Genomic DNA, 144,179 nt, shown 5'->3' with positions numbered 1-144,179 from the left:
AGAGGTGCATTGCTTGGTGCCCCATCTTTTCTTTTTTCTGTTTTATCACGTTGGAGAACGTCGCAGCCTGGCCTGACACTCAACCTGTGCACATGGTCAGACACGCAGCGATTCTTTGCTGGATGCATGTGAGGAACCCCAAGCTAATGGCCGTTCATCATCCAGTTCAGTCTGGTTTATGGCTAATGGTGATTGTCTTGGCATCCATACACAGTGCCATTCGTAGTTCCTGTTTTGCATAAGACTTGCCTGTCTGGGCCTCATTTTTCATTATGAGTGGTTTATGCTGTACAGAGGAATCCATCAGCTCAGTTGATGATGTTGTTGAGCAATCAGCAGAGAGCTGGATGGCAGGTTGCTTTAGTGATAGCGATACAAGTGATACTCCAGATCTGGCAGTATGCCATCGAGATCAAGCGTAAGGATGCACAATCCATTTTGTAGTTAGCCTGTTTTGCAATGCCTATTATAATCCCATTGATAATCTCTTATTCGTGGGTTTTTCCAGGAACGGGTTTACAAAGACTGGACTGGTGAATGCTACAGGTATTGTTGATTGTAACCATCATATTTCAAGATTGCTAGTGTTTTCTTGATTCTGACTAGGATAACTAATGCAGCCATCATCTTTCAAGTTTGCTCAGTGGTTTCCTGGTTCTAATTAGGATTCTTTCTTGAGTGCCCCCAACATGATATAATTGTTCGGATTGAGCTTTGCATTGGAACAATTGCGTGTTTGGCTTATGCTTATGAAGTAGCAATAAATGTGCAGCATATTTGTTTGGAACCATGAAGGGCCAAATCTCAGTTCTTTTACTATCAAGTCTTCTCTTGTGTCTGCCTGCTTGTCATATGTTCATTGACCTGTGCAATTGAGTTTGCAGTCTATGAGCATTGCACTCTACATAGACATTAGAAAGATTGTTGCATGTGGGAAACTTGCCACTTATCAATATTATGACAACTGATTGAGCCTTTTTCTTTAGTCATTGTTGCATTGATTGCCAACAAGCTGGAAGAGTGACTGAATGTTGTTAATGTTGTGTGTATGAGTGTGAGACTGTTAGATGATCTTTAGGTGCTGGATAGACTCATCTAAGAACTTACCTTTTGGACTGCACAGATCTAGGTGTAAAAATCCCGAAAGCTTGCAGATCGGTATCTGCACCAGAAATTTGCCATCCTCAGTTGGCAAAACCAAAGCATATGCTGGAGACAAGGGGTACTACCAGTGGGAAGCAAGTAGTGAGGAGGTCTTCAGGACAAGGCACATGCACACCACGGTCCCAGTTTCAGGCTGTTAGAGAGAAATTGAATCCAGTTGCATATCCTTTTGCTTTACTGAAGCCCAGTGGAATTCAAGGGGATGTGACTCTGAAAGATATCAATCAGAGGATCAACATGGCTCCCCCGACTGCGACTAAGACATCATCAGATCAATCAAGGGGAGTGGCATCGCCTTCTCCCTCCTCATCTCCATTTTCAGGAAAGTCTGTGGTTGCCCTCACCAAGATTCACACAGAAGGCAATGGAACCATCACAATTATGCGAACCAGGAGTTGAGAGTGTGCTGTTGATTCCTTTCCTCCAAAAGAACTGTACTAAAATGCCAATCCTATTGAATTACAATCTCGACCCAACCGTCAAAACCTCTTCCACACCACACAATTCAACTTGATTCCCACTTTATATGCTTCCATCCAGTCTAGCATCTGCACTTTATCTTTGAAACATCTCCATCAGTAATCCCCCTGAAGCCCTTCCTCACTCCACAATTCAACTTGATTTGCAGTTTATATGCTTCCGTCAAGTCTAACGTCTGGCATTGTATCTTATACATCTCTTTGAAACTTTCTGACTGTAGCCAGTCAAAACATTCTGATAACAGGACCTACTTGGAAACTCTGGGCTATCACCAATTCTATGTGCTGGCCTTAACATTGACTCCAGCCTTTCACAAGTCTTTTAGCTAGTCTTATCGTTGGTACTTGGGCCATGATTACCACAGCTGAATAAGGGCCCAAGGATTAGGATTTTGAGGCCAATTATCCTTTAGCTAAATCCCTGAATCCCACTTTTCAGCTGAATAATATGCTCCAAGAATTTTCCAGCTACTATAAACCAATTGTATTACAGACAAATCATGTTTGACAAGCACAGAAATTCTGCTCTCGTGTGTACAAATCCACATGTTACATGTACATGAAGCTGTGCATCGAGCTCCAGCTGTGGGCAGTATTAGCCGTATCTCTTTTTCTTTTCTTAAAGAAGAAAAGAAATTGGAAAAGAGGTAAATTGTATCGAATGTGTTGAAGTGAAAAAAGGGCAGCTGGGCAATGGGCATTCTGATCATTTCTGTTTATTATGAGGCGTATCGTAGGCTGTAGCTCGCTCGGTTCATCAAGTGACAAGGATTCTGCCTGCTGCCTGCCGGGGGCCCACCCCACAACAAGATGGGCCCTTGTTTTTTAATTTTCCCCCTCTTCATAAATTCTGGGATTTCGTATGCTTTTTGTTTTTTGTTTTTTTAATAAAAAATTTGTGCTTGTCTGCTTTTCGTTGTAATTTGTGTTGCATTTAATGGGAGGGTCAGGAAAAATGCGTTTCTCTCTCTCTCTCTCTCTCTCTCTCTATGAATACTGCTATTCATAGAGATGGAGGGTCTTAATAATCTGGCCGGTACTTGGCACCCAAATCCTCTTTTGCGCACAGCACAGGCCACAGGCAAGGCACAGGCGAGGCTTGTCATTTTTGAAAAAAAGGCTGAGCGGCTCTTTTCGTCTTTTGGACTGTGGAGCGCTCCTCCCAAGAGCGCACTGCGCTTGGAAGGTACACCTGCGCAGAGATTGATTTTGCAGTGAATTGCCCCAAAAGTTAGTGGCAAAATCTTGGACAATGGAAGGGCTTTCTTTCACTGAACTTGAAAAGGAAGTGGCTTGGGCTTCTACGAGACGTTCTCACAGGGACACGCCAACTCCCTCGCGAGTCGCGACGGCCTCTACCCTCTACCCCTCCCCTCTCATCGCCATTTGCCCGACGATACGGTCTTCCACGTGGCAGCCTCGCAATGTGCTTGCTCTTAGAGAGGCCATGTTGTTCATTGTTGCCCTTCGACCCTTTGCCTTATAATATCCACCTATATGGTGCAAGCTTGTTTGCCTAAGTAAGTTGGTGATATAATCTATCCTTCTTCTAAGCACCCATATCGTGCCACGCTTGTGGCCTCACTTGCAAACACGATCACTTACATTTACTTGACCCCAACATCATCTCACCTCCAATCCCTCGTAACAACTTAAGTCTCGCGTAGAGCTTACTTCCACATCTAGTCTTTTCATCTAGTACATAACAATATCAACTATTTAAAATCTAAAAAGTACATAGAAATTTGTGGAAAATTAGCATGCATTGAGGAGTGCTTGGACTATATATGGCATTAAAATGGTGCAATCTTAGCATTGAATTTGATGGTGGTCGGCTATTGCAATGACACTCTGGTTGTAGTTGTATTGATTTTGATTCTAGAGTGACTATGGCTTCATCCTCTGCTTTGGAAAATGTAAATTTTAATGTGAGAAGTTGCATGATACTAACTTTTTATATCGACTAAACAAATATAAAATGTGTTAGTGCAAAAGAAACAATTTAATTTCATAAATTGGAAGCATGAATGAAAATGCTTGGCATAAAATGGATGAGCTTGCATAATCTACTAATACATTGATGCTCTCTAAGTCAATTTATTTTAATATAAAGGGCACAGATGATGGTGCATAAGGAGTTTTGAGAAACTTATGCAATCTCTATGAAAAGGAAAGTGTCATGTCTCACGCTTATTGGTTAACGAAGTGCATTGATGTTTTTATGGAAGTGGGGACATATATGTCCAACTAATTGCATGTATTTTACACTATCTTAAGCTAGTTGTTTGCTCAAATGATTGTTTTTTAGGACTCCTTGAAATCCACGTTTTTGCTTGTGACATTGCTCGAATATTGGGGTACTTTTAGGATTACTATTAGCAAATCAATACCTATTGTGGGACTTGACTAGATTGAATATTGAGAGTAGTTGTGGAAAGAGAACGGGATCTATTGAGAATGGCAACCAATTACCAATTTAAAGTTTAGTCAATATAAAAAAGATAATCAAGTCTAAGATAAAGAGAAAACAAAAGCTTGATTGATGTAAGACTAAACCATCAAAGTACAACGATAGTGATTCTAATCCAACTAATAACTAGTATGAGGAAGAATCATTCAATCCACTCACACTAAGCTAACTTGAAGCTCTGAGCTAAGCTACTTTACTTCTATACTTAGTTCTCTCTATTCTCTATTCTTTATATTATATATTGGTTATTCCTTGGCATGACCATTATATAGGTACTTACATACATAGCACATTGCAATAAATTATGCTCTAAAGATTTTGGCAAATGGAGTAACTTAGTATCTAAGTTTGACTTCATCACCTCTTACTACCTTGGTGAGCAATAAGGAAAATTGGATTCTTTCTCATATCAATCTCGTAACTTGCACCTAAGAAAAGAGATATAGCCTATGATCAACAAAAAACTATACTCGTGAAAATCGATTCATTCAAGTTGAATGCAATAACTAGTAAGACCATTGATGATGCTGCATTTCTTCTCTAAGTAAAGAAAGAATTTGCTCATGACCCTTTTTCTCAAGATATCAAACATTGATAATAATAAGAAAGAGGAAATAACTTAGGAGTTTTCAAGGAAGCTGAGAGGTTGGTGTAATACAAGGGTCTTCTTTATATACCATCGGAAGCAACCAAATTCAAATAATCCAAGATATGGTCTCCCAATATAGTAAGGCATTTTGGAGTACATTACCCAATTGAAATTATCACATGGAATTTCTAGTGGCCCCAAATATGGGAACTAGTCAAAGGATTCATGCATATTTATGACACTTAAAATAGAAAAAAAGTTTTTTGACATCGGCCACATGGTTTTCTTCAATCCTTGCCTATCCCTAGCAATGAACTTCATAATAGATCTATCTTCTTCCAAGAGTTTCAACTCCATTCTTATGGTGCTTGACTGATTCACAAAAATAATGCATTCCTTTTGATTACCAAAGCAATCAATGTGTAATGCTTTTCCTTTGAAAACATTTATCGCTACCATGGGTATTAAAGCGGGCATTCGAGAAGCTTCTTCATCACTTACTAAGAAAAAGACTTCACTTTCATGGGTAGTTGGTGCGCAAATCGGATGCTGGATGCGTACATAGCAAGTATCGAAAGGTCCCCAAGAATAAAAGAACTCTACTTAAGCTCAAAAAGCAAGAAGATAGACTTGCACAACATGAAAAAAAGAGACAAATTAGTACAATCTCTCCCCATGCTTTTTGTGAGTGCTTCACAAGGCATGCATTTATAAATTTATTCTCCTCAAAACTCAAAAATAGCCAAATTTTACAATAAGCGTACTTTAGCTTCTGTGTTTGCTTTAGTCCAAATAAAGAATAAAGCGGTTGGGCGGCCCAAAAGTCGAGCTGTGTCCAAATACAGTGTTTCATAATGAAATATTTAAACTGTGTGTCCATCACATACAAAATAATAAATATTTATCAAGTGCTTCAATAAATAAGCGTGCCCAAATAAATATTAGCGCCACGCCTTTAATGATAAGACGTGTACCCATAAAAAATGATAATTTATTCTAGGTAATTTGAATACACGCTATCGCCCAGTGCTTCCTAATGCCACCACCGCTTGCTCTACACATCAACTGAAGCATTCACAATTGTTAGAAAATAATAAAATTAAACGGATAAAAGTGAATACCTAGCAGTCTTCAGCTACATAATGAATAAATAGGTTGGAACTCTGTTCTAACCTTAATTTAATACGAGTGTACTCTAAACTTATAAACGTCCTTGTAGAATCACCCGTTGTGGAGTCACCCCCATGCACATTAAATTAACATGATGCCTGAAAAGAATAGGTGTCCACGTCAACTTCTCGCACAAGGAATCCACCTTGTGTATGAGCTTCGACAAATAAATATAGTTTTACGGAATCCACCGCAAAACCTCACGGAATCCATCGTGAAATAAAAACTCACGAAATCCACCGTGGAATATGTCTCTTGGCATCAGTAGCTCACCAATCATCTATGCAAGGTATGCATTGAGTCTACGCTTACTCCTAGCCGATTATTGGAGCTTGTTCCAAGGGCTCTTGGTGATCCTTTGATCATTGTTTGAGGCTCCATTGTAGCCTACACAAGCAACAACCCTCAAAGACAACCATAGAAAATTTGCACTATTTTTTACAGCCTTGTTCTTACTAATTTGTAACTCACGCATAAGTCATTGTTGGCTTTTGGATGCTTCTTCTATCATTGGCAATCATTCCAGTATTGTTTGGCTTACTCCCACAAGCATTGTTTGAAGAGTTCTTGATAAGTCATCTACTCATAGTTTGGTACAGATCTACTGTATACCCTCTGGATAGCAAATAGTGACTTCCATAATACATATTTAATGCTTTCGTGATGCTATTTTGGTACCCATATATTATGATAATGCTTTAAGATGCTAATTAGATTGAATAGATCTCATTTAGCTTAATTTTGATGGCTTTACTACTATAATAATAATTTGAACATCAAGCATACAACAATGTGCTTTATGTTTTGAATGTCTACAAGTGATTCGGGTATTCTATATACTTATATGGATGCTTGGCATTAATGTATTTGCATATATATACTTATGATGCACTTTGAGCTTCACATTTGAGCTTTTGGACATTTGCTTTAGTGATTATTCACTTGTGGCTTTCATACATTTACTTTGGTGATTATTTACTTGCGGCTCTGAACATTTGCTTCAGTGATTATTCACTTGCGGGTTGATGACATAGTGTATGTATATACTCTTGAATGTATTTATGATGTACTTGGGCTTCCTGGATACTATAACACTTATGTCTTCAACTTTGCTTGCTCACTCTACATTCCAGATCCGCTTCTAGTGGGGGCGACACTTGTATTTACTTTGCAAAGCTTATTTCTTTAGAGACAGTGGGAGTCTTTTGCTCATGTATATGCTCAGTTGATATACACATAGACTATTCTTGCAGATACTGACTATTGTGGGCTAATTTGCTTTTATGTATTTGGATATCCTATCCCTATCATTCTCAATGGTCCTGCTGGTGGATGCTTAACATGTATTGGTTATATGCATCTATGTATCTAACACTCTGTATGCTTTGATAGTTGTTAGTACTTCGTTGCTACACTCCTAGTTGCATTCTATATATCCTAAATTGCTACATGAATAATCATAGTAGTGGGAGCTTACTTCGTTGGTCATTTGCCTACTAATATATGGCCATTAAGTACAATTTTATGGATAAAAATACTAAATATTGTTTTTGAGCAATTTCTTTGAGCACAGACACCTTGTTTGAGTGCTCTATTTCCTATTGTTTATGGACATATATCCTTTTTTGTTCCCACTCTCTTGCTTGCCCTTTTGGTTTAGTTTTGGGGCTATTTTTTGTCATTATAGCAGTCCATACTCTTGTACTTTGTAGTCATTTACAGTCATTATGTTAGCTATGCTCAATAAGGCACCACCAACGATCCATAGTGCTCTGAGTTGTAAGGCTTCCATTATAAGGAGAAGCTATGTGTGAGCCTGAATATTGGTTGGGTCTTGACTTGTATGTCAGATGAGGTTTATGTAACTAGATGGCAAAAAGGTGACCATTGTGGATCTAGCATTTTTTAGGTTAGATAGAATAGTTGTGTTGGTAGCAACTTGAGCCTAATGGTGAAAAGAATATTCTAAGGAATAATCCTTGGTCAACTAGGAAATATTCATAATATGGTTGGGTAGGATGACCAAACTACTTTTCCAAGCTATAAAAAGAAGACCCCTCTAAAGCCATTGTCAATCTCTTGTACCTAGTTAGAGTTCTTCCAGCTAGCGTTAACCTCTTCTCTTATCAATTGTCTGGATCACCATCTAAGCTTCATAGTGGATGTGCATAGGTGGGTAGAGCCATCGGCTCATTTGAGATTAAGGTAGTTTTTGTTCTTCTTATATTTGCTATGTATTCTTTACTCCTTACTCAAATTTTGTCCACAGTGTCATATAATTTTTAGATGATGTCAGACCCAAGGATTTCTAAAGAGAGTGAAGAGTATGCAAGAGGCAAGGGATTCAATAGCGAGAAGAAGAAATGTATTCTTTTGCATCAGGTAGCGGTGTTAGTGTATTAAGTGGTGGTACAACTGTACCAACAACTCAAACATTGATGAGGATTCATTCACTAACCTTTAGCAAATGCAAATTTGATGGTACAAGCTACACTTTGTGGAAGTTTAAAATTACAAATATCCTTCATTCTTATGAGCTTTTAGAGATGATACTAGGGACTAACCCAAAACCATGTTCCACCTTCGACCCATCAAATTCGACTATTATGATTCCTCGAAATGCAGATTTTCTATGCGCTTGGAAAAAAAAGAATGTAGATGCATTGTGTGCCTTAGTTACAAGTTGTTTAAACAGTGTTTTAATCTTGATTTAGCATACAACCAAGGCATTAGAGGCTTGGAATGTACTGAGGAGTCAGAATGAAATATGAAATTAAATAAGGATTTAGAAATTGGAGGATCAATTGGTAGCAGAGAAGTTTGTCGAAGGACAATTGAAGCACTCATCACTTGGATCAAGAATTTGCAGGATCAGATGGCTAGCGTTGGGATACAAAAGACTAGTGAGGAGTTAGCTCAGAGGTGCCTTTGAATTTGTCCACCTAAGTTTGATGGATTGGTAACTGCCCTAAACACTCAGGTGAGACCCCAAGCTTTGAGGTTTGCGGAATTTTTTGTACTACTAATGAACTAGGAGTCGTACTTAAAGCTCGAGAAGGTAGCAATAACAAGGGGGATGCGACATTCTCCATGCCAAAGAAAAGGTAGTTCCTCTACTAATAGTGACAAAAAGAAGGGTGGTAAGAAAAAGTTTCTAGGAGAGTGCTTCTACTATTGAAAAAAGAAAGGATATGTAATTGCAGATTGTTTTGTCAAGAAGGCAAATGAAAAGAATAGCATCGTGAAGACTAAAGGGAAGGATACAACCAATATGGCTAAAGCAGAGTTGAAGTTATTCATCGGTTGGCAACCATTGAGAAATTGTGTTCCTTGATGCAACAAATATCTACCCTCTGACTCATGGGTATTGGATAGTGGTGCCTTCGCCAATGCGAAAGGCAAAGGTAGTTCCTCTACCAATGGTGACAAAAGGAAGGGTGGTAAGAAAAAGTTTCTAGGAGAGTGCTTCTACTACAAAAAGAAAGGATATGTAATTGCAAATTGTTTTGTCAAAAAGGCAAATGAAAAGAATGGCATTGGGAAGGCTAAAGGAAAGGATACAACCAATATGGCTAAAGCAGAGTTGAAATTATTAATGGGATGGCGACCATTGAGAAAGTGTGTTCCTCAACGCAAGAAATATCTACCACTGACTCATGGGTATTGGATAGTAGTGTCTTCTATCACATGACCAATAAGAAATGTCTATATAGTTCTATGAAGCCTCTATAAGAATCTATCATTATGACAGTTACAAATGATGCAAAATACTCTGCTAAGGGCATAGGTACTATTTTCTTTGTTGCTGCAAATGGTGGACTCAAAAATCTTTCAAATGTGTTGTATGTTCTAGAGATAAAAAGAAATCTATTAAAATTTGCTTCTATAACCGATCTTGGCCATGAGTCGAGGTTCACCACGATAGGTGTAGAAATTATCAATAGTGCTGGAAAAGTTATCGGCAAAGGAGAAATAAGGAAAACTTGTATAAGCTAAGTTCTCTTATAGCCATCACTGGTTTGGGTACAAGTAAAATTTGGCACGAAAGATTTGGTCACATAAGTTTTGTGGTATTAAAGAAGATGCATAAGTAAGGTATGATTACTCACCTACTTACAATAATAACTTAAATAAAGAAACCATGTGAAGCTTATATGATGGGAAAGCAACAGAGAAAGGTATTTCGATAGGAAAGAAAAAATAGATCAAAGGCTTCTCTAGAGTTGACTTGTGTTGTAAAATGCCTACAAGAGCCTTGGGAAAATCTTCTTATTTTATGTTGATCATTGATGACTATAGTAGGAAGATGTGGATATACTTCCTTCGTGTAAGACTCGAGTTTTTGGTAAGTTTGAATAATGGCTAAATCTTGTTGAGAATGAAATAATGCAAAGTATAAAGAAATTTAGAACAGATGGTAGTGGTGAGTTCAACTCAAAGTATAAAGAAATTTAGAACAGATGGTAGTGGTGAGTTCAACTCAAAGGAGTTTGAAGACTTTTGCAAGAGCAAAAGGATTAAGCATCATTGTTTAATGATGCCTTATACACCTCAGTAGAATGGCATTGTTGAATGCCAAAATCACACCATTGTGGAAATAACAAGGTACATACTTAAGGACAAGGGATTGCCTAACCAGTTTTGGGTAGAAGCTCTTAATATTGCAGTCTACATTCTCAATTAGAGTTACACAAAGGAAAGACTCTTAAGGGAAAAACTCCACATGAGGCCTATATTGGTAAGAAACCATTTGTCTCACACTTTAGAACTTTTGGATGTGAATGTCATGCACATGTTCGAAAGGATTAAAAAAACAAGTTAAAGTCAAAAAGCATAGAATGTATCTTCTTGAGTTATAGTGATGAGTGAAAGGCTTACAAATGCATGACCAAGAGGCAAAGAAGATCATAGTAAGCCGTGATGTGGTGTTCAACGAGTAGCCATATACAATGGAGAAGGAGAATACAAATTCTTCCAATTTATCATCCATCAAAGAAGTAGTCCATTATGAACTTATTCCAAGAGGTGCTCTTACCCTCAAGGAGGAGAAAGAATTATCTTTAGATGATGAGGAGAAAGCTCACCAACCTGCAAATCACACCACCAAAAAAACATTACCATGATGGGTGAAGCAGCTCTATGATCACAATAATCCTATGCCTACCATTGCTAAGAAAAAGGTAGATGAACCAAGAAGATATTGGAGAATAGAGGAGCAAAGAAAGGCTTCTACTCACATAATCAATATGGCCTTGATGATTGAGATTTTGAGAGAAATAAAGGAGCCACCTGACTTGGAAGATAATCCAACATGAAGAGCAACTATCCAAGTTGATTATGATAGCATAATGAAAAATGATACTTGGGAGCTAGTGGATCGTCCATAAAAAAAGAAGATTATTGGCACCAAATAGCTGGGTCTAGAAGATAAAGTACAATTTAATGGAAGTTTAGAAAAGTACAACGCCAAATAACGATTTTCACAAGTTGAAGGATTTGATTTCAAAAATCATTTGCTCCAATCGCTACAATAACCGCTATTCACATAGTACTTACAATAGTTGCTTATAAGAAGTATCTAGTTTATCAAATGGATGTTAAATCGATGTTCTTGAATGGTGACATCAAGGAAGAGGTGTATGTGGCTCAGCCACTAGGATTTGAGGCTCATCATTTTGAGAACAAAGTTTATAAGCTAAAGAAGCCATTGTATTGAGCTAAAGCAAGTCCCCTAGAGCATGGTACCATAGCAAATATATGAAATTTTTAAAGGCTTAAGTTTCAAAAGATGTGCCTCAAATGCTAACTTGTATGTTTACAGGGATGGTAAAAAGTTTGTAGTAGTGATTGTCCTATACATTAATGACCTTATTATAGGTGACTATGAAGATATGACCCATTAGACTCGAAAGGCTTTGAGCTCTAAGTTTGAAATCATAGACTTGGGCTGGTTGCACTATTGTTTGGGAACTGAAGTTTGTTGGTAAAAATATTCATCTCTAAAAAAGAAGTATGCATGGGAGATCTTGAATGCATTTGGCATGATCAAGTGTAAGGAGATACCTACACCTATGGAGGTCAATGTGAAGTTATCCATTGAGGATACATCAACACTAGCAAACATTGGGAGATATAGAAATTTAGTTGGTACTCTCATCTATTTATGCAACACGAGCCCAGATATCAATTTTGATGTTGATGTTATGATTAGGTTCTCAAACAAACCATAAGAAAGTCATTGGAAAGTTGGGATGTGGGTACTGATATACTTGAAGAGAACTCTTGACTACGGTGTCGCATATAGTTCTGGAAGTGCTCTTGTGGGAAACTATAACTTAGATTGGACAAGTGACAATGATTCTAGGAAATCAATTTTTGTATACTGTTTCTCTTTGGATCCAAGAATCATATTTTAGATCAATAAGAAGCAACCAACTATGGCATTGTCTTCTACCAAAGCAGAGTACAAGGCAGCTTGTTTTGCTACATGTGAAGCAATATGGTCAACGAGGATCCTATGGCATATGGGAGTACATGATAAAGATTCAACAATGCTAAGATGTGACAATTTGAGTTGTATAGCCATTGCCAAAAATCCAAATTTTCATATATGCACCAAATACATTGAGATCTAATATTATTATGTACGTGACTTGATCAAAAATGGGATAATAGAGCTTGTCTACTATCCAGTGGAGGATAACGGAGTAGATATCTTCACCAAATCTCTTACAAAGGATTTGCTTTGAATTCATATTCAGAGACTTAGCATTGGGCCAATGATGTAGTTTATCTATGAGTAAACATTGAGGGGGTGGGGGGGGGGGGGGGGGTATTAGATATACTCAATTCCTCATCCGATAAGGGAAGGTTCATAATATGGTTGGATGAGGTGACTAGGCTACCTTTTGGATCTATAAGGAAGATCCCTCCAGATCGATTATCAATCTATCTTTTTCCCAATTAGTAGAGCTCTTCTAGGTAGCCTTAAGCTATTCTTCATTCATCTTTTGGATTGCCATCTAAGCTTCAAAGTGGAAGTAGATGAGTGGACATAGCCATCTTGTATTAGCTCATTTGAAACAAAAAAAATTTGTGTTCTTCTCATATTTATTGTGTATTCTTTACTCCTTGCTCAAATTATATCTACTATGCCATGTAATTTTTACAAATGGTAGGTACTTTGAATACATTAGTTAATAGTGCTATTTTCAACATTGAAAAGCTTGATGGTAATAACATCCAATATTGGAAGATGCAAATATGGTAGGTATTGGTGCAGAAGAAGCAGATTAGGCCATTGAAGACCAAGGGCAAAAAAGCCAAAAGGGTGGGATAGAGAAGATTAGGATGAAATAGATGAGTTATACAAGTCTATGATCATACTCTCTTTGTCTAAGCAAGTGTATCTAAATGTTATCTCTACTACTAGTAATGCATATGATTTATGAAAGAATAGATGAGATCTTTATGATAAGTAGAGTCCTGCATCTTACTTGTATTGGTTAAATAAGTTTATGGACTTGCTCTTTGAGATGATCATGATGTTAGACAAAGAGGACAGGTTGTACAAGCCTCACATCCCATTTTGAGATACTCTACTAGAGCTTCACATACTCTTGATCATTATGACCCCTTACTAGACTATGTCATGGTGACAAACTCTACTAAGCCACTTACGTATGAGGAGGCCATGTTCAAAGGTGATTTTGATTCTTAGGAAAGGGCTAAGGGTCTTAATCACAAAAAAAGAGAGTCAATCTTGATGAGATCTTCTCTCTTGTGGTCAATATGACTATTCTATGTTTTTGGCCTTGGTTGCACAATTGGATTTAGGTCTTTATCATATGGATATCAAGACGAATTTCTTGCATAACACCATATTGGAGAATATGGGAATTTTCCATAAGTTTGGGACACGTGATCAAATCTTTGGATTTGTCATAACTTGAACACTATAACTCCAAATCAAGCGCTCTATAGCTCAATAGATTCCATTTTTCAAGCACTTTCCAATGATAGGTCACATCATATGTTTTTTGTAAGAAACTTATGGGCATGTTATCTGGGTGCCACCTTTTTAGTATTCAAAAAATGGGAATTGGGAGATTCCCAAACTCACTAATATTGTGTTGCATGGGGACTTGCATGATGACATTTATCATATGGATATCAAGACGAATTTCTTGCATAACACCATATTGGGGAATATGGGAATTTTCCATAAGTTTGGGACACGTGGTCAAATCTTTGGATTTGTCATAACTTGAACACTATAACTCCAAATCAAGCGCTCTATAGCTCAATAGATTCCATTTTTCAAGCACTTTCCAATTATAGGTCACATCATATGTTTTTTTGTAAGAAACTTATGGGCATGTTATCTGGGTGCCACCTTTTTAGTATTCAAAAAATGGGAATTGGGAGATTCCCAAACTCACTAATATTGTGTTGCATGGGGACTTGCATGATGACATTTATATACAACACCTTAAGGGCTTCGTGAAAAGAGGCAAGAAACACCTAGTGTGAAAATTGAAGAAGTGGCTTTATGAGCTTAAGTAAGCCCCTAGGGAGTAGTACTATAAGTTTGATGCTTTCATGCATTCACAGGGGTATTTTAACAATGATCAGGATTCATATCTATATAGGAAGAAGGCTCGTGGTAGTACCTTTATTATGTTAGTGCTTTATGTTGATGATATGCTTATTCTTAGGAGTGTTTATACTGAGTTGGATGGTTTAAAGACTCAGTTCAAGAAGAGGTTTGAGACAAAGGGCATGGGACAATCCTCACACATACTTAGTATGCATATTCCATGCAATATTGCACCTCGAAAGCTTCTAGATAGCTGAATTAGCAAGATACCCTCCATACAGAACTCCTCTTCTTGGCCACAACTCATGAGACCCCCTCCCTTCAATTAAATTATAAATATGGGGCATGAGAAGCCATAGGTGACGTAATCCTGAATCAAGGGGAAAGAGACTCTTCTTGAATCAAGAGAGAAGAGCAAGAGAGAGAGAGAGGGGAGTGAGAGAGATAATTCTTGTTGCGAAGATAGGGGGGATACTCTACGACCTTTTTAAGTCAAATATTGTCTCTTCTACCATCTACTTCTTCTCAATTTCTATTGTCAAAATCTCTATCGATCGAATTGAGATAGCCCATAGCTCTATTATCAAAGTCTTCTTTGCAACTTCTTGATCAAAGACCATGGCCCCGAGTGAAGAGAAAAATTACAAAGGCCATAGAAGCAAGAGCTATTAATCATGTTGCAAGTACAACCACTACAAATGGAATGGCAAGTACTAGAATTACAAACAAAGCTACAAATACCAACAACAACCAAACACTCATAATAAATCCCCAGGTTTCATATTTGACTATTATTTAAATATTAAATATGACAAATAGATCATCATCTCACAGATTGGTAAAGAAAAAGTACATCCATAAGAGTAGGATTTTTTAACATAATCTCATGTACATAAAATTTTTTAAAAATTTTTAAATCACAAATTCAAAGGATTAATTTGGATTACATGAGATATACTAGGAATAGGACACATGGAAGTTACTACATACCCAAAAGAATTTATGATTTTGTTGCATCAAATAGAATTTACCAAGAACTTGATTCAAGGACTATGATTTTTGCAATAAGAAATATTTATGTTGTTAAAATCTTGAACCCAATTTGTACTAAACTCATGGAACCTTAGATAAATAAATAGAACACTAATCCCTTGAAAAATCTTGAGATGGAATTATTAGAATACTTTTGAGACATTTGATAAAATTAAAACAATACAGAGAAGATTAGCATGGCCCTTGCGCAAGGATAGCATGCACAAATTGAAAAATGGTCCAAATTTTTATCAGATGTCTCTTTGAAGACATATGATAACACCAACTATGACGTGCCCACCCTAGTTGCTTCCTCGTAGACACATTCTTAGTAGTCCATCAAGAGATATCCTAGACAACACGGTCAAAGACTCTATGGAATATTTCAAAGTTTGCCATCTAGGTCCTCTTGAGTCTACCCCATAGTGAAAGTTTCTAGCTGTTCCCATGAGGATTGACCTAAGTTTTGGGTTTCTAATAGTGGTCGAGTCACCTATTGGTCAACTAGCATTAACTTCTCGGCATGTTTGGTCCTTTTGCAAAAGTCACAGAATAGCTGGTCCTTCTTGTCTTTGTACTTATTGCCAACATATAATGCTTGCTCATCTCTAGAGGTGCTTGGTTCTTCCTTGGTTTTTAGCTTCTTTTCCTCCTCTAACAGTGATGCATGGATATCAACAAGCTCAGGGTTTGGCATATTGATTAGATTTGTTGACACATTATTATATTCAAGAGTCAAACTTTTGAGTAGAACACCAATGCAAACATCTTCTTCCATTTTAATGTTGATTTCTACAAGATGGGTTAGAAGTCCTTCCATGTAATTTAGATGTGTGGCAAGTGATGTGCTGGACTTCATTTCAAGCCTAAAAAATTCAATCAAGAGACCATACTTTGATGACTTAGACAATGCACCAAATCAAGTCTCTTCCATGTATCTTGTGAAGTATCATAGTTATCCACATGGTGGATATAGCTATCATCTAGTCCCAGTTTGATAATGGCATGAGCCTTATCATCATTCTTTTGCCAAGTGACTAGTAGGTCCACATCATGAGGCTTCTTCTCTTTGCCACTGGTGATGGCCACAAGACCCTTCTTCATTAGGATGAGCTTGATGCAGGTCTGCCGGGTGTGAAACTCGATCCCTTTGAAGCGAACTGTCGGAGAGTCCTTGCCCATGTTGGAGTTGGAGGATCAGTAGCAAATCAGCTTCAAAATTCTCAAATTTCAGTAGTAGAATACTTGATCTTGAGTGTACTTGATAAGCATAAGTGTCAAAAGATACTAGATGAATAGTATCAAGAGATACTGATGCCTGTGGCTCGAAGCTTAAGACCTTCAAAATGACCTTCAAAATCTCCCCTCCTTGATTTGATGCTGAACAAAGTGCTAGACAACTGTAGATTCAGTGGGGATCAGAGTGGCAAAGGCTAGAAGGGGGGCATATTGATCTGAATTGATGTATGCCATGCTCACCATGGCTATGATACCATGAAAAAACATGGATCTAGAACATGGCTTGAGACGGAAGCTATGGAGGTTGGAAGAGAAAGAGTGAGTTCATGAAGACACTGACATGACTGATTGTTACACAAGTGAATTAGGTTCCAAGATGGAAGCTTGGACTCATAAACACAATCTTGTGTATAGACTGATAATGACACAGAGACTTTACTGAAGGACAAAAGTACTATGACATTGCATTAGAAAAGAAAGAAAGTCTAATACTTTATAAGAAATTGGATGGTAGCACTTGTTCTACTGTGCTTATGGGATTCTAATCATGAGCCCACACTGCTCCATACAAAGAGGCCAAGTAGGTGTGATTGCAAAAATCTCAACATGTACAAGTTGAAAAGTACCCCTGGGCATCCCAAGCTGGCTTATAAGGCAAGACTTGTTGATAAGGGTTTTAGACATGAGAATGGAGTTGACTTTGATGAAGTCTTTTCCCCTGTGGTTAGGATGACCATGCTTGGTTTTGGCCTTAGTCACGTAGCTTGACTTGGACAAGTATTAGATGGATGTCAAGTCTGCATTCTTGCATGGGGATTTGCATGATGAGATTTACATGGAGCAGCCCAAGGGCTTTGCAGAACCTAGCTGGGAGCATCTAGTGTGCAAGTTGAAGAAAAGTCTTTATGGCTTGAAGCACGCACCTAGGGAGTGGTATCATAAGTTGGATGCCTTTATGCAGTCACAGGGCTACAATAGGAGTGCTATGGATCCGTGTCTTGACACAAAGAAAGCCCGTGATGGCTCATTGCTTATTTTGGTACTTTATGTGGATGATATGCTGATAGCAGAAAAAACTCATGATGAGCTGGATGCTCTTAAATCTCAGCTGAAGAAGAGCTTTGAGATGAAGGATTTGGGACATGCCTCTCACATTCTTGGTATGCGCATTATGTATGACACACATCATGGACTACTCTACCTCTCACAGAGAGAGTACATTCATAAAGTCCTTGACTATTTTCACATGCATAACATGAAGCCTATTAATTGTCCCATTACCTTATTATGTGAAGGTCTCACAGGCCAATTTTCCGCAGACAGATGAGCAGAGGGCCAAGATGGCCAAGATCCCTTATGCATTAGTCGTGCAATTTGATATATGCCATGATAGCCACTTGACCAGATATTGCCTTTGCAGTTGGTGTTGTGGCACACTATATGGCTACACCTAGCAAGAAACATTGGGATGCTGTGAAGGGTATCATGAGATACCTAAAAGGCACAACAAATATGTGTATTTTCTATGGCAGCCAGGATACAGGATTTGTGGGGTACACAGGCTTCGATTATGCATGACATGTAGATGGTAGGAAGTCCACTTCTTGCTATGTATTCACCTATGCTGGAGGTGCTGTCTCTTGGATGTCTAGGGTTCAAAAGTGTACGGCTCTCTCTACCACTGAGACTTGTAAGGAGGCCATATGGTTGGGTCGTTTGGTTCATGACCTTGGGATTGATTCTATACCTACGTTGCATTTGGATTCTATGAGTGCTATTCAGCTAGCCAAGAATCCTATTTTCCATGCAAAGACGAAACGCATTGAGGTGAGGTATCACTTCATACGTGGGGTCATGTAGGACAAGTTTGTTGACCTTGTCAAGATCTCCACTGACAAAAATCCTACCGATCTGCTCACAAAAAGCCTCACTACTGAGCACTTTGCCTTCCTCACGAGATTGATGAGCATTGGATGAGATGACATTTTTTCTCATCCTATTGTACATGTGTACATTGTACTGTCTTTTCTTTTTTCTTTTTCACTCCTCATTGGGGAAGATTTGCCTTTAAGTGGGAGGTTGTTGGGGGTAAAGGTGCCACTGCCTAGCCACCCGTGTATTACTACACTAATAATACCCACCACTGCACACTGCAGGTGGCGGGCACTCGTCACCATTACTTTATTCTTTATTCTTTTAGTGACAAATTGAATAAAGGAAGGCCCGGTCACACATTGTGATTGTTGGAGTTCCCACTTGGTCTCTCTCTCTTTCTTGCTCTTACTCTCCCGCCATGGCTCTTCCAAGCAAGCTTTGATCCTTCTCACCTTTCATGAGCTTCTTTTTCAGATACTCTTCTAAGCAAAGATGTGATTATCATGATTATAGTCAATGTGAGGAGTCCCCTATTCGCACTCTATTTATATTTCACAAAAGGCTCCATCCTTAGTGAAGATGTTGTCCTTGATACCCTTGGTGTAGGTGCTTGTCTTACCTTCATTATTCAAAGAAGACAAACTCGATGGTTCTCAAACTATTTGTTGTGGTTTTGTAAGATAAAGTGCATACTCGACACCTTTGATCTTTGGACTCTTATTCCAAATTCCATCCCCCGTCCTATAGAGGATCCAAAAGATGTGACTTTTATGGATTGTGTAGCCTTGTGGATTTATTTCTCTTTATGAGTTTACAAGATTCTGTCCTTGTGCATATTTATAGGTTCAAAATTAGGTGGAAGTGTGGAAGAAGCTTGTGTCTTTGTATCTACACAAGATGTTTGCCCACAAGATTTCCCTTGAAGTACTCATGGATGCTCAATCTTGATTATTCCTTCTCTATAAAGGAGCACATCATGAAGATAGAGTACATGAGAGGTGAGCTTGCCTCTCATGGTTGGATGATATCCTCTGAAGTCATGGTTATGATCCTTTTGACTCAACTGCCATCTCCTTGATTCAATATCTTCTACACTAGCCTTATCACATTGAGGACCTACAAGTCACTCTTATAGGAGGAGCTTTCACCACTTGTCTTGGAGCATGATGAGCAACTTGGAGAGGTTGGGGCTAGTGGTTCTAGCTCCATCAAGCCATTTACTACATGTACAAGTGGAGGGAAGCATAAGAAGGCATAGGCCAAAGACAAGAAGCAAGAGGATAAGGATGAGAAGAAGGAGAAAAAGCCCAAGTTTCCACACTATGTGGGAAGGCACTCATCTCGAGGAGAAGTATTGCCAAAAGTACCCCTCATTTAAAGCCAAACGAGAAGGATTCAAAGGATATGAAGGTTTCCCTAGTGACGGTAGAATCTATCTTTATGTATCTATTTACCGAGGAGGATACTATTCTTGCTTCTTCCACTTAAGAGAATCCTTGGCTCATTAAGAGTGGAGCCTCTTCTCACATAACCTACAAATAGGATCGACTTCAAAATTTGAGTACCAAAGAAGGGGCACAATCACCGTTGGTAACAACTCTACCGTTGCCATTCAAGGACTGGGGGACTATTTCATTATTGCCAAATAGGCAATCTTCTTTAGCCAAAGTCCTCTATGTACTAGATTTAGGTTTTAACCTATTGTCTATTCATGGTCTTACATGGACTTATACCTATGTGGTATTTACCCTGGTATTTACCCAACATGATGTAATGATAGTAGAGGATGCTTCTATTGGTGTTGTTCTTTGGACGGGATCCTAGGAGGGTGGGCTTTCTATGCTCATAGCCTTAATTATGAGGTCTTCTCACAAGCTTGGGCTATTTTGGCATGCTCATTATGGTCATCTCAATTTTGATGCTTTATGATTGGATTCTCGAAAGAAGATGGTGGAGGGACGTTTTGACTTCCCTTCTATTCACACTTTGTGCCCTAGTTGTTTGAGAGGCAAGTAGCATAGGCAACCACATCTCTAAGTTGCCCCACTAGGAGGGCTTCTATCCTTCTTGAGTTGGTTTACACAAACCTTTATGGCCCTATGGGCATAGCCTCCCTTAGCAAGGCCAAGTATCTGATAATAATTATAGATTACTTCAATCATTAAATGTGGCCCTATTTTCTGGAGTACAAGAGCAATGCGTACTCCCATTTCTACGAGTGGAACATGTTTGTGGAGACGCAAACTACTTCCAAATTTCATGGCATATGAGCGAATCATGGTGGAGAGTTTACTTCTAGCTTATTTTCTCAGTTTTGCAAGGATCATGGCATTTGGGTGGAGTACACCCATCCAAACACACCTTTGGAGAATGGTATGATTGAGCGTGCAAATTAGACTGTGCTAGAGATGGCTCAATTGATGTTGAAGCATTGAGATATTTCTCATTTCTTTTGGGGTGAGATAGTGGCTATTGCAGTTCACATCTGCAACCATTTTTCAACTTCAGTGTTATAAGATATGACTCCCTACGAGGCTTTCTTTGGTCGAAATCCCTCCATGTCTCACTTCCACATCTTTGGATGTGATGCATTTCTCCATGTGGAAAAGAAGAAGACGAAGACAAAGCTTTGACTAGAAGTCAAGGAAGCTTATCATCATGGCCTATAGCACTATTATGAAGGGCTATTGACTCTATGACCCAAAGACATGGAAGCTTGAGGTGAGCAAGGATGTGATCTTTGACAAGGCTTTGGCCTTTGAGGATCCTATCGATGATTCTATTCTAGGTGATTCTTTGTATCAACTAACCCTCCCCCTCTCATTCCTTCTAGGTTGCCTCTTAGCACCCCTTCCTTGTCTTTGGTTCCTTCCCCTCCTTCTCCACCCTCTACTTTGGCTTTCCTACCACCTTTGACAAATGTGACTACTACTTCTTCTTTGTCGCATACTTTCACCCCTTTAGCCTCCCATTCAGAGTCCTCTAGGGTTGAATCAACTGTCAGATTGTGAATCTTCTTTTGCTTAAGAGTATTTTCCTTCCCTTGGTGAGGGGGGTCTGTATACCAAACAAGTGCATTACAAGTACCAAAGGCTACTCAACCTCCCTCACAACAAGATGAGCCTATTTGAGTTCCTTGTTAGTACACCGACAGCTCATGCAGGATTCAGATGTTTCTCACATTTGTGCTTCTCCCACATGTCCATGTAGATTAGCTCGATGTTTACAAGCCCAATGAAATAGTTTACTTCATGTGAATTATGCTCTTATGCCATAGATTCTTCATCTAGTGAACCTACTATAGTTGAGGAGGCTCTTGCTGGCATAAGATATTTGGCATTAGGCATGTAGGAGAAGCTTGATTCTATCAAGCATAATCGGACTTGGAAATTGGTTTTGTGTCCCCTAAAGGAAAAGGTGACGTGTGTGAAGTGGGTCTATAAGACTAAGTACCTTGTAGATGGATCCTTGGACAAGCACAAACCTAGGCTTGTTGCCAAGGGTTTTGCTCAAAGGGGCAGGTGTGGACTATTTTGAGACTTTTGCATCTACAACTAGAATGTCTACTATTTTGCTTATTTTGGCTCTTGCAACCCACCACACCGTCGCTGGCTTGTTTATCAAATGGACACAAAGTATACCTTCTTGAATGGTGTCCTTCCAAAGGAGATTTATATTTCACAAACTTTAGGTTTTCTTGTGTAGGGGAAGGAGGTCCATATCTATAAATTGCAGAAGGCTCTCTATGGCCTAAAGTAGGCTCCTCATGCTTAGTACCAGAGGATTGATCGATTCTTTCTACAAAGTGGCTTCCATCGATTAGCTCATGATCTAACCTATACTTCAACGTTGCAAGTGACATGTGTCTTTTGCTCATCTTGTATGTGGATGATCTTATTATTATATGGAGTTCTACTCAACAACTTGATCATGCTTAAGAGATTTTGTGATAGGAGTTTGACATGATGGATCTTGGGATCCTACATTTATTCCTTGGCTTGGAGATCTATCAAGTGACATAGGGTACTTTTATTTTGTAGCACATGTACAGCTTGAAGCTTCTCTCTTGGAGTTTGGTATGGCCAATTGTTGGCCTATTTCTCGCCCCATGGACCCAAAGTCCAAGCTTTTATGTGGTAGCCAAAGCTCCCCTTATAGATGGCACCCGTTACATGTGTCTTGTTGGCTCCCTCATCTAGCTTATTCACACTCGATCAAATATTTCTTTTATTGTGGCATTGTTTTCTTCTTTCATGAAGACTCTTACTCTCAGGAGCATTGGAGAGTGGCCTTGTGCGTTCTTCATTATTTACAGGGTACTCGATCCTACAAGATCATGTATGGAGAGGGGGTTACTCTTTCTGATTGGAGTGATTCTAACTAGGCACGTGATGTAGATGGTCCACTATAGGTTATGCCTTCTCCTTGGGCTTGGGAGTCACCTCTGGAGCAGCAAGAAGCAACCTATTGTGGCTCCTTCTTCTGTAGAGGCAGAGTATCATGCTTTATGTTCTATAGTTATGGAGATAGTTTGGCTTCACCGCATGTTGGTAGAGATTGGCTTTCCTCAACTTGGACCTACAGAGCTGCATGAGATAACCATAGTACTTTGTAGAAATTACATGGCACACCAAACAAAATGTAAGAAAGGAGTAGAGAATATACAACAAATATGAGAAAAATAGAGATTGCTTTAATTTCAAACAAACTAATACAAAGATGGCTCTGTCCACTCGTGTGCTTCACTGTGAAGCTTAGATGGCAATCCAGATAGATGATAGGTGAAGAGCTTAAGGGTAGCTAGAAGAACTCTGATTGGATGAAAGATAGATTCACAATGGCTTTAGAGGGGTCTTCCTTTTATAACACGGGAAGATAGTTTGGTCGACATGTTTGACCATATTATGAATCTTCCCTACTCAGTCACGGAATGTTCCCTTTACTGTTAGTCCAGGGGCACTGCCCCCAGATCCTCATTAGGAGGGTCACTAGCTCCCTTTAGACCCCCCAGTCAAGGGCCACCGCTTTTGTGGTGGTCCCTAAACTCCAAATATGGGTCCCTAATAACTCCCATACCCTATAACTTAATGCATTGTTGAGAGTAGAATTTAAACATGGGGAAATGCTAGATAAGTGCCAAATGACTTAGAATTTAAGGTGGAATTCAAAGCTCAATGGAAGCGAAAGATGCAAATCCAACAATTTTAAGTGGCCATGAAAGATCGAAATCCAAATTACTCCAAAAGACGAGCTTTGCAGTGGTTGTGAATTTTTCATAAAATTTTCAAGTACTAGCTTGAAGTAGAATGAGTTCTAGGCAGTTCAAGTCTTCAAGACGGACACATAGAAATTTTCAGAGTTGAAATTGGTCACCAAACATGGAAGATGCGTGATCGGGACTTGGGGGGTCAAATTAGTACAAGACTGGAAGAGGCATGGCTTTGGCCTTTGGGGGGCCTTGGGTCCCCCCAAAAAATTGAAGACGGGGGGGGGGGGGGGGGCATTTTTCAAACGGCACGATGCAGAATGGGGGTGCCATTACGATTCTTGATTTTGAGGGTGTGTTGTGGGGCTAAAAGCAACCACATGATTTGATCACACAAGCCTGCTCCACCAGCTTTTCACTCTACATCGCCTATTTTCACCCAAAAAATGGTGGCATGAAGAGAAAGAACATAAATCAATCTTTTTCTCTCCTCTTGAAGGAGGTCCATACGCAAGTAAATGGAAATAGATTGGAATAAAAACCGGTTGTCTAGCATCGTGATGGTATCATGTGGATGTTGAGGAACGACGGCCAACATGGTTTGAGGATAAATGATGGGGTCAATGGCTGCCCAAAAGTGCAATTATTAATTCTCGAAACTTGAGAAAAGGCTATAAGTCCTTTTTCAATGGAAATTCAAATATTTTTTGACAATTTATGATGCAATTCTCGTTCATATGCAAGAAGAATTTGTTTGATGCTTGCTTGCAATATGTTTGAAGGCTCAGTGTTGTAAATGTGCTCGTAATCATGAGTTATTAATTTTTAAAAACCCTAAAGGGGTATTTTTAAAGGAAATTTTGTGGTTTTGTATCATTTTGGGCAACCAAATTATGTTCATGTGGGGTAAAACTAAATGTCAAGATGGATTAGAGTGTGGCTTAACTCGTTGATGTAGAAAAATAAAATAAATATAGTACTTTATTTAAAATAAATCAAGAAAAATAAAAAATAGATTTTATGTGCCAAAAAATTACATAAAATTATGAATGTTTTTGTGGATGTATGATGGGCTTAAGGCATAAGGTTTAGCCATAGCTTAGCCCCATTTTCATGTTATAGTATGTGATTTATTATTTTTTAAACAAGAAAATGACATGAAAACACTCTCTACACCTACCATCGCAAGCGCATAACATTAAACGGTAAGGAGGGGAGAGATCATGAGTGCTAAATATAGGCTGAAATCTTATTTTTAAAATACACTTTATATATAGGACACATTTATTTTAAAAGGTAAAGGGTTCAATAGCATGAGTATGCTCGGTGATATTCCCTATGCAACAAAAACAAATACGCTAGTAGCAGAAAATCATGAAAAGAATTGGTTGTCCACATCCACGTTAGTGATTTAATTAAATAAATTGTTTGTGCACTCGTGGGCATTCACCTTTGCATTGCATTCCATATACTGGTATCAAACAAGTATTAGCTCCTAGATTATATAGCACTTGATTTCATAAATATTGACCTATGCATTGAGAGTGTGAGAAGTCCGAAGTTATGGGTTTAGTACGTTTCTCTCTTTGGGAATTGATTCAATGATGATTATACTTCATCTCCTAGAATAATTTTTATAAAGAGAGAACTATGTGCCGTATGTGTTACATGTTTGGGCGATGCATCCTTGGCCCAATCCCTGAGGTGGAGGATAGCTATAGTGGGGCCGCGATAGTCAACCGAGGGGTGCTCCCTATGTATGTAATACGAAGTGCTAAGCACCATTATGTTTGGATACTCCCTTGTGAGGAGTTGGGAAGAGATCTGTTGGACTATAAATAGTACAAATGCATATTTAAGGTAGATCAATGTGTGTAGTCTCCATATGCTCCTGGCCATGAGGCCGTGGAGTGTTTTGGTTGAGTATAGAAGCCCAACTAGAGCCTTAGAGCCAATGTTGGGCCAATTTTTTGTCAGGACAGTAGGTGGTGCATTTGCTAAGAGCCACTAATAAGTGACGGCTTTTGAATCTTGGTTATTAGGAACCCTTTTGATCAGTATATCCCAAAAGACAATGAAATAGATCCAAAAGACTATCAAACCAAGATCCAAAAGCAAGAAAGGGCTAGACCATGAGCTAAAATCATTAGGAGGTATTCTCCTCAACACAGAGAAGCCCGATATTCCTATGAGGGAGGGGTCTTAGCAACCCTAGTTCTACGAGTAGCCCTCTAGGAGGAGGAGGAAGCTCTAGTACTTTCCCTCTCCTTGTAAGTCATCCCACATTGAGTGGGGCAGTAGTTCCACTAGTTTTAGAGACCCTTAGCAAATTTGACTGTCACCATGGCACAACATATTGCAATTCTTGTGCAGGGACATTCGATCTACCAGCCTTAGAACTCCCTCTACCCATTTTTAATGGGTTAGTAGAGGAAGATGTGGAGCTCCACATTAGTGAGTTCCAAAAGTTAATGCTCAACTGTCGAATTCAAGATGAGGGGCATCTAATGATGTTCTTTAATATGACTCTGAAAGGAAGAGCTATAGAATGGTATCATAGCCTAAAAGTAGGGACCATAACTATGATTGGTCTATTTTTTGTGACCTTTCGAAGAGTGTTTGCCCTTGAGAGAGGCGGTCAGTGTTGGCTACCTGTTCTCAATGTAAAACTTCAAGAACTTCATGTGAGAATGTTTGAGTGTATGCTAAGAAACTGAAAGAAATATTTCGTAAATTACAAACCTATATTCCCATTCCAACTACTACTCAACTGCAGTACTTTTCACATGGATTGGGCTTTAATATCAAGGTGCAATTGAGTAGTGTTACTCTTGTTAACATTGATACTATTATTATACAAGCAGAGGAGGTAGAGTCATGATTACAAGTGGCCTACGTATCTAGGGAAAACTTGAATTTGAGTCTAGGGCTTGGAAATAATTTGGCATTAACTAGTGAAAGTTAAGAGGCACCCATGACCAATTTGAATGGGAGAGGAAGCATAATGCAGAGTGTGTCCATGTTGCCAACTCCTTCTAATGTGATCATGCCAATAGCTAGCCAAATGGCTCCTCTAAATAATGGAAGCCAAATGATAAATCCTAATGTCATTCCAATTAATCAGCATAGCCAATCCCTAATCAGTTGGTTAGACCAACTAAACTGCAAGTAGATTACCATGGATATAAGTCTAGTGTATCAAGGATATGATGAATCATTATACTGCTATGATAACGAAACAATATAGACAAATAATAGTAGATGTTAATTTCCTAAAGAAGTAGTAAAACTTGAATAGGAAGTCGACACCCTGAAGAGGGTGGTTTATCAAGATTTAGTTATAAGTGGTGTGGCAGTCAACACTTTTCGAGAAACTATCCTAATGTTAAATGTGACATAGGTGAAAAGTTCAGCCATTTAGCTAGTATTTGCTAGAGTAAGATTAGCTCTCTTCAGCAAGGGAGTAAGCAGCTAAGTCCAATAAATCATCATGTACAGGGAACAACCTTCAAGGAGATGAAAAACCAAAACAAATACTACAAAGAGAAAAAGCTATTGTGTGGTAGTGGTGTTAGCCAGTGTGGTAATGGTGTTAGTCTTATAAAAGTTGTGCAAGTTAATACCATTGAGGGTTCCAATATGTGAGCCATTACAAGATGAAAAAATATTAAAGAAGGTGACATGGATAATGTAAAACATGTTGAAGCAAACCCTAAACAGGATGATAAGGGGATGGAAGTTCTTAACCCTGATGTGAAAGCCAGTCCTCTAAAAGCTGCTATGACAACAAAGCTAACCCCAATAAGATGCTGCTACTAAGGAAGAAGGTAAAAGCTAAGAAGGAGGCACCAAAGCCTATTCAAGAAGACCAAGAGAAAGAATGGTCTAGTGAGAAAATAGAACCATTGTTAATTATCATGAATTTGATTTAGCGAGTTCTCTTTGCGAGGTAAAGCCTAATGTGAATCTCCTACAATTGATCAAGTTATCTCCAGGAGTGCGTAAAGAGTTCAAGAAGATTCTTTGCATTAGGTATATTGTTGAGCCCTTGGAAATAGCTCGGGTGGGAGATGATTGGTTTGAACATGCTAAAAAGCATTGCCCAAGGGTAGCAACATAGATTGATGGCATATTAGTGGGAATAGCTTGGGTGGGAGATTATTGGTTTGAACATGCTAAAAAGCATTTCCCAAGGGTAGCAACATACATTGATGGCATATTAGTGGAACATGCCATTTTGGACACTAGATCCTTCGTCAATATTATGGGTTCAGAATTGATGGAAAAGTTAGGATTGGAAATCCAAAAGGATGCCTCCACAATTCTCTAAATGGCTGATGACTGTTTAAGGCAATCTCAAGGTTGCATTACCAAAGTCTACGTGATTGTGGCTAATGTGGAATGTATCGTGGAATTTAGGGTTACCAGGTTTGTAGGCTGGCCAAGCTATCAAGTATTGTTAGGAAGGCCATGGATCTTGCAATCTAACTATCAAGTTGATATACCTGCTAGTCGTCTGATTTTTGGTGGCAGAGGTGCCCAACATGTGATAATGGATGCATATCCTAAATCTCCTCAAAGTAAGAGGGTTTCTTTATCTTCATCCTAATTAGAAGCATTAGAGGATCCATCTGGTAGTGGAACTTTGTCAATGATGAATCAAAAGCGAGGTCCACTATAGAGGATGTCTACCAAGTGACTCTAAATGAGCCGATAGAAGCTCAAGATAGAATAAGAGACGTGGATGTGATTGAGCTGGACCTCGATAAGGTGGGTGATCCACGACCAATTAAATTAGGGTCTATGCTCAGTCTCAAAGAAAGGAAGGACTATATGTCCTTGATCCAAGAATTTCATGATATTTTCGCTTGGAGTCATGATGATCTGAAGGGTATTCCTCCCAAGTTAGTTGTGCATACCATTTCCTTGAAGGAAGGTAGTTGCCTTGTGTAGCAAAAAAGTAAGGCATATACCTTTTGAGCTAAGGGACAAACTATTTGAGGAGTTGCAAAATGTGCATAAGATTGGCCTAATATTTCCTATACAACACACAAAGTGGTGTTCGCCGATAGTTATCAAGAAAAAGAAGGATAATCAAACCCAGCTTTACATAGATTTTAGGGAACTCAATAAACAAATGGTCAAAGATTACTATCCATTGTTGCCATTTATTGACCAAATTCTGGATCAATTAGTAGGTAGAGATATATATTTATTTCTAGATTACTTTGCTAGATATAACCAAATATCTATTGCACATGAAGATAAGTTGAAAACAATATTTATCACTGTATTTGGTACCTTTGTGTATCATGTTATGGCATTTGGGTTATGCAATGCGCTAGGTCCTTGGCAATGTACAAATGATAAGACTTTTGGTAATATTTTTCCAAAGGAGTTGAAAATCTTTATTGATGTTCTGGGAGCAACCACCACAAGGAAGAGATAGCTGATTATTTTAAGAAAATGCTTTGAGCGTTGTAGGTAGTTCTACATTGCTTTTAATCCAAGAAAGTGCATATTTGGAGTGCCCTATGGATTACTATTGGGCCATATGGTTAGTCAGCTGGTATTGCGATTGATCCTAAAAATATAAAGGTTATTATTGTCATGAGTCCACTATTTACTCTTGCAGAAGTACATAGCTTTCTATCATTAATGGAATACTATTGAAGATTTATCAATGCACTGGCAGAGAGGACATTGCCATTGATAAAATTACTATCCTTTAACTGCTAATTTTTTGGAGTGACCCATATCAAGTATCCTTTGCGGATGTAAAGCAAGAATTAGCACCCAAAAGGGGTGAGGTCTTCTATATATTTTCAACAGCCACAATGCATAGCATCAACTCTGCTATTTAGCTTAGATTTGGGAGGAGAAGTGGTATAATCCAATTGCATTTACTAGTTGTAAAATGGGGATATTTGAGATTAATTATGTCTACATGGAGAAGTTGTGCCTTGGGATTGTATTTATGACAAAGAAATGCAGGCTTTTCCATCTCTATGAGAAGGTGGTATTTTATATGAAGGTAGAGGGGTTGGTGCTATTGATGAATAAGCTGCAACCACTTGATCATCTAGCAAAATGGCTGATCATCTTGTAGGAATTCGATTATGAAATTAGGAGTAAGCCGTCGAAGTTTTAGGGAATCTTTGAATTCCTTGTGGATTTTGGGGAGCCAAAGGAAGCCTTGGTTGAAGGTAGTGACCTCGAGGGTCCATTCAAAATTGATACATCCTCCATCCCATCATCCTGATATGCTAACATAACTCATTATCTATCTACAGGAGAGGCTGGAGCTAATTTATCAAAGTATAAAAAGAGAAACATTAGGCAACAAGTCTTAAAATTTTCCTTGATTGTAGGAACACTATATTGGCAAGGGGTTGATGAGGTTCATCGCCGATGTGTCCTGCCTGATGAGCTCTTGTTTATCTTGGAGGAGTGCCAACTCTGCTTGTGGAGGGCACTTTGCTAGATAGTTGATTGCACAGAAAGATTTGAGAGCTAGATATTGGTGGCCATCCATTTTCCAAGATGCTTTTGCATATGTGAAGAGATGTGATACATGTCAGAGACATGGCAATATGGAAAGTAGGAAGCTCCCACTAACTCTTATCATGGCTATACTACCATTTGAGAAGTGGGGCATCAATTTCGTTGGACCTATACATCCTTTGTCAACTACACGGAAGCATTATATCATTGTGGCAACATACTATTTTACAAAGTGGTCTAAAGTGCTAGCTATGATGAAGAATAATGCCAAGGAGATAGCTAGTTTTACCATGGAACAATTTGTCTGTCGTTTTGGTCCATAGAAAGAATTAGTGTCTGATTGTGGGACACTTTCTAAACGAGGACATAGAAGCCTTCATGGAAGTGCTAAAAATTAAACACAATAAAACTATCACGTATAATCCCCAAGCGAATGGACAAGTGGAGAGTACCAACAAACAACTTGTGGGGATTTTATCCAAGATAGTATCCGAGGGGGTAAGGGCGATTGGAATAAGAAACTTCATGTGGCTACCTTGGCTTATAACATGACATTAAGAGAGCAATAGGCCACACCCCATTCAAGCCGGGTTATGGGGAGGAGTGTGTCTTACCCTTGGAAATCGAGTTACCCACTATGAAGTTCGCTCTAAATTATTCATTGGGTGAGGCAAAAGTATTGCAAGAAAGGTTCATTTCTCTTGCGTATCTTGATGGAATATGATTGCAAACTTTGTTACATCAAGAAGTAGGGAATAAAAGGATGAAAGAACTCCATGATCTTCGAGCTAAAATATATAAATTCTTGAAGGGTCAATTTGATGCTATATTATGATGCTCATCGTGAGTTATTCCCTGGCAAGTTAGAACCCAAATGGGATGGCCCATATAAGATTTTTTGTATAGGAAAGAATGGCTCTACAACCCTTTTAATAGGTTTGCAAGGGATAGAGTTTAAAACTAAAGTAAACTTTAATAAGTTGAAGCCTTACTACATGTAAGGGCTAACGTTGAGCCTCGTTTCTTTGTATGTCCTTTAGGAGATTCAAATTAAACCTGTAGTGGGTACCAAGGCATTTGGATGGGCAAAATCATTCCTTATCTTGAACATCCATCTTTAGAGCAGTGTTACCACCAAGGTCAAGTAATCTAGTGGAGTAAAGGTTATCATATCACTGAGTGTGGCAAGACGGATCTTTTACTTGGGATATTAAGGTTTACTACCACCATTGTCATAGGGTTCTTGCTAACATCCCTATTGAGTTTGGTGAGGAAGGAGGAATTGTACCTATCATACATCCTCTCTCTGGACTCGATTTTGACTATCATACATACAAGTAAGCTAATCGCTATGGCGTGGCCTCTCAATGAAGAATGGATCTATACTTTGTATTTTGATGAAGCTTCTCAAGGGCCCACTAAACATGCGAGTATGGGGGTAGTCATTAAAGATTCCCAATGTAGAATTGTTGTGAAAATGGAAGTATATTTAGAAAACACTTTTACTAATAATATGGTAGAATACAAGGCCTTAATCATGGGGCTGAATATAGCCCGACGTGGTGATATCCACCGTATATTAGTGAAGGGTGACTCACAACTAGTGATCAACCAATTGAATGGGACCTATAGTGTGAGGAATCCCATTCTGTAGATGTACCATTGTGTACCCTTGGATATGTTGTAAATTTTTGAGATAGTGACTTGCTAGCTGATTCCCAAACAGTGGAATCGCTTTGCAGACTCCTAGCCAATTATGCTTTTGTTGAAGATGTCTTTTTCAACAACTGTGGTCCTGAGGGGATCTTATAATTGCATTTAGATATTAGCCCAAAACTACTATGGGGACTTCTTGCTGACACGTCCTATTTTGGCCGTCAATTGCTAGTTTGCGTTATGATTCAAGTAGCACTTGATCACCTTCGTATTTTATTGTGGATGCATAGGAGTGTTCAACGTCATATTCATTGAACACCCCTTGCCATTTATGCAAGGGATTGGCCAATAATTTGATGCACTTAGGGTTGGGCCTGAGCAACACATATCCTTGGTCTAGTTTCATGCTTCAGTAGAGTTATGTGGGTACCAAGGGTTTGTTTTCAGTATAGTAAGCTGTTGAATGGTGTGGTTAATGTTTTATTTCATTAGGCTAAGAGGGTCACTTCCATTGAGTTTAATGGTTTATTTCCATAGGCCAAGAGGGCCATGTATTTGTATGTGTAAGTGCACTTATTGTTTCTTGTTCTAGTGCTATACGAGACAAATTTGATGAAGTACGTAGTAGGAACCTCTTGCTGCGCCAATGATTCTTATGGCCAAGTCCAAGTGATCTCCTTCCTTTATGAGTTTTTTCCCTTCATACTGAATGGTTATGTGTATGTGGGGAATTTTCTTCTTTTGGGGAGCTCGTATTCAAGGCATGAAGTCCCAAGTTAGGTTAGGTGTGTCTAGGGAGGTCCAAGAAGTAGTCATCTGCCTCATGTGAAGACATTGTCAAGCACTCTAAGAACTATTTTAGAAGGTAGTCCTAGTGACCCTGATCTATTAGCTTGCTAGACAATTGTTTCTAAGAGTCCCTTCTAGTTGTGAGGCAAATAGAGAAGCATGCCACCAATAAAAGAAATAGAAGAAACAATGCATATGTTTCAAGACTATAGTATACGAAGGTGTGTAAAAAGGGGTTCTAACTCCTAAATAAAAGAAAAAGGAATAAAATGAAAGAAAAATCAAAGAGCAGATAATCATTGCCTTGTGAAGGCCTGGTAGGATTCTAGGGATGAGTCAAACCCGATGCCTTGTCTTCCTGGGGGTGATGTCTAGCCGGACAAAATAAATAAGGATGGTTGGAGCAAAAATAAAAGTGAGTGAAAGAAAAAACGATTTAGTGTCACCTTGCGAGGGCTTGGTAGGTCCTTGGGTACCGAGTTAGGACCTGAGGTTGATGAATTGTTCTCCTTAGGTTACTACACTCAGCTCCCTCCTTTTTACACTCCAAGTATTAAGTCCTTAAGTATTAAAAAGTGATGAATCAAAAGTAGTTGAAAATGAAAGATCATGCTATATGATTCCTTGCCTAGTAGGAGTTCCTGGTCCAGTTGTCCTCAAGTAGGTAGGTGATTTTAGACCACCACTTAGGATGACTTCTTTGATAATTCTTTTTAGCATGTCTATGTTGGAGCAGTTGGTTAGTAACTAGCTCCAGATCTCTATTAGGTTATACTTGGCCTATCCCTTGTGGATTTTTGTGCCTTGCTTTGGTTAGGGGGTAGGGTGAGAGCTACATTTGTGTTTTATTGTGTATTCTTCTTTTAAGTAGCTTGATGCTCTTTATAGTTTCTTTATGTGCATATCAGTTCGTAGATTCGACTGGCTAAGTCATCCTATCCCATGGTCGCTAATGAGAGTGAAATTTAGACACTAGGGAAATGCCAGATAAGTGTCAAATGAAGATAATTTAGAGGCAGAATTCAAAGCTCTAATAAGCGAAAGAGGCGAATCCGACAATTGTAAGTAGTTGTGGAAGACGAGAATTCAAATTACTTTAAAAGATGGACCTTGCAGTGGTTGTGGATTTTTTATAATTTTTTTGAGTATTAGATTGAAGCAAAATGAGTTCCAAGAAATTTGGGACTTCAAGATGGACATGTTAAAAATTTCAGAGTTGAAATCGGTCATGGAACACGGAAGCTCCTAGTAACTAGGCACTTGGGGGTCAAATTAGCACAAGATTGGAAGAGCCATGGCTTTGTCCTTTAGGGGGCCTTGTCCCCCCCCCAAAAAAGCTTGAAGACTTGGGTTGGGCGGGGGGGGGGGGGGGGGGGGGGGGGATGATGCAGAATGCGCCATTACGATTCTTGATTGAGGAGGGGTTGTGGGGTTGAAAGTAGCCACATGAATTGATCACGCAAGCCTGCTCCACCAATTTCTCACTCTACGTTACCTATTTTTGCTCAAAAAATAGTGGCCTAAAGAGGAAGAATAGAAATCATTCTTTCTCTCTCCTCTTGAAGGTGGTTCATGCGCAAGTAAATGGAAATAGATTGGAATGAATACCAGTTGTCATACTAGATCATGACAGCATCATGTGGATGCTGAGAAATGATGGACAACATGGTTTGAGGACCAATGGAAAGTTTAGTGCCTACCCAAAAATGCAAGTATTAATTCTTGAAACCCGAGAAAGGCGATAAGCCCTTTTTCAATGGAAATTCAAATCCTTTTTTACACTTTATGATGCAATTCTCATTCATATGCGACAAAAATTTGTTTGATGATTGGTTGCAATATGTTTGAAGGTTATGTGTCAAAAAAATGTATATTTATCCCTTGCCTATTTATCATTGATCCTATTGTAACACCTATTCCTCATAAGTCTCTTGTTATTTAGCCTATTCCATCCACTTTTCCTATAGAATCATTTCAAATTTTCTCGTTTTCTTTCCCTCCTTTTCTAGCATTCCTGTTGCCTAATATTTTCAGTTTCTATGATTTATCTTATCTCACTCTCCAATCTTTGACTATGATTCCCTTGCTTCAGCCTTTTGATTATATAAACTTAAATCTACCATCAGTCATGGTGGATACAAGTGGGTTTTGACAATGATATACTCCATTGTCAGCAACAGACTCTATAGGATTCTTTGATATGAACAATTTTTAATTGCCTTGTTATTTCAAGATCACGGGAGACTTCGTTTGCATGCTTAGATTCCTATCTTCAATTTACTTAGCAATCAAAAGATGTTTTTGTGAGGTTGGCTAATTCTTATTGGTAAATAGCTTTTATGCATCAATAGTCACACATAAATACAAGGAAGTCTATCCTTCCTCTTCTTATCAATCCTAATGAGAATGTATCAAGAGCTCAAATAGATGTGCTTTACTAATTTTTATCAGGCTTTTCCTACTATGTTTGTTGTACTCTTGGAAAGGATATGTTGTTTCTAGTTTCTTCAAAATGTTCTTATCTATTTTGTAGATGAGAGCATATCATTGGAGAGATTGAAGCTTAGTAAAAAAAGAAATATATTCTTTCTAACAAAAAAGTGGATTAGCTTTTTAATGTATCTTTATTTTTAGTTTAAAAACTCCTTTTTTCTCTGTAGATTTTTGGGGATTGTGCCATTCAAACTACTTTGTCTTGTGAATGTGAGTTCAATGTTTTGTAGATGTTTTTTCTATGTGAGATGTGTATGTGTATGTGAGTTATGGAGACGAAGTTGAAGTTTAGGCATATCAAAGCCGAATGATGGTTGAAGATAAAGCTATGGATTTTGTGCAAATGACAAAGAAAAGCTATTATATTCTTTAATAGTTTGTTTGCTTATCTTTTGTTAAGGATTGGTTAATATTGAATTATGGTTTTCTTTTTATATATTTCTTTGAACTCACCTAGATGAAGTTAGAGCTCATGGATTCAAGCTAAATATTAGAGTGCTTGTTTGTTTAGAGCTTTTATTATTCTTTTTCCAAGGTCACAAGGATGCTTCCTGATTAAGTGTGGAGATATGTTGAGGACTCAAATAATTTAAATTTTTGTTGTTTTTTAGGTGCTGAATGATTGATATTGTGGTGGAATTGATGGGTGTGAATCAATTTTTAGATATTTTTGAGTGTGTTGGGATTGGTTGAATATATTTGATCAGATCATGATGACTTTTGAATGATTTGTGATATGCTTATGTATTTTATCTCATTACTATTTGATAATGATGGGTCCATTTTGCCTCTTTTTTTGTTTGTTTTCTTTCTGTTTGAGAGGTTGAGATTGTAGATTGTTAGGCTTGAGTGTAGCTGAGTATGTGTTGAATGGTTTTTTATGGTTTTTTATGGTTTTGATTGGTTTTGGCTGGAGCTATATAATTTTTATGCTTTATGTTAATGTCCTATTGAGCTTCTGTTTGTTTCTATGAGCATTCTAATGAATGAATGTTTAGCTTGGAAAAGTTTTCTAATCTTGAAAATGGAATAATATAAGCTTAAAAGAGTTTGAAGGAGTGAAAATATATCTGATGAAGACTTGAAGTGAAGACTGAAGTGATAACGATAGTAGTGAGTCTTGACAAGTCACTGTAGTGTCCCTTGTGTTTTTTCATATCAAGGATGCCTCTTGAAAGGTGTATTCACAACCAAGAGAATATTATTGTGTATTATTCTATTTTATTGGATGAATATTATGATGTATGAGTGATTAAGAGTATGTGTGAGAAAGAGATTGAGTGAAAGATAGTTGTTTTTCTATGGAAAACATTGTATCTACTATGAGAGATTGTGAGAGATTCAAGGAATGAGACAATGGATCATGAATAATGGAGTTTATATGATTATTTTTCATTGAATATTGGGTATTCAGTTATATGAATAAAATTTGTGGTTGGTGGACATATGAAGATTTGTTGTTATAAATCCATGGGAGATTCATTCTATAATGTTGCATAGAGAATTCATGTTCTTAGTGTTCTTTTTCTTATTATGGTTCATTGAAAGCATGAAGAATAATCTTGTCAATGGTGAGATAAGGTAGATTTTCTTGCAGTATTTGCCATGTTTCTTTGGTGTTCTCTAGAGAGCTCCATCCATTCTTAGAACAAATTTTATAAGCTAAAAAAGACATTGTATGGGCTAAAGCATGCCCCTAGAGTATTCACTAGGATTTGAGGCCCTCATTCTAATTTTAAAAAAATTAAAAAATTCTTCATGACTCATATTTCATATTATTAACTGTAGAGCAATAGAAGTTGTAATTTAAGAAAAAAGGAGCAAGAGGGGTAAACTTGAAGTAAAAGGAGTACTTTTGAAGTCTAATGAGGTGCCAAATTTTGCTACCTTGTTTTAAAGAATTTTTGAAATTTATCTTAAGCATTGAGAATCCCTAGGTACGATGTCTCAATCTCACTTTATCATATACTACTAGATTACTTTTTGTAAAAAGTGAGAGCTAGGCTCACTCCCATGCAAATTCTAAATTTCTCTCATTGTCACATTTAGTGTAATCTACTTATGTATGTATAAAAGACTTGCAAGCAATGTAAATCTATGAGCGAAACTATCAATCATGTAAATCTTTGTGCCACAACGCTAATCTTCCATAGGTGAACACAAAGGCCAATGTATACATAATAGACTAGATGATTGGACTTGAGAGAGAAGAGAGGCCACTTGCTTAAGAAACCCTTTGTATGCAATGTGTAAAATAAACATACTTTTTCATTCTTATGTGCACAAATTTGAGAGCTCTTGGTTCCATATTCTCCTTTCTTTCTTTCACCATATCCAAAGCCACAGAGAGAGAGAGAGAGAGAGAGAGAGAGAGAGAGAGAGAGAGAGAGAGAGAGAGAGAGAGAGAGAGTTTCTTTCTTCTTTTTTAATTATTGTGGTCAACCACCACTATGTGGGAAGCTTAGAGGTGGGCCGTAGCCTCACTATGTGATAAAGAGAGTAAGATTTTGAGGGAGTGAATAAGAGTGTGAAGGACTAGAAAGGAGACACTTCTTCTCCTTTTCTCTTTATTCTTCTTTCTCATACTTCTCTACTCTTCGATGCAACTATGGAGGTGAAGGAAAATCAAATTTAAGTGGTAGCTTAAGGGATTCAAGTAAGCATTTTTAAACAACAAATATGAGTAGAACAAAAACTTCTTTAATTCCAAATAAACTTATACAAAGATGCCTTTGTCTAGCAGTGTGCTTTCACTATGAAGCTTAGATGGCAATTTAGGAAAATGATGGGTAACTAGCTTAAGGAGGCTAGCTAGAAGAGCTCTAACTCAGTGAAAGATAGATTGATAATGGATGTTGAAGGGCCTTCCTTTTATACCCTAGGAAAGTAGCGTGGTCGATCTATTCAACAATATTATTATGAATGTTTCTTAGTCAGCCATGGAATATTTCCTTTATCGTCAAGTTGGGGGCACTATCCTTAGACCCCCATCAAGACAAGGGTCCCTGATAAATCCCACACCTCGTAACTCAATGCAGTATATCTCAACTTGCTACAAGCTTAACTAGTCTATCTAACACAAAGGCTACATAAAATTTTGATATGTCCAAAGCATAGATATATGACTATTATAACATAGGTGGCTTGCTCACACTTAGCTAAAGCAAGAAGGAAACTTCTAGAAGATTATCCTCATACACATCACTTTAAATATGCTAAGTGTAAAGTGTATATAGGATTGAGTTTTAAAGAAGCAAAGCTTTTGGCTTGGGATCACAATAATGACAATGATTTTAAGAGAAAAATGTTCTTCATCGAGAAGACCAAATTTATTCATACAGAATATGAGGAGTATATACAAAAGTATGGGAAGATAGATATGAACCTTAGAATACTGCGCTTATTAGAGGCTGGTGTGGTGATTGAGGAGAACTCAAAGACAGAGGGTTTTCATAAGTATGACCTAATGTTCAAACTTGCATTTAGGATAGGCCAAATTTTGGATTTACAAGATCAAGTATTCCACATATGTGAAGATGAGCGTTTAAAAGAGATGCATTCTTTCTATTATCCACAATGTCCACTAGAAGAGATATATCATAAAGTTATTCATGGTGATGTGAATGACTTCGATAATTTGGCAGATCCACATTACTTCACCCTTCAATTTCAAATATATCATATGGATTCAACATGTTGGGATCTACTAATGATGATAAGGCTTTCATATTCCAAGAAGTCTAAAAAATGATTAAAAACTTCAAGAAAATAACAAATTCTCCCTTGTGTAGTTTTATTATCTTCCATAGTTGCACACCAAGCCAATAGAGTGGCTGTTGCCTTCAAAAATGAATTACATGGAGCAGAATCTTTCATTTGGTATAATTGCTTTGCTCTCTATCTAATATAATTCATAGCCTTGTATGTGTTGTTATTGTTTTTTGCACACTAAAGCTATGTATCTTTTTATGTAGGGAGAAGACAACATTGACCACATACTTCAATTTTGATTTAAGAGTTGATTTGAGATGATCACTCTAGGATACTAAGATGAAGTAGAGAAGAAAAGAGTCAAAGCACATGCAACTGAAACAAATATAAAAAATATCTTCAAGTATCAAGTTGTCACAATAAAATAAAGCACATAGATGTCAGCAAATCTATGGTGAGCTCATATCAAAAGCCACAAAGGTTGACCAATATATTACTTTACTTATGTTTAGTGCAAGAAGATGATTGAATGCTTGATTCATTTTTAGGGAAAGATGCATTTATAGTTTTTTTACTAAGAGTATATATATATATATATATATATTGTGTGCGCTATTCAAAAAGGAAGACATTGTATTATTGTAGAGAAGCATGACCTTCAAGTGGCATTTAATTAAGATGCAACTTCAAGGTATTCATAAATTGTGAGATGAGGATCAAAAAGTAGGTGCAAATGTCATAGTGGGCATTGAGAAGGTCATGCCTATATCTAAGAAGCCCATGCCTCCTCTATCTAATGAATGAGTAGAACTTGCAAAGCTTGCTAATATTGAAATTTTTGAAGTAATTGAGAAGAATGAAGAAGAAGATGAGGATAATAACAATAGTAACTATGAGAAAAAGGCCAAAGAGAAGGAGCAATACCTTAAAGATAAACAAGTTGTGGATGTATAAGCCAAGCTATTGATGCATTAGATCACTATAGGTTTTTTTAAATGATAAAAATTTCTTTTTTCTTGATGTGAGCTCTCTCAATCTATTATAATGTTTACAAAAAGTCACTAGCATTCCATCAAAAAGTCCAAGGGGGAGGTAGTGCAAGTTGGGTCGAGTGAGCTCAAACTCCCCCTCTTTTGAAGCCTTAAGGGTGAGCTACACAACCATCCTTTCCAATCATGCTTACATCCCTAACAATCTTTCAAACGATGGATTCGATGGAGCACCTAAAGCAAGCTAAGAAGGCTTTCCCAAGGATTTTGGCATTGACGTATGGATTGCTCTTGCACAACGACACCTCGCCACAATGACTACAAGGGAGGATATCTTCAAGGAGCTCTTGCCTTAGATGCTCCAACAATTGGCAACATCCATGGTGAAGGAGCTTATGATGCAGCGAGTCACAGAAAGGAAAAAGGGATTCTAACCCTAAAATTCAGTCATAAGGATGAGAGAACAATTGTATGGCTCCACCAAGAGATCACCAAATGAACCGCATCATCCAAGGAGACCAATCGGCGCAAGGGGCCCATCGAACCCTAGACAATCAAAAGGAGAAGAAAACAGAAACAGGACAGAAATGGATGTCAAAAGACAAGGCATGGAACAATTTTAAAATCTTTATTTGCTATAATCAAGCATTCATTGGATTATGTCACGGCCCCCATCCCCCTATTGATTTCATGCATAATTAGATTAAATTTAATTGGGAATCTTTGGGAGGAAAAATCCCCATTGCCCAAACAATTACTTATACTTCCTATGTGATTCCAAGGACCTTGCTCTTAAAATCATGAGTTATGGGCAATGGATGATAAGGAACTCACCTCTCTTCCTCTTCAAGTGGGAGCTCGAATAGCCCGAAACCAACCAATGTCCCTATCTAGGTGGCTGTCAATATATCTTCACCCCTCTTTTTGAAGCCAGCAGCTTCACGCTTGGGTAAAATCTTATGACAGAGACTAGTTAGTTCTGTTAACTAGTGTTGGCACCTGCAAATATTGGTAGAGCTGGACCTAATGCAAGAGCTTTCCAACATCCTAGAAATATATGATGAGTTTGGCACACTTGAACACAATCAACATGTGGTTTATGAAATCCCCCAAGTTCCTGCTTCAAATGCTACAAGCAAGGGCATTTCATCTAAGATTGTCAAAAACTCAAACCATCTGAGCCCTCCAAACAAAATTTGAACCAAGAATCAACCCCTAACGGATTACAAATAGTCAACAACAAGAAAAATAACAAAAGAAATAAAAAACAACTAACCATGAAACAACAAAAACCAAAAGCCCAAAACAAATTCTATCTTCTACTTAGGGATCTTGCAAACCCCGATGCTTTTGGCTCCCAAGAACCCACAAAAGACAAACCATCTGAAGGTAAAGAAAAAGAGATAACCCCCCCCCCCCAAAAAAAAAAAAACAAGGCCCTTAAGCTATGATCAGACGATGATGATGGATGAATTTGCCGATAGCTCCCAATTCTTCAAAGACCTAAAATCAAACATAGACAAGGAGTTTATTGACTATGATCTAAACACCCCTCCCAAGGAAGTTGAAATATCTCAAGTGAATGAAGAATCCCTTCCTCCTAGACCTCACAAGTTGAAACTTTCCCTTGTTGCGGACAACAACTCAGGCTCCAAAAGAAGACATTCTAGAATTGGTGCTACCTCTCCTCAAGCCTAATCGAAGTCCTCAACCTTGAAGGTCTTTATGTTTAAAGCATTAAAGATTACTTCTTTTAACACTAAGGGTTTATCAAACCACGTTAGAGCTAAAACCATTAAGCTATGGTTGTGTAAGAATGCATGTTCCCTAGATTTTAGTGCTTACAAGAAGTTAAAATAGGAGGTGTTGACTTAGAAAGGAATCTAAAAAGTATTTTCTCTGATTACTCATGGTATCTTATTAATCATGCAAGTTGTCGTGGTGATACCGCCATAGGAGCTCATGTGAAATGGAAAAATATAATTTCTTAGGTTTGCTATGACACTAATCATCAGTGGGTTGCTCTTAAACTTAAAACAAAGGAGGAGTTCACAACAGTTTCTATTTATGCTAATTGTTCCTTCACTCAAGATCTAGAATCTGGGGCTCCCCAAAGTGCCTTAACTGTCCAATTATCCTTCTAGGTGATTTCAATATGGTAGAAGACATTAAAGATTGCTTCCTCAAGAAAGGATAGGTGATCTCAAGGAAAGAAAAGGAAGTGTAGGTTAACCTTAAAATTAATTAGAGTTAGGTGGAAGTAGATAGTGAGAGACTCTTTACTTGGACCAACAAACAAAAGAGGAGAAACTTGAGAAAAGCTAGGGTCAACCGAACCTATATCTCTATGGGACTCCTAGCAACATACGTTAGTGCTAATACCAAAACCCATAGTGACATTACTCTATCGAATCATCGGTCAATACAACTCACATTGTTGAACCAAGACAATATATTTCATGGTATTGATCCTAAGCTATTTAAACTCTGTCCTATTAGAGCTAGCATTGAGTACATTTGGGGTTGGTCTTTCTCCTCCCACTTGTCCCCTACAATTGCTTGTCAGCAAGCAATGAAACAAATGCAAGATCTTCTCACAGAGGTCAAAAGACAATCAGTTGCCCACAAAAAGAACTCAAGGGCATAGAATTCATGACAATAGAGAGAAAGCCTCTAATGACAATGAGAACCTGAATTTAGTCCATAACTACTACCTTAACATCTTTAGTACCCCCCCTCCTTTATCGATAGACAAAACTAGAGCCTAAGCTAAGTTTGCCCTAGCTAGACCAAAGGTAGTTCCTCAATCCATCACTAACATCTTGGACCAGGACCTGACAGTATGAGAACTCTCCAACACCATTAAAGAACCCAAAAAAGGTCAAACCCCCGACCTAAATGGCATTCCCAATGAATTCTTTCAGGAATTCCAAGACATCATCACCCCCCCCCCCCCCCCTCGGGGCTATATGGAAGGGGTCTCTCCACTTTGGGGCACTCCCCCACTATATTAATTCTAGGGTCATCAAGCTAATACAAAAAAGAGATGACAAAGCCCAACTAGCAATCGGTATCCTATAACATGTCTAACCTCAACATACAAATTTTTTCCAAAGTATTAGCTAAAAGAATCTCGACACCCCAACCCATGGATCCATATAGGGAGTAAAAAGGATTCATCAAGGGCTGGTACATCCTTAACTCAATTATTGCACTCTCTAGGAAGGCATGAATTGTGCTCAAGAAACCAAACAAGATTTTATTTTCTTCAAAAGAGACTTTGACAAAGCATATGATAGGCTAGAATGGGATTTTATTTTCAAATCTCTACACAACATGGGGTTTGGTAGATCTTTCATCAAATATGTAATGGCCCTTTTTGGGAATGCGTCCACCGCCAGAGTTGCAGTCAATGGATCTCTTATTTATTGATCCTTTTCCCCTTAAGAAATCCATCCAATAAGGATGCGCATTGGCTCTCTACTATTTGCCATAGCCACAGATGCCCTAGGCTAGTTAGTCCAAAAGAAATAGATTCCAATAACATTAACAAAATTACATTGCTAGAGGGTATGAGGCAAATGGTCATTAACCTATTTGCAAATGACACTAAAGGCATGGTTAGTAATGATGGGAAATCCCCTATGTCCTTCTAGGGCTACATCAAAGATTCTTGTTGTGCCTCGAGGCGTGTGGTTAACCCTTATAAGATGGGTACCAAAACTCTTATAAAGCCTCCCCTCCAATTGGCTACTTGAAGAGGACTATAAGGTCATAGAAGGTGACCAAATCTCCCATTTGCTCAGTATTCCCATGGGATTTATGGTCTCAATGAAACAAAGATGGGAGTGGGTCCTTTCAAAGATACAAAACAAATTGGACTACTAGAAAGACTTCCAAGGCAACCTTGTAGGTAGGGTTGTGGTTCTCAAGCACATTATCGCAACATCCATGGTATACTTCTTGGCCTATTGGAAACCTCAAGCAAATGCTTTTAAAAAGCTAAAAAGTATCTGCAAAGCATTCTTATGGGGGTCTAAGGATGATAATCAAAAAATCCCCAAAGTAGCATGGAGTGCATGTATTTTACCTAAAGAGCAAGGGGGTTTGGACATCCTACACCTCACAAGCCTAGCTAATAAATTGGCAACTAAATGGATCATCAAAAGCATCAAGTTTCCCAAGTAGAATTGGGCTGTGCTTCTTCACAAATATGGCACAAACTTTGTAAATCAAAATTTATTCAAAGTGGAAAAACATGTCAATCATCACCGCAATACTTTTCAAGGTCTCTTACAATGAGAAAGCCGTCTTATCTTAGCAAAAAACATGTGGGAAGCTTGGTTCAAGTTCTAAGCTGCACATATGTATCAAACAAGCACCTGACCTAGTGCTTCCTTAGGCTACCCTCGATTCCATCTAGTTCAGCATATGCACTGTGGCAATGTCCAAAACCAACACCTTGATGACATGTCTCTATAAGAAAGGTATACAGCTGTGGAAAGATCTTTGGGACTTACACAAACATCAATGGCTAAATCCTCAAGAGATTGAGCATTTTAAAACCTTGCGAGCAAAGGTACAATTAGTTCTAAAGAGAATCTCTACATGGCCAGATAGCACTAGCCAAGCCATCCAACTTTGAAGTACTTTCAACATGAGAGCCTTCTCGTGGAAAAACGGTCACCCACTATTGCCTATTATTGACATCCCAACATCCCCCCGTAAGCTTATATTTAATCCGAAAGAAAAGTGGTCTCTCAACTCAACTCTCATCAATGGATTACAAATTCTCAAGTATGGTCCCCATATTTAGAAGCAAAAAAAACCTCTTTTGTTGTTAATCTTACGCAAGGGTTTATGGACAAGTGAAAGTGCTCACAAGCTTGGTAAATATGGACACTACCCAAGGTGTAAAAAGAAAGTTGAATATATTCCCCATCTCTTCTTTAATTACAACTACAATAAAGAGAGTTAAAATTGTCCAGCATACCATTAAAACCTTCCACCCTCAACCCATTATATGGAAAGAATAGCTGATTGGTGAAGCCAATGGTATGCACACTGGCATCTAGATGTTTATAAGGGCTTTCTTTCTATGGAAGATTTGGCTACAAAGGAGTGACTATCTTCAAAGATAATTTCTTTTTTTATTTAACTTCCACTAAAACTGAATTTGTTATGCAAAATAGAAGCTGGGCGAGACATGGGCATCAAAACAAGATTAGCAATTATGCCAAGTAATTTAAGGCAAAGGCAAGGCAACCACTAATCTGAATGATCAAACTCAGCATAAGGAATCCTTCCAAAATGAGAAAATTCTGGAAAAATATAAAAACCTTGGTGATTCGGAGAAGCAAACCTTAGAAGCACTTAGAAAAGCGAAAACCAAAACTCAACATAATGTTATGATCCATTGGCACACTGCACATTCTTGGACTGTCCTTTTCTTGGATGCAGAATATATGCAGAAACTACACGTGCACAGCATTCTTCATTTAATACACAAAATAATGACATTGAACTAAGAGTATTAACTCTGCCTACTGGTCATAGTTGACACATTGCACCTGGCAGTTGGCAACATATGATATTGTATCATAAACGACCACCCGTACTGCAGGTACAAATAATTACACTAACAACTACTTTGGCAAAACTGAGCTCATACACTACAACAGGGAATAGAGCAATTTGTGTAACAAGTTGATACTTAAACAACAATTCAGAAGATTCTTGTAACTGATCATGTATGATGTGGGTGGCTACAACTGGAAAATATTCCACCACCAGGCACAGGACCAGTTCCATTTCATACCCAATCAACTGTAAGGTCAATGTCTATAACCAATCATATATAAATTGTAAACTGTAAACTGAACACACAACAGCACCTTCAACATCTCTAGTACAATCCATCTTTCTGATTACATTTTACTTGTGAAGAAATTGCCTAGCTAAAATTTATCCATCATAGAGTACATACATTGGAGGGATAGGCCGTTAAGGAAGCTTTGTCCCTGTAACACTTGGGAATCTGCATGTTTCAACCATGATTTGCTACATTTAATTTTGCTTGCTGAAAACCTTTTCCGCCTGTAATTTCTGGTAGGGGAGTCAGCAAGTGACCACTCTCTGACACATAGTAATAGTTGTAATTGATTCGGGTAACCAACTCAGCGAGATGTGGAAAATGCCCAACATTCAGTTTAAATGAGAGAACCTGGCAACATTTACAATCACCGTAAGCTAACTTCTAACAAAGTAATCACTCCACTACCTTACTTGCAGTAAGATGCCACCATTATTACCCGTAATAGGAACACAATGCATTCATCAAATTGTCGACCAACTCGCTCAATTTCTACATGGCATTTTGCTGTAACAGCTGGAGCAGCTCCACCACTACATAAAGTCCGTTGGATTGAATAAAAATCCAAAGCTAAGCTGAGAATAGTCTTTACACGAGTTGAAATTAGTGCCCACTGCAAAACCAAATAAAGCTGTTGAGGAAAACCAAGAATAACTACAACTTGAATACTGATCAAACCAAACACCCATGCAGCTTGCAGCATGCTAGTTAACCGGTAGAAATTTGAGAATATAATGCAATATTGCTGCAAGCTTATTTTGCATGTCTAGGGCAACAACCACATGCCCTTTTTTGGTTTTTAGCTGTCTAAAAAAATACTCAAACACCGTAATGTTATAACCATTTCTAATGACTCAAAAAGCCATTTTGCCTAGACTCTAAAGACTCTAATAAACTTTGACTACATTACATTCATTTGGATCATTCCTATCTCCTCATTTAATGACCACTCGAGGACATAACATCCAAAGCCAAGAACTTGCAAATCCTATGTATCATGGGAAAGTAAGGGGAAGGGGAATCCATGGGTAAAGGCATAGTACAAGGGAGTTTCAAAAACGGGGGAAAAGGAAACGGGAAAAACCGGAGTTTCGGATTGTACACTTAATAAATAGAGCATTATGTGGGTACGTAAATATATCAATGCCTACAACAACATGTACCCAAATTTCATACAAAACTTTGAGTCTTCATGTCATATGATTGAAATCATGATTCATTACACATGTCACAACTCATGAGTGAAGATTGAGGAGTCAAGACTCAATGATTGAAACTTAAGATAGCTTAACACAATTAAGACTCAATTTTCAAAACTTAAGGCATGACTCATGAATCATCTATGATCTAAAGAACAGTGAAGGCTGACATCAAGAACAGTGGAGACTAACATTAAAAACAATGGAACAAGACTCAAGATGCATAGTAAGTAAAATCAAGATACAATGATACATGTAACTATGTCATGTGAATAATCTATCAAAACTCCAAAGTCTAGTGAGCATTGAGCACTATGTAGTATATACTAGTCTCTAGACTCTAGTAAGTATTGAGTAATAAGTATCAACATCAATGAACAATTGGCAACTGTAGTCTGAACTCTGCAATGCTAAACTGACTCTTGTATATCACGAGTCATGACTCATCCGGACTCTAGGAATATGTGCACCATCTCCTCATCCGACTCCGAGAACCCTGATCGAGAAGTTGATGAAGTAGCCTCAACCTCAACCTAAGACTTTGGCTCAGACATGCCTGTGATGCACGACCTCATGTGGCCCTCGCTCTAACCCTCCTCTGTGCACAAGTCTCATGCATCAGCACCAATAGCTCCTCATAGAGCACGGAGAAGATATCCCGCTCCTCCTGTGGTATCTGCAGAATGTCACACACCTTCTTTATATCAATCTTATCAAAATTCACCTGTAAAGGTGAATGAGACAAAGATATATCATATAAGAGAAGATTCAACATGTTCAATGTTAATACATATCACAATTTACAATCCACCTTCCAAGCAATGTCAAGTGTCAAGATCAAAAAGTTAATTATATATAATATTAATCATTACCAATTTATCTATGAAGGCTCGGGGGACAAAGCGGTCCTCTCAAGAAGCTAAAGATTGCAATAGTAAAACACTAAAATGCTCCAGTTGGGTAATTATAAACTTGTTTCTCTTTTTGGTATGGAAGAGGACCCATGTGCTCCAATTCTTCTCAACAGACTCTCAACTACAATCTTGCGAGAGGACCCGAATGACAATGCGTTTCTATTCAAATTTAAGAGATTGGGGTTAAGTAATTGGCAATTGCTAATATCCAAGCTGCAAAATTAACATTTGAGTAGACAATAGATCATAGAACATGTTACCTAGGTTGCATAATGCATTAGATAATCAAGATTCAAAATGTAAAAGTCACCAATCACATATCAAAGTAGGAGCACAATTGTCGTATTTCTTCCACCAGGAGACAAGCTAAAGTTGTTTCTATCAAAGCCTAGCTATAGGTCAGTCAAAATAAAAAGAATGATTATGGAATGCCAACAAATCATCCTCTACTCTCCTCACCCAACAAATCATCCTCTATTCTCCTCATCATATCTATATCATCCCCTCTGAGACGCCTCATGTACTCCATAAAGCCTTCCTCTAACTCCTCGCTAGTGTACTGCTCCTCACTACGCCAAAGGGAATGCAAGATCTATGCGACAGCATGGATTGATTTATGAAACCAATCCCATCATGCATTCTACACTGCAGGAATCTCATCAACCCTTTAGAGGAAAGGATGATGGATCATAGATAAAATAAGTTAAAAACTTAGAAGTTAGAATAATGATCAATCATCAAGAAGTTGTTAATACTAAATAATTATATGTATAAAAATTAAACATGAACTTACTTGTCTTGGATCAAAAAGCTGTTGCGAAGCAAGGCCTTGTCAATTTTATCTATATACTCATATCGAAGGCCCAAGTTACTCCCCTCCATATTAGTGATGCACAATATAGTGTAAATAGGAGTGAGATTTTTCACCAATGCCTTTGCCTTAACCCACCAGCTCTTATTTAAAATATTACGCTTAAAAGCAAGAGCCTTTGGAGACTCTCTTTAACTTCATATGAGTCATTCCTAGCATGCAATAGTTCTCCGTATCAAATTTGGACAGACCTGTATCAACCTCTCCAATAGAATAAACATATAAGCAAATCTAGTGGTAGAGAGATTCAATAGCTCAAGTGATCTATTGACTCGAAACATGCTTGTGATGAATGGCCTCTTCTTTACAAATCTTACCATGCTTGTTGCCGTCTTGAAAATATCATCCACCCAAGATATTTATCCAACATCTTTAATAAGCAAGTCAAGGCAATGAGATATACATGGAGTCCATACTATGCTAAGAAACTCCTCCTCAAGCATACATCCCATAGACACACAATTGCTTCCATTATCTGTCATCACCTACACCACATTTTGAACTCCTACATTCATGATCACTTGTCGCGTGTGTTCCCAAATGAAAATTCTTCTGATGGTAAGACTTGAGGTAGAGACATCGATAGCATTAATGAACACGGTTTCTTTACATGAAGACACCAAAACATTGTAAGCATTTCTTCAGCGCATATCTGACCATCCATCTCATAATATTGTGTATCCATATTTCGCCCACGTCTCCTTCAAGGACTCCAATTGAGTCTCTATGGATGTTTTCTTCTTTTAAAGCTCTCGTGTATGTAATGCATCCGCAGATGGGTCTTTTCACTTACACCCTATGTGGCTCACTACCCTAATTATCTTTTTCCATTGATATATAGTAACCACAGTGAAAGGAATAGCACACAATAAATAAGCATGCGAGTTCCCTAGTTGCCTATATAATTGCCTGTCTTTGAAGTCTCGCATGGACGCTTGTACCATGCAAGGAGCCCTTTTACCCACCACCATTAAAAAATAGCAACGTGATCTTTTTTGCACTTGGACCCGATACAGATATGGATGCACTTTTTTTTCACGGGCCAATGACACCTCCAATTTGGCTAGCGCCACTAGGCCCACTAGCCTCTCCTTGCTCCACTGCCACTTATTATTATTATTCTTCTTCTTCTTTTTCTTTTTCTTCTTCTTCTAGAAGAAGAATATGAAGATGAAGATGAAGATGATCAACCTCGTGGTTTTGTGCAAAAGGGACAAGAAAACAAAGTGTGTAAATTAAAAAAGACTTTGTATAGTCTAAAGCAAGCATCTCAAGCTTAGAATGAGAAGATACGTGCATACTTGACTGCATATGGTTTTCAAAATATTCCCACTTAGAGCACATTATATGTTAGACATGAGGGTGATGCACCTGTGATCATTTTAGTTTATGTTGATAACATGTTGCCCACTAGTCCTAATGAGACATGTATTCCTAAATTTACGACTGAGTTGAATTTAGCTTTTGGCATGTCAAATTTGAGCCTGTTGCATCATTATTTAGGTATTCTATTTAAGTAGTGTGATGAAGGTATTGCTTTGCGTAAAACAAAGTATCTTGAGACATGATTGCATGGATTTGGTCTTAACGATTGCAAGACTATTACTACTTCTATGGAGATAGGTTTGAAGTTGAGCCTTCATGATGGCAAGATGGTGTTGATGTCCTTCTCTTTCAATATGTTGTGGGATGTTTGATTTATGTATGCATTATGACTTGAGATCTTGGAGGATAGAGATCCCACCAATGTTAATAAGACTCTACCACATCATGTTTGGCGTCCTACTATGTGGAATGAGAACAATTCTATTGAGCGGAAGCGGACTTGGAAGTTGGTTCTCCATTCAACGAAACGAAAATTGATCAATGTACAGTGGGTCTACAAGACTAAGTACCTAGCTAATGGCGCCTTGGACAAGCACAAAACGAGGCTCGTTGTTAAGGACAGCCTCATCCCTTGTCTTGCAGATTTCATCCATCAGCTCTCCCTCCAATGGCTGTCCAAGCCATCATGACTATTGCCGCATCATCAACCACCCCTAACACCTTATCCATTGCTACCACCTACTGATTACAATTGCTAGTGACCACTTTCTGCCACTCTTGACAGTTGTATTTATAGTTTAAGTCAGTCAATTGCTATCCAACCACTTTCAGTTCATGTTGCAGCTTGTGTTTACCGCAATGCAAACCCAATCAACATCATCTTCACCTTTCTCTACAATCACCAGTTTCCTATAGCCTCTAATGATCAACTGCCATCATCTTCAAGCGGTTGCGTTGCTGCATTTAGCTAGTTCCATCCCCAATGCTTATTGTGCTTTGGTTTCCAACCTACTATCATTTCACTTTTAGCATCATCTCAACTCCGACTAGTGGTTATAGCACTTGGAATTTATCTCCATTACACTTAGTGTTTTTTTTTTGTAAACCCCAGCATATCTCCACCTGGTATCAAAGTCAGTGCTCTCCTAAAGAGAATCCTACGCCTATCATGGATTGCTTGGTTTGTTCTTGATTACACTTTACATCACATGCTGATTCACAATGGCTCGATCCACTCCATCTCTATATTCTCCGATGCTTTCTCTAGCCAATTCTTCAATAAGGCAATATGGTCTTGATTTGGAGGACAATTCTCCATCTACTAACCTTTCTTCTAAGGATCATTCCAAGAAGCCCAGCTCTTCTTCATCTCATATTCACTCACAAGGTGCATCTCAGTTGGAGCACTCCACTAACGAGACTGATCACCTCTCAGTTGAGGAAAGCCTATCCATTCAAAACACAACCAAGAGTTCAACTTCTTCGCAATCAAGCCTAGTGGCAAGTTGGTACAATCCATTTTTATATAAGTTTGATTACGTCTACACTGTTCCTTCAATTATACTTGCATGCAGGGACGATTGTAAGTCACCTAGGAGACCTAGATCAATATTACTATGGATCAAAAGAATAACTCTTTGTTCAGAGATGTTCCACAAGGTAATCCTTCATCCTCCCTTTCATTTGAGCATAACACTCTCTTGCACACTTTTCCAACCCCGCCCCACCCCACCCCCCGATTGCTCAAACACATGAACCCCCCTCTTGTGTTGTTGAGTCCCCTCCTTTGAAGGCCTTAGGGGGTGGACAAGAATCACCTAGCCACTTAGATACTGTCTACTTTTCCTGATTGATCCTCAATATGGACCATGTTCCAATGTCGATGCTCAATCTCCTTCTTTGAAGCGAAAAGGGAGTGGTAAAGTCCAAATCTCCCAAAGATCCTCCTAGTATTACTTGCCTAAAAAGAATAGATTTTGTACATTTTGCCAAAAACTGAGCCATGTAGATAGCAATTTCACTCAAAGGCCAAGGGTATTAGACCCACACCCAAAATCACACCATCCATAGCTACAGATATTCAACCCACATCAATGTTGAATCTAATCCCAATTCCCAAACCAACCTCAACCCCTTTCGGCAATGGTAGTGGCACTCCAAGGCGGTTGAAAGGGAGTCTTTCCCACAGAGGTAGCACAATTTCTCCACCCTCTTGTATATGTGCTCATCAATGGCCGGCCACGAGTGCAATGGATCCTAAATCTCCTCCTCAATTAGTGACTCATGGCGTCTCTGACTAGTTCAATCATTATCTTCCCTTAGGCTAGTTTTTTAGGCATTCCACACCATCCTTAGGAACCTACAACACTTGGTCAGAATTGGAGCCATCTTCTGAGATCAAGTACAAACAAATCTTGATTGCCTTGGTGGCTCACTCTTCCCCAAAGCATCAACACAACTCTCATTAGTCCAAGCAAAGCTTACATAAGGTCTTACAACCTTTTCCCTATCCATGCAATTTTAGTGCTTAGTAGCACTGACATCTTATTTCAACACCCTTTCCAAAGGCTAACCATGCAACACTAGTTTATATTAACTCAAAGTTAGGTTACAATTACCAAAGTTTCTCACAAACCCTAAGTAAGGACATCACCATGCTGTTGAGCTGTTTTAGCTTTGCATTTCCTTTAATCAACATAATGCTTTTTTTTAATTTGGAAAACAAATAACATGTGTCTAAGGTGTGCAACAACTGATCATACACCATGTGGATAGACTAACAACTAGCTTTTAAGCGAACAGCAGATTCGTATTTTACTTTTAATATTACTTGATGGGATTCATAGAAGTCATACGTTTTGCAATATCACTTTTGAGCTCAAACTGCCTTCTTCTACCTTTTAATTTCTGTCATATCCTGTTGTTATTCCAAAGTAGGCTTGACCTCATTTCAAGTGTGTTCTAGCCTCTTTGTTTTGAGTCAAAAAGAACAACAATTTGATAGCAAATCTTAAAAAGCCTGGGCAGCAATCAAAGAGGCAGTTTCTTCTTTTCCTACTTGAGAATCATGCAAGAGTTAGCTTTTAGGCCACTTAACTTTCATGCATGGCCTTTTCCAATTGTTTTTGCACCCCACTTGTGAACCTTGGAATCCCCAAATATCATAGGTTATCAAAACCTTGGAATCCCTAAACATCATAGATTATAAAAAGAACTACATTGATAGGGAAGCTAGAGCTGAAACTAGCCTAGCTTGACTATTAATACCAATACTACTATATGCCAATGATATTGTACTCATTTCAGACTCATTAGAGGGCTAGCAACATCACTTGGATACACTATATACCTTTTGCAAAGCTAGAGATCTTACAGTGAATCTTGGAAAAACCAAAGTCATGGTATTCAACACTTCCACAACATGGATGACCTGATCTACGTATCAATTTACATTTGGGAGAGATGTAGTGGCGCATATGAGAGAATATTTATACTTAGGAGTCACTTTCTCTTGCCCAAGTTTTTCAATGAAGGGGGCAGCTAAGGCACAATTGGCATGAGGCTACCCATCCCTAGGGCCCTTGAGAGCCAACATGCCAGCATACAGTTTCGGGAACCTCACACCAAACTATGGTTGTTTGACACTCTAGTCACACCTACCCTCTTACATGGATCGAAGGTTTGGTATTGCAACATATACCGTAGACGATTGAGCCTGCTTGTTGACCAGATTGGCCCAGAGAGAGACCATTATGATGGCTAGGACTGCATAGAGAGGCCATTGACGATGATGATATCATGCACAGTGACAGGGACCAATCAGAATGCAGCCCCAAGATAGCAAGATGCCATTTCTCACAAAATCAGGGCCAAAAATGCATTCTTGGGTGGTGGGACATTCCTTATCTCATCCCTCACAAGGGAACGCATTCTAAAACACCACTTGTCAAAAACACGTGGAAATGCTTGCCTTGACTTTGATCTATAGCTCATGGCCCTATCTACTTTCATATTGTATGCGCTTGTTTCAACTTCCAATTGCATGTCTTGTTGAGAAACCCTTCACCCACAGTTTGCATTTTGTGTTTAGGGTTTGCACTTAGGGTTTGCAACCCCAAAAAGGGGCGCCATCCTAGACTAACTGTGCCTATTTATAGGCCACTCTCTCATTCATTCCTTACAACTGATTCGTTCAGTCCGTCACCTCTTCTCTCCAGCCTCTCCACTACCCTCACACCCCTTCAGAAGGACATTGCGGTTCGTGGTTCGTGGTTGTCATCATCATCTTCCTTGTGCTACGGCACCCTTGTTCCCTTGTATCACATTCACTCCATGATTCAGATCTTCATCATTCCATTCATTAGAGTTTATTCTCTCTTCTCTTCTCTTCTCCATGTTTGCCGAGTTCGCTCTGTGTTCCTCCCCGCCAACCCTACTATCTCGTTGGTACGTCATCTTTTGACATGGTATCAGAGCTGGATCTGCTCAAACAACGGCAAAGATCCTCCACTCCAATGAAGGCAAAGACCGTTGGCGGGTTCGACATCCATTTATCTTCTTTTTCCGCTACATCAAAATTTCGTTTTTGCAGGTTTCAAGTGTTTTTAGCTTGCTGCCCACACCCCTTTCGCGGAGGACATCACAGTCTTAGCTGTCCCTTGCTGTCATCTACAGTCTCGCACCTGTTTCCAGCCTTCCAACCACAGTTTGCAGTTGTTTACAGCAAAGCAACTATTGCTGATTACTCTCCATTCAAAAAACAATCTCGTTTTTGCAGATTTCAAGTATTTCAGCTTGCTGCCCACACCCCCGACGCGGAGGACATCGCGGTCCAAGCTGGCCATTGCTATCTACAACAATCTGGCGCCTGTTTCCAGCCTACTACACACTATTCGGAGCTAATTTCAGCATATTGATTGTTGTTGCTGGTTTTTCCTGCGTTTTTAATCTTTCTCTCTCCTACAGCCTACGTTTTTAGTCTCTCTCTCCTCACTTGTGTTTCTAGTCTTTCTCTCTCCTCACCTGCGTTTTTCTACTGGTTGCAGTCTCTTACTGCTAGTCACATCCTCCTCCCATTGGCAGCTCACTTCCAGCCCTTCCACTACCCTCCCACCCCTTGAGGCGGGCATTGCAGTTCGTGCTTCACACTGCCCTCACACCCCTTTAGGCAGACATTGCGGTTCGTGGTTCATGGTGGCTGACCTCTTCCTTCTTCAGCAAGGCACATTGGTATCCATGGCTTCTTTACCAATAGATGACCACACTACACTGGGTGCTCCTCCTGTGGCATCACCGGACACACCACCAATGCTTGCCGACTTCGGCCCTTGCTCCCCACCCCCACCCCCGGAAGTATATGCATCTTCCACCAGGCACTCCTTGTGCCACCTCTCCTTTCTGGGCTACACAGATCATTCTACATCGGCTATCAAAGTACTATACTCAAGGCAATAAGACGCATCCGATGCGCACTAAGTCCTTTCGAGCACATGGAGGATCAATTAGTGCTATGACCTCCTGGAGATCGTCACAATCCCAACGGCGGTCTTCTCCCACCTATTTTCGGGTACAATAGCTACCACGACCTACGGATCTGCAATCCGCTCCATCGAGAGACAGTGATTGTTTGATACCGTCTCCTCGTCAGTCTACTCCTTCGAGAGACAGTGACTGCTCGACTCCTTCCTCTTCTTCAATTACCCAGTCTGCTCCACTGAGAGAACGACTGTTGCCCACCTCTTGCTCATTCTGAGCCCCACCCTTCCCCACCCTCGACTACTCAAGTTCAAGAGGCTACCTTTGGGAGCTCTTCAATACCCCAGATACCTTCTTCGACACGACTGGTGGCACTTCCTTCGTCATCAGACATTTCGGCTTCCGTGATCCATGAGTTTTTGGATTCTCTATCTAGTTCAGAGGGGGATTCAAAGAGGGATGTTATTCTTTGCCCTCAAAGGAGACATCTACTTCTTCTTCAACTTCAATGGGGGCCCCTTCACCTCCCACCTCAAAGAGGGAACCTACTCCACATGAAGTTCTTCACCCACCCTCTACTTTCTTAGGGTGGCTCTCTTCGACCAGTCATCTCTTCTACTAATACCCAAGATCTTCAGGTACCACCTAGATCGAGACCTTGGAGATTCAGCCGCGACTTGATGACGAGGCCTTTGTATTCCTTCTAGCATGGATGCACAGAGCTAGTGGCTTCTCTCCCAAGGTTGTGTTTCAGGTTCTCCAATTCACTCTATCTATTGATCTTTGCTACAGATTCCCTTTCAAGTGAAAATCTTGGATCTTCGGGATCCTCTACATCTTCTTCCTCCTCTTCTTCTTGCCTTGGTCACTTGGTCAACATGGAGCCACCTCCCGAGATCGAGTACGGGCATATCCTTGTGGTTCTTGACACCACACAAAGTCCAACATTCCTCCTATGCATTGCATGTTTTCATCATCTTTGTACTAGGGCGCTTGGGCACATAAACAATTTTCCCACGACGAACACTATCCAAGTGACACCTGCTGCATGAGCATTCTTCAGCATGTAGCATTGCATCTCCACCTCACTCTTCTCTTGTTTCCCTTTTTGGGCCTGAGAGAGGGTGTTGAGAAAATCTTCACCCGCAATTTGTGTTTTGCGTTTAGGGTTTGCAACCAAAAAGGGGCACCATCCTAGACTGACTATGCCTATTTATAGGCCACTCTCTCGTTCATTCCTTACAACTGATTCATTCAGTCTGTCACCTCTTCTCTCCAACCTCTCCACTACCCTCACACCCCTTCAGGAAGACATTGTGGTTCGTGGTTCATGATTCGTGGCTGTCATCATCATCTTCCTTGTGCTACAACACCCTTGTTCCCTTGTATCACATTCACTCCATGATTTAGATCTTCATCAGAGTTTCTTCTCTCTTCTCTTCTCTTCTCCATGTTTGCCAAGTTCACTCCGTGTTCCTCCTCGCCAATCCTATTGTCTCGTTGATACATCATTTTTTGACATGTCTCACCTGCCTTCATGACTCCTACATTTGTAACACGTTCCGCATGCCTTCATGATGCTTGCATTTGTAACGCATGTCCCGCATGCCTTTGGAACACCCCAACTTGTCCCTCTTGCCTTCATGACACCTAAGCCTCCAAAGTCCAGCTGCACAACTCCCTCTCAGCTATCACTTGTAAGCTGCCACCTAGAGTCTTCTCTCTCAGCTCTCTCCCCTCTTATCCCTGCCACCTACCCAATGCCCTCTTCTCTCTCAACTTACCATTGCCTTTTGGGCCTTTTTGCTCAAGAGTTGAGACTAGTAGCCTTGATAGTTATAGCCTTCTTGGTATGTTACTTTAGCTTCCTTCATTGTTCACCATTTATGACATATGTGTCTTACGGTTTACTAGCTTGTAATTCTATTTATAGTGATGTCTTCAAAATTACATTTACATGTTTTTTAATGACATTCCCATCTCCCCATCCCCTTCCATGTGTTTAGCATCCCCGTCGTCGTTCCTGTCACCATTCTCCATTCACATTCCCCGTCTCATGTATCTATGATGACACCTGACTAGGAATAAGCCCTCCACCCCACTCCCTATCACTAGAGCAAAGTAGATATAGCATTTATGGTTGTAGAGGCATTCCTTATAGCAATGACTTTCTTACACAAGATATGGGAGCTTCCATGCCACAAATACCCCAAATTAGCATTGACTTCCTCCAGACAACTAGCAAAGGCAAGTGCGAAGGAATATTGATACTCACAAATGGCAACTTGGATGAGGTTACATGAGCTAGACATCAATTGGCTCCTGCCCTTTAACTATAGCTTGGATTATCTTGCACTCCCCTTCAATCCATCTAAGCTAAATTCAATCATTAGAGCTGATGCCTTGAGATAGAGAGGACTTGGATCCAGCTGCCTCTCCCTCTAGGACCAAAGACAGAGTTTTACCGGAGTTTTACCGGGGCCACTTCCTACACCTCTCTAAGGATAGATTTATTATCCAACCACAACACATGGATATGCACCTCTCCCACGATAAGCGGACTACTAATTGGATAGATGGCCATCTCTGTGATAGAGAGCCTGAAATAGAGGAACATTACATATGTAGATGTACAATCCATGAGAACTTTGGACCCCTCTACCATGTCATGGAATATGAGGACCAAAGATATCTATGACTTTTCCTCCTCGAGCTTTAAAGGCGCTGCACAACACTGATATGAGACAAGAGACCAATTCACCCACATGGACCCAAGCAAAGAGCAGTGATGGATTTCTTCCATAGATCAAACCCCACATGCACTACTAGTTCAGCAGATACAGATTCATCCCACCAAACTGGACCCACCCCACATTGTTGAGTCACACTAGATAAGACCATTGCACTCTGCCAAGCACGGCAACCTCAACAACCCCATCAACAACAAAGGGATCCACACCATAGTCAAATCAAAGCCATCATTGTCAGAGACAGGAGACTCACCCATTGACACATTAGCAAAGTGGCCCCAGACCACATCATAGCTAGGATCATGTGCTAACCTCGAGTTATAGAGGGGAGCTATTATAGCTAGATATTCTGTACATACAATTTTAGACATTGAGATCTTTAGATTTTAGATGTTAGACTATACTTGGACGCTTTAAATTTGTGGCACGGATGAACTGATTTTGTCTTTAAATTTGTTTCACTTTCATGATGAAATGACATTGGACACGAATGTACTTTGATTTTGTCTCATAGGCCACATTGGCCTTTTGCTAACATTAATATATCTCTGTTTCTTTCTTTCTTTTGCATGGTTGTGAAATCACGAGTGCACCTGTCTACACTTTGTCCTTCAGTATTAAGAGTTTGTTCCTTCTAGTGAACTTAAATGGTTTTAGACAGTTGTACCAGTTTATCAGGGGCAACCAGACATTGTCTCTGAATGGAAACAAGGTAAGCATCATGGCAAGCTATGACTTCATCCAATGAATGTGCAGCAGCCATCCCTTCACAGAGTTCCATCCATGCACTATAAAGCACCTGAAGGTTCATGAAGCATCAAAGGTCCACACCATCAATGACCTTCAAAAGTAGCCAAAAACGAACTGCCCCACTAATTACTTGAAAAATGATTGGAATAAAAATCTCACTAGGCTTTTATACAAACAATTGAAAGAGAAAAAGCATGAAATTACTTACCCGGTCCATGACATACTGATGCAATGTATTAACAAAATGCATCAACTGCTGTTGCAGTAACAACTGTCGCTTTAAATTGCCAATGTCACCTCCACCATTCTGCAAGATGAACCACATATCAAAGACTCAAATTTTGACACCAGTAACATGTTCCATACACAGCAAAGTCATGTGAAAAAAGCTGAAGTGTGAATGTCCATAAGCTCCAGTGAAAGGTGCGATCATCACAGATGGAGCTAGCTGATGGTATAGCCAAAAGGTGTTCTCCAAAGTTTAATTATACTATTAATATTGCATCATGTGACACTGTACGTCGATTAAAAGACAACACATTAAGCATGTCTTTAGATGGCTCTGCACTCCTGTTCAGGGCTGGATGGAGAACTACAGGAAGTACAATGGTATAAACATAGACCATATACAAATCAAGAAACCAAAGACTATGCATTATATCATGTGACAGCATTCAACTCCCAACAAAGGAGAAGCTCACCAGTAGTCTCCTTCAATCTTCCCAAAATGGGACAACAAGCTCAGACATAACATTGGTGCTGAAGCCTTGGTCAACCACATGCTGCTCACTCTGCAGCACATAAATATAGCTTGTCCTTTTGTCTGTTTTTTTGTGCCCCCCAACCCTGACCCCCCCGGCCCCCCCCTTTTTTTTTTAAAAAAAAAATTAAACCTCTTCCTCTTAGCACCCACTTGTTGGAGGGTGTTGTGCCGGGATAATAGTGATCTGCTGCAGCAGTACTCTACTACCTAGTATCCAATCCTTGATATGATAGCTTTCATACGAAGCAGTTTCCTTGGATAAGCAGAGTTTTCCATTGAGGCTCCCATGACATGGGAACACTTCTATGGGCAAGAAACTGAGGTGAGATATTTCTTTGGAGTACCTACACTTGTCAGGCATCACTTACTATTCATGACTCATGTCTTTCAAACAGACTACACCTTAATGAAGTTTAGTCAGTCCATGACAATGATGACTTGCTAGTACGAGTATCGTGTCACACCCCATGCCTGCATAAGTGTGTGCACTCCAGCAACTTAGATCTTCAGCTCATTTGAGTATTAACTATGGGTCTGAAAATCCCTACTGTGGGATCTTTTCTTCATACCATTATATTGTGATGTTCAGCTGTTAAGAGCCTTGAAACATTTTTTTGGGCATTGAAAAGCCACCACATTTTGTATCATATCTACGAGCAGCCTTAAAATTACAAATTGGTTCTTTATAAGCTTCATATGTGCTATATGCTTTCAAATTATCTTTCTTTAGGAGACAGGCCCAACATATGCAGCTGTGATCTGATTGTTTGAGTATCTGCTTTCACCGTTGTTTTCCTTGAGTTCACTACTCTAGTGGAGCAGTTTCAGGGAACATCCCAAATACAATAATTGGTTCCATTTCAAAACATCCATAAAGGAATCTCCTGGTGTCTACAAAGCCTATCTACATCTGAAATTTTACAGAGCTAGAGGAGAACGGCTATATAAATGCATCTAAGGTGCTATAACCAGTGCCTTCAAAGCATCTGAAGCATTTGCACATCATTTTAACTTTATAATATCCACATAGCAGGTTTCCATAGATAAGGAGTACAGTTTACCTTCCACATCCATCTGCAAGCCTTGTCCAGGGCATACTTGGCACGCTTGACTTTAAATAGGAAACCCATCACCTGCAAGATAATATGAAGCTAACTAGGAAGGACACATGAAGAGCACATGAATCCATGGAAAAGAAATTGCTAACTGAGATTGCACCTGGTTGTACTTCTTGATTGCATTTTTTTCAATGATAAGTTCCAGAGGCCAAGGCACCTACATTTCAGACAGAAGTTGATGCTTTAAATGTGTTTGACAGTTTGACATGCCTAGGAAAGCTTCAAACAACCACACTCCATTAAGGACAATCCTGATCTGGTGCAAATGACACTTGACATTGCTAAAGTTCCATATTTAGAATTACTCAAGCTCACCATTCATAAGGAATCAAAACAAGCCATAGCAAGACCACAATCTACAAGCTACACCATAAGAAAAGCAAACCATTTACTCTTCCACTTTTTCTCCCCCAAATTGGACGAGTCAAGAACTCTTCTCTACACCTTTAATCCACGCATTTTACAGGATTTTGAATTGGGCAATCAAATATGTATGAATGCAACTATGATGCATACCATTCTCAAAGCTAGTAATCAGTTGACTACAAAGACACGCAATGAGATTAACAAAGCCTTGCCTTGTAGACAAAATATAAACTATCCAAAGTGTCGATGCCAAATGTAAGGTTGCGACCAGAAAAATGAAGAGGCACAGACCCTTGATCTGCTCCTGATAAACGTGTCTGGACATTGACAACTAGAGAATCCAGGGTAGGAATTAACACACCATCTGCTGAGCTGCGCACTGATTCCTGTACAACCGCACAGCAGCAATCTGCAAACATCATCTAGAGATCAAAAGAAAATGAGGAAGAAATATATAAGTCCAGACCCTCACCTGCAACATTGTATTGAGCTCGTAGAAGTCATCCCATGGCTCTCCACGGTCCAGTTTATTGAATAGTACTGATGAGAACTGTTGTAATAGGTCCCCTTATATGGAACAAGGAAAAACAAGGATCCAATTTACTATGCCACTCTAATAGACAAGACTCTGATAACAACATTCTGAATAAAATGGACCTGATATGGCAAACGAGTTAATGTATACCAGATCCACTTAGATATATTGCCCGTAGCACAGAGAGTTCTTCCATAAGCCGCCATTCACCCATTAGCTTATTTAGTACTTGCTTACCTACAGTGTCCACCTGCACGCATCCCAAACACACAGTCCCCCCACCCCCAAAAAGGAAAAAAGAAAAAGGGAAGGAACAAAATTAAACATGAAACATACTAGGGAAGTCAAATTTTGCTAAGCAAATAGCATTTGCAAGTACACAATGAAACAGCTCTTGAGACAACTTTCCTATACATATACAATCAAATGCTATTTACACATGTACTATTTATGAAAACCAAAATAGAAGCCTTCAACAAGCATTCTAGCGCCTCAATAAGTATAAAATCTGGGCTGACCAGCCTGGCTAACCAGTTTGTTGGACATGGCCTGCCAATCTTATATATGCAGGGCACATGTACAGTTCATTTTCAAATGTCATTGTGGTCTGCATTCTCTCCTATATCTCAGCTCATTCACAGTTTCACATCCTGATGTCAATATTATTTCACTTTCACTGGGCAGTTCATTTCATTCAATTTCCATCATGTAACAGTGTTGCCCATGGGCATTTCACAGATTCATGTATTATCCAAGGATGGCCAGCTTCTTTATTAGCTACTTCTCGTAGATTATCCCACCTTTTTGCCTATAAAAGGAGGGTGTAGCTGAAACCACCCTTCCTTTTTACAAAAGAGTGATGGAACCCTAAAATACACTGATTTATAGCAATTTACATCAAGCAATAAATTCATAAAACAAATAATTAAATTTTATTCTTAACACTTTACCAATTTGGGCTAAAACATCCCAAGAGATTGAGACAAGACAACACCCGATTAACCCCAAAAATATTGGCACCCTTGCAGTGTTTCTTTTCAAATTAATTCCAAACTCTGCTTGTACAAGTAAGAATTGACTCGAATTGCCAAGAAGAGTCAAGTCCTGCTTGAATCTGAGAGGGATTGCTCTCCCAAGGATCCAAATTCACAAGGAATGATCTCCAAGTATCCCCCTCTTCCTCTATTGACCAAGCCATTCTTCAACAACATTTGGAATATCAAGCTATCCTTTGTAACCAATGATCACAAAATTCATTTGCCCCTTGATTCGACGCACATTCGACCACAAATTGGATCTTAAACACTTGCATGCATGTCACAAATTACCAACAGCATAAAGCCTCAATTTGCCTCTTGTTGTCACATGCAAATCAACCACTTTAGACCCAAAAAATTACCTATTCTATTGTCGACTTACCAAATTTCATAGTAGTAGGGGATGGCCATTTTCTAGCTTCCCATCCCAATCCTATCTTGTCCCCATACCATCCTAGTCCCATCCCCATGTTAGAGCCCCCTCTCATGGTAATAGGGGATGGCCATTTTCTAGCTTCCCATCCCAATCATGTTCTGTCCCCATACCATCCTAGTCCCATCCCCATGTTAGATCCCCCTCTCATGGTAACAAGGGATGGCAATTCGTGTCCCCATCCCCATCCCCAAAATCCATCCCATGTTACTATGCCAGATTTGCATCACCAACCTTCTTTCATCAGAAAGGCATGCATTCCAAAGTTGCCATGCAAACCCTAATCCTTGCTAGTTACACACTATGAGAACAACAAAGCAGCAATCAACACCACAATCATGTTCAAATCCGAGGCTCAAGTCTCCAATTTTCTTCACCGCATGGCACATGCATCAAGCATAAATGAGAGAGGAGGAGGAAAGAGAACTTTGCAATTTGGCTACCAAACAATGAACATCATCAATGTCTCATACAAAACATGTGAAAATCAAGTCATCTGTCCTTGATCTTGCATTTAATACAATCATTTGCATTAAATGTTGCTATTCGACCCAAGTTGACACTCCAAAACTGGTCACTTGCATCAAACACAACAAAAAATGCTATCATGAGGACGTGAAATTTTGATGCTTTGCTTACATTCGATTAAGTGTTAATCGAATGTGCAAATGAGAGGTGCACGTGATGTACAAGTTACGTATTTTGCAATGATAGGCCAAGGACTTCGAAACGTTAGTGGAAGTCAAAGGCAAAAGTCGTAATAAGTTATGTTACTCAAGTACTACATGGTGCCTGGTGACAAATTTTGGCTTATTAGACATTAATATTAGTGATAATATTAGGAACTAGACATTAATTAATTAATACGAGTTCAAGGCTAACAAATGCTCAAGATTGCTTGAATGACAAATTGGGTTGAAATTTACTGAAAATGCATTTAGAAGGCTACCACTTGGCAAAACTTGCCCATGCAAGTGAGGGAAAGGCTATTAGAGGCTTGTGGGGCCTCATTTCAACATTGTGGAGATTAGGATAATCTCAAGAACAAGCTTTAATGTTGGAGGTCTAGATTTCGACCCCTCAAACTTCCAATTAGAAATCCAACAAGAAGAGAGAGACCTGTTGTTGCAATTATCTAACCGTTGGAGGCTATCAAAGAGCTGCCCACAACTAATCAGGAGGCCACTGGAGACAAGTAACAACCCTTGTAGGCTATCCAGACAGAAAATTCACAAAGTGTTGGGTAAAATTCAATGCCTAATCTTGGACACGACACTTAGCATGGGCAGCAAGCAATTAATGTTGGTGTAGGCCAAAGTGGGTCCTTCTAGACCTCTTGAAGTTCACGACTAACAAGAAGAATAGGAATTTGATGTCCAATGTAAGGATCAACTAAGGACAACAGCTAAAATGTTTGAGCAATTGGCAAATGATTCTCAATTTATGCGCTTTTTGAACTCCCCAAAGGAGAGCAACAAAGGCAAGAAGAGAATATCACCTTCAAGAGCTTTCGAACAATAAGATGCATCGATGGAAGAACCAATGTAGCAACATGATGTTCCAAATATGAGTAATGAGTTTAAGTAAATGATGCCAATGGGGCAATTAATGGATATGCAACGCCAACTTGTGTCACAAGGACCTGAATTTTTATTGCTTTGCTTGGCATAAAAGTTAATCATAAGTGCAAATGTGACTTGTACATGTGAGGTGCACGTCAATTATTTTAAAGTATAGGACATAAGACCCCAAGATATTGGTTGGTCCCAAAGGCAAAAGTTGTAATAAGTTATGGCTAACAATTACTAGGTGGTATTGAGTGTCAAAAGTTGGCCTACAACATTTAGTTAGCCATTAGTGTCAATGGCAACACTAAGAAATTGGCATTAATTAATTAATTGATGTCAATTCCAAGCTAATGAGTGCTCAAGATCACTTTCTCCTGAAGATTATAGCCTCTGATGCTCCCTTTGCTGTTGGAGAATCCATTTGGGACTGGAAAACTAGGTCAACAACTCAATTTCACCAAATTCTATAACAAATCTCTGAATTTTCTCTGTACATCTATCTCTCTCTTTCTCTACAAATTTCCTAGCTTTGCTCCAAGTTTTACAATAATCCAACCATTGGAGGTGGAGATTTTATGTGAATCTCTATTATAAACTCTAATTTACAACAAAAATTAGGGTTTGATAGCCACCTCAATAAGTGTGCTCGGATTTAAAAGAGCTGCGACTACCCAACATTGTCTATATCCATCCAACACGTATTCCCAGCCTTCACCACACCATCTACATGATCTACTGCTGTTGTCTAGCCACATCAACTGCTGCTAATCACTCACCCTGTTGTCGCCAACTGCCATATAGCAACAATAGCTGTGTTTGCACCTATTGGTTGCTGCCCTATCCTTGTCGACTGCAACAACTACTGTGTTTTGTCTAGCTAATTGCCATACAACGTGCCACCTCATCACTTGTTGCTACATTGACAGTTTTCTCTCTCCTTTGTGCGTTCGTTACTAATCTTCCATCATCATCTACCGTGGTTATTGCTGCTATCCAACATTTGGAGGATACCTCACTACATTTTAGGATCTATCGAGAGTACGACACTCTCTCCAACTCATTACCTCAACCTCAATCCTCGAGACACAAGAGTTCAAGGCACAGTTTTCATTCCCTACGCAGTTTGTATACTACATAAGCATCAGATTATATTTATTCATGCACTTAGATCTTCATTATGTTCATTGTCTCTCAGTCACCCTAACCTTGGCTATGTTTTGTTCATTGTCTCTCAGTCACCGTAACCGTGGCTATGTTTTGTTGAGTTTAAGCTTTGTCATTTCTGCGTTAGGGCATTTATTCACATGACATCAGAGCAAGGTTCTCTTCAACAAAATCTTCACCTTTGATCTAAAAGCCCTTCGCAATAAACAAAAACAATAGGAGGGTAAGATGACTTCGAACACATCTTTAACACATCATCACGATGCTATCGAGCCTAGCATATCAAGATACAAGATGCAGTGGGCTTCATAGCTTGCTCCTCCTTTCAACATGGCTAGAGAGTCTTTGGACTACCATGGAGACCATAAACCATACGAGATCTCACGAGCCGAATATAATATCATCCTCATGTATCAAGCTCAACAACAAATTAAAGGTAAATTTGAGTTTTTCCCCTTAGACTCAATGCACCAATCTAATGATTTTACAAAAAGGATGGAAGCTCCACACAGGATTGGCCATCTTGACATAGAAACTAGCATGGAGTACAAACCATTTTCCTCTTTACCACCATCTCTACCTATTTCACCTCTTCCATATAGATCTCCATCTTCATTTTCTCATATGTCAAGTACGCAAATCAATACTTCTTAATCTTTTGGATTTACTTCAACCTTTCCACAAGATATTTGTGATGCTCAGGATGAAGGAACTCTTCATACCAAGTATTGGTTCATAAGTCCCAAAGAGGATGGATTTTATTGTCACACAAGCTTTCAAGTGCCCCACCACTTGTTATACGTCATGACATGTAGATAGAGACTTGTCTTATGCCACTCAACTTTCCCTTTTTCCACTAACTCTCTCCTTTCTCCTATAAAGAGAGCTCATTTTTCCTCATTCTACATATAGTTTTCTTGGTTGTAAACTCATGTACAATAGTTGAAGATACCATAAAGTTGGCCCCATCCATCTCCATCATTAACCTCCACCATCGAATACCTCCATATTCCCTTATCTATTGTTGCTATTTTGCAAGATAGTAAACCTATAAATTTGTTATACCAAAAAATGCATATTGATGCATTGCTATTCAGCAATGGAGAAATGTTGATTTTCCCTCTTTCTACTCTCATCTTATGAAGAACCCAATTGTTTTTATTGCACAAGTGATGCATGTATGCATGTGCATCTTTCACATGATCTTTCAACGATGAAAATTTTGTTTTCACTCTAAAGTTGATTGTAAATAGCCTCTTCCCTAATGGACTTAGTTTACTTGAGCAAAAATATTCTTCTTTAGGAATAGTTACACTAAACGCCATTTCTGGCGTTTTAGAAACGCTACAACGTTTCTAGAAACGGTGTTTCTGCAGACTGCGATTTGAGGCAAAACTTTGGCCCAAACGTGAGCACCCCCAGACTCCCACATTCCAGTCAACTTTTCATCTTCCTAAGTTTCTTCTCTCCACTCTGTTGGACCTACTCCTTTGTCGACTGAGAAGTCCAGAGCCACGCGCACGCGCGCGCACACACACACATACTCTCTCTCTCTCTCTCTCTCTCTCTCTCTCTCTCTCTCTCGGGGACGTGAAATTTTGAGATGCTTTAATCTTGCTACTAACATTTGATTAAGTTATTAATCAAATGTGCAAGATTGTTTAGCACATGTGATGCACATGGCAGTTATTTCATGGGAACAGGCCAAGGACCCCGAGGATGCAATGGGTGTTAAAGGCAAAAGTTCTATTAAGTTATGCCAACTGAGTTTTGGTGGTCAGTTGGTGTCATGTTGGACCCTAGGACAATTGTTTGGCCATTAAGTGTCAGTGGTGACACTAGGAACTAGCATTAATTAATTAATTAATGCTAGTCTAAGGGTCAACGGAGATTAGAAACCACTCCAAGTTACAAATGGCCTAGCCAATTTCATTACATATGGGCATGTTTAGTTTTGGGCAAGATTAAAAGGGCTGAAATTAATTTTCAGAATTAATTAATTTTGAAAAATTAATTTAATGGCTGAAAATGCATTAGGAAGGCTGCCACTTGGCAAAACTTTCCCATGCAACTAGGGAGAAGGCTGTTGGAGGGTGGTGGAAGCTAGATTGCAGCCGTTCATAGCTTGGTAGAGAGAGAGGAGGTAATCAGATTTGGCTCTAAGAGGTGACGATGAGTGATCGCGCGCCGCGACAGGATAGAGGGCAGCAGGATTTCTCTTCCGCCTCAACAGAGGTGGCGATAGAAGAGGAGGGCTCCCCAACCAAACTGGTGTTTTGCTCCCCTTTTGAAGCTGTTGGTGCCATCAGATTTGTCATCAGAGCTACGAATCAAAAGATACATTTCAGCTGATTTTCTCTCTTTCTACAGCATTCTCTCATCTCCTCCAATCTATGCTCCAGCATTCTCAGCAATTCTCAGTCATTGGTAGCAAAGTACAGCTAAATTTGGTGGACAACATAGAGTTTACTGCTGTAAACCCTAAATTACAGTAGTAATTAGGGTTTAGCAACCACCTTGGGACCCGTGCTATCAGTCAAAGGCATTGTACACTGAAATCAGCACCGGAAATTCGTGGAATTGTGAGGGTTTCAAATGCCAGCCCATCTATTGTGAATTTGGGGCAACATTTGACCAGTTGGGGTTCCATTAGAGTAAGTCTTGGGTAAAAATCAAGGGGCAATTTACTCGAATGCTTTGCTGATTATTGGAACAGCAAGGGGCTTTTGAGTCAGCCAAGGAGATTGTGAAATTTCAGCTTGTAATTTATCCATCAGCAATTGAAATTAAAGAAATACCAAAAGGGGCGCCAGTTTTGGGGCCAACAGGGTTTCCATTGTCTAAGTTTATGAAGGTAAAGTGAGCATTTCAGTTTATGTTCATTTGCTAATTGCTGTGATTAAGTGCTTAATCATGTTAAACCACCCTATCCAAGAAGGAAGGCTGGTCTCATGGTTCCATTGCCGGGATAATCACTCAATCTCTTGATTTGGTGAGCCCGAGGCACCTGATTGCAAGCCAAAGCTTTGTGCTAGTGCTGATTCTTCTACTAAGCTGAGAAATTACAGCAACATGTCTTCATACAGTGAGATGGAATCAAGCAGTGGTGATGCCTCTCAATCTGGACATTCTCATGGGAATGAAGGAAATGCAATGCCTAATCTTGGACAAGGCTCTCATGATGGACAACAAGCTGAAAATGTTGTTGTTGGGCAAGATGCAAGCCCTTCGAGCCGTCCTGAGGTAGATGACCAACAAAGTGAAGAGGAATTTGATGACCAGTTCAAGAATCGGATGAGGATAGCAGCAAATCTCTTTGCTGAATTGGCAAAGGATCCTCAGTTCATCGGATTTTTGAATGCTCCAAAGAAGGACAGCAAGGGCAAGAAGAAGAAGTCAGCTTCTACACCTTCGGAACAGCAAGGTGCACCGAAGGTAGTGCCAAATCCTTCACTTGAAGCTCCTAAAGAGGCCAATGAAGCGAAACAGTTGGTACCTATGGGGCAAGGAATGCTAATGCAAGAACATTATGGAAGTGCCAATGCAATGGATTTTGGACAGTCGGGCATGCATGCTATGATGGGGCAGCCAAGATACTTTGGTGGTAGCACAATTTTTCATGCAATGGTTGGCCAAGAGCCGCATACGGGAATGCATGGCACAAATCCCTATGGTATGCAGCAGCCAATGCATGGTGTGCAAGGCCCATTGTTTTCGGGTATGGCTGGAAATGTGCAAAACCCTATGTATGGTAGCATTGGCTTGATGCCTAAGGCACAAAGTGGAATGTTTGGCAATGCATCTGCACCCCCGAATGCTTATGGGCCTCAAGGAATGACTATTGGTCATCCAAATGCTTCATTTGGGCTTGGTCATGATGTAAATACAACAAATGCACCCTTTTTGCAGCAGCCAGTATATGGTAACTTGACTCTCAAAGGGGAAGTAAAAGACTATGATGAGGGTGGAAAAGCAATAAAGTTTGAGTCCTTCAGTGGTGCACAAGATAGGCTGAAAGCTTTGACCTTCATTCAGCACTTTAATGCAGCTTATTCAGGGGAGAACTTCACCGAATCCTCTAAGATTCAAAAGGCAGTCACTTTCTTGAAGGGGAATGCATCGCAGTGGTGGTCCACGCTCTTGATGCAAGGTAGAGCACCGTCAACATGGATACAATTCAAGCAAATGTTTGCATCGAATTGGTTGACTAGTACCTTTGAGGTGGACATCATGACAGCTTGGAATAAGCTGGATGCTAAGGAATGTAAGAATTTGGAGCAATATAATAAGAAGTTTTGGGATGCATTGGTGCCTATTACTTCTTATCACCCCGTACCCCTTTATGAGCAAGTGGAAAAATATATTTGTGGGCTGCCCAAAGGAATCGAGGATTTTTGTATTAAATCCACCGTGTCTAGCATGTCTCAACTTATAGAGAGTGTTGCTACAACCAATGCTTTGCTGCGTGGAAAGGATTCGAGCTTCCAAGAGAGCAGGGAGAAGCCGAATAAAAAGTTGTTTAAGGTTGAGAAAAGAGGCATATCTAAAAATCAGCTGAAAAGAGGCCAAAACAGCAAAGAAAGGGCTCAAAAACATTGGCACAACGTAGGAAATTGATGGCTGCAAATAAATGCTTTATTTGTGAACAGGAGGGTCATATTGCCAAGAACTGTCCCAATAGGCAGCAAGCTGCAAAATCAAAAAATCGGGGAGATCCTAAGGGTAAAAGGCCCCAAACATCAATGGGATTAATGCCCGATGTTGTTAGTGATCAGCCCAATGATGATTCTACTGAGTTGTACAGAGCATGGGGCAAAATTAGGGATCAGCATGCGTTGATCTTCTTTGATAATGGCACACGAGCCAACTTCATCTCTACTAACATGGCAGCCCGTCTAGGCATCAAAGAGGACGAGATGGGAGCCATGGGGGAAGTTGGAATGGCATGTAAGGGTCATGCAAAACCTGTCACACCACTCATTGAAAAGCTTCGGTTGTACATACAGGGATATGTGGACAGTGAAGAGTTTTACATTGCTCCACTTGAGGGTTGTGATGTGTTGCTTGGTATGCTATGGCCACCGTATGCATGCAATAATTGATTCATATACAAAAGAGATCACTATTCAACATAAGGGAAAGACACTCGCACTTGATGTAAAGTTGAAAGGGGAATCTGTCCTTGTTGTATCCGCAGCTACTATTTCTGAAGTAATGAAAAATCATCTTTCAACGTATTTAGTTTTTGCTAAGGATAAGGATGATAGTGAGAATGTTGGGAATATGTCTAAATTAGAGAAGGATCGCATGTCATTTCTGAAAATGTATGCTGATTGCCTCTCTCAGTCACTTCCACGGCAGCTACCACTTGAAAGACCCGCAGATCATGGCATAGACCTTATCCCTGGAAGTAGCCCTCCTAATAAACCACCCTATAGAGTCAGTGCAGCCCAACAGGAGGAGATTATGAGTCACGTAAATGAGCTGTTAGAAAAAGGGCTGATTCAGCCCAGCTTATCTCCTTTCTGTTCTCCAGTGCTTTTGGTGCAAAAAAAGGATGGTTCATGGCGTATGTGCATTGACTATCGTGCTCTGAACAAGATCACGATAAAGAACCGCTTTTCGATCCCTCGGATCAATGATGTTATGGATAGATTGCAAGGGGCAACAATATTCAGCCGTATAGATTTGAAAAGTGGGTATCATCAGATACGCATTAGACCGGAGGATGTGCCTAAGACAGCTTTCAAGGCATCTTTTGGATTATATGAATTTCTTGTCATGCCTTTTGGACTCACGAATGCTCCTACCACTTTTAATCGGATGATGAATCGTATCTTTCGGCCACATAGAGCATCTGTGGATACTTTCTTTGATGACATGATTGTCTATTCAAAGAATGATGACATTGTTTTCAACGAGCTATGTAAGCATAGGCTAGTTATCAATGACAAAAAGAGTGAATTCGCTTTGCATGAAGTCCACTTCTTGGGACATATTGTATCGGCTGATGGTATTCGTATGGATCCTGCTAAGATTGAAGCAATACGTTCATGGCCAGCTTTGAAGAATGTTCATGAGATCCGCAGCTTCTTGGGTTTATGTTCTTACTATAGGAAGTATGTACCCGCCGGTTTGCTGAAATTGCATCTCCATTGCATACTTTGCAAAAGAAAGATGTGCCGTTTAGATGGACAGCTGTGGAAATTTCAGCATTTGAAAAGTTAAAGAAAAAGATGACTTCACATTATGTGCTTGTATTGCCTGATCTAAGAAAGTCATTTTTGGTTCAGTGTGATGCATGTGGTAACAGCATTGGGCTGTCCTTATGCAAGATGGCCGAGTTGTGGCTTATGAGAGCCGAATTCTCCACGGTGCAGAGAGGAATTTACATGTTTATGAAAAAGAGCTCTTGGCTGTAATTCATGCACTGTCTACGTGGAAACATTATTTGTTGGGGGCTGATTTTACAGTGCAGACAGACCATCAGACTTTGAGGTACTTTCTGACACAAACAAAGTTGTCAGAGAAGCATATGAAATGGGCAAATTTTCTCTCTATGTTTCATTTTCAAATTGTGCACATTGATGGTAAAAAGAATGTTGTGGCTGATGCACTGTCACGTAAGCCACAAATTTCAGCCGTCACTATGGTTTATCACACTGAGTTGGATGCCATAAAAGAGCAATATGTTGCTGATTCGGACTTTGCTAATGTTTATGATCAGCTTTGCAATGGCCAAAGGCATGAGCATTTTATGCTAAGAGATGGATTTCTGATGATGCATGGACGACTATGTGTCACAAAGCAATTGAGGCCTAGAGTGATCATTGAAAGTCATGCTCCTCCGTATGCAGGACACAGAGATATTGATGCCACAGTCAAGGCAGTGGAGCATTTCTTTTATTGGCCAGCTTTGAGGCATGATGTAGAGCAATATGTTAGGGTATGCATCATATGCCAGAAGGTAAAGCATGATAGGCAAAAGATGCCGGCCTTGTTGCAGCCCTTGCCTATTCCAGATAGGCCTTGGCAGAGTATTGCTATGGACTTTATCTTTAAGCTTCCTAGGACACCTACAAGAAATGATGAGATATGGACTATTATCTGCAGATTTAGCAAACAAGTCCATTTCATTCTGGTGAGGAAGAAAATAAAGGCTGATCATATGGCACGATTATTTATGCAGTACATTTTCAAGTATCATGGTATGCCTGAGTCGATCATCAATGATCGAGACCCTCAGATGACCAATCTATTCTCAAGGCGTTGCTTGAGAATATGGGTACCACGCTGGAATTCTCATCATCCTTCCATCCGCAGACAGATGATCAATCTGAGGAAGCAAATTCCACAGTGTTGGATCTTTTGAGGTGCTATGTTTCAGACCACAAGACACAGTGGGAGCAGTATTTTCCATTGGTTGAGTTTGCATACAACAATACGGTGCATAGTTCCACTGGCAAGGCTCCATTTGAGGTGGTTGAGGGTGGCAAGAAGGTTCCACCTATTTTGCACACTAAGGATAAGATCTTTGAGGCTGATCACTTTGTGGAAAGCTTGGATACAGCTTATGCAAAGATAAAGTATACACTTCAGAGATCGCAAGACAAGCAAAAGCGGGCAGTTGATCGCCATAGAAGTGCTTTGCAATTTGTAGAGGGCGATTATGTATTGCTGCATTTCGAAAAGGCAAGGCTGAAAAAAAAGATGAAGTGAAGAGAGAGGTTATATCCGAAGTTAAGCATGAGATACTATGAGCCCTTTCAAGTGTTGGAAAAGATCAACAATGTTGCATATCGGCTGAAATTACCTCCACATTGGCGGATACACAATAGCTTTCATGTCAATTTATTGAGACATTTTCGTGCTGATGTGCCAGAAGCTGTATCTGCTAAAATTCAGCCAGAGGTTGAAGAACTAGATGAGATTTTGATACCCGAGCAAATTTTGGCACATAAGGAAAGGAAGGTCAAAGGTAAAGTTTCCAAAAGATATTTGGTGAAGTTTCAAAACTATTTACCCATGGATGCAAAATGGATGGAAGAGGATGACTTGGCAAACCATCCTCAGTTGTTGCAACTTTATCTCGATGCCTTTCAATTAGAGCCGGCTTTGGATTGGGCTTACTCAAGTTCAACAGAGCGGGGGCCCAAAGCATTGCCTGATGCTCAAGGGGGAGGTAGCACTTTCACTCCACCGGTTTTGGACAACTCTCATCTGTAGTGGATCTCGGATATATTCAGCATGTATCCAAGGTACTGTGCTGACAATATGTCTGCCATGAGGTCACTACTCGGTGTACTAGTCACTGTGAGATACATATATATGAGTATGGTTGTCACCGCAGCTCTGAGACTATACTTATGCATGAGTTTTTGGACGAGTTTGGCATAAGTTTTTGCCTCAATTTTGAGATCACTTTCTGATTAGTTTCAGCTCAGTTTTCGATCAGTTTGAGAACCGTTTATGATCACTTTGGGATCAGTTTTGCATCAGTTTCTGATCAATTTTTTTACCATCAGCTTGTGATCGGTTTCGAGTCACATTTGCAGCCATTTGTGATCAGTTCTCATATCAGTCCATGATCAGTTTATGATCAGGTCATGCTCAGTTTTTAATGGTTTCCATCCGATTCCATGGACAGCCGCATGTAAACAAATGTCATTAACAGTTTCAGCCATGGTTTATGCTGAGAATATGCTTTACTGTGGTTTTAAAGTCAGAACGGTTGAGAAACATGAGTTATGGATGCATCCAATGGTTTCTAGCAACAGTTTTGGACTGTTTTTCAGTTTTCTATTATGTTTTGCTGGCTGGAAATTTTCAATAAGTTTTACGCATATGCAACGGTTTGACAACAATGGCCAATGTTGTGATGACTGTCATACCAAATTAAAATTCCAATGCAATATACTTTTGCTTTGGCCCAATATAGTGCAATTGAGGACGATTGCAAGGTTTTCAAGGGGGAGGTCTATCACGGGGACGTGAAATTTTAAGATGCTTTAATCTTGTTAGTAACGTTTAATTAAGTTATTAATCAAATGTGCAAGGTTGTTTAGCACATGTGATGCACATGCCAGTTATTTCATGGAAATGGGCCAAGGATCCCGAGGATGCAGTGGGCATTAAAGGCAAAAGTTGTATTAAGTTATGCCAACTGGGTTTTGGTGGTTACTTGGTGTCATGTTGGACCCAGGACAATTGTTTGGCCATTAAGTGTCAATGGTGACACTAGGGACTAGCATTAATTAATTAATTAATGCTAGTCTAAGGGTCAACGAAGGTTGTGAATCACTCCAAGTTGCAAATGGCCTAGCCAATTTCATTACAGATGGGCATGTTTAGTTTTGGGCAGGGTCAAAAGGGCTGAAATTAATTTTTAGAATTAATTAATTTTGAAAATTTAATATAATGGCTGAAAATGCATTAGGAAGGCTGCCACTTGGCAAAACTTTCCCATGCAACTAGGGAGAAGGCTGTTGGAGGGTGGTGGAAGCTGAATTGCAGCCATTCGGAGCTTGGTAGAGAGAGAGGAGGTGATCAGATTTGGCTCTGAGAGGTGACGACGAGTGATTGCGCACCGCGACAAGATAGAGGGCAGCAAGATTTCTCTTCTACCTCAAGAGAGGTGGCGATAGAAGAGGAGGACTCACCAGCCAAACTGATGTTTTGCCCCCCTTTTGAAGCTGTTGGTGCCATTAGATTTGTCATCAGAGCTACGAATCAAAAGATACATTTCAGCTGATTTTCTCTCTTTCTACAACATTCTCTCATCTCCTCCAATCTATGCTCCAACATTCTCAGCAATTCTCAACCATTGGTAGCAGAGTACAGCCAAAATTTGGTGGACAACAAAGAGTTCACTGCTGTAAACCCTAAATTACAGCAGTAATTAGGGTTTAACGGCCACCTTGGGACCCGTGCTATCAGTCAAAGGCATTGTACATTGAAACCAGCACCGGAAATTCGTGGAATTGTGAGGATTTCAGATGCCAATTCATCTATTGTGAATTTGGGGCAGCATTTGACCAGTTGGGGTTCCATTAGAGCAAGTCCTGGGTGAAAATCAAGGGGCAATTCGCCTGAATGCTTTGCTGATTATTGGAACAGCAAGGGGCTTTTGAATCAGCCAAGGAGATCGTGAAATCTTGGCTTGTAATTTATCCATCAACAATTGAAATTAAAGAAATACCAAAAGAGGCGCTAATTTTGGGCCCAACAAGGTGTCCACTGTCCAAGTTTATGAAGGTAAAGTGAGCATTTCAGTTTATGTTCATTTGCTGATTGCTATAATTAAGTGCTTAATCAGGTTAAACCACCCTATCCGAGAAGAAAGGCTGGTTTCACTCTCTCTCTCTCATCTCGAATCTTCTATCTCAAATTTCTGTGTGGTTGTAGGTTGTAGCCTGTGAATCATGATTCTGATTCGTGAAGTTGTGACCATCTCACGCTGCAGCCTAGGCCCTGCACTCATCATGGTGAAGGATGTTGCATGGGATCATGTGACGATTCTCACCGAGTATAGAGGTGGTGGTGGCTCCAAGCGATGGAGATGTAATTATTGTGGCATTGAAAGAGGAGGGGCAACCACAAGGATCAAAGATCATCTTGCACATGTGGCAAATAAAGACATAGGCCCGTGCCCAAATGTACCCGCAGACATGAAGGCTTCTCTTCAAGCATGGAAGCTCAATCGGTTAGGTATTCAAAGTGCATTAGTTATAGGGGAGAGGGGAGTAGATGATGTAGCTTCTACAGCAACAGGGCCATCAAAGAGGAGTAGAGCTACATTGGAGTCAGATGTAGCTTTAGTGGGACGGGCTAGGGCGCAGAGGACTCCATTGGCAGGGTCCACTAGTAGTGGAAGTGGAGTTGGTACAAGTACAGTAGCAGGGCCGGCAAAAGGGTCACTTCAGAAGGCAAGCATTCAAGCAAGCTTGAAAAAGCAAGCTATTCAAGAGGCCACTAGGGAGCTCACTCGCTGCTTTATACAGTGTGCTATACCTTTTTATGTATTGCGAACACCACAATGGAGATCAGCCATGAGGGCCATTGGCCGTATTGGATGCAAGTGGGAAGGTCCATCCTATGATGGTATGCGCACACGAGAACTGAAAAATGAGAAGATGCGTATACAAGCTCAGTTAGAACCATTGAAGGCCACTTGGGTAAAGTATGGATGTACTGTGTTATGTGATGGGTGGACAGATGTACGTAAACTCAGTGTCTATAACATTCTAGTGTCCTCATGCAAGGGGACAATGTTCTTGAGAGACATTGATGCTTCAGCTCTTGGTACAATGATCACAGGCTCGTACATCTATGGGCATATACACACAGCCATTGAGGAGATAGGACCAGAAAATGTGGTGCAGGTGATTACAGATAATGGTTCCAATTGTGTTTCCATGGGACAAATGCTTGAGGCTGCCTATCCCAAGATTAGATGGACTCCATGTGCATCACACTCTCTTGATTTATTGATGGAGGACTTGCAAAATTTAAATTGGGTAGACACTATTCTTACTACTGCAAAGTCCATGGTGAACTTTGTCACCAAGAGGCCTAAAGTGTTGAGCATCTATCATGCACACAGTGACCTTGAGTTGCTGAAGCCATCTAGCACACACTTTGCGTATATGTTTATAGTTGTTGAGCGGATTGTGCGAGTGCGCCAGGGCTTGATGCGCACAATTGTGTCCAAAGAGTGGTCAGCCATGCCTGAGCATCAAGATACACACTATAGGGCTTTTGCACGACAGATGAGACATGGTTCTTGGAGGCTAAAGCTTTTGTAAAGTCCATCAAGCCTATCTATTCCGTTTTACGCATCACTGACATGGAGGGGAGTACCATGGGATTGTTGTATGAGTACATGGATAAGATCGGAGAGGCTTTTGAGAGCAATGCATATCTTTCTCGCTCAAAGCAAGTTCCTTTTAAAGTTTTAACTTTTTCCATTGTGATATTAACTTATTTTTAGAGTCTAGAAGACACTAATTGTGTGCGTATTTATATAGACCAATCCATGCTGTTGCACACGTATTGCATCCTCTATGACGTGATGAGATGCAATACGAGAATGAGAAGCTAGAGCATGGCATTGAGGAGTACTTCTCAAAGTGGGCAAGAGGAGATGTGCAGATGCTGAGAAGGCTAGAGGATGATCTTCTCCTCTTTCGAAATAGGAGTCTCTCTTTTGGTCGCCCTACATTAGAGCTTCAAGAGACAGTTGTAGCATGTGTCTTGGTGGGAGAAATATGGGACATCCGCACCTACCTTGGTAAGTAGGCTAACCCATAAACCATAGTCTAGACTCAACTTTCAAACTTCAGGACAAACATGAATCATGATACAATAATCAATTATAATATTTTTTTCTTGTTTTTATCATGTGATTGGCAGAAACATCTTGCCATTCGAGTTCTTTCACAAGACTGCAGCTCAGATCCTTGTGAAAGAAACTGGAGCACTTGGGCCCCCTTCCACACAAAGAAGAGGAACCGTTTGACTACAACACAGCTTGAGAGACTTGTGTACTGTCATTGTAATCTTCGCCTCCTCAAGCACATATCTTCACCTCCTAAGCCTTGCCAGGTGAATGTTGACAAGATTGACATCGAGAAAATGAAGGACATTCCAGACATTCCCAAAGAGAAGCTAGACATTTATACCATGCTATATGAGGAGATGTCAGCTCCAGCGCACCACACACGAGCTTCATCACAGAGGTCAAGGTCGACAAGCAGGTGTGCCAACACTTCAGCAAATGTACCCTTGCCCTCATTTAGTAGCGTCGATGATCACTCTAAGTCAGATATTGCTTCCATCAGTGCATCTGGCAGTGCTAATGATAGTGATGCAAATGCCGAGAAGGGTGATCACTGATGAGACTTGAGTCTTAACTCTTTAGAAATCAGACAGATGCTCTCTTGTGTGACTGTGTTTTATCATTTATGTTTATGGTCATTGACTGAGAACTCAATGGACCGTGGTGTTTTATGGATCATTAGTTATCAACTTATCTTTTATGCTCTTGTATCTTTTTTTCATGATTCATGAATATGATCCAACCTCCACATGTTTTTGTGATTCATGTATATCTATTATCATGTTACATGTAAATTGTAATGATCTAATCCTTAAAGTGTGATCTATGAATATCTTTAGAGTGTGCTTAGCACTTGCCAATTCAAAGTTTAAGTATACTGTATGAATCCTGATGTATCTTTCGATTTTGGAAATCGGTGCAGGCTATAGATAACAGGTTATAGAAGTTAGGATTTAGGACCTCCGACCTAGTATGATAGTATCAAATTTCAATGTTAATAATCAATTGTATGTTAATCATGTATGTCAAGTATTTCTCGATCAAGTGACAAGTGTGGCTTATTGTCATCTATTATCTATATTATATATTAAATCGAGGTTACATATTTCCTTGTATCCCCGTTTCCTCGTTTCTTCCTAGAGACGAAACTCCGTTTCTACCATTTTCCCACCGTTTCCGTTTCGCCGTTTCCAAAACTCCAAGTAACTATGTAAATTAGGATATTATTGGTGCCAAGGGAATGCCTCTTCCATTGTATACAAGTGTCAACTCTTACTAATTACTTTCTAAGCTATGGTGTGGTGTGTGTATCTAGGGATTTAAGTTGCTTGTATATGCTAGTGCCTAGACGTTGCACTCTAATTTCCATTTCTTTATAGCATCACAATGGGCTCGATTTTGTCAAGCGAATTGAATCATGGCATTGAGTTGTTTTAGTTAGACACATAACAGCCCATTTCACATTTGATGTAACGAAACACCACAACACAAGTTTAAAGCACATTTTAAGGTTCAAACAATGATTTGGCCAACCATTTTCTCATTTCATGGTTTCCATATGTGACGAAATGGTAGCCAAAACATTTCCATGCCTTTTCCATGTTTCACCACTTTTAGAGTGTTGTTTTGCCACTTTGCCCATCTTCAACCCTAAAATTTGTCTCCATTTCTTTAAGTACTCATGGCTACAATTTTCTGAATCGTTGTCATATTCAGCCTCAAGTATTCATTCTTTCTATTTTCTCAAATGGTTCACCATCAAAAATAAGCAAATAGTATAATTGTTGAGCGTGCTTGTAAAAGTGCGCAATGGAAGAGAATTACGAACACAAAGAGAAAAAGAGAAGAGAAAAGATAGCGAAAAGAGAAGAGAAATCTGCACTAAACAATGAAGAAAAGCTAAATACAATGAGGACTGATCAAGCCTTGCATGCAGCCCAAGGTGTCAATGAGGACACCAGATCAAGATGAAAAATGATGGCAGCACCTATGATGGTGTGACAAAGACAGTTATGGTGACAAAGACAGATTGGCAGCCTACAATCCTTGACAAAGACGAATAAGACTGCTGCAAACTGTTGGAGCACCTACAAAAGACAAAAGATGATCTGCCCAAGCCCAACCCTAGCAACTGCTATAAATAGAAGAAAAAACCAAAAAATTTGGCCCCTACAAAATCTAGCCAACTAGAATAAATGCTATACAAAAAATGATGACGTGACAAGACCTAGGGAAATCACAACCATCTAGAGCAAACTAGAGCTAATCATAAGAGCATAGTTTACATAGAGTAAACTATCCCGTTGGGTCTGTAATCAAGCTGATCTGCATGGACCTAAAGGGGGTAGCAAGAAAGTGAGAAACACTTGATTTTTGCATAAGCTGCTAATACAACCTAGGAATGGTGATAGATAGATCTTGCTATGAAGGAGATTGAGTAGCCTTCGGTACTTCCAAGCTGCAATGCACATCTGGGATAGGGACTCCCCCTCACTAGATGAAGGTAAATCCCCCTCATCCGAAGAAGAAAGCTCTCCTAATGACAGCTCTAACATACCTAAAAGGCACCTGAGGGGATGGGAAGTGTAGAAATACTCAAAGACAAAGTAATAGAAGAAGAAGGAGCCGTCAAAGGAGGAAGGGAAGCAAGTGGAGAGGAAAAAGGAATAGAAGAGGAAGGAAGGGGAGTGTTATGGCAGCACTAGACTGTGCCCAACAGACTAGACTAGATGCAAGATTTGTTACAAGAATTCTAATTACAACATAATCCCACATAGGGGCACAAGGTACAATGATAACTTAACAAGATACGAAAAATCCCACAACCCCAGGACCATAGGTATAGACAGTAAGACTCGATAGGATATGAAGGATCCCACAACTCAGGACCGTAGGTATGGATACAAGATATCAAAATTACAAGATCTCCCACGATGGGCTAAACAAGATACAAGACAGTACTAGACAACATCTTGTGTACTACGAGGTTACAAGGTGACAAGACAACAAGAGTATAATGGAAGACAAGACAAGACTAGATACCATGACTAGACAAGAATTAGAACTGGAACTCGAAGTTACTTACTTGGAGGTCTCAACTCCTTGAGCTCCCAAGACTGGCATTGGCAATATTGAGGAGCTCTATTGCGAGTCTCTCCTTTTATAGGTGTTGGAGAGTAGCTAAAGATCTTCTAAAACGTTCCATGATGACATTATCGATAATGTAGGCAATGCCATGGCATATCTTCTAGAAGGTTCTATGATGACATGGCAAGGGTAGATTCGCATGGTTGGCTCGAGGATATCTTGTTAAGGGTGCGTTCATATGGGGTGTAAATTCATATAGCATGAGCAAGAATTAATCCATACACTTGATCATGGCATGTCCGTGACATCACCCCCTCTTCTAGAGACGAGTTCCATGAGAAGTGACTTGCTGGTTGGATCCAAGTTTCATTGGATTCCTCTTGTGAAATTCTTTAACTTGGAGAGGTGCTCTTTGGAGATATTTTGCAAGTTTCCAAGTGTGATTGTTGATGTCATATCCTTTCCAATGAATAAGGTATTCCAATTGACCTCGAGAGATCCTCAGGTCTAAGACATGCTCGACCTCAAATTCTTCATGATCTTCAATCTAGATAAGTGGTGGGCAATTGGATCTCTCCCCCTTCAGTGGTGAGTTATGGTATGGCTCGAGCAAGGAAACATGGAAGACTGCGTGGATATTCATGGTGCTAGGGAATTGAAGTCAGTAAGCAACTAGATTGATCTAGCCTACGATAGTAAAGGGCCCAAATCTCTAGTAGTCTAACTTGGTGGAGAGCCTTGTTGTTTGGAGGTTATGCTCCAGTAACCATACTTTATCACAGACTTTGTATGCTGGATGTTGGAAACAATGCTAGTCCGCATAGTGCTTGTACCGATTCTAAGCTTTTGGGTCTCTTGCCTGAGTTCTTGGTGTATATCTGCTAGGTATTGAGATTTATCTCGGGTGGCAAGGTTCTTTACTTGATTAAAGAGATGTACATCCACCCTTGGATACTGACCATAGTTTGAAAAGAAAGGAGTTTGCTTGATAGATACATGGATACTATTATTATAAGCAAACTCTACAAAGGGCAAGAGCTCAAACCAATCATTCTAATGGTAGTTGATGGTGCAACGGAGATATTGTTCCAAGACTTGATCTACCCGTTCTATTTGACCATTAGCTTGTGAATAATTGGCTGTGGATAACTTAACTTGGACTCCAAAGAGGTTGCAAAGGCTCTTCCAAAAACTAGATATGAATTGGAAACCCCAATCGTTGATGATGTCATCTAGGTGTCCATGTAATCTGAAAATGTATCTAAGAAGAGTCTAGCAATAACTACACCTATGATGGTCTTGGTGATAGGGATGAAATGTGCCATTTTTGTGAGCCTATCTACCACAACAAGAATAGAGTCATATTTGTCTGATTTGGAAAGATCTGTTATAAAATCCATGGACAGAGAAGACCAAGGTCACGATGAATTTGATCAAGGAGTACGTCCAAGTTCCCAATCCTCAGCAAACCAAGCACAATCCAATACTATTTTAAAACCACCTGCTGTTCTCTGTTACCAGCAATCCTAGAATTCGATTTGCTCCTTGATTCCACATCTTGAGGAGCCCAAACTGGATCTTCTCCAGTTGCACACAAATTATATCAGCATCAACCCTTACCAATTACTTACTAAGCTGTGGTGTGGTGTGTTTATCTGGGGATTTGAGTTGCTTGTATGTGCTAGTGCTTTGAGGTTTCGCTCTAGGTTCCATTTCTTTACAGCATCACAATGGGCTGTATTTTGTCAACCAGACTGAATCATGGCATTGAGTTGTTTTGGTTAGAAACATAACAGCCCGTTTCACATTTGATGTGAAAAAACAGCACAAATAAGTTTAAAGCACTCTTTAAGGTTCTAACAACGTTTTGGCCAACCATTTCCTCGTTTCATGGTCTCCATATATGACAAAATGGCAGCCAAAACATTTCCATGCCTTTCCATGTTTCACCCCTTTTAGAGTGCTGTTTTGCCACTTTGCATAACAAAACTTAAATATTAAGAGCATGCATCCCACTAAACGGAATCCATTTTTTCTTTGGAATACACAAGAGAAAGGATGTATCCACAGAACTGTTTCAAGTAAAATCGGAGCATACCTGCTTTTGAATAGACTGAATTAAACAATCTTGAACCAATATCTGAGGCAAAGGTGTCACTTTGAGCTCAGCCTTTCGCAACCAGTAAAACATTACTGCAGCAACTCTATATCGAGAGGTGGGATGCAAGCTGAACCTAGCCAAGCCTTCCTGCCATAAAGAGGAAAAAAAAAGTCAGCCATGACAACAAGATACATGACCTTAAAACATACATTTACCCAAAAAGAAATTAACAAGGGTAATACTTTGGATGATGGTAGAACAGTTGGAAGTGGAAAGAGCCGTTTCATTGCCTTTAAATCCAGCTTTACATGTTTTAACAACAGATTGCCACAACCATACCCAGAACCATAATCAGTGCCTGCCAAAATATTGCTTGGGTTTTTGCTGGCATTAAAGCTTTCATCAGATGAGGCAGAACTTGGCACTTTGGCATGATGCAAAGCATTTGTCGCATTTGCAAAAATGGCATTGTGAAGATCATGATCGTCCAAAGGAGGAAGAATGCAAGACCATTCTAGGCCCACACATTCACTACCAGTGTCATCTTTGGGTTCCAATATTTTAGAATGGGACTGACGTGTCAGTTTTTTTATCTCACTCAAGACAACCTGTTCATGCACTGAATCTTCATGCACTGAATCTTGATAAGGATTGGCCATTTTTGGAACCTGTAGACGAAACTGGTCACTTTCTTCCCGCATCTTTTGCATTTTAGATGTAGGACGAAGGCCACCCACTAATGGCAACAAAGATGAGGCAGCAAGTGTTTGATCATTCCTACTAAACTCATCTGCTGCATCACGATGCACATGTTGTAACAGCTGAAGAGACTTTCCTGCTGAAAGGATTGACTTGGCCACTGGCTGAAGGAAATTAGGGCACACGAGAACATCTTTAACATTAGCCAAACTGATCACCTTAGCACTGTCGGGTTGTAATTCGTAGGGTGCTACATTTAGGGAAACCTTGTGTTTATTGCTTAAGCTGTCAACAAAAGGATGCAACGCACTTTCAGATGTTCTTCTTTGGGTATCATCAACAAGCTTTGGAGACTTGAAATAACGCAGATGAAAACCTTGCTGCCAGAATGTGGAGTCCTCAATTGCAATAGAACTGTTGGCATAAAAGAACATCTGGACCATGCCACCAGAAAATAAAAATTAACAACAAAAACACAGTTAGTTCATGGTACAACTACACAGTCAGAGCACTTGAGATAAATCAGAAGCCACTTGAGTTGGATTGTGCACCTCACCAAAAGGGTCATCAAGGATTCCCTCATGTAGCCACATATCCAGGGATTCCACTAAAGGTTGTATACTGCCAGCAAAAAGCATAAGTAAAGTGCCATAAGGCTCTTCCTGCATAACAAAACGCACAGATTCATCATCAAGAACCAGTCAACACCAGAATTCATGAGTACATTGCATGAAGCAGCTCACCTCTCCATCTTGAAGTAAGCAAAAATCAGACATCTTGTCATAAAGAAATGATAATATGTGAGCACCCAACTCTCCTGCCGATAATCCCTCTTCGCAGAGTATATTACCATGAGGAATAGCCTCATTTACAACCTGTTCCAGAAACTCAGCACCTGCACAGACCCTGCCTATTTGAGTGAGTCAACTTATGATTGCTTACTCAAAATAGTGCAATATCCAAAATCCAGAGAGATAAGATGCAATTCACCAAGCCAAAAAGACATCCAAAACCATCCATAGACCTAGTAATTTTATTTACAATTGAAAATGCAATTCACATTCAATTCTTCTTCAATGCTGTTCAAACTTGTATGACAGAATAACGTTCAGTTATACTGACACTTTATTGATTTGCATAAAGAGCCTTCTCATCAGAAGCTCAACAACTACATTTTGTATAACAGGGGCCATCTTTTCAAATCTATGCAGCCCGTGTTCACACATTGGCTAATCATTTTCCAAGTTTATCAGCCTGCACCTAATCATTTCATGGAAACCTATGACCATGGTAACCATGAAACATGTTTCACCAAGCATGAAGCCCGAAATGTGTTTTATTAATGAAACATTTCAGTATGCAATGTTTCACATACCCATTTCATTCCAAGGGGGGAAAGCAATTTCTATTAAAAGCCTCTTGACTAAATGTATTGTGAATTTGTTATTTTGTTGTTTCATGTGGCATTTCACTTAGGACCTACCCAAGGACAAAACATTTCACGCTGGAATGCAATGTTTCAAGGTGTGAAACATTCTGCAGTTACCTTGGGCTGAAGATATAGCTACAGCTGTAGCATCTACAAATGCAGCATAATGATATTCAGAGCATTTCCACCTCAATTTTGAACTTACCAAGAAAGGCTCCCTAACAGGCTCAGCAAAGTCACAGCTGTTCCAGCACCGCCTCCTACAGCCACCAGCTCTCTTTCCAATGCTACCTTGCGTAAATGCTTCAAAGAGGTCCCTCTATTGGATCAAATTATGCTGCTAGTTACACAAACACATAAACCAATTAACAAAATGGTACTACCTCAAGCCGCATGGAGACGGCACTTGCAAAAGCTTGCAGGGTGGGAGGCGCCTGTAACCGCAAGGATCCAACAGTGCAAGAAGCATCTGCAACCCGTTTGACAAATGTACCTATCCTGCGCAAGCTTGATGCAGCACAAACAAAACGTTGAACCAAACAGCTGACACTCAAAAGAGAAAGGTGCGACAAATGGACCCCAGTCTCAAGATGGAACTCCTGATTTGCTTCATCCCAGGAGAAAGATTTGCTGGGATATCCTTGGAGCATTTTGAGAACATCTTGCACCTGCATTATAGGTAGAATACTTAACAGAGTATGCCATCTAACATAGAGTGAACTGAAATGTTGTCTATAACTTGAAACTCAAGAATCGTAAAAGGCATACAAGTGCTGCTTCAGTCGTCCGTGATGAAGCCTTTGGAGCTGCGAAAGGAATACTAGAGAAGCGTGTTTGGGTGAGGCGATCAATCAAAGACATAACCTGGCCATTTTCTGCAAACAATACAGATATACATTTATACAACCATAGCGTCAGATCCTTGAGATGCGTAACTTGTGTGGCAGTCTACCTGTGGTTAAACGTTGTAAACTGAAAGATAATGAGGGTACAAACCTACAACGACTCCTGTGATAAAAATATCCTTAATTTTGACACTGCTAAGCTTTGTGTGGCTGTCTAGCTATGCTTAAATATACAAATTGAAAGCATCAAGGTACAAACCTTATGCTATAGCTCATGTGATAAGATCTCGATAATCACTGAATTTTAAGTAGAAAAATAGTGGAAGCCATGCAAGGAACTTGGCATTCCCAAAGGGGAATTATAATTTTACATCTCATCGGACTTGCAGTACAGCAAGCAGCAGGTATCACAATGAGAAAAATGACGGTGAACTGGGAGATGCATTTCCTACTCAAATGATCCCTAGACGGAGGTTTCAAACTTGCTTTAAACTCTGGACTTTACACGTAGCTTTGAGCAATCGGACAGCCTACCACGCTGCTGCTGCTTAGATGCATTACAAGAGCCAGGGCAAGGAGCTCACCAGCGGTGGCAGGAGCGGCGCCAAGCATGATCATCGTGAAATGTTACAGTGCCAAGGCCTCTGCCGCCATTCGACCGCGCAAACGGTCATAAAAATACCTGATGCGGACTTGCAGAACATGAAGCGCTCACCCGATCGTGGATCATCACCATCGTTCCTGCAGATTTCGCACTGGCTAAAAACCAAATTTTTGAAATTGTATAGTTTTTGAACGCGAAACAAGTGCGCACTTCTGATACCCCATCCAAATGTTCGTTAGTATTGCCCCTCTTAGGGCATAGCTATTACAATGGTGCGATGATAAGGTTGAAGGTGGTGTGTTGTCCTAAAGAAATTGCCGCTAGGTGGGTTCGATGGTCCACTTGTAAATTACATTTATTTAAAATTAGTATTTTTTAAAAACTACCAAAAATAGTCAATAACAACTAAAGCTAAGCATATAGTGATGTGCATCGATAAAGGAGATTTGAGGGGTGAATACATGAAGAGAGAGCTAGGTGATGCTCAAAGAAATTTTTGATTGATCAAAACGTGTGAGAGAGGGGACGATCGAGAGAAGAGTTTGGTGAATCCATGGTATTATCTAGCTTTGATTTACATTCACATAAGATATTTTCAAGAGAGAGGACATGCAGGAACCTACCTAACCCTCATTGTCTTCGACAATGGCTCCATGTCCAAGGCTCCCTACAATCCCTTGCCTATGCCTCCTTCTCCATCTCTTGTTAGGGATCACCATGGACATCACCTGCAACCCCTCCATGAAACCTCGATCCATCTCTTTCTCCCATATTCTTCTATTTCCTACTCTTCTTCTCTTTCTAAGCTACCTATTATAATGATGTCCATGGAGAACACATAATCATAGCACAACCCTTCCCCTACACTATACCTTCCTTTTCAGACTTGCCTACCATGGCACCATCTTGATTATATCTATGGACTACCACCTTATGTTCAAGGTGTTGCCTTATCTACATACGAAGATGGAGTGGATACCCATGGATGCTCATATGTTATTGTCCACTTTGGTGTGTGAGTAGAGCATTGCATATTTTACAAATTAGCCTTTTAGGGCTCTCTCGCTTCCTTTTTGGGCATCTAAGGTTGTTTTGGACCCTATTTTAGACACATAAGGTTGTGGACAACTGTTTTAGGACATACTACAATTTCGACTACGTCGACAGAAAGTGGATGCACAGGTTACAGATTCAAATCTGTAAGTTTTGAGGTGTTTGCCAGAAAGCAAACATAAGTTTTATTTACAAATAGTTTGCAAATTACATGTACTGTTAATCAGTGAGTGGAAAAAGGCTACTCATTATATTGTTGTGCACTTATTGCGAAAGGTTGCAAAAGACTTGCTTGTTTTTTTATATTGTTCTTGTGATAATGGCAAAGAACAATGAAAACCCCATCATTGAGAAGCTGGACAATAACAACTACCTATCATAGAAGTTCCATGTGACAAACTTTCTTATTGGAAAATGCCTTTATGAGTTTGTTTCAAGTGAAAAAATTAAACCAGAGTTAAGTAACCCTACGACTACAAATGAATTAAAGGTATGAAAAGAATGGAATGTAAAAGATAAAAAGGTGATGTGTTGGCTATCTACAATCATTGATAATACTATGCTGGGCATATAAAAAATGCAAAAACTTCACATGCAATTTGGACAAATTTTGAGAATAAGTTTTTAGTAAATACAAAGGCATGAAAGATTTAACTCAAGCAAGTTGATCTCTCTCATGATCACAGAATAGATCAATATGTAGAGTGAATCATTTGAAAAAAGTGGTGAAAATGTCTAAGATTTTTACTCAAGTTCAAAAAGGGGACGTAGCAGATCCTCTTCAAATGGACATGGTATGGGACATGCTGGTAATAACTAGCAAGAAAGATTAAACAACAACTTGGTGAAATGCAAGTTTTAGAAGGTCCTGGAAACTTTAGTGGCAAAGAGAGCTCTAGAGGAAGAAGTGGATGCCAAAACAAAGGTTCTGAAAATTTTGGTATTGTTTATCATTATTGTGGCAAAGCAGGTCATGTATGTAGCCCATTGTTATGCTAAGAAGGATTATATCCATAGTGGTAAATTGCAACTAAGAAACTATGCATCGTCTTCACAATAGAATGAAGACAAAAATGAGCGTCTATTTGTTATGCAATATATGATGAATGCTATTACAAGAAAGGGGACACATGATGATGTATGGTATATCGATTCAAGTGTATCTAACCATATAATTAGTCATATTAAATGGTTTGGAGGGATGTAGGATTTGCAAAATCCAGGTTATGTGCAAACGGGTGATGATTCATATGCCACCTAATTTCACAAATCAGAAAGGTTTCCTTATCATTGATGCATGATGGCTAGACAAAGAGTTTGTTAGATATATTACATGTGCCATCAACAGCAAAGAATTTAGTGTTTATTGGCCAAATGATAGAGCAAGGGTTGCAAGATTGATTTAATGCAAAAGGCTGTTTTGTAGGAGAATTTAATGATAGTGCAGGTTGGTCGCGAATAGAAGTAGAGTTGGCCAAATATACACTTTAGATATTGGAATTCCTTCTATGAATGCTACTATGTATGTAAAAGGAAAATGAGTGTTGCAAACGTTGAAATATGGCATGAATGTATTGGGCATGCAAATATGCAAAGGCTAAAATTAATACAATCCAAATATATGGTTGCTTGTTTTTAGAGTTGCAGAGTTTCATAAAGTATGTAAAGCATTTTAGTTTAGTAAGCAAGCAAGACAACATTTTTCGCATGACAAAGATGTGAGGAAAAACATACTTGATGTTGTGCATACAGATGTTTGGGGATCTACACAATATATCTCTTGGTGGCAAACAAATATTTTGAGAATGTTTATTAATGATTGTTCAAGAAAGCTGTATGTATCTTTCATAAAGGAAAAGAGTGATGTATTTGAGTACTTCAAAACTTTCAAGGTTGTTGTTGAAACACAAACAAGCTTGAAATATACATGCTTGAGATTAGATGGAGGAATAGAGTACCTCTTTAATGAGTTTTGTGACTTCTTGAGGACTCATGGGATAAAGAGATTGTTTACTTGCAGATATACTCCACAACAAAATGGGATTGCAAAAAGGAAAAATAGACATATTGTACAAGTTACTGGGCATTGATAGGAGTTGTATGCCAAAATACTTTTGGTCTTAAGCTATTCATATTGCTATCTATATTATAAATAGAACTCTCACATCTATAGTTTATGGGGATGACCCCTAAAGAATGTTTTGCAGGCAAGAAGCTCGATGTGTCACACTTGAAAGTGTTTGGCTATATTGAATATGTTCATATACTAGATGAGCTATGAAAGAAGCTTAATCCAAAGGTTGAAAAATGTATCTTATTAGATAGTCTTTAGAGGAAAAAAAGGGTATCGTTGTTATAATCATGTCATCATAGGTGAGTTCAAAGTGAACATGGATGTTAATTTTGATGAGATGAGTAGTTGGTGTGCATCTAGTGGTGATGCATTGGAAGATGATGATAGTCATGTGCAGAAAGAAAAGTAAGAATCATGGAGCCTTAGTGGACCAAAAATATAATATGGTGCTACATCTACAATTAGCCTTTGGTGTGGGAGACTAAGGAGTAGCTCTGCATCTTTAGATGCATTCTATAAGTGTTGCAAGTAAAGATAAGGAGAAGAAGAAAGTGTCGAATAGTAATTATGCATCTATAGTCAATTCGGATTTTATGGAGATTTTGGTGGTTCAGAGAGTTTGCATGATGAGCTTAGTATTCCTTCAGTCCCAATAAGACTTGGGATATAGTACCATTGCCTAAGGGCAAAAAATCTATTGGCTATAAGTGGGTTTATAAAATCAAGCATAATGCAGATGGCTTTGTTAGTAGGTATAAGGTTATACTCAAACATATGGCATAGATTGTGAAGAGACATTCAATCCAGTTGCTAAAATGGCAACTATTAGATGCATGATTGCTTTGGCAGCAACCAAATGTTGGACTTTGCAAGAAATGGATATCAAGAATGTCTTCTTGCATGGTGAATTACAAGAAGAGGTGTATATGGAGTAGCCAACAAGTTATGAGGAGTTAGAGTATCCTAGATATGTGTGCAAGTTAAAGAAGGCGCCCTATGGGCTAAAGCAAGTACCGAGAGCATGGTCTAACAAGATCCAAGAGTATCTTATCAACATTGGCTTTTATATTTCTAATGTTGATCACTCACTTTATGTAAGAAAGGGAGATGCAAGTTTGGTCATCACAGTCATCTATGTGGATGACTTGATTATTATCGATGAGAGTGATAGTGGGATTGTTGAAGTTAATGATTATTTAAAGAAGAAGTTTGAGATGAAGGATTTAGGTGAGCTAAGGTACTTTCTTGGTATTGAGGTGATCGAATGAGATGATGATATATGGCTGTCCCAAAGGCAATATGGCTTAGATATGTTATCGAAGTATGGTATGACAACATGTAAACCTCTTTTAGTGCCATTGGAGCAAAATGTAAGGTTAAGTGCTAATGTTGGGATGAGATAGAAGATCCTACTATGGTTAAGAGAATATTAGGGAGTTTCATTTACACGACTATCACAAGGCTAGATTTGAGCTATGCTATTAGCCTTGTTAGTCAGTTTACGTAAATTTCTAGAAAGCCTTACTTAGATGCAATTAGAAGCATATTAAAGTATGTGAAGTTCACTTTGCATTATAGTCTTTTTTATGAGGCAGGCAAGGATATACAAGTGTTTGGATACACAAATGCAAATTGGGTTGGTAGCATGTCTCATAGAATATCTACCAGTGGATTCATGTTTTCCCTTGGTAGTGCAGTAGTTACATGGAGTAGCAAAAAGCAACCTACAATTGCTTTATCAAGTGTAGAGGCTGAATACAGAGGTGTTTCTATGATAGCATACGAGGTGATATGGTTGCAAAAGTTATTAGGTGATTTCAATGTATAGGGAGATGATCCAGTTATCATTCATTGTGATAACATGAGCAACATACTGCTAGCTAGGATTCATGTGTTCCATGATAAGACAAAATTCATTGAGATGCATGATCACTTTGTGAGAGAGAATGTACTTGCAAGAGAGATTGACTTAGTATATGTCAGTACACAAGAGCGGATAGCTGACATTTTCACAAAGGCATTAGATGCAGAGATGCTTTGAAAGTTTTGAATCTCACTTGGGTTTGCATAGATACAATTGAGCTTAAAGGGGAGTGTTGAGATGGCAAGCTCAACACGTGTAGACATTGATGTGATGGACTGCTTGGCTAGATGGATCCACACATCTACACTTAGCCTATTGGTGGTCATTATGATCCTCACATGGCCATTGACTTGTCACTTATTATATTTAGTTCATTGCACTTGCCTACAACTAGCATAATTATAGTACCAGTCAATTAATATCATCAGTTATGCGTTGTTTGACTTGGTAGGCCACTTTCCTTTATGTTGTATCTTATCTATACTTTGTGTACATGATATTATGGAGAAAGAAGAATAAAAAAACTGGGAAGAATATGTTTTGGTCTCCATCTCTCTTCTACTATTCTTGAGTGAGCTTCCTCTTGTGTGTATGGTATGTATTTGGCACAGCAACTCAAGCAAGTCCCCCCACCACACGATTCTTGATAGTGACCATGTAGAGTATTTAGCCTATGGTTATGGTGAACCATATTATTTCTCCATGGCTCACATAAGAGAAGCAACAATGGGATGTAAGGCAGAACCTATAGAGTGCAAGAGGATTGATACAAGGAGAAGCACACAACAAAGCTTTGTGGATACAATGAATGGCACCCTTATTCTTTGTTATCCTCGCTTATATATAGCATGTACTTATATAAGGGGTGCTTGCCCAACTATTGGCCATTGGCTTTCACCCCCAGCAACCTCCCAAATAAAGGCCAATGTGCCTTTATGGGAGTATAAGAAGAAAACAAAGATACTATCTAATTCCTATCAATACTCTATAGTATGCAAAGTGTTCAAAAGGTAACTCTTCATGAGAAGATCTACAAGGTTATCATCCGTATGGACATTGGTAAGCTCCATGCATTGGTCATCACACACCTCCTTTATGATGTAATACTTCACCTCAATGTGCTTTGTATTTGCATGAAAGACAGAGTTCCATGCCAATTGAATGGCACTCTAATTATCACAATGCAATGTAGGAGCATCTCCTATAATACCCAAGTCTTCCAATAGATAAGTGAGCCTTATAGCTTCCTGGTACCTCTTAACAACTGCAACATACTTAGCCTTAGTGGTAGTAAAGCTATGTATGGCTAAAATAGAGAGACCTAAGAGATTGTACTACTCATGAAAGTAAATACAAAGCTTATATTAGACCTCCTGATGCCAGGAGGCATATTCCACGATGGATTCCATGAGTTTTTTTATTCCATGGTGGATTTCGTGAGGTTTTACGGTGGATTCCGTAAAACTATATTTATTTGCCGGGGCTCATACACAAGGTTTATTCCTTGTGCGAGAAGTTGACGGGGACACCTGTCCTTTTCGAGTGTCATGTTAATTTAATGTGCATGTGGGTGACTCCACAGCGGGTGATTCTGCAAAATATATATCAAATTAATGGATGTTTATGAGTTTAGAGTGCGCACATGAATTAAATTAAGGTTAGGACTGTTTCAACCTATTTTAATTATTTGTAGCTGAAGACTGCTATGTATTCACTATTGTTTGTTTATTTTATTTATAAATAATTGTGAATGCTTCAGTTGATGCGTAGAGTAGGTAATGGTGTCTTTGGGTAACATTAGACGTTAGCGTAAGTCCAAGTGTAAATTTTATTCTTAAAATTATTACTCTATTTGTAAGTTATAAGTTTAAACGGAAAAATTGAATAAATCAAACATCTCAACTATTAAATACAAACAAACATAAGAGGATTTTAATAACTCAATACATTGAGAAAGACAAGAGAAAAACACACAATTGGGCCCAACCTCCCCCATGGCAAGAGCCATGGTTTGCCATCCTTAATTATATATTATAAATTTACATAGATATTTGCATATATATCTTACATATAATTACAAAGAAAGTACAAATATCAATTGAAATACAGAGTTTTAAGAGTCAAGGGTATTCTGTAACATGTTGCATTTGCTACAGAACATTCTGTGCTCTGAATCTTGATGTTTTGACATCACCATTGTGTCCGGAGTGTGCCAAAACCCCCATAACGACTCTTGAAGCTCTGAATTCCGATTCCGGATAAGGAAAAAACGAAAAAAAATAAGTTTTCACATTGTTCTCGTATGTTGCGCGCAATCCTATTGCTTTTATAAAGAAAGCTAGAAAAAACTTCTAAACTTAACCACATTAAGAAAATAACAAGTATTCCATAAAGAAAGCTTATTTCAATAAAAGTATATCTTAAATCTCATATTCTAAAATAATTTATATTTAAAAAATTAATTAATTAATAATACTAAGGACAATGATATAATTATTACTAAAGAACTAAATTCTTTGTTTATGATTGAGATTTGATTTGGTAGATTTGCCACGTGTTCCGCTTCGCATCACCTCCGAGAGTCTACATTCCTTATAAAATTGTCATCTACATATTCAAGAATAGATGCATCCTTCCTTCCAAAAGCATATACACATAACTCTAGTGGCATGCTATTATCTTATAATACTCTTTATCATCTCCCAATGCTTCTTGCTAAGGTTTGCAATATACTTGCTAACCACTCCCACTACATAGGCAATGCTTGAATGTGTAGGAACCGTGGCATACATCAAGTAACCAACTATGGATGCAAAAGGACTTTTGGCCATTTTAGCCTTTTGCTCATTTGACTTAGAGCTATCCTCTTGACTAAGATGAAAGGAAGCTAATTCATTATAGGTAGAAGTATTGACCACATCCAGGTTGCTTCATTGGTCAAATAAATATTTTCAATGAGATAATTTTAATTAGATGGCTCGTTTGGGTTGTAATTAGTACAAGATGTTGCCATTCTTGGGAAATCCCATCTTAATTATTTTTGACGCATACACCAACACTTTCGGGTGCATAGAGACTATAGCCACATCTACTCAACCTACAAGACCAACGTTAATAATATAATCCATTATCTGCTTTTCAACCAGCTTCACCATGGCAGGATTCGATGTTTGTGAAACCAGATGATTTTTAGAAAAGATAGGCTACTTAGATCCACCACAAGATGGTAGAGGAGGAGTGATAGGTCAATGAGAAAGAAAATAGCCCAAGCTCAACCAAGTAAAATTTTAGAGTTTCTTAGCATAGAGCTAGAGAAGTGGGGAGCCTGGCTAATCATTTGGCAAAAAAAGGGGGAAATTTTTTTATTGGAGCTTCATTAGTTGTAGCTACAATGAGCAATTATTAGGATGGCAGAGACATCGTATGACATGAAAGGAGGCTCAAATCGTAATCATTTCTTGGCAATATGAGTGTGCTCAGTTGATAAGTTCATATAGTTGTCATCACAAAGCAAAAGATGCAAACATAAGGGCGTGCCACCAATATCATTTGATTGTACAGATCTAGAAGTAGGAATGGAATGGACAAGCAAATAACTAGCACATACGCAAGATGGCCAACATGGAAAGGATCATGAAGGTGCATCCCCTCTACAATAATAGCATGTCCAATCTATATATATATATATAATTTATTTATTTATTTATCTTATCTCACCCTTGGCATATTCCTCACCATGGCCATCTTCATAGTCCATATTAACCAATGAATATAGTTTGTTGATTTTTTATCTCTAGCCTACTACTTTTAGCGATGATAGAGATGTGATTGGACATGCTATTATTGTAGAGAGAGAGAGAGAGAGAGAGAGAGAGAGAGAGAGAGAGAGAGAGAGAGAGAGAGAGAGAGAGAGAGAGAGAGAGAGAGAGAGAGAGAGAGAGAGAGAGAGAGAGATGGTCTCAAAGGATGTGGAGAGTAGGTTATCTTATTAGTGGCTCTATTACTATTGGAACTCCCTTTGCTTCTCCCCTGCATGTAATCCTTGCAGTTGTCTTCACCAACTAGGACGCCTTTTCGGCCTCCCCTAACCTCCTCTTGTTGCTAGCACTCTTCTCCACAAGTGTTGTTTGCTATTAATGGCAATGGCAATGCATAATTCATCAAAAGAAGAAGAAGAAGAATAAGAAGAAGAAGAAGAAGAAGAAGAAAAAGAAGGAAAAAACAACATCTAACATATACATTATCCCATTATTTGTTTTTTTTTTTTAAAACACCTCTAACTTTTTTTATTAGCTTTGTACAAAGCCTATTTACACACTCAAATGTGAAAGTATTGTATATATACATGTAAATCTTGACTTGTGTTCAAGTGTGGAGTGCAAGAAAACGGCTTGTGATGAGATTCTCTTCCCAAGGCCATGGTCTCAAAAGGACTTTGAGAGGGTGTGTTGTGAGAGCATGCACATATTGGATGTACAAGTGGTTTGTCATGCCTTTTTTAAACAACGTGATTATTCAAAAAGGAACGGGGTGGATTCACCCAAGCAAGTAGTCCTCAAACGAGCAGTGTATACACACAGTGACTAGCATATGGTGGACTAGATGTGTCTAGTTAATTAAACACTCCAATATAGCATTGGGGGGGGGGGGGGGGGGTTTGAGAGGTAGCAATTGTGGTTGTGCAATGCTACATTGGATGGGTGACAAGGTAAAGTAAAACCCCTTGCTTAAGAGGGGATGTTGAGAATGTAAGCTTCTGTGCTTATGGGTGTGTGCATATGTATGTGTGTGAAAGCACTCTATGTGCTAGATATTTTATGGTGTGCATAGGGATATGAGGTGCAGAGAAAATTGTGCCACATAGATGCACGCGTTAAAGTGTGAGTAATAGTGTGTCACGTGGAGACACACGTGGGAATTATGATTAAATAAGGCTAAAAAGACTAAAGAAGGTGCATTGCCTTCTTGGATCAATGACTTTGGAGATGCCTTTTTGATACGTAGCTAGGGAAAACTACCATCAACCATAAGCACTCTAACAAGTTGAAAATAAAGGAAACAACACTATTTGAAAGGGAAGGAAGCTATGGAAAATAGTAGGAGATCTACAACCAAGGAGGAATTGAAGAGATTCATTGCAAAAGCAATGTTTTACAAAAGATTCATCCCCTAATAAAGAAAAAAATAATGTCATCTTAACGTAAGTTTTGTATTAGGAATGGTTTCCACTATATATTAAAGCTACGTATAGTTTTCCCAATAGAGAAAATAGAATAATATCATCTTTATGCTCGCTCCAAAAAAGGAATAATTTTCACACTGTGTTGAAACTATAGAAGGTTGTGCCATTGTAGCAAACTATTTGGAAATAAATGAAAGGTGAGAAGGATCAAAGCTTGCTTGGAGGAGCTATGGTGGGAGAGCAAGAGTAAGAAAAAGAGAGAGACAAAATGGGAACTCCAACTGTCACAATGTGTGATCGGGCCTTCCTTTATTCAAACTATCACTAAAAGAATAAAGAATAAAGTGACAGTGATGGGCACCTGCCACTTGCAATGTGCAGTGGCGGGTACTGTTAGTGTAGTAATACACGGGTGGCTAGACGGAGGTGCCTTTACCCCCAATAACCTCCCACTTAAAGGCGAATCTATCCCAGTGAGGAGTGAAAAGAAAAAGAAAAGACAGTACAATGCACACATGTACAATAGGATGAGAAAAAACGTCATCTCATCCAATGCCCATCAATCTCCTAAGGAAGGCAAAGCGCTTAGTGGTGAGGCTTTTTGTGAGCAGATCTGTATGATTTTCATCAATGGAGATCTTGACAAGGTCAACAGACCTGTCCTCCATGACCCCACGTATGAAGTGATACCTCGCCTCAATGTGTTTCATCTTCGCATGGAAGACCAGATTCTTGGCTAGCTGAATAGCACTCATAGAATCTGAATGCAGCATAGGTGTAGCATCAATCCCAAGGTCATGAACCAAACGGCCCAACCATATGCCCTCCTTGCAAGCCTCAGTGGCTACAACATACTCGGCCTTAGTGGTAGAGAGAGCCGTACACTTCTGAACCTTGGACATCCAAGAGATAACGCCTCCAGCATAGGTAAATGCATAGCCATAAGTGGACTTCCTGCTATCTGCATGTCCTGCATAATCAGAGTTTGTGTACCCCACAACTCCTGTATCTTGGATACCATAGCAAATACACATATCTGCTATGCCCTTTAGGTACCTCATGATACCCTTCACAAGATCCCAATATTTCCTACTAGGTGTAGCCATATAGTGTGCCACAACACCAACTGCAAAAGTAATATCTGGATGAGTGGCTATGATGGCATACATCAAACTACCCACGACTGATGCATAAGGGACCTTGGCCATCTCGGCCCTCTGCTCATCTATCTGCAGACAATCAGCCTGTAAGACCTTCACATAAGAAGGTAATGGACAACCAATAAGCTTCACTTCGTGCATGCGGAAATTCTCAAGGACTTTATTAATGCACTCCCTCTGTGAGAGGTAGAGGAGTCCCTGATGCCTGTCGCGCTTAATTCGCATACCAAGAATGTGAGAGGCATGTCCCAAATCCTTCATCTCAAAGCTCTTATTTAGCTGAGATTTAAGAGCATCCAACTCATCATGAGCTTTCCCTACTATCAACATATCATCCACATAAAGTACCAAAATAAGCAATGAGCCATCAGGGCTTTCTTCGTGTAAAGACATGGATCCATAGCACCCCTGCCATAGCCCTATGACTGCATAAAGGCATAAAACTTATGATACCACTCCCTAGGTTCCTGCTTCAAGCCATAAAGACTTTTCTTCAACTTGCACACTAGGTGCTCCCTGCAAGGTTCTGTAAATCCCTTAGGCTGCTCCATGTAAATCTCATCGTGCAAATCCCCATGCAAGAATGTAGTCTTGACATCCATCTGATACATATCCAAGTCAAGCTGTGTGATTAAGGCCAAAACCAAGCGTAGGGTGGTCATTTTAACCACAGAAGAAAAGACTTCATCAAAGTCAACTCCATGCTCCTGTTTAAAACCCTTAGCAATAAGTCTTGCCTTATAAGATGGCTTAGAGAGAGAGAGAGAGAGAGAGAGAGAGAGAGAGAGAGAGAGAGAGAGATGGTCTCAAAGGGTGGAGAGTAGGTTATCTTATTAGTGACTCTATTACTATTGGAACTCCCTTTGCTTCTCCCCTACATGTAATCCTTGCAGCTGTCTTCACCAACTAGGATGCCTTTTCGGCCTGCTCTAACCTCCTCTTGTTGCTAGCACTCTTCTCCACAAGTGTTGTTTGCTATTAATGGCAATGGCAATGCATAATTCATCAAAAGAAGAAGAAGAAGCAGAAGAAGAAGAAGAAGGAAAAAACAACATCTAACATATACATTATCCCATTATTTGTTTTTTTAAAAATAAAACACCTCTAACTTTTTTTATTAGCTTTATACAAAGCTTGTTTACACACTCAAATGTGAAAGTATTGTATATATACGTGTAAATCTTGACTTGTGTTCAAGTGTGGAGTGCAAGAAAACGGCTTGTGATGAGATTCTCTTCCCAAGGCCATGGTCTCAAAAGGACTTTGAGAGGGTGTGTTGTGAGAGCATGCACATATTGGATGTACAAGTGGTTTGTCATGCCTTTTTTAAACAATGTGATTATTCAAAAGGAACGGGGTGGATTCACCCAAGCAAGTAGTCCTCAAACGAGCAGTGTATACACACAGTGACTAGCATATGGTGGACTAGATGTGTCTAGTTAATTAAACACTCCAATATAGCATTGGGGGGGGGGGGGGGGGTTTGAGAGGTAGCAATTGTGGTTGTGCAATGCTACATTGGATGGCTGACAAGGTAAAGTAAAACCCCTTGCTTAAGAGGGGATGTTGAGAATGTAAGCTTCGGTTCTTATGGGTGTGTGCATATGTATGTGTGTGAAAGCACTCTATGTGCTAGATATTTTATGGTGTACATAGGGATATGAGGTGCAGAGAAAATTGTGCCACATAGATGCACATGTTAAAGTGTGAGTAATAGTGTGTCACGTGGAGACACACGTGGGAATTATGATCAAATAAGGCTAAAAATACTAAAGAAGGTACTTTGTCTTTCCCCTTCTTTTGCGCTTCTCATTGCATAGCTCATGACATTGTGGGCGTATATGACCCTTCTTACAACAATGGTGGTATGTCACATTAGCATTTCTCCCATAAGACTTGCTACGCGACTTAGACCTAGACTTCTGCGAGTCTCTACCACGGGCATTCCCACGGTCATTCTTTCCATTACCATCTCTACCTCTAACAGTCAAAGTATATGACACATGAGAGGCATCCAAGTTCTTACGGTTGATCTCTTCCTGCAAAAGAGCACTCTCTATATCAGGCAGGTTCAAAATAGTAGCAGGAGCACATAAGGCAGTGTGGAATACATCCCACGACTCACTTAGAGTCCCAAGCAAAAACAATAGAGTAACCTCATCATTGAAGGTAATGCCTTGTGAAGTTAAGTTCTTGAGAATAGCATGGAACTAGCTCAAATGAGTAGACATTGTCATATTCTCATTCATGTGCAGGTCCATAAGTTGCTTCAGTCAATACATCTGACTTGCTAGACTTTTCTTGTCATAGAGGTTCTTGATCTTATCCCAAAGTTCCCAAGCACTCTGTGCTTCCTCAACCACATTGTAATGAACATGTTCAATGAGAGACAAGATGAGGGTGGACTTGCATAACTCATCAAGCTCCATCCATTCGTCATCAATCATAGTTTCAAGCTGCTCTCCATACAACCTTAGTGGTTTTATCTGTGATTTCTGCACCAATATACTTGATGCGAGGAGGCATATTCTACGGTGGATTCCATGAGGTTTTGTGGTGGATTTCGTAAAATTTTATTTATTGTCGAGGCTCATACACAAGGTGGATTCCTTGTGCGAAAAGTCGATGGGGACGCCTGTCCTTTTCGGGCATCTTGTTAATTTAATGTGCAAGTGGGTGATTCTATAGTGGGTGATTCCGCAAAAATACATATTTAAATTAATAGAAGTTTAAGATTTTAGAGTGTGCACTTGTAATAAATTAATGTTAGGATTGAGTTCTAACCAATTTATTTATTTTGTAGCTGAAGACAGATAGGTATTCACTTTTGTCGGTTTAATTTTATTATTTTCTAACAATTGTGAATGCTTCAGTTGATGTGTAGAGCAGGCAGCGGTGGTGTTGGGAAGCACTGGGCGATAGCGTATATTCAAATTATTATCATTTTTTATGGGTGTGCATCTTAGACGTGGCGTCAATATTTATTTTGACGCACTTGATATTTATTTATTATTTTTATATGCACATGGACACACGGTTTAAATATTTGTATTGGATATTGTATTTGGGTGCTGCCCGACTCCTTGGGTGCCCAATAGATTTAATTCTTTTTTGGGACAAAAGCAAACACAAAAGCTAAAGCATACTTGGTGCGCAGATCGGACGCAGGTAGCTCACGTAGTGAATTCCCAAAGGTCCCCAAGAACAAAGCACTCTACTTTTTAGCACAAAAACCAATGTGAAAGCAAGCACGACATGAGACAAGAGACAAATTGGGTTGAATCTCCCCCATGCCTTGTGTGAGCGCTTCACAAAGCATGTATTTAATATATATTTTCAATCTTTTTGCTCAAAAATAGCCCAATTACAAAAATATGACAAGCTTTTAGCTTTTGAGTTTGCTTTCTACCAAAAATAGGAAAATAAAGCTAATGGACGGTGCCCAAAGAGTCTGGCACGCCCAATCTCAATGTCCAAATAAAAATAACATATCCAGGCGCATAAGCGCATACAAAATAATAATAAATAGTCGATGTCTCTATAGACATAATCAAAATATAGACGTGGCGCCTATCAAAATATAGTCGAAAGATCGGAAACCCGCTAGACTCCAATGCTTTCCTCCGCCACTGCTGCTATCTCTACACATCAACTGAAGCATTCACAATCGTTAGTAAAATAACACAATTAAACCGACAAAAGTGAATACCTAGCAGTCTTCAGCTACATAAATAAATCAACTGGTTAGAAATAAATCCTAACCTTAATTTATTACGAGTGCGCACTCTAAACTCATAAACGTTTATTAATTTAATATGCATTTTGCGGAATCACCCGCTATGGAATCACCCATGTACACACTAAATTAATGAAACGCCCGAAAAGGACAGGCGTCCCCATCATACCACTGGTGCGCAGATCGGACGCAGGTAGCTCACGTAGTGAATTCCCAAAGGTCCCCAAGAACAAAGCACTCTACTTTTTAGCACAAAAACCAATGTGAAAGCAAGCACGACATGAGACAAGAGACAAATTGGGTTGAATCTCCCCCATGCCTTGTGTGAGCGCTTCACAAAGCATGTATTTAATATATATTTTCAATCTTTTTGCTCAAAAATAGCCCAATTACAAAAATATGACAAGCTTTTAGCTTTTGAGTTTGCTTTCTACCAAAAATAGGAAAATAAAGCTAATGGACGGTGCCCAAAGAGTCTGGCACGCCCAATCTCAATGTCCAAATAAAAATAACATATCCAGGCGCATAAGCGCATACAAAATAATAATAAATAGTCGATGTCTCTATAGACATAATCAAAATATAGACGTGGCGCCTATCAAAATATAGTCGAAAGATCGGAAACCCGCTAGACTCCAATGCTTTCCTCCGCCACTGCTGCTATCTCTACACATCAACTGAAGCATTCACAATCGTTAGTAAAATAACACAATTAAACCGACAAAAGTGAATACCTAGCAGTCTTCAGCTACATAAATAAATCAACTGGTTAGAAATAAATCCTAACCTTAATTTATTACGAGTGCGCACTCTAAACTCATAAACGTTTATTAATTTAATATGCATTTTGCGGAATCACCCGCTATGGAATCATCCATGTACACACTAAATTAATGAAACGCCTGAAAAGGACAGGCGTCCCCATCAACTTCTCGCACAAAGAATCCTCTTTGCGTATGAGCCCCGGTCATCTAAGTTTACGGAATCCACCGTAAAACCTCACGGAATCCACCGTGGAATATGCCTCCTGGCATCAATACTAATTGTAAATTGGGCTATTTTTTGAGCTTGGAGATGAATAATATATCAAATACATGCTTTGTGGAGCGTTCACACAAGGCATGGGGAGAGATTGTACCCAATTAGTCTTTTGCTTCATGTCGTGCAAGCTTTCTTTCTTGTTATTTGTGCAAAAGTAGAGTTCTTTTGTTCTTGGAGACCTTCCGGTGCTCACTACGCACACATACAGCATCCGATCTGTGCACTAGTGGTATCAGAGTAAAGCTGAGATCGAGAACTTCCAATCGCTTACCATCTCGTGCGAAGGCAGAGCTCCTGGAATGATCGAGCTCTACAGTTAGTATTGTGGCAATCCATCAATACCAGCGTGTTCATGGCAGTCAAGAACCCCATGCTACGCACTCAGATCGCAAAGCACCGGCTTCAGCAAGGCGGAGGACCACGCGGGAAGCTTCTCCAACAAGATGTTTTTTTTAAAAAAGAGAAGATAAGAAAATCTTCATTAAGTTTGGATTAGAAGCTTATTAAGCTTTATAAAAAGCTTTTATAAAGCTTAAAGCCCCTAATTTTTCTGTCTTGGCGGCGACAGTATGTACTGCATGTCGTCGAAACTGCCAAACGACGTCCTTTTGTCCTCACGATTTACAAAAATTCCATAAGCTTTATAATTCTAAAGCTTTAAAATCCAAAGCTTTCTAAAGTCTCAAGTTTCAATACCAACTCTCTTCCATAGCGGCAGTTCCCACCGGGCTAAACACAAACCTGTCTTCAACTCTCTGGAAGCCCCTGTTCACACTTGTGGACTAACAAAACCAGATTCCAGCGAATAGTTTGCAACACACAGTATACACGCAATATTATTTTCCTGGAAGACGACCGTGATATCAAATTTTGCATTCGCAAAGAAGAAATACCACAAAAAGCCATATAAAAAATATTAATAAGCCTTGTAAACCCGACGTTGAGCTACGCTCATCCCGCTAACAAGATTTCGAGTGTGTGAGGTCTTTTGGAATTTTGCAGGATGTCCGATCAAACCATGGAAGATTTTATGGCTGAAGGTGACCTACCCGAACCAATGATGGAGCAAAAACTGGATTTGATTATGATGTAGCTTCAAGAGGAACGAAGAGCATGTCAAACCTTGCAAGCTCAATTGGCCAATCTGCGATCTACCGTCAACCAAGATGGACCGCAATCTGAAGATCTTATATGACGTACGATCGATGCAACAAAGGAATCGTGAGCCTATTTCACAATATACCGAGCGTTTTTGGAATGCTTTATTGCAATTACGAATGCTTGAAGATGTACCTGAGGCAACCCATAAACGCAAGTTTATATTTGGCCTACTTGGACATTTTTATGCGGAGGTCAACATGTTCAAGCCAATGACTCTCGAAGATGCGATTTACTTGGCCCATGACACTGAAGACAAAATTTGAGGACAAGAGAAGCGACCACGAAAATTTCAAACTAATGGTAATTTTGGTACAAAAACAATTTAATTCAAATTTTTGAAGATTCAATCAAAGTCGTTTCCTTCCATCTTCATTTAGTAAATCTTAAACATGGCCACTTGCTTTACTATCAAACACAAATCCAAACCCTAAGCCATCTCTCCAGCCAAATCCCAACATTCTTAAACTTCATGCTATTACCAATAATGTATCTAAAGCTAAACCCATAGTCGTTACAAATGTCATCGACCTAGACATCTAGCGGCCAATTGTCAATCCAAAAAGCCAATTGTTCATATCAATTATTTGGGAGTGACATAAGATGAAGAACATGAAGAAATATCGGATTTCACGAAAGACGATGACGACATTGGTACTACTTCAGATACTTTACCAAGTATACCAAATCTCCATTTTTTATTAACGATGAAATGTCTTGTGCATGGTAAAGAAAAGAATGTTTTACATGATGATGGGAGCACACACGACTTTATTTCTGCAAAATTGGTCAAAGAATTGAATTTACATACTGTTTCTACACATTATCGCATCAAAGGCTGCATTCTTAGGCACTAGATACAATGGAACACAAGAGGTGCATGGCTTAGAAATTAAAATTTGTGATTATATTGAACGTAGAAATTTCTTAGTTGTGCCTTTGCAGTCTAGTAACATTATCTTAGGAATGCCTTGGCGTCATCAGTACAGTCCTGATATAGATTATTCCACTCATTCAATGAAAATTCATTCTAATGGGAAACAAATCACATTGCATGGTATGCACACTTTTAATCATTTTCCATTGCTTAGTCATACTCAGGCTAAACGTGCATTACAAAAAAGTAGTAAATCTTATTTAATATGGGTGAATGAAATCGAAGCTAAAGAAAATCAAATGCATCCTAAGCACACACAATTTCTTTCACAATTTCAAGATTGTTTTGCTGTTGACTTACCACCTGGATTACCACCTGTACATCTCGAATATCACAAGATAGATCTAATTCCTGGATCAAAACCACCATGTAAAGCACCATATAGATATAACCAAATTGAACAGAAAGAATTTCAAACCCAAATTGAAGAATTGTTAACCCGAGGACTTATTAGACCTAGTAGTTCTCCATTTGGTGCACCTGTCTTATTAGTGAAGAAGAAAAACAATACCTATCGCATGTGCATTGATTATCGTGTCCTAAATAAAATCACTGTTAAGAATAGATATCCAATTCCTAGGGTAGATGATCTTATGGACAAGCTACAATGATCTACAATATTGAGCAAAGAAGATCTTAAATCTGGATACCATCAAGTAAGATTGGATAAATCTGATATATTTAAAACTGCATTTAGAACACAAATTGGACACTATGAATTCCTGGTTATGCCTTTTGGTTTAACTAATGCACTAGCCACATTTAGTCATATGATGAATCGCATATTTTTGAAGCATCAACATTGTGTCATTGTTTTCTTTGATGACATATTGGTTTTCAGTAAGAATGAGAATGAGCATTACGAACATTTGTCTTTGGCTTTTAAATTATTAAAAGAGAATCAATTATATGCCAATCCAGAAAAGAGTGAATTTTTCCAAACACAAATTGAATATCTAGGACATATTGTTTCATCTGAAGGTATTAAAGTTGACCCTAAAAATATAGAAGCAATTTTGAATTGGCCGATACCCAAAAATGTGCATGAATTACGTTCTTTCTTAGATCTTGCTAGTTTTTACAGGAAATTTGTAAGAAATTTTTCATTGCTTGCATTACCTTTGACAAAACTATTAAAGAAAGGCATTGTGTATCATTGGTTTGACAATTAACAAAATTCCTTTGATTTATTGAAACATGCTTTAACTCATGCTCTTGTATTACAATTACCCGACTTCAATAGACCATTTTTCCTAGTAGTTACTGATGCTAGTGGATTTGGAATAGGAGTAGTCCTTATGCAAGATTCTCATCCCATAGCCTACTCTAGCTGCAAACTTAAACCCTCTGAACTTAAGTATTCTACCTATGATAAAGAATTGCTAGCTATAGTACAAGCTTTACGTCAATGGAAACACTATTTAATGGGATCTGAATTCATGATCAAAACTGACCAACAAAGCATTAGACATCTCCTTAGTCAACCACAAATATCTGACCGGCACATTAAATGGGCTGCTTTTATTCAAAGTTTTCATCCACTCATACAATATCAACCCGGAGTTGCCAATGCTTTAAGTAGAGGACCGACTATCCATAATATTTCTGTGATATCTTTTGACTCTCTTTTCCCTATGAAAGACACTTATGACCAAGATCATACTTTTCAAGCTGATTGGAATAAACTAGTTGCAAATAATTGGATTCCCATTGATTCATTGTCTTACACTAAAGGATTTATGTTTTATGAAAAAAGAATATGTGTAAGTGTCCCATTTTGATCATTTGTTTTGTATGAAATTCATTGTCCCCCATACCAAGGCCATAGAGGAATTATTTATACTTTGCGTACACTGATTGAAGATTTTTATTGGCCACACATGGAATCTGATGTATCTAACTTTGTATCTGAATGCTTAATTTGTCAAAGAGTTAAAAGACACCATGGTAAACAATATGGTTTATTAATGCCTTTACCAATTCCAGAACGACCATGGGAACAAGTTTCAATGGATTTTATCATTGGTTTGCCTAACACTAAAGCTAATCATGACATGATTTGGACTATTGTTGATAGGTTTAGCAAACAAGAATATTTCATTCCACACAAGAAAACATTAACTGCATCTTAAGCTGCTCAATTGTTCTTGAAAATTGTTTTCACTAGTCATGGTTTGCCAAAAGTTGTTATTTCTGATCGTGATTCTAGATTCTGCAATAATTTTTAGATTGCTTTGTTTGCTAACTTAGGAACAAAGATTGATTTTTCATCTGCATTTCATCCCGAAACAAATGGCCAAACAGAAGCTACTAACAGTACCATTTTAGATCTTTTGCGTGCATACACAATTTCAAAACCGCAAACATGGGATACATATTTACATTTACTTTAGTTTGCATACAATAACACACCACATACAACTACACAGAAAGCACCATTTGAAATTATTTATGGATATAGATTATCTACACCTGTTACATCATTGTTAAACAAAGTTCAAGTTGCTGATGATATTGCTAACATGCATATTACTATTTGTGATGAAGTTAAAGATATGATTGCCAAAGCCCAGCAATCATACACAAAACAAGACAACAAGAAAAGAAAAGCTATGAGTTTTAAAGTTGATGATTTTGTTTGGTTACGAATTGAAAAGCGAAGATTACAAAGTGTTGACAAACACCCAGTTGTAAAATTAGCCCCTAGATTTTATGGGCCTTTCAAGATTATTCACAAAATCAATGACAACACATTTAAACTAGAATTATGACAACACTGGAAAATCCACAACACTTTTCATATCAATTTATTACGACCTTTTAGAGGACAATTACCTGTACACCCTGTATATGAAAACCCTCCTTTGTTAGAAGAAGAAACTGAAATCCTTGAGCTTGAAACTATTCTAGATATTGACTTTATGACCACTAGAACTGGCTATAGATATTCTAGATATTTTGTTAAGTTTAAAAATCATACTGTTGAAGAGGCCCAATGGATGCACACTCGAGACCTAAGTGTTTACCCCTCATTGCTAGCTCCACATTGAGCTAATAGCAATTGAGGACAATTGCTATCCTACACGAGGGTATAATGCCAGGAGGCATATTCCACGGTGGATTCCATAAAATTTTATTTATTGCCGGGGCTCATACACAAGGTGGATTCCTTGTGTGAAAAGTCGATGGGGATACCTGTTCTTTTTGGGCATCTTGTTAATTTAATGTGCAAGTGGGTAATTCTATAGCAGGCGATTCTGTAAAATACATATTTAAATTTATAGACGTTTATGAGTTTAGAGTGCGCACTCGTAATAAATTAAGGTTAGGATTGAGTTCTAACCAATTTATTTATTTTGTAGCTGAATACTGCTAGATATTCACTTTTGTCGATTTAATTTTATTATTTTCTAACAATTGTGAATGTTTCAGTTGATGTGCAAAGCAGGCAGTGGTGGCATTGGAAAGCACTGCGCAATAGCATGTATTCAAATTATTATCATTTTTTATGGGCGCCTATCTTAGGCGTGGCGCCAATATTTATTTTGACGTGCTTATTTATTGAAGCGCTTGACATTTATTCATTATTTTTGTATGCACATGGACGCACAATTTAAATATTTGTATTGGACATTGTTGGGTACCGCCCGACTCCTTGGGTACCCAATAGCTTTAATTCTTTAGTGGGGCAAAAGCAAACACAAAAGCTAAAGCGTGCTAATTGTAAATTGGGCTATTTTTTGAGCTTAGAGATGATTAATATATTAAATATATGCTTTGTGGAGCGCTCACACAAGGCATGGGGGGAGATTGTACCCAATTAGTCTTTTGCTTCATGACGTGCAAGCTTTCTTCCTTGTTATTTGTGCAAAAGTAGAGTTCTTTTGTTCTTGGGACCTTCCGGCGCTCACTACGCGCGCATACAACATCCGATCTGTGCACCAATACCTGCCAAACTTGGTTCTTCCAATAGGCATAATTTGTACCATCAAGCTTAATGATGTTGAAGATAACATTGTTAGTGGAAGAAGATGCCATACTGCAGTTCAAAACGGTGCAGATAGTTCAAAATTGCTTGCTGTAAACTATTGTAAACAACCAAAATACCACCAAAACCAAGGCAAAATGACCACGAACTGATAGCTAATGATGCTGCCCACCAAGTACCATCAAAAGTATATAAAATCGAGATGATTTAGCATGAAAAATAAATCAAAGTCCATCCATAATTTCTTGCTATAATAAATTACAACTAAGTATAATGAGAGCAAACTGTAGGCAAAATGAATGTATTGAGTCAACCACCGACTATCAAAGCATAATCGGCATCAAGCAGGCATAAATCAATAAGTGGCAGTCATACAGACATCGAGAAAATACCCAATCATGTCAAATGAATCCATCAGTAAGCTGGCACACCTCTGTTAGATATGATCAATGCCCCACCCTCATTAGGTACTACCAATGATCCATGGTGCTCAAAGTTGTAAGGCCCCCATTATGAGGAGAAGCCAAGTGTGAGCCCGGACATTGGTGGAGTCCTGACTTGTATATCAGATGAGGTCTATGTGACCGGATGGCAAAAAGGTGACCATTGTGGGTCTAATCTTTGGGTTAGACAGAGTGGTTAAGCTGGTAGCAACTCGAGGCACATTGCATTGAGTTGCGTAGTAAGGGAGTTAAAAGGGGCCCCTATTGTGGGGTTCGGGGGCCGCGGAAGCGGCCCTTGGCTGGGGTCCGGGGGCAGCGCCCTCGGCCCGATGGTAAAGGGAATATTCCCTGGAATATTCCCTGGCCGACTAGTGGAGGCTCATATGGTAGGTCGGTCAGCAGTCCGACCTAACGACCTTCGCGGGCTATAAAAGCTAAACCCCTTCGCAGCCATCTTACACTCATCTTTCACCCAGTCAGAGTTGTTGTTCCAGCTAGCCTTAAGCTCTTCACCTATCTTCTGTCTAGATCGCCATCTAAGCTTCATTTAGTGGAAGCGCACGGGTGGACAGAGCCATCTTTGTATCAGTTGTTTGGAGTTAAAGAATTTTACTGATTCTCCTCTTTTCTGTTGTGTACTCTCTATCTCTTTCTCAAATTCTGTTCGCTGCGCCGTGTAATATTTTACAACCTCCTGCGTAATAAGGCAAAGTGTACACAACACTAGCAAAACCTGACACAAATAGGTGTATGCTCAGGGAGTGCAAAGCCCAAATCATCCCAAAATACATCTATGAGGACCACGGCATATCAACCATGCAACATCCAAGTGAAGATCCCAATCTCAAGTATCTGAATACTCAAGTAGCATAAACCCACCTGCTTATGTCTGTCAAGCGTATCAAGATGCTCCCACTGCCACAAAATGATGCCAGGAGGCATATTTCACAGTGGATTCCGTGCCAAGTGGATTCCGTGAGGTTTTACGATGGATTCCGTAAACTTTGATGACCGGGGCTCATACACAAAGTGGATTCTTTGTGCGAGAAGTTGATGGGGACGCCTATCCTTTTCGGGCGTTTCATTAATTTAGTGTGTACATGGGTGATTCCATAGCGGGTGATTCCGCAAAATGCATATTAAATTAATAAACGTTTATGAGTTTAGAGTGCGCACTCGTAACAAATTAAGGTTAGGATTGATTTCTAACCAGTTGATTTATTTATGTAGTTGAAGACTGCTAGGTATTCACTTTTATCGGTTTAATTGTATTATTTTATTAACGATTATGAATGCTTCAGTTGATGTGTAGAGATAGCAGTAGTGGCGGAGGAAAGCATTGGAGGATAGCGAGTATTCGAGTTATCACTTATATTTTGATGGGCGCATACCTTAGGCATGGCACCTATATTTTGTCGTGCCTATTTATTGAGGCGTTGGATATTTGTTTATTATTTTGTATGCGCAGGGGCGCATGATTATGTTATTTGTACTTGGACATTGTATTGGGTATGCCTGACTCTTTGGGCGCCCGCCCATTAGCTTTATTTCTATTTTGTGCTAAAGCAAACTCAAAAGCCAAAAGCGTGCTATTTTGTAATTTGGGCTATTATTTGAGCTTGAAGATGATTAATACATAAAATACGTGCTTTGTGGAGTGCTTACACAAGGCATGGGGGGAGATTGTACCCAATTGGTCTCTTGTTCATGTCGTGCATGCTTTTTACCTTGAGTTTTGTGCAAAAAGTAGAGTTCTTTTTTTCTTGGGGACCTTCCGGCATTCACTACGCGAGCGTACAACATCCGATCTGCGCACCAGTGGTATCAGAGCGAAGCTGAGATCAAGAGCTTCCAATCGCTACCCATTTTGAGCGAAGGTGGAGCTCCTGGAACGATTGAGCTCTACGGAAAATCTCATCGCGAACGGTTGATACGGGTGGATTCCTGGCGGTCAAGAACCTCTGTTTCCATCCTCTGATCGCGAATGACCGGCCTGCAACGATTGAGGACCACTCCTACATCCTCTTCTTCAAGTCGTCAAGAAACAGAGATAAGCTCTCATAACCTCAAAAGTTTAAGCTTAATTCAAAAGCATAAGTAAGCTTAAAAAGCTTACTTAATAGCTTAAGCTCTAAAATCTTGACGTCTGTGGCCGCGGCATGTTGCATCAGCAGTCGGGCGGAAAAAACAGCCCCCCCTCCCCTACAATTCGACGAATTTGTTTCACTAAGCTTAAAGTTTAGTCTCTTAAGCTTCCGATCACACAAGCCACATAAGTTCTGCAAGTCTACAAAGTTTAAATTATGCAAGTCTTTCAAGTCACTCAAGTTTTACAAGTTCTGGTACTCTGCAAGTCACATAAGTCTGCAACTCTGCAAGTCAGACAAGTCACCTGAAGTCAGAACTGACTTCTGTCCAAAACTCCTAGAAGGACTGTTCCTGCGCAGAAACTCCGAACTATAAAGTTGTTCTTTGGAAGGTACTGTTCGCATACGCAGGCTTACTGAACTAGTTTCAGTACATGCAGAAGGTCAAAACACAGATTTTTCAAAGATTACAAATCCCGCAATAGCCAAAGACGAAGATTGTGAAAGCCACACACAAAAATATATAAGCCTTGTACACCTGATTTTGAGCTACGCTCATCCCGCTAATTGGATTTTGAGAGTGTGAGGTTTTTTGAAGTTTTGGAGGATGATGTAATCACATATGGATGATTTAATGATTGAAGGCGATCTTCCTGAACCTACGATGGAGCAAAAGCTGGATTTAATTATGATACAGTTGGATGAAGAACAACGAGCCCGGCAAGCATTGCAAGTTCAATTGGCCAATTTATAAAGATCGACTATTAAGAAAGAAGAACCACAATCTGAAGATCTTATCCGACGTACCATCGACGCGACTCTTGAAGCTCAATCCATCTGCAAAGAAACAAAGATAAGTAAAAGAAATTTCAAATTCCGTACTTTCAATGGCACCCGAGATGGAAAAACTGTTCTTGCATTCATCAGTCAGTTTGATGATTACTTTCATGAGGAAACATACGTAGAAAAAGATAAAATCAAGTGTGTCACTAATCATTTAGTGGATAGAGCATCTCTTTGGTGGACCGTGGTTCGCAAGAGTATAGATTGTCCCACTACCTGGGAGAATTTCAAGAAGAAGTTTATGCATAATTTCCTTCCTCCACAATGCCATGAAAAAGCCATAAAGCAATGGGACCTTCTTCAGCAACGAGATCGTGAGCCTATTCCTCAGTACACCGAGTGCTTTTGGAATGCATTACTCCATTTACGCATGCTTAAAGACATACCTGAAGCGACTCACAAGCGCAAGTATATGTCTGGATTACTTGGGCATTACTACACTGAAGTCAATATGTTTAAGCCTGCAACTCTTGAAGACGCAATTTCTTTAGCTCGTGACACTGAAGACAAGCTTCGAGGAAGAGACAATCGTCCACAGCAATTACAAACCAATGGTAACTATGGATCTAAGCAATTCAACTCAAATTTTAGAAGATTTAATCAAGGTCGTTTTCCTTCATCATCTTTTCGTAAAACTTGGGCAAAACCACCTGCTTTACCATCCAATACCAATCAAAACCACAAGCCAATTCCACAGCCAAATCCTAATATTCCTAGACTTCTTGCCATTGCAAATAATGTATCTAAAGCCAAACCTATAGTGTGTTACAAATGCCATCAACCTGGACATCTAGCAGCCAATTGCCAATCGAAGAAGCCACCTGTCCATATCAACTATCTTGGAGCAATGGAAGATGAAGAACATGAAGAAATGCCTAATTTCACGGAAGATGAAGACGACATTATTACTCCTTCGGATACTTTACCAGGTATGCCAACTCCACATTCTTTATTAACAATGAAATGTTTAGTGCATGGAAAAGAAAAGATTATTTTGCATGATGATGGTACTACTCATGATTTTATTTCTGCAAAGTTAGTGAAAGAATTGAAATTACAAACTGTTCCTACGCATTATCGCATTAAAGCAGCATTTTTAGGCACAAGGTATAATGGAACACAAGAGGTGCATAACTTAGAAATTCAAATTGGTGAATATATTGAAAGAAGGAATTTTCTAGTTGTACCATTACAGTCCAGTGATATTATTTTAGGTATGCCTTGGTGTCATCAGCATAACCCTGATATAGATTATTCCACGCATTCAATTAATATTCATTTTCAAGGAAAATATATTACATTGTATGGTATGCATGCATCTAATGCTTTTCCACTGCTTTCGCATACTCAAGCTAAACGTGCATTACGCAAAAGTAGTAAATCTTATCTCATTTGGGTGAATGAACTGCAAGTTAAATAAAAATATATGCACCCTAGGCATAAATAATTTCTTGCACACTTTAAAGACTGTTTTGCAGAAAATCTACCACCTGGTTTACCTCCTTCACGTCTAGAAGACCACAAAATAGATTTGATTCCTGGTACACAACCACCTTGTAAAGCACCATATAGGCATAACCAGATAGAATAAAAAGAAATTCAAAATCAAGTTGAGGAATTACTAAATAGAGGATTGATTAGACCTAGTAGTTCTCCATTTGGTGCACCTGTTTTGTTGGTAAAGAAGAAGAATAATACTTATCATATGTGCATTGACTATCGTGCTTTAAATAAGATCACAGTAAAGAATAGATATCCAATTCCTAGAGCTGATGATCTTATGGATAAACTGCAAGGTTCTGCCATATTTAGTAAAATAGACCTTAAATCTGGTTATTATCAGGTAAGATTAGATAAGTCTGACATATTCAAGAGTGCATTTAGAACACAATTTGGTCATTATGAATTTTTAGTGATGCCTTTTGAATTGACTAATGCACCTGCTACATTTAGTAGAATGATGAACCGTATATTTTTGAAATATCAGCATTGTGTTATTGTCTTCTTTGATGATATTTTGGTGTTTAGTCAAAATGAGAAAGAACATTATGAACATCTGTCCTTGGTTTTCAAGTTGTTGAAAGATAATAAACTGTATGCTAATTCGGAAAAGAGTGAGTTCTCTAAAACAAAAATTGAATATTTAGGTCATATTGTATCATCAGATGGTATTAAGGTTGACCCTAAGAAAATAGAAGCAATATTGAACTGGCCTATACCTAAAAATGTGCATGAGTTACTATCTTTCCTAGGTCTTGCTAGTTTTTACAAGAAGTTTGTGCGTAATTTTTCATTACTTGCTTTGCCTTTGACTAAACTTTTGAAGAAAGGTATTGTTTATCATTGGTCTGATAATCAACAGAAATCCTTTGACTTATTGAAACATGCATTAACCCATGCTCCTGTATTACAACTGCCTGATTTTAATAGACCATTCTTTTTCATAGTTACTGATGCTAGCGGATCTGGAATAGGAGCTGTACTTATGCAAGATAATCATCCCATAGCCTATTCTAGTTGTAAACTGAAACCCTCCGAACTTAAATATTCCACATATGATAAAGAATTATTAGCTGTAGTACAAGCTTTAAGACAATGGAAACACTACTTAATGGGTTTTGAGTTTATGATTAAGACTGACCAACAAAGTATTAGACATTTACTTAGCCAACCCCAAATATCTGACCGACATATCAAATGGGCAGCCTTTATTCAGAGTTTTCATCCTATTATCCAATATCAACAAGGTAAAGAAAATGTAGTGGCCGATGCATTAAGTAGAAGATCTACCATTCATAATATTTATCTTATATCATTTGATTCTTTAACTCCTATGAAAGATACTTATCATCAAGACATTACTTTTCATGCTGATTGGAATAAATTAGTTGGAAATAACTGGATTCCTATTGATTTACTGTATTATAATGATGGATTCATGTTTTATGAAAAGAGATTATGTGTTACAGTTCCATTCAGATCTTTTGTTTTGAATGAGATTCATTGTCCTCCATATCAAGGTCATAGAGGTATCATATCTACTTTACGTACATTAACTGAAGATTTTTATTGGCCACATATGGACACTGATGTATTTAACTTTGTTTCTGAATGTTTGATTTGTCAAAGAGTTAAGAGACATCATGATAAACAGTATGGATTACTTATGCCTTTATCTATTCCATCAAGACCATGGGAACAAATTTCTATGGATTTTATTACTGGTTTACCTAATACTAAAGCTAACCATGATATGATTTGGATTGTAGTAGACAGATTTGGTAAACAAGCATATTTCATTCCATGTAAGAAAACTTTAACATCATCTCACGCAGCACAATTGTTTTTGAAAACTGTTTTTACTAACCATGGATTACCAAAAGTTATTATTTCTGATCGTGATTCTAGATTTTATAACAACTTTTGGATTACTTTGTTTGCTAACCTAGGAACAAAAATTGATTTCTCATTTGCATTTCATCCTGAAACTAATGGACAAACAGAAGCCACTAACATTACTATTTTAGATATTTTACGTTCTTACACTATTTCTAAACCATAGACATAGGACACACATTTGCATTTACTTCAGTTTGCATATAACAATACACCACACACATCTACAAAGAAAGCACCGTTTGAAGTGATTTATGGTTATAGATTGTCTACACCTGTTGCATCTTTATCAAATAGAATTCAGAGTACTGATGATATTGCTACTATGCACACTACTATTTTTGATGAGGTTAAAGATATGATTGCCAAAGCCCAGCAATCATATACCAAACAAGCCAATAAGAAAAGACAAGCAATGAATTTCAAAGTTGATAACTATGTTTGGTTGAGAATAGAAAAACGTAGATTATAAAGTGTAGATAAATATCCAGTTGTGAAATTAGCACCTAGATTCTATGGACCATTTAAGATCATTCACAAAATTAATGACAATGCATTCAAGTTAGAATGACCACCTCACTGGAAAATTCACAACACATTTCACATTAGTTTGTTACGACCCTTTAGAGGCCAATTACTTGTACACCCTGTTTATGAAAACCCACCTTTGTTAGAAGAAGAGACTGAAATACTTGAACCTGAAGCTATCATAGACACTAACTTTATGACCACTAGAACTGGCCGAAGATATTCTAGATATTTAGTCAAATTTAAGAACCATCCTGTAGAGGAAGCCCAATGGATGTACGCTAGAGACTTAAATGCTTTCCCCACTCTGTTAGCTCCACATTGAGCTAATAGCAATTGAGGTCAATTGCTATCCCACCTCGGGGGTATGATGCCAAGAGGTGTATTTCACGGTGGATTCCGTGCCACGGTGAATTCCGTGAGGTTTTACGGTGGATTCCGTAAACTTTGATGATCGGAGCTCATAAACAAAGTGGATTCTTTGTGCGAGAAGTTGATGGGGACGCCTATCCTTTTCGGGCGTTTCATTAATTTAGTGTGTATATGGGTGATTCCATAGTGGGCGATTTCGCAAAATGCATATTAAATTAATAAACGTTTATGAGTTTAGAGTGCACACTCGTAATAAATTAAGGTTAGGATTGATTTCTAACCAGTTGATTTATTTATGTAGCTGAAGACTGCTAGGTATTCACTTTTGTCGATTTAATTGTATTATTTTACTAACGATTATGAATACTTCAGTTGATGTGTAGAGATAGCAGCAGTGGCGGAGGAAAGCATTAGAGGATAGCAAGTATTCGAGTTATCACTTATATTTTGATGGGCGCATACCTTAGGCATGGCGCCTATATTTTGTTGAGCCTATTTATTGAGGCGTTGGATATTTGTTCATTATTTTGTATGCACATGGGCGCACGATTATGTTATTTGTACTTGGACATTGTATTGGGTACGCTTGACTCTTTGGGCGTCCGCCCATTAGCTTTATTTCTATTTTGTGCTAAAGCAAACTCAAAAGCCAAAAGCGTGCTATTTTATAATTTGGGCTATTATTTGAGCTTGAAGATGATTAATACATAAAATACATGCTTTGTGGAGCGCTCACACAAGGCATGGGGGGAGATTGCACCCAATTGGTCTCTTGTTCATGTCGCGCATGCTTTTTACCTTGAGTTTTGTACAAAAAGTAGAGTTCTTTTGTTCTTGGGGACCTTCCGGCATTCACTACGCGAGCGTACAGTATCCGATCTGTGCACCACAAAAGCTGTAAATGTCAAGCAAGAAAGCTCGAGTGATAAGTGTCCAAGATCAAGTATTAATGAGACATCCCGAGTATATAGGCTTCGTAGCATCCATACATAGCATACATAGACATCAAGTACATCCAAATTGTAACTCTAGCAAGCCAAGAAATAGCCAAAGGAAGCTCCGGGCAATCAAATGTCAAGCCAAAGCAAGGCTCAATAGCATCCAACTCCAGACAATGTAACAGGCATGGAGTAGTGGCATAGGCCAAGCATGTCAAGATTGGTCAGACATAAGCAAAGTACAAGCCATAAGTACATCAAAGATGGAGATCCAAATGCAATGAGAAGTGAGCTCAAGCTCAACCAATGATCCAATAGCAAATCCAAGCTCTATGTCGATCCTTGAGACTCACTACATCAATGTATACATCCAAGACATAGCTCGAATCCAATAAGCATATCCAAACATAAGCAAATGAGCTTCAACCCTAAATATTCCAGTAGCAAATAAATTTCCAAAACTGAGCAAATAGTGGCTCAATCCAAGCTCAAAACCATTGGCAACCATAAGCATACATTCCCATATGTATAGGCACCAACCAGGCATAATCAGGCATCGAATTACCATGTAGCATAAGCATAAAGTGTAATAACATGGGGTTTCCCTATTTTGGGCTGCTTGTGGACTATGTAAAATAACCAATGACTGAGCAAATTCAGCTCCAAAAGTATCTCACATCATAGGCATACATTCCCCTAGTATTCGGGAGCATTCGGGACCAATCGGGCAACCAATGTCAATGCCAAAGTGGTGCAGACATAAAATGCTCATGTAGAACTACTGTGGGCTGTGTATAACAGTCCCAAACCTGAAATAAATCACATCAATGCTCAATGCCAAGGCTCGGGATCAAATGCCAAGCATAAACCAAGTGTATAGTGCCCAAATGAGGCTGCCAATGACCGGGATGAGCTATCGAGGGATTGCCATAAATTAGCGCAAATTCACGCTAGCTGTATGGGATTGCTACTCACATTTTTGTGCTAGTCAGGGTGGTAGCAAGCTCAAGGGGTGCCAAAGAAGCCACACAATAAGCCTAAGGTGCCCACAAAGGCCTATGTTAAGATATGAAGTCAACAAGATACAATGGTGCTTCCCCCTTCTTCTTCTCAAATGTGTAGATGTGTAACCAGAATGAAACCCTGAAGAAGATGAATGAATACCTTTGTTGGAATGCTTGAGGGTGGCCAAAGGGACAGGGTAGGTGCTCGGGAAGCCGGGGAGTGACGAGAGCTCGAGAGAGTCGGGTATGGTTTCCGAGAAGGAGACCCAATGAGTGTAAGTAATCAATAGGAAGATGAAGATGCCATGAGCCAAGTCAGAATGCTCAAGCAACTAAGCTCTTTGATACCAGTTGAAAGGTGAGAATGATCAAAGCTTGCTTGGAAGAGCTATGGCAGGAGAGCAAGAGCAAGAAAAAGAGAGAGACCAAGTGGGAACTTCAATAGTCACAATGTGTGACCGGGCCTTTCTTTATTCAAATTGTCACTAAAAGAATAAAGAATAAAGTGATGGTGACGAGCACCCGCCACCTGCATTGTGTAGTGGCGAGTACTATTAGTGATGGCGCTTTTACCCCCAATAATAAATTGAAGAAATAGAAGAAAGGAGAATGTTTAGCAATAGTAAATTTGAACTTCATTGAAGATTTACTAGACAATATCAAGTGGGAGATTGTAAAGAAGCTTAAGGAGTCATGAAGTCCACAAAAATAAGGAAGAGAAGAGTTGGAAACTCCTTGTACAGATACCAAATAGTAGGATGCTTGGGATGTATGGTGCACTGACAACCTTTTATTCATTCAATTAATGACTCACTATTGATGGATTAATTTTTCTTCACAACCTATACTATTGAGACACATAGGAGCTAATACTATTATAATGATGGCACAAAGGACATCCTAAGACGGATGGATTTCAAAAAATTCAAAACCAAATCTCTCCTCCTTTCTCATGATATGAAAGTTAAATTTAGAGAGTTTGAGAAAGAAAAAATCAAGAAAATGTTAGCAAGAGAATATCAGGGTTTATGGAAGGCAAAAAGGCCGTTGTTCCCTTGTGTTAAGTACTGACAAGCTAGGTGATATCAAGTCTTTGATGAATGAGTCAATAAAAAGATCAGTATTGGAATGTCTCCAGATGCACATGAGGTATATAGAAAACTAAGGCTTGAGTTAAAAATACATTAGTAGGAGAAAAATCCTTAGACGCCCCTGTGACGCTCTTAACAAAAGTCCCAATGGCTCAACTTGGTAGGCAAATCGGATGCTCGATGCGTACGTAGTAGTGAGCGCCGGAAGTTCCCCAAGAACAAAGAACTCTACTAAAACTCATAAAAAGCAAGAAGAGAGTTTGCATGATAGGAGGCAAAAAGGCAAATTGGGTACAATCTCCCCCCATGCCTTGTGTGAGTGCTTCATAAGGTATGTATTTATAAATTTATTCATCTCAAAGCTAAAAAATAGCCCAATTTTACAAGTAGCATGCTTTGGCTTTTGTGTTTACTTTTGTCCAAATAAATAATAAAGTGGTTGGGCGACCCAAACGTCGGACTGTGCCCAAATACAATGTCCCATAATGAAATATTTAAACCCTGCGTCCATGCGCATACAAAATAATAAATATTTATCAAGTGCTTCAATAAACAAGTGTACTTAAATAAATATTAGTGTCACGCCTTTAATGATAAGACGCACATCCATAAAAAATGATAAATTTTTCTAGGTAATTTGAATACACACTATCGCCACAATGCTTTTCAACGCCATCGTTGCCTGCTCTACACATCAACTGAAGCATTCACAATTGTTAGAAAATAATAAAATTAAACCGACAAAAGTGGATACCTAGCAGTCTTTAGCTACAAAATAAATAAATAGGTTGGAACTCTGTCCTAACCTTAATTTAATACGAGTGTACTCTAAACTCATAAACATTCATTAATTTAAATATGTATTTTGCGGAATCACCCGCTATGAATCACCACGTGCACATTAAATTGACATGACGCCCGAAAAGGACAAGCATCCCTGTCAACTTCTTGTAAAAATTACACGGTGCAGTGAACAGAATCTGAGAGAGAGATAGAGAGTACACAACAGATAAGAGGAGAATCAGTAAATTCTTTAGCTCCAAACAACTGATACAAAGATGGCTTTGTCCACCCGTGCGCTTCCACTGTGTGAAGCTTAGATGGCGATCTAGACAGAAGATAGGTGAAGAGCTTAAGGCTAGTTGGAACAACAACTCTGATTGGGTGAAAGATGAATGATCGATGGCTGTGAAGGGGTTTATCTTTTATAGCCCGCGAAGGTCGTTAGGTCGGCCTGCTGACCGCCGACCTACCATATGAGCCTCCACTACTCGGCCAAGGAATATTCCAGGGAATATTCCCTTTACCATCAGGCCGGGGGCGCTGCCTCTAGACCCCTGCTAGGGGGGCCGCTTCTGCGGCCGCCGGACCCCAAAATAGGGGCCCCTTTTAACTCCCTTACTCCGCAACTCGATGCAATACGCCTCGAGTTGCTACCAGCTTAACCACTCCGTCTAACCCAAAGACGGTCACCTTTTTGCCATCCGGTCACATAGACCTCATCTGATATACAAGTCAGGACTCAAGCAATGTCCGGGCTCACATTTGGCTTCTCCTCATAATGGGGGCCTTACAACTTTGAGTACCATGGATCATTAGTAGCACCTAATGAGGGTGGGGCATTGATCATATCTAACACTTCTCGCACAAGGGATCCACCTTGTGTACGAGCCTTATCAAATAAATATAGTTTTACGGAATCTACTGCAAAACCTCACAGAATCCACCATGGAATAAAAAAGTCACGGAATCCACTGTGGAATATGCCTCCTGGCATAATACCCCCAGGGTGGGATACCAATCGTCCTTAATTGCTATTAGCTCAATGTGGAGCGAGCAGTGAGGGGTAAGCACTTAGGTTGCATGTGTGCATCCATTGGGCCTCTCCATCAATAGGATGATTTTTAAACTTAACCAAATATCTAGAGTATCTATGTCCAGTTCTAGTGGTCATAAAGTCAGTGTTTAGAATAGTTTCTAGTTCAAGGATTTGAGTATTTTCTTCTAACAAAGGAGGATTTTCATAGACAGGCTGAACAGGTAATTGGCCTCTAAAAGGTCGTAATGAACTGATATGAAAAGTATTGTGGATTTTCCACTGTTGGGGTAGTTCTAATTTAAATGCATTATTGATTTTGTGAATGATCTTGAAAGGTCCATAAAATCTAGGGCCTAACTTAACAACAGGGTGTTTCTCAACACTTTGTAATCTTCTCTTTTCAATAACCAAACATAATCATCAACTTTGAAACTCATAGCTTTTCTTTTCTTAATAGCTTGTTTAGTGTATGATTGCTGGGCTTTCGCAATCATGTCTTTAACTTTAGCAAAAATAGTAGCATACATATTGGCAATATCATTAGCAACTTTAACTTTGTTTGATAATGATGTAACAGCTGCAAGCAATCTATGTCCATAAATGATTTCAAAATGTGTTTTTTGTGTGGCTGTATGCAGTGTATTATTGTATTCAAATTGAAGTATATACAAATGTGTATCCCATGTTTGTGGTTTTGAAATTGTGTATTCACGCAAAATATTTAATATTGCACTATTGGTAGCTTCTGTTTGGCTATTTGTTTCAGGATGAAATGCAAATAAGAAATCAATCATTGTACCTAAATTAGCGAACAAAGTAGTCTAAAAATTATTGCAAAATCTAGAATCATGATCGGAAATAATAACTTTTGGCAAACCATGGCTAGTGAAAATAGTGTTCAAAAACAATTGTGCAGCTTGAGATGCAGTTAATGTTTTCTTGTATGGAATGAAATATGCTTGTTTGCTAAATCAATCTACAATAGTCCAAATCATATCATGATTGGCTTAGGTGTTAGGCAAACTAGTTATAAAATCCATTGAAATATGTTCCCATGGTTGTTCAAGAATTGGTAAATGCATTAATAAACCATATTGCTTACCATGGTGTTGCTTGACTCTTTGATAAATTAAACACTCAGATACAAAGTTAGAAACATCAGATTCACTTCAAGGATACGGAGACATAGCGATGGCGCTTTCCAATGCAAAATAGCGGCATTGCTATTTGCGATGCAATTGGGGATGCAAATAGCGACGGTGCTCAGATGAAAAAACACGTGGCAAAACCCGAGCGTGTTATTTTGTGCGAACAAACAAAAGAGAGAGTGAAAGGGAGAGCGGACTCCAACTTGCATTTGAGAGGGAGAGGGAGAGAAAGAGAGAAAGAGGGAGAAGGAAAGCTTCTCATCGCTACCGCCGCCATTTGTGAAGAAGAGAAGGAAGTGTACGGAGGGTGAAGAGGAGCCGCCGTCGCAAAGAGGAGCCGCCGAATCCATCCTTCGGCCTTTACGGTGAGTGCATTGTTCCTTCTCGCTTTGTTTTTGTTTTTTCTCTTTTTCTTTTACTTGTTTTTGTTAAAAATCATAGGTATTGAGAGAGGGAGAGGAATTGAGAAAAGGAAAGAAGGAACGAGAGAGTGAGAGAGAAAACATTAAATATAATAGGGAAAGAGAGGGAGGGAGGAAGGGACGGAGAGGTTGTTGTTATTATTATTGTTGTTTTATTTCTTCTTTTCTTTTTTTATTGTTTGTTGTTGTGGTAGTAGCGGTAGCGGTAGTTGTTGTTTAATTTCTTATTTTCTTGTTTGTTGTGTTGTGGTAGTGATAGTGGTAGCTATTGTTTAATTTCTTATTTTCTTGTTTGTTGTTGTTGTGGTAGTCGTAGTAGTAGTATTAGTGGTAGTGGTAGTGCTAGTAGTAGTTGTTGTTTAATTTATTCTCTTCTTGTTTGTTGTTGTTGTAGTAGTTGTAGTCATGGTCGTAGTCGTGATTGTAGTAGTAGTACTAGTAGTACTAATAGTAGTTTTTGTTTTTGTTATTGTTGTAGTTATAGTAGTTTTTTTTTTATTTTCTTGTTTATTGTTGTTTAGTTTTCTTGTTTGTTGTTGTTGTTGTAGTAGTGGTAGTAGTTGTTGTTTTTTTTTCTTTTCTTGTTTGTTGTTATTGTTGTTGTTGTAGTAATAGTAGTAGTAGTTTTTGTTGTTTTTTCTTCTATTCTTGTTTATTGTAGTGGTAGTGGTAGTGGGAGCTTTCACTCAACTGCCAAGACCCACGGACTGCTTATTGTTTCAAGCATTCCAAGCCGAGCACTAATGGCTACCTCTCACATAGCTGACTCGCCATCCATATCTATGGGTGTAGTAAGCTTACCTCCGTGCCGTTCGAGTTACCTCCTCTTCCGCGTACTTTGGTAGCTCCACGATCCAAGTGCAAGCTTCAAGCAAGCTCCTGAAAGGTGAGAAGGATCAAAGCTTGCACGCGAGCTATGGCGGGAGAGCAAGAGCAAGAAAGAGAGAGACAAGAAATGGGAACTCCAACAGTCACAATGTGTGACCGGGCCTTCCTTTATTCAAACTGTCACTAAAAGAATAAAGAATAAAGTGACGTGACGGGCGCCCGCCACCTGCAGTGTGCAGTGGCATGTACTGTCAGTGTAGTAATACATGGGGCGGCATAGCGGAGGCGCCTTTACCCCCAACAACCTCCCACTTAAAGGCGAATCTGCCCTAGTGAGAGAGAAAAGAAAAAAGAAAAGACAGTACAAATGTACATAGGTACAAGGGATGAGGAAAGGCAACATCTCATCCAATGCCCATCAATTTCCTGAGGAAGGCAAAGTGCTCAGAAGTGAGGCTTTTCGTGAGCAGATCTGCAGGATTCTTGTCAGTGGAGATCTTGACAAGGTCAACAGACTTGTCCTCCACAACACCACGTATGAAGTGATACCTCACCTCAATGTGTTTTGTCTTCGCATGGAAGACCAAATTCTTAGCCAACTGAATGGCACTCATAGAATCCGAATGCAGTGTAGGTATAGCATCAATCCCAAGGTCAGCAACTAGACGGCCTAGCCATATGGCCTCCTTGCAGGCCTCAATGGCTGCAACATACTCGGCCTCAGTGGTAGACAAAGCCGTACACTTCTGAACCCTGGACATCCAAGAGACAGCCCCTCCAGCATAGGTGAATACATAGCCAGAAGTGGACTTCCTACTATCTGCATGTCCTGCATAATCGGAGTTAGTGTACCCCACGACCCCTGTATCCTGGCTGCCATAGCAAATACACATATCTACTGTGCCCTTCAGGTACCTCATGATACCCTTCACGGCATCCCAATGTCTGCTGCCAGGTGTAGCCATATAGCGTGCCACAACACCAACTGCATGCGCAATATCTGGACGAGTGGCTATCATGGCATACATCAAACTGCCCACGGCTGAAGCATAAGGGATCTTGGCCATCTCGGCCCTCTGCTCATCTGTCTGCGGACAATCGGCCTGTGATACCTTCACATAAGAAGGTAATGGACAGCCAATAGGCTTTACGTCCTGCATGCGGAAGTGCTCAAGGACTTTATGAATGTACTCCCGTTGTGAGAGATACAAAAGCCCCTGATGCCTATCGCGCTTAATGCGCATCCCAAGTATATGTGAGGCCTGTCCCAAATCCTTCATCTCAAAGCTCTTCTTCAGCTGAGATTTAAGAGCATCTAGCTCATCATGAGCTTTCCCTGCTATCAGCATATCATCAACATAGAGTACCAAGATAAGCAAATTGCCATCATGGGCTTTCTTCGTGTAAAGACACGGATCCATAGCACTCTGCTGTAGCCCTGTGACTGCATAAAGGCATCAAACTTATGATACCATTCCCTAGGTGCCTGCTTCAAGCCATACAAGCTCTTCTTCAACTTGCACACTAGGTGCTCCCTGCCAGGTTCTGCAAAGCCCTTAGGCTGATCCATATAGATCTCATCATGCAAGTCCCCATGTAGAAAAGCCGTCTTGACATCCATCTGATATAGATCTAAGTCAAGCTGTGCAACCAAAGCCAAGACTAAGTGCAGGGTGGTCATCTTAACCACAGGAGAGAAGACCTCATCAAAGTCCACACCATGTTCCTGCTTAAAATCCTTTGCTACCAATCTAGCCTTGTATGCCGGCTTGGGATGTCCAGGGGTACTTTTTAGCTTGTACACCCACTTGCATGACAAAGCCTTCTTGCCCTTAGGCAAGGCAACCAAATCCCAAGTCTCATTCTTATGCAGGGAGTCTATCTCAGACTGCATAGCCCTCTCCCAGGATTGACTGTTACCCTTGCGCATAGCCTCATCATAAGTGAAAGGCTCTCCTGCATTTGTAACCAAAACATAATGCATAGAGGGCTGAAATCTGCCAGGTGGATGTCTGTCTCGAGCAGACCGTCTCATTGCAGGCTTTGCTGCCTGTCTAACTGCCTGTCCAACACCCTGGCCCTGTGGAGGAACTCCTGCAGGCTGTACTCCTGGCTATGCTGGAGCTCTAGGCTCCTCCTGAAAGATCACTCTGCGGATCCCACCTTCTCAGGCTGCCTGTGCATCTTGTCTTCATGGAAGACGACATCATGGCTGCGTACTATTTTCCGCGCCTGCGGATCCCATAGGCGATAGTCCATATCTCCTGACTCACCATAGCCAAGGAATATGCATTTAATGCTCTTTGGATCCAATTTACTCCTCTTGTCCTTGGGCACATGGCAGAATGCCTCACATCCAAAGACATGGAGATGCGCATAAGAGGGTGGCTTACCAGCCCAAACTTCCTCTGCAACCTGGAAATCCAATCCACTGGAAGGCGATCGGTTTATGACATGCACTGCCGTACTAACTGCCTCAGCCCAAAAACTATGGGGTAGACCTGCATGGCTAAGCATAGAGCGCACATGCTCCTGAATAGTCCTGTTCATGCGCTCAGCCAAACCATTTTGGGGTGGGGTGTAAGGGACGGTCAACTGACGCTTAATACCCCTGTCATCACAAAACTGCTCAAAAGCATGCGAGACATATTCTCCCCCATTGTCAGTCCTAAGGCATTTCAGCCTATACCTAGTCTGGTTCTCAACAAGAGCAAGCCAACATTGAAAGACTGTCAAGACATCGGACTTTTGCTTTATAGGATAAGCCCACACTTTTCCTAGAAAAATCATCAATGAAGGTAACAAAGTACTTCGCGCCACCCATAGACATGCAAGGCATAGGCCCACAAACATCGGAATGCACCAATGCCAAGGGCTCACTCATGCGTGGCCTACCCGATTTCTTATGCGTAGACCTATTCTGCTTACCATAAAGACAATGATCACACGAGTCAAAACATGCATAATCCAAAGGCGGAAGATATTGCAAACCAGATAACATTTTCATTCCCTTCAAAGACATGTGTCCTAAACGAGCATGCCAAAGTGATACATGTGGGATAGAACCCACTGCCAAAACATGGTCAACTGAGGACCCAGATACAACAAGAGGATAGAGGCTGCCAGCCTTGGCGCCTCTAGCAAGCACAAGTCTGCCACGAGTAATCTTCCAGGCAGAATCCCCAAAACATACATGAAATCCTGCATCATCCAGCTGTCCTGTAGACATAAGATTGTGCGTAAGCACAGGTACATGACGTACATCCCTAAGCAAAAATGAACTGCCAGTGGAAAACTGCAACTGAATATCACCCATGCCCACAATGTCAAGAGACCTGTCGTCTCCAAGTCTGACTGAACCAGATATAGTGCGGTAAGAGTGGAACCACTCACGGTAAGGCGTCACATGGAAGGATGCTCCGGAATCCAATAACCAGCACTGTGCATACATACTAGATGTCTCAGTCAAGTGTGAAGCATCAGAAGAACTAGCTGCAAGTATAAACTCATCACCACCATCAGACTCCTCAGTCTGTGTGACATTAATTTCCTCAATCTTGATGCTGGACTTCGCAGGTACTATGCTGCGATCAGAGGACTTCTCCTGCACTTTATCTTTCCCCTTATCCTTGCGCTTCTCATTGCGCAACTCATGACACTGTGGTCTAATATGGTCCTTTTTTCCACAATGATGACAAGTGACATTTGCATTGCGCCCACGCGACTTACTACGCGACTTGCCACGAGATTTAGACCGACCCTTCTGTGAGTCACGGCCACGGTTATTACCATGATCATTCCTGTCATTCCTGCCTCTAACTATCAAAGCATGACTACCACGAGAGGCATCCAAGTTTTTGCGATTCACCTCTTCCTGAAGAAGAGCACTCTCAACATCTGGCAATTTTAGAGTAGCACTAGAGACACAAAGAGCAGTGCGGAATACATCCCATGACTCATTCAGAGTCCCAAGCAAGAAAAGAGGAGTTACTTCCTCTCCAAAGGTGATATCCTGCAAAGTCAGGTTTTTCAGTATAGCATGGAACTGGCTCAAGTGAGCAGACATAGTCGCATTATCCTTCATGTGCAGATCCATAAGCTGCTTCAACCAGTACATCTGACTCGCCATACTTTTCTTATCATAAAGATTCTTGATCTTATTCCATAGATCCCATGCACTCTGTGCTTCCTCAAATACATTATAATGTACCTGTTCAGTGAGAGACAATACAATCGTGGACTTGCATAGCTCATCAAGTTCAAGCCAGTCGTCATTGTCCATAGTTTCAGGCTGCTCCCCACTCAACCGAAGTGGCTTAATCTGAGATTTCTGCACCAAGACCTGCCAAATTTGACTCTTCCAATAAGAGTAGTTGGTACCATCCAACTTTGTAATGTTAAAGATGGCACTATCATGCAAAGATGACGCCATTATGCAGGCTGGAAATGCCCAAACAGTCCAAAACTGCTTGCTGTTTTACTGCAAAAACTGCCCAAAAATGACCAAAACGGGGTCCAAAGGGCGAGCAAAGTGTGCCAAAAGTTGCTGCCCACTTAGTACTAGGTGCGGTACACCAAATCAGGATATTTTAGCATGAAAAGTACACCTCAGTCCACCAATAACTGCTTGCTGTAATAAATTGCAGGTATGCAGTCTAGAGAGCAAACTGTCCCAAAATAGGATCCAATGTCAAGCAAACAATGCTAGGTCCAAAGTCGGCATGAAATGGACATAAGCAAGGCCAATGACAGTGAAAAGAACATGAGCTCAACACCGAAGCATGTCAAAATAACATCTGCCAGTGAAAGGCACACCCCCAGACACTCTAGGGAAAGTGTTCCTGTAACTACCAAAACCTGACACAAATAGGTGTCTGCTCAAAGAGAAAGATCCAAATATGAGACTCAGCTCATAAGCATCCTGTAAACCAAGAGTACATTAATGCATATCCATAAAGATCGGAGTATGATCCCAAAGTCTCAATGTGTATCTAGCTGCTCAAGACATAAACTGCTCCAAATACATGTAAGTGCTCCAATAGCATGCAACTGTCAAAGGTCAAGCAAGCATGTAAAATGCTTCCACTGGCACAAAAGGCGTACAATGCGAGCTCAAAAGCTCAAACAACCCAAGAGAAAGCACCAGTGATAAGTGACCCTGTCAATGCATCAAGCGCATCCAAGAGAGCATGACATACATGAAGTACCGGTCGTATTAACCATGAAGCAATACATAAGCCCAAATAAGCTCTCGGTCAACTCAATGACATCCAAATAGCAACCAAGATCAGTGATCAAGTAAGCCGGAATGCTCAAATACATCCAAATCCAAGCTCCAAATGTCGGTATGGGATACACAAACCAAAATAGCATATGGCACGAACCAAAGCATGTAATGCAAAAGCCTAACTGTCAAGCAGAGACATGAGGTATAGGTGGTCCACGAGCATGCCAAGTCGGTCCAAATGCCAGTGAAGACGGAGCTAATGCAAAGCTCAAAAGCATCCCATAATCTCATACATATGCTCCAAGTCGTCCCCAAATGTCAAAGACATCATGCCAAAGCTCAAGGCATACATCCGGTATCGGTAGGTAAGTGCCAAAGCATGTAAAGTACCTTCAGCCCACTGTTATTCCAGCATGTATTTACTGTTCTAAACAATAGATTTCAGCCCCAAATTCAAGCCAAAATCATGGTCAAACCAAATGCATACATCCCCAATACATCCGGGTAGGAAGTAGATCGCATACGGGCATCATATAGCTCCAATGGAATGAGGCATAAGCAACAAATGTCAGTGTCAGGGGTGCTGCCCTGTTTCCAACACTGTTATGCAGTAAATGATAGTTTTAAAACTAAGAATGATCAGCTCCCAACCTCAATGTCAAGCCAAAGCATCAAAATGACATCCAAAAAATGGCTCAAATGCCCTCCAAATAGGCCAGTGATGAGTGCTCCATGAGCAACAAAGCATTCAGCTGTAAAATGAGGAGGTCAAAGTCTTAAAATGGGCGCCATATTCAGCATGTTGAGGCCTGGAGTGCTACTGCCAATCACGTGGCTGAATGTTGAGTGTGGGGGGGCTCAATGATGGCCCAAGGTAGGCACATACCAAGCCATGAAGGCCCAATGCAAAGGGGAGGGAAGATATGAGCTATGGAGCTCAAGAAGAGTGGCTGCCCTTTGTTCCTGCCCTGTTTCAAACTGAGAATACACTCAAATGCCTGCAAATGCTGAAGCAATACCTCAAGGGCAAGGCCTTGATGAAGCTCAAGAAGGCCGGGATGGAGCTCGGGGAGCCGGGGAGAGTCGGGAGCTCGAGAGGTCGGCTATGGCTGCCGGGATGGAGACCCAATGCGTGAAGCGAGTCGATGCGAAGGTCGGGAAGCACCGAGTCGAGCTCGGGCAAGAGAATGCCAGGCTCTGATACCAATTGAAAGGTGAGAAGGATCGAAGCTTGCACGCGAGCTATGGCGGGAGAGCAAGAGCAAGAAAGAGAGAGACAAGAAATGGGAACTCCAACAGTCACAATGTGTGACCGAGTCTTCCTTTATTCAAACTGTCACTAAAAGAATAAAGAATAAAGTGACGTGACGGGCACCCACCACCTGTAGTGTGCAGTGGTGGGTATTGTCAGTGTAGTAATACACGGGGCGGCACGGCGGAGGCGCCTTTACCCCCAACAGCTCCATCCTCAAGCTCCACGCTCCAAGCTCCATTGTCGCGAGCAAGACAAGAGAAGAGAAGAGAAGAGAAGAAGAGAGGAGAAGATGGAGAGCTTCTCCTCCTCGATCCCTCACCCTCACACACTCACTCCCTCACACTCTCACACTCCCTCTCTTAAGCACAAGCTCAAGCAAGCAAGAACAAGAAGAAGAGGAGAGCTACTTTTGGCCACACACAAGAATGAGCTTCTCATTCACTTTTCAACTTTATATACAAAACCCTAAATCCCTTTTGGGCGATCATCCCCTCTTCCTCTTTTTTACATGGCCTGCCGTAGCCTAGGCCCTTTTTCCCATTGTCCTTCTATCTTCCTAGATTCCTTTCCACTGCCTGTCTACATTTACAAATTGCATGGGTGAGAGCTCGGCACTCCTTGAATTAAACCATGATGCGCTTGCACTCTTTTACAAAAGTTTTGACTTGCGCTTTTCCTTGTGTGCCTTTCTCCCTTATTTAAGACTATTCTCCTTGTGCGTCTTTGTCTTCCGTTTCTCTTTTCCTTGGCCTTTGTCTTTGTCTTCTGCTTTAGCTTTTCCGGATTTTCCTTTAGCTTTTTCAGATTTTCCACCTTTGTTCGTTTGAGGATTAACATTACCCCCTCCTATACGAGTGCCAATCCCATGGCACTCACCGTCGTAGGTAGCAGGCTGTAGCATGCACCCAAGACGTGGGTGACAAGGACACCTGTGGTTTCCAAGGAGGAGTGTTGGTGGTAGTGTGGTAGAAGGTCCTGGGGGCCTATTGGTGGCCAAGGTGGCTGGTGGAAGGTTGTTGGAGTTGGTGCTAGGGCTATTCTATGTTGGGGATTGCATTGATGGCCAGCACAAGTGTTGGTTCGTTGGGGATTCTGCACATGACGATTCTTTGCGGGCTTGTCGGATGGTAAGAGGTAAGCATTCAGAGTTGGGTGTTGATGAAGAGTGAACGACACTTTTGTTGGAGTTGTCAACACTTGCAATTGAAAACCTCTCATGTGGTCTCTCCCTAAGGGTAGTGCTAGTATTCTCTATTGTGCACAAGACATAGTTTGATTAGTTTGGGAGACAGGTTGAACTCTAAGCAAGCTGAGAGTATTATCCTGCACAACTTGAGAACCCAAACTGTGTATATACTTCAGTGCAGATATTATGTGAGTGCTCGTGTATATTTAGATATTACATAGTTAGAAGACCGCTGGCTAGTTTCTCGTAACAATGTGTTGATGTAGCAAAGTTGTCCATGTTGAGAAGAAGTTCACATGAAGGTATATGAGACATCCTTTGTATTGTGACTGCACGACGGAGCATAATTGAATACAGGGACACCGCACTTTCGGTAGGCTGGAAGCTGTTGGACTTGCTTGATGAGGACGGTGTACATTTCATGGCCAATCGTGCGGTGCTTACCACAACTGATTGCAATGGTACTAAGGTAGAGTGCAAGAGAGAATTGTGCAAGTGGGTGAGGGTGACAGGTCTAACCATAGGCGAGACAGGCTCCCTAGGTATGTCCTGCCCTTGATGTGCCCTGAACAATTGTGGTTGATGGTAAAGGGCTAGGGGACTAGGGACGGAGCCAGTCGACCAAGGTCACTGGATGTACCTAATTTGAGGACCCCTAGGTGCTGTGCTGTGATCGTGGGTGCTTCCTAGCGTTCGTTTCTTTTCTTTGTTTTTTTTCTTTATTTTTTGTTTTCATTTTTGTTGCTTTTTTCTTTCTTTCTTTCTTTCTTTCTCTTTTTTTTTTTACTTGCTTGAGTACAACCATTGCAATATGTTGAGGCTATCGGCCTTTCAGTGGGTTGGAAAATGTCAAGCTCGAAGGCTCAAGAAATGGATATTATAGTGATGATTGTGCCCTAGCCTCATTGTTAGAGAAGCAGTTGTTGTGATGGGGACATACACTTGAGATATTGCAAACCTCCTTGTGACGCACGCAATGTTGGCACAATTGAGGTAACGACTGCCGTGAGCCAACTATAGAGCTTGACCCAGAAAGGGAGCGTGGCCCATGAATGTGCATTGGGCCATGCGATGTGGGTGGTCGGCAAGGGTGATTTTTGATTTCGGTAGCGTGGCTTTGTCGCGGCTCTTTGTGGGGTCAATGGTCTTGCGGTGATCGGGCATTGAACACTTTCACACAAGGATCTGTATTATCTTGCATCCACTTGTCACTTCGTGAGAGTATATGCTTGCTTGTGTTAAGTGCATCAAACAAATGCAATCATGATAAGACATAATTTTTCAGAATTCTATGATGTCTATTGGGATGCCTATTTCATTGCTTGTTAAGGTCGCATGCATTAACGAGAAGTAACGAAAAAGTGTACAAGTGGAGATCTTGCCCCTTTACTCATTAAAAAACAAAATGTTCTGGCATGCTGACTTGTCGAGCTACTTGTACATCATAGGGATTTAGTCGATAGGTACGAGGCGGGGTGAGTCCGGTTGACTAGGTGACCGGGGCAGTGCTAGTACGGGGCTTCCGTGAGGTTGGGCAGGGAACATGTCGGTCGGGACATGAATGGTGTAGTCCCGGGCCGCTACCGTTTCCATAATGTCTTTAAACAATTCATTAAATTCTGCCCTATCCCGAGCTGCCCTTTCTGCCCTTGAGCATTTGGTTCTCGAGAGTACGTTGGGGGTTTGTGCCACTGGTGTTGCCACATTGTGTGCGCCTCCTTGAGCGTCCACTCCCCTGGCCCGCGGATTCTTCGGCCTTCGTCCGGGGCGGTGTTGCTTGGGGCCGCGTTTCTTGGCGTACCTTATAAGAGTGGGTATGTAGCACACCGCGGAGGGGTGTGTGCTGCATGTTTCCGTCGGCTGCGGAGAGCGTCCTTGCAAGCTAGCTGCCCTTGATTCTCCATGTTTTCCTCGCAGGGGCCCTGTAAGATGCAAATCAAGGATTAGGATTTGTTACATGATAAGACCATTGCCGCGAGCAAGCTCCACGCTCCAAGCTCCATTGCCGCGAGTAAGACAAGAGAAGAGAAGAGAAGAGAAGAAGAGAGGAGAAGATGGAGAGCTTCTCCTCCTCGGTCCCTCACCCTCACACACTCACTCCATCAAACTTTCACACTTCCTCTCTTAAGCACAAGCTCAAGCAAGCAAGAAGAAGAAGAAGATGAGAGCTACTTTTGGCCACATACAAGAATGAGCTTCTCATTCACTTTTCAACTTTATATACAAAACCCTAAATCCCTTTTGGGCGGTCATCCCCTTTTCCTATTTTTTACATGGTCGGCCGTAGCCTAGGCCCTTTTTCCCATTGTCCTTCTATCTTCCTAGATTCCTTTCCACCGCCCGTCTACATTTACAAATTGCATGGGTGAGAGCCTGGCACTCCTTGAATTAAACCATGATGCGCTTGCGCTCTTTTACAAAAGTTTTGACTTGTGCTTTTTCTTGTGCGCCTTTCTCCCTTATTTAAGACTCTTCTCCTTGTGCGTCTTTGTCTTCCATTTCTCTTTTCCTTGGCCTTTGTCTTTGTCTTCTGCTTTAGCTTTTTTGGATTTTCCACCTTCGTTCGTGTGAGGGTTAACAGTGGTAGTGGTAGAGAGAGAGAATTTTATGGTAGTTGTAGTCGTGGTCGTAATCGTGATTGTAGTAGTAGTAATAGTAGTTTTCTTGTTTGTTACTATTGTAGTAGTAGTAGTTTTTTTTCTTTTCTTGTTTATTGTTGTTTAGTTTTCTTGTTTGTTGTAGTAGTAGTAGTAGTAATAGTTTTTCTTATTTTCTTGTTTCTTTTTATTGTAGTAGCAGTAGTTGTTGTCGTTGTAGTAGTAGTAATAGTTTTTTTTGTTTTCTTGTTTGTTGTTGTTGTAGTAGTAGTGGTAGTAGTAGAAGTTTTTTCTTATTTTCTTGTTTGTAGTAGTAGTAGTAGTTGTTGTTGTTGATGTTGTCTTTTTTTTTCCCTTTTTCTTTTCTTGTTTATTGTAGTGATAGTGGTAGTGGTAGAGAGAGAGAGAGATGTTTTGTTAAAGGAAATTGGTAGTAGAGAGAGAGAGAGATGTTTTGTTAAAGGGAATGAGAGAGGGAGAGGAAGAGAAAAAGGAAGAAGGAACGAGAGAGAGGGAATAAACATACAACATAATAAAGAAAGAGAAAGAGAGAGAGAGAGAGAGAGATGGAAGGAGAGGAGAGAATGAATAGATAAAAGACAAAGAGAGAGTGGTGGCGAGGTCCGGTGCAATACCACGAGACGGGAAACACTCCGACATACGTTAATTTGTGGGTGGGTGGAGACTTTACATATGTTAATTTTGTTGAGTTACAAGAGAAGAAATCCCTTCTCGAACAATTTAAGAAAGAAAAATAGAATGATAACAAAAACAAATTGTTTGTCATAATGTAGACAAAATGGAAAATAATAAAGGTCATGATGTTCAAGATTGCAAGGCGTATCTTAATCAGTATGTCCCATGTCCTTGCTATCAATGTAAGCTGGCAATTAGACGAAAATGTTGATTGTCTATAGAACACATACGACGCTTCGGCGAGTTTCAATCTGAGATCATTGATCAGGTGATCTCAGATTTTGAGCAAACGATAAGAAAAGTGTATATCAATCATGCATTGTATTCGCAAGCTAATTGAATACCATATACAAAAACATTGGGTGTGGCTAGCAAATTTTCTATCTAGGGAGGTGACGTCTTGTCCCAAGGAAGGGTGTACCCTTTGCAGCCAGTTAAAAGAGTTCGTGGGCGTGTGATGGATGGAGTGCCTGAGCTAATCCACCACTTGGAAGGTACTACCCAATCTATACCATCAATACTAGAGGAGATAGGCAGCCTTCTAGACTTACCTACAATCTTGGAGCTTGAGATGGAGGCAATGATCTATGCATTGATGCCCATGGATGTCGAAACTTCTGATCCGCTTAGAGAGGAAGCATCCATACCATTAGACGATGGGTGTCGAGTATGTCGCCTGAAGACATTGCTTGCACTCCTAAGTGTGCAAGCAAAATACGGGTGGAGCGATCCGAGTGTGATCGAGTTGTTCAGGTACCTTGTACGTACGCTTCATTGATTTCTTTTCGACACTATCATTAAAAACATTTGTGATTTTTCAAGGTGTTTTGTGATTTTTTTAAAGGTTACTAAAGTATCATATATTACCACTTACAAATACCATGCCTGAGTCTCGTGATGATGCATGACATATTTTACGAAAGTTGGCATGGACTACAACAGCATCCATGCATGTATCAACAATTGCATATACTGTTTCGAGGAGAATACGAGACTATGGAGACATGTCCAAAGTGTGGTGCTCATAGGTATCAACAGGACTTGCAAGGCCAAACCATCCCTCAAAAAGTTCTTAGACACCTTCTGCTTATCCCCCGCATAAACCACATGTTTTGTAGGTCCGACATGGCGAGCTTGAGAATGTGGCATGCGCAGAATAGGTCCATAGATGGAGTTCAATGAATATCAACAGATTCATGCACATGCAGCCACATTGACTCTACCTTCTCAGGCTTTGCTTGAGAGCCAAGGAATCTTTGGCTCGGTCTTGCTATGGATGGCATGAGCCCATTCGGTCTGCGCTCAACTTCTTACAGTGTGTGGCCTATAGTCCTTGTCAACTACAATATCCCTCCATGGCTTTCTACGAAGAAATGACATCTCATCCTTAGCTTACTCATTCCCGATCGCTACAAAGTCAAAAATATGGATGTGTATCTTCGTCCATTAGTTGATGAGCTTAAGATTTTGTGGGAGGAGGGGTTCACCGTACAAGATATGAGCAAGCGCGATGGTCAATGGTCTGTCAATATTCGAGCCATTCTCATGTGGATGATGCATGACTTTCCGGGATTCGGAGAGTGCTCAGGTAAGTAGGCTTCCGTTCTCATTGGTAATATTTATCATAGCTCGTTCAAGTTTGTATTCACTAGATAGAGGTGTTGGGACAGGTCTGGTTACCTCAAGTTATCATGCATGTCCATTGTACGGGCCACAGTTAGACTTCCGAAGGTCATGAACCATGAAGAAGATGGTATATCAAGGACACGCTGCTTTCTTGTCAGAGGGTCATGAACTCAGGAAAGGTTTTCTTGAACAATCTCCAGCACATATGAATGCCCAAAGCTGGTACGAGTTGAAAATGGTCCACACGGAGTTACATCCAAACGGAATGTGACGGTTCTTAGTTTTCTACAAGCTGCCATATTGGACCCACTTACAGATCAACCACTTGTTGGATCCCATGCATATTTTCAAGAACGTGGGCAGCTTGCTATGGGACCACATCATAGGAAAGAGAGACACTGTAGGGGCACGAATGGATTTGAAGGAGGCAGGCAAGATAGAGGTGCTTTGGCCGCAGTTGAGTGCTAATGGTCACTTGTAGCTACCTCGCGCTCCTTGGGTTTTGTCCACTAAAGAAGAGCGCATTGTGAAGCAAATAGTCAAGTCTATCCACACTCCGTAGGGTATGATGCGTTCTCTCAGGTCTGCGTTTTCTAAAGACGATCAATTATCAGGGCTAAAATCCCATGATTGGCATAAGATATGTCAGGTTTGTACTACGAATGGATTGTAAGTGGCCTGCGTATTTTGCTATTTGGAGTGTAGTCGTTGTTCATAATACTTTCTCGTTTGTGGCAGTTTGTACTACCGATCACTATCGCAAGATGCCTTACTCCAGAAATACATGGGGCAATTTACAGGTTGTTGACTTTAGTGCAATGGATCTCACAAAAGAAGATTAAGACATCCTCTATTGAATCCGCGAGGTGGGGAGTAGTGGAGACGGTCTGTCTCTTTGAGAAATACCTGCCTACCACTATGCTCACGATACAAATCCACCTTCTTGTGCATCTTATAGATGAAGTGGAGATTGCTTGACTTGTCCATACGTGATGGATGTTCTTCTTGGAGCGCTTCATGAAAACCTTGAAAGGCTTTGTGCGACAACGAGCTTGGCCAGAAGGTAGCATGGCTGAAGGTTGGTTGGTGTTTGAGGCGCTAGTGCATATTTCACAATGGCTACCAATGGTGGATTCAAACAATAGTGTGCTATGGTCACTGAAGGACGATGATAGACTGATCGGAGATGTGGTGGTTGGAAATGGGATAGAAAAAAGAATGGATGCTGCAATGGAGGAGAAAGTGAATCACTTTTGTATGTTACACCATGCCTCTATGGAGACGTGGCTTGCTAGGTACTAGAAAGCTAGGAAAGATCGAGAGAAAGTGCAATCTGAATTTTGACCTAGTACGCGCCATCGACCGATTCGATATCCCGAGGGATGGAGGAGATACTGCAGTTTATGTCATCATGATGGTTGGATGGAGCTTTGGCCGCAGCGTCTCGCGAAGGAGCGGATATCTCAACCGAGGAGTGGAAAATTTGGAGGGGATGTAGTCCAAAAGTGATGAAGTGTTTAGGGTTTGTCGTATCGATATTTTATATGCGACAACTAATTGAGTGTTTCAATGTATATTACAAAATATATAGTGCAATGTGGTTGCGTGGACGACATTTCCACGTGGAGCGTATTGTCAAAATGCCCTCTACAATAGATTGTGGTATCATGGCAAGGTTCAAGCAAGAGAGCCGATGACAAGCAACAGATCCAAACACGATTATAAACGAGATGGAGTATTTTGGGAACTTGTAAAGTATTGTCATGGTGGATTACCGTAGCTTCTCCATGATCCTATTCGATGTGCAGTGATTCAAAGTGGTACTTGAAGGAGTTGGAGCAATAGTTCGACGAGGTCCATCTGGATTTCTCGAAATAGATTAAAAAAAAAGGATGGATTTGCGCGACACATTTGTGTTGCCAGCCCATTGTGAACAAGTGCATGAACTCATGTGTTTTTTAATTGTATTACGACATGGTACATGTCACAATAGTTAAATCTCTCTTGTACGTGATTGTGAATATGTAATTTTCTATCCAAACCCTCGACAACCTCGATGGTGGTATGTTATACCTTCAGCTCTCCGAAGTGCGAGAGTATATGATCAAAGCGATGTTTCGAGTATAGATGATGACAATATGTAAATAGAGGGGTTGATATTCCAAGGGGTGGAGGCCACCGAAAGCTTGAAGCATATAGAGGAGCCAACATCAGGTAACAATGATGGAAATACATGACTCCAAGAAATCTTTGAGAATGAGGTGGACTCATTCTTTTGTGATGACATGTTTATCGACCTTCCAGTGTATGCGGAGTTGTGTCAGGAGATTGACATGGAATCATAGGGTACTTCATACTTGGAGCATCCACCTACTTGATTCGTTGACGAATCGCTTATAAGTGTACATCAGATATGCATTTTAAGTAAGATCATTTTTTAAATATTGATATTACCGTGCTTTGTATGATTTATATTGATTATGCTAACATCATTTTTTGTCTGTGTAGGTGACCTTTGTGGATATTTAGATCATCAGGATGAGTTAAAGGATGGGCAACGAGGAGCTACAAGAGATCTTCATGCGTATGTCTCCAGATCAGATGGCGAGATTCAGAGATATGGTGGACCAAGAGCTGTCTCGGACACCGTCAGGTCGCTTTATTAGATCTACTTTGGCACTCTCTGATGCTTCAGTTTCTACAAACGAGGTCGATGCTCTAGACTTGGGCCAGACAGAGGGAGTGGTTCAGGGAGATGCTGCAGAGATCTGGATGCAATGAGCCCACGGTTGGCTTGAGATACAGGTGCTAGTCCTCGCTCTCGTGGCGGTTTAAGAGAATGTGGCTTAGGTGGTTGCTGTGGAGGTACGGATGCGGTGTCTCCGTCTCGTCGTTCTGTTGGAGTTGCATCACCTCCGAGATTTGTCACATCTGTGGAGACGTCTACTCCACTCACTCCAGCTTTTGCTCACTTGTCTGCAGCAGGTGGTACCCCTATGGGTGCTACTCCGATAGATACTACCCCATTAGGTATACTAGATGTACAGGGGTCTCCTAGATATGCCCAAGAGCATGGTCACAGGTGGGAGAGGACCCATCTTAGGCATAATCCAGAGTGATATGCCTAACATGTAGATGATAGGTCAGGAGCCATCATCATGAATGATGAGGGGAGGAGGGTGATGGCTCTCATGAGAGAGTGGTGCCAACAAGTTTTTCAGCACAACGTCTTGGATCATTGGAAGAACATACCGGAGGGGAGCAAGGACTACATAGTAGTATCCTTGCATGAGGAGTTTTCAATACCAGCCACAATAGATAGGTTTTCTACGGGCTGGATGATGGAGTATCTTGCTATGATTGTACCGGTTTCCATGTTATCGTTGTTATTAGCATCACAAATTTACTGCACGCATTGCTATTAGTATCGCAAAATGTGTCGCAAAGCGTTGTTATTTGCGATGGTGATACTGACGCAAATAGCGACGCTGATACCGATTGTTCTATGGTGTCGCCAATAACGACACTTTTTGCGACGACGGGGGCAAATTTTTTTATGAACATTTTTGTCGCTTTTAACGTCGGTATAAGGCCTATATCTTGTAGTGATTCCATCTGTGGCCAGTAAAAATCTTCAATCACGTAAAGTAGAAATAATACCTCTATGGCCTTGATATGGGGGACAATGAATTTCGTGCAACACAAATGATCTAAATGGAATAGTTACACACAACCTTTTCTCATAAAACATAAATCCATCACAATAAGACAATGAATCTATTGGAATCCAGTTATTAGCAGCTAATTTATTCCAATCAGCTTGAAAATTGGGGTCTTGGTCATAGGTATCTTTCATAGGGATAAGGGAATCAAAAGATATAACGGAGATATTATGCATACTTGGTCTTCTCCTTGAGGCATCAACAACAACATTCTCTTTTCCAAGTTGATATTGGATAAGTGGATGAAACTTTTGAATAAAAGCACTCCATTTAATATATTTCTCAAATATTTGTGGCTAATTAAGGAGATATTTGATACTTTGTTGGTCAGTTTTGATCATGAATTCAGATCCCATTAAATAGTGTTTTCTTAACATAAGGCTTGTACTACAGCTAGCAATTCCTTATCATAGGGAGAATACTTGAGTTCAGAGGGTTTAAGTTTGCAACTAGAATAGGCTATGGGATGTGAATCTTGCATAAGGACAGCTCTTATTCCAGATCCGCTAGCATCAATGACTACTAGAAAGAATGGTCTATTAACGTCACGTAATTGCAAAGTAGGGGCATGGGCTAAAGCATGTTTCAGTAAATCGAAAGATGTTTGTTGATTATCAGACCAATGATATATAATACATTTCTTTAATAATTTCGTCAAAGGTAATGCAAGTAATGATAAATTTCACACAATTTTTTTGTAAAAGCTAGCAAGACCTAAGAAAGAATGTAATTCATGCACATTTTTAGGGATCGACCAATTGAAAATTGCTTCTATCTTTTTAGGATCAACTTTAATACCATAAGATGAAACAATATGTCCTAAGTATTCAAATTGGGTTTGGAAAATTTTACTATTTTTAGGGTTAGTATATAATTGATTCTCTTTCAATAATTTAAAAACCAAAGATAAATGTTCATAATGGTTGTTCTCATTCTTACTAAAAACCAATATGTTATCAAAGAAAACAATTACATAATGTTGATGCTTCAAAAATATGTGATTCATCATACAACTGAATGTGACTAGTGCATTAATCGACCCAAAAGGCATAACAATGAATTCATAATGACCAAATTGAGTTATAAATATAGTTTTGAAACTATCAAGTGTATCCAATGGTACTTGATGGTATCCAAATTTGAGATCTATTTTGCTAAATATTGTGGCTCCTTGTAGTTTATCCATGAGGTTGTCTACCCTAGGGATTGGATATCTATTATTGACAGTAATCTTGTTTAGGGCACGATAGTCAATGCGCACCCTATAGGTGTTATTTTTCTTCTTAACTAATAGGACAGGTGCACCAAAAGGAGAACTACTGGGCCTAATGAGTTCTCAGATTAATAATTCTTCAACTTGGGCTTGGATTTCTTTCTGTTCAATTTGATTGTGTCTATAAGGTGCTTTACATGGTGGTTGAGAACCAGGAATTAAATCTATTTTATGATCTTCAGGACGTGTAGGTGGTAAATTAGGTGGTAAGTCAATAGCAAAACAATCTTTAAATTGTGAAAGAAATTGTGTGTGCCTAGGATGCATCTGATTTTCCTTAGCTTCAATTTCACTCACCCATACTAAATATGATTTGATACATTTTCTCAATGCATGTTTAGCCTATGTGTGACTAAGCAATGAAAAATGATCAAAGGTGTGAATGCCATGTAATGTGATTTGTTTCCTGTTAGAATGAATTTTCATTGAATGTGTGGAATAATCTATATCAGGATTATATTTATGACGCCAAGGCATTCCTAAAATAATGTCACTAGATTGCAAAGGCACAACCAAGAAATTTCTACTCTCAACATAATCACCAATTTTAATTTCTAAATCATAAACTTCTTGTGTACCATTGTATCTAGTGTCTAGAATGCAGCTTTTATGCGATAATGAGTTGGAATAGTATGTAATTTTAATTCTTTTACCAATTTTGCAAAAATAAAATCACGTGTGCTCCCATCATCATGTAATATAATCTTTTCATGACCATGCACAAGACATTTCATTGTTAGTAATGAATGAGGATTTGGATACGTGGTAAAATATCTAAAGTAGTACCAATATTGTCATCGTCTTCCGTGAAATCTGGCATTTCTTCATGGTCTTCATCTTTAGTCGCTCCCAAGTAGTTGATGTGAACAATTTGCTTCTTAAATTGACAATTCACCGTTAGGTGTCCAGGTTGATGGCACTTATAGCAAACTATAGGCTTGGCTTTGGAAACATTATTTGTAATGGCTGGAAATTTAGGTGTGTTGGGATTTGGATGGAAAGATGACTTAGGATTTGGATTTGTATTTGATAGTAAAGCAAGGGGTCGTGTCTAGGATTTACGGAAAGAAGAAGAAACAAAGCGATTTTGATTGAATCTTCGAAAGTTAGAATTGAATTGCTTTGTACAAAAGTTACTGTTAGTTGGAAATTGTTGTGGTCAATTCTCTTGTCCACAAATTTTGTCTTCAGCATCATGGGCCAAAGAAATCACATCTTCCAGAGTCATTGGCTTAAACATGTTCACCTCCACATAGAAGTGACCAAGTAGATTAGACATAAACTTGCGCTTGTGGATCGCCTCAAGTACGTCTTCAAGCATTCAAAGTTGCAATAAGGCATTCCAGAAATGCTTAGAGTATTGCGGAATAGGTTCACGATCTCTTTGTTGCAAAAGATCCCACTGTTTGATTGCTTGTTCATGAAATTGAGGTGGAAGAAAATATTGCAAAAATTTCTTTTAAAAAACCTCCCAAGTAGTAGGACAATCAATACTCTTGCGGACAACAGTCCACCGTAATGATGCTCTGTCCACTAAATGGTTAGTGACACATTTGAGTTTTTCTTTTTCGGCATACTGTTCTTCATGGAAATAATCATCAAACTAACTGATAAAAACAAAAACAGTTTTTTTGTCATGTAGCCCATTAAAAGTACGGAATTTGAAATTTCTTTTACTTATCTTGGCTTCTTTTTTGATAGATTGTGCTTCGAGTGTTGCGTCAATCGTATGTTGTATAACATCTTCGGGTTGCGGTCCATCTTGATCGACAGTAGATCGTTGAAGAGTAGCTAGTTGAGCTTGCAAAGTTTGATGCGCTCTTCATTCCTTTAGAAGTTGCATCATAATTAGGTCCAATTTTTGCTCCATCGTTGGTTCTGATAAATCACCTTCAGCCACAAATCTTCCATAGTTTGATCTGATATCCTGCAAAATTTCAAACAACCTCACATACTTGAAATCTTGTTAGAGGGATGAGTGTAGCTTAAGTTTGGGTTTACAAGGCTTGCTTTTATATATATATGAATTTTTGCTTATATATATATATATATATATATATATATATATATATATATATATATATATATATATATGAATTTTTGCTATTTTTCTTCTTTTACGGGTACGATAATTGATGAAGGTCTTCTTCCAAGTGAGAAATAGACTGCGTGTGTCAGTTTGCTTGCTGAAAACTGTCTCTGTTAAGGTGTAGGTATGAACAGGGGCTTGTAGGGATTGCGAAACTGGTTTGGGGTTGGTTCAGTGTGAACAATTGC

The 144,179-nt window shown here is 39.7% G+C and overlaps 2 protein-coding genes, 1 non-coding gene and 1 pseudogene across 4 annotated transcripts in view; 3 read left to right on the top strand and 1 right to left on the bottom strand.

Moving 5' to 3' along the window:
* The window catches only part of LOC148016644 (protein XRI1-like), a 3,655-nt gene extending 1,172 nt beyond the window's left edge, over positions 1 to 2,483 (top strand). Inside the window, exons 3-7 of the mRNA XM_087664677.1 lie at positions 1 to 4; positions 101 to 188; positions 295 to 418; positions 509 to 546; positions 1,124 to 2,483. The exon at positions 1 to 4 is cut by the window's left edge and continues 118 nt beyond it. Of these exons, the coding sequence (XP_087520803.1) occupies positions 1 to 4; positions 101 to 188; positions 295 to 418; positions 509 to 546; positions 1,124 to 1,563 (694 nt within the window). The 3' untranslated portion in view covers positions 1,564 to 2,483. The remainder of the gene's footprint in view (positions 5 to 100; positions 189 to 294; positions 419 to 508; positions 547 to 1,123) is intronic.
* A 13,166-nt stretch (positions 2,484 to 15,649) lies between these two features.
* LOC148016643 (U6 spliceosomal RNA) lies at positions 15,650 to 15,753 on the top strand. Its single transcript, XR_015688263.1, has one exon. It is a non-coding gene; the product is annotated as a U6 spliceosomal RNA (small nuclear RNA).
* A 30,050-nt stretch (positions 15,754 to 45,803) lies between these two features.
* On the bottom strand, positions 45,804 to 87,477 carry LOC148016641 (uncharacterized). 2 transcript variants are annotated; one of them, XM_087664163.1, is made up of 17 exons: positions 87,189 to 87,472; positions 86,528 to 86,634; positions 86,143 to 86,427; positions 85,965 to 86,062; positions 85,074 to 85,236; positions 84,882 to 84,992; positions 83,874 to 84,764; positions 83,629 to 83,778; positions 62,055 to 62,154; positions 61,842 to 61,936; positions 61,582 to 61,755; positions 61,104 to 61,160; positions 60,947 to 61,018; positions 59,331 to 59,429; positions 59,040 to 59,171; positions 46,277 to 46,450; positions 45,804 to 46,188 (listed from the first exon to the last, which is right to left on the bottom strand). In XM_087664163.1, exons 1-17 carry the CDS (start codon positions 87,220 to 87,222, stop codon positions 46,012 to 46,014), a joined length of 2,919 nt encoding a protein of 972 aa, XP_087520289.1. In that variant the 5' UTR covers positions 87,223 to 87,472; the 3' UTR covers positions 45,804 to 46,011. The 2 variants fall into 2 exon arrangements, with proteins under 2 accessions (XP_087520289.1, XP_087520290.1); XM_087664164.1 differs by lacking the exons at positions 45,804 to 46,188; positions 46,277 to 46,450 and adding an exon at positions 47,294 to 47,712 and having other exon boundaries at positions 87,189 to 87,477.
* Positions 70,990 to 78,206, top strand: LOC148016642 (uncharacterized; annotated as a pseudogene).
* Positions 87,478 to 144,179: the final 56,702 nt, after the last annotated feature.

The sequence above is a fragment of the Lygodium microphyllum genome, chromosome 23, assembly GCF_053477565.2.
Source record: "Lygodium microphyllum isolate KBCC chromosome 23, Lygodium_microphyllum_v1.1.10, whole genome shotgun sequence".
In the NCBI taxonomy this organism is placed as follows: domain Eukaryota; kingdom Viridiplantae; phylum Streptophyta; class Polypodiopsida; order Schizaeales; family Lygodiaceae; genus Lygodium; species Lygodium microphyllum.
The sequence above is the reverse complement of the archived record's forward strand: the minus strand, read 5'-3'. Positions and strand labels throughout refer to the sequence as shown.

What these genes read in the sequence shown, in the direction of transcription:
- LOC148016641 (XM_087664163.1), bottom strand. Translation starts at nt 87,222, where the DNA reads ATGATCATGCTTGGCGCCGCTCCTGCCACCGCTG. An exon ending in CTGTTCTACCATCATCCAAA is followed by an intron (nt 83,779 to 83,873) that starts GTATTACCCTTG and finishes TCTTTATGGCAG; the next exon opens with GAAGGCTTGGCTAGGTTCAG. An exon ending in AGCTCAATACAATGTTGCAG is followed by an intron (nt 61,756 to 61,841) that starts GTGAGGGTCTGG and finishes GCGGTTGTACAG; the next exon opens with GAATCAGTGCGCAGCTCAGC.